Genomic DNA, 144,179 nt, shown 5'->3' with positions numbered 1-144,179 from the left:
TCTTTATTTCCAAAAGACAACAGCATTAACACAACAAAATTACTTCGGTTACAGTAGAGGTTCAAAAATGCCTCCATTAACTCTAAACTGAGGTTACAAGAATGGATCATGTTCTGTTTAACAGGGTCAAAGACTGCAGGAGTGTCCTTAATTGCTGCTACTGCTTGTACCGACTGGGCAACAAATCTATAAGCGATTTTGTAAACAAGGTTGCGCATCTCTCGTCACACAAAGTAGATGAGAGAGGTCAAATCAGGGAATCGAATAGGCGATGGTACAAGACCACCATGTCAGCATACTTTTCTTGAAACCGTCGGTCCAAGAAACGAAGCTCAGGGTGAGTGAAACGTGCCAACACCCCGTCATGTTGGAACCGCACGCGCTGTCTTGTAGCGAATCAGCTGTCTTGCCAATCAGCAACTCTGGCAATGCTCTGGAGAGAAAATTTTAATAAAGCCTATGTTGTAACCGCGACCTGAACGGTCGCGGGGTGGCCGAGAAAGAGCGGCGGGACCAAACGGAGAGCGGCCCGCGAACAAACATACGGCACGAAACAACGACAAACGATCGCGCGAGACCTTACGACAAGCGGAAAGAAGCAACGGGGTGACAGAGACAACCAAACAAATCCAGGACGTCCACTAGTAATGAAAACAAAGACAGGTAAACATGCTGTCTGCTGTCGAGGCGATATGTCAAGAGATGCACGCAAAGATTAGACTGACTCGCTGAGCTTTTTTTTTTCTTTATTGTGATTTCATTCCCCTTCCCCATATGGGCAGGGGAGGGCTGTCAGCAGCACAATCCGCCACTCTTCAGCCGACTGATACGACAACTAAAACAAGAATAAAATAATACATACATAAGGAGATAAAAAAGGGGAACATAAAACAGAGTAAGGGGAGAAAATGGAGGTAAAAATACAATGACATGTAGATGTTCATTGGGGACAGCCACCAGAAAGTTAAAAAACACAGTTGGCGATTCTTGAAACACAGAGAAGACACTGGATGCGCATGCATAGGTTAAAAGTTGACCACAGTATTAAAAACACTCCGAAACAACACACTTAAAACCCACTTGGAGCACACACGACGAAGAATGAAACTACCAGGTGGGACCTGCCGAGGGAAAGGTCAGAGAGGATGGAAAAGGAGGGGAGAGCATGGGACAGCTGGGGAAGCGGCGGGATGAAGAGAGGAGGGGCAACCGTGGGTTCACGAAGAGGCAGGAGACACATGGGGCGCGAGAGGAAAAGGGAAGACAGGGCAGGAGGGAGCGCAGAGACACTGAAAGAAGGCACAAGAGATGGAGGGGGAGTAGGAGGGGAAATCCGCTCAGAAGGAGGGACAGGGAGGAGAGGGAGCCCTGAGGAGGAGGCAGGAAGAGGGGGTTAGAGTTGGTAGGAAGGGTAGATGTCAGGGCGAAGCTCATCATCCGGGAGGGGTAAACGGTGGAAGTTGTGTTGGGAAAGGAGATGGAGGGTGGAGAGAGGGAGGGACACAACGGTAAAGGCGCGGAAACTGGTTGGGGGTGGAGAGGAAGGGAGACACCAGGGGGTCAGGGGGATGAAGGCGGCGGACAATATATAGTGTGTGGATGTGTTCAAGGAAAAGGAGAAGGTGGGGGAAGGGGATGAGGTCATAGAAGGCGGATGCGGAAGGCGAGGTGGAGTGCGTGGCGTTCGAGGATTTGGAGGGCTTTATAGAACCGGGGAGGGGCGGAAATCCAAGCGATGCTGCCATAACAAAGGATGGGGTGGATCATGGATTTGTAGGTGTGAAGGATGGTGGAAGGATGCAGACCCCACGTCCGGCCGGACAGGAGTTTCAGGAGGCGGAGGCGGATGTGAGCTTTGTTTTGGATGGTAAGGAGATGGAGAGTCCAGGTGAGGTGGCGGTCGAGTGTGAGGCCAAGGTATTTGAGGGTAGGAGTGAGGTCGATAGGACGGCCATAAATGATGAGGTAGAAATCATGGAGGCGGAAGGAGTGGATGGTGCGGCCTATGATGATCGCCTGGGTCTTGGAGGGATTAACACGGAGGAACCACTGGTTGCACCAAGCGGTGAATTGGTCAAGGTGGGTTTGGAGGGTACGTTGGGACCGTTGAAGGGTAGGGTAAAGGGCTAGGAAGGCGGTGTCATCAGCGAACTGGAGAAAATGAACAGGAGGGGGAGGTTTGGGCATATCAGCAGTGTACAGGAGATAGAGGAGAGGGGAAAGGGCAGAACCTTGGGGCACGCCGGCAGAGGGGTAGAAAGTACAGGAGTTGGAATTGTGGATAGTCACATAGGAGGGATGATGGGAGAGGAAGGAAGCAACGAGATGGACGAAGTTGATGGGGAGAGCATAGGTCTGGAGTTTGAAAAGGAGCCCGGGATGCCAGACATGTTCATAGGCGTTCTGGAGATCAAGGGAAACAAAGATAGCAGAGCGACGGGAGTTAAGTTGGAGGGAAAGAAGATGGGTAAGGTTAAGGAGCTGGTCGTCAGCAGAGAAGGAAGGCCGGAAGCCACATTGGGTAACAGGAAGGAGACGGTGCTGGTTAAGGTGGTGGTGGATACGGCGAGAGAGGATGGCCTCAAAGACCTTACTGAACACGGAGGTGAGGCAGATGGGACGATAGGAAGAGGTAGCAGAGGGGGTTTGTTAGGCTTAGGGAACAGCAGGAAACGGGAAGTCTTCCACAGGTCAGGGTAAAATCCAGTGGAGAGGAGGACATTGTACAGGGTAGCAAGGACAGACAGGAAGGATGGAGGGGATTCCTTGAGGTGACGGTAGGTGACGCCATCATGACCAGGGGCGGTGTTGCGTTTGGAGTGGAGGACGAGTGTGATGTCTTGCGTGGTGAATGGGTGTGTTGATGTCGGAGGGGGGTAACCGATCCAAGTACTGGAAGCTAGGGGCAAGCGGGGCGACAGAGGTGTCAGTGTGGTCAAGTATGGTGGGGAAGAGGGAGTAATCAAAATGGGGATCGTCAGGAATGGAGAAGACCTCAGATAGGTGGGAAGCAAAATGGTTAGCCTTACTGAGGTTGTCAGGAAAGGGTCGATCGTCATGGAGGATGGGGTAATGCGGGGTGGGATGGCTACCAGTAAGGCGATGGAAGGCTGACCAGTACTTGGAGGAGTTGACAGGGAGGGTGGAGTTGAGGCGTGTGCATGTCTGACGCCAGTCCCAGCGTTTCTTTGCTGTAAGGAGGTTCTGGATATGTCGCTGTAATTGCCGGTGGCGGGTGAAAGTATCCCGGTCACAAGTGCGGAGGAAGGAGCGGTAAAGCCTGCGGGATTCACGCAGAAGAAGGATGGCCTGTGGATGAAGCGTAGGGCGGTGAGGGTGGATGAGTTTGGTAGGGACATGAGCCTCCACAGCGTCAGTGATGGTCTTCTGAAGGAAGGAAGAGGCATGGGTGATGTCATCAGGGTGGTGGAAAGTGAGGGGGTGGCTTTCGACCTGTAAGGCAATGGATTCCCGGTAGGCATCCCAATTGGCACGGTGGTAGTCATGGACAGACTTTGGAGGGGCAGTTGGGCGGGTGGCTGCAGTGGCGGGACGGGTAGAGGAGATGGTGAGAAGGACAGGGAGATGGTCACTACCGACGGGATCGAGGACATCAATGGCAATGCGAGGTTGGGGGAAGCGAGGATAACATCGAGGGTGGAGTTACTTTCAGGACGGGTGTGCTGTGGGAGAGGAACAAGGTCACCATGGAGGGTGGCAAGGAACTGATGCCACCGCCGAAGGGTGGCAGGGTCACGGCTGTGGATGTTGAGGTCAGCGGCGATCACATAGGTGGAGAAGGTACGGTCAACATGGGAAATGAAGTCTAAGGGGAGAGGAGCTGCGGGGCGAATACAGATAGTGGCACAGGTGACGGTGAGGGAGGGAAAAAAGAGGCTGAGGAGAAGGTGTTCGGTTGGGTCTTTGAGGAGGGGTTGTGGCCGGACAGGGAGATGCCTGAGGTGGCCTATAACGACCCCGCCTCGAGCTATGGGAAGGGGATTGTCAGTGCGGTGAAGGAGATAAGGGGAGATGTGGACCACATGGTGGGGTTGGAGGAAGGTTTCATTAAGGATGAAGGAGTCAACCTGGTGCTGGGAGAGGGTATGCATGAAGAGGTATTTGTTTGCAGGGAGGGAGCGAATGTTGAGGTAGAGGAGACGATACTGTTGACGAGCCATAAGGTTGGTTGTGGGAAGGGTGCGGGAAGGGGAGAGAGGGGCTTAAACGAAGGTGTCTAGGCGGGTGAAGGTAAAGTGGGCCTGGTTGTGGGAGTGTGTGGCGTAGGTGTTTAAGTGGAAAATAGAGCGGGCAGCGAGGGAAATCTGCTGGAGTGTGTGGGGGCGCTGGAAGGGGTGGATGTTTTGCAGGACGATGGTGAGGAACCGGATGATGTCTTCTGCTGTAGGGGGAGGGCGGAGGGAATTGTTAGGGTGGATGGGTGGGTCAATGGGGTGAACGGAGAATGTGAGTTCAGGGTTGGTGGGAGGGGGCTTGGCTTTGCATTTGGAGGAATAGGTGGGGTGAGGTTCATTGCAGGTGTTGCAGGATGGGGGGGGGGGGGAGGCGAGGTTTGGATATTGTTTGCGGAAGTGGGAGGCTTTACAATGGGGGCAGGTGGGTGGGTTCTTGCAGTTTTGGGTCAGGTGGTCATTGTACAGAAGACAATGCTGGCAGCGGTAGGATTGAGGAGGGGAACGGGATGGGTCAACAGGGTGGCGGCGGTTGAAAATCAGGGCTCCCTGCGTGAGGAGGTGGTCGATGGAGGAGGCGGACTCTGTAAAGATATGCATGAGGAAAGTAGGGCCAGAGGAGTTGTAAATACGGCGGGCAGAGCGGACTTCCCGGGAGGTGTGGGCATTCAGTTCTGCCAACACCTCAGCCTCCGTGACCACAGGGCTGAGTTTTGTGATGACGGCAGTGAGGGTCGGCAGACGACGGGGCGGTTGGGGTTGACGAGGAGAGGAGGATGTAAGGAATGGGGTGAGGGATGCGTGGGGCCCAAAGGTGATGGGGGGAAGGCGCCGGAGGAGATCAGTATGGAAGGACGGAGAGGGAGACTTGATGAGAACAGAGTCTCTGCGAGGGATAAGTTGGGTGATGGGTGCACTGGGGATGTACTTCCGGATTTCAAGGGTGAGGGTGCGGGCATCCAGGAATTTCGGATCAGGGTTGGCTAGGACAAAGGTATACAGGGATGGGGCTGGAGAGGAGGGAGGTGGGGTGATATCCATAGCGGGGTCAGTGGGAGGTGGGGCGGGCAGTGGCTTTTTGGATGAAGGAGTAGAGGAGAGGTCGCCACTGGGCCGTTTGGAAGATTTTTTGGCGGGTGTTGCCTGGGAGGAGGGATGAGGTACTGGATGGATGGGGAGGTGGTGGGAGGCAGGGCCCTCCTGTGAGGCAGTAGCACCGGATGAGAGGGTAGGGCGCTCTGTGGCGGCGACTGTGGCGCGGCGGGCGGAGACTCTGTCAGGGGAAGCAGTGGTAGTCGCATGGGGGAGAGGGGGAAAGTCGTCTCGGCGGGCGACAGGAGCGGGAGGGGAGTTGGGAGCAGGGACAGAGGCAGGAGCGGGAGCAGCAGCAGGGGCAGTAGCAGGGGTAGGAGCAGGAGTGACGTACTGGTTGGGATACAGCGATGGAGAGGAGATAGATGGGGAGGAGACTGTGAGTAGGGGAGGTGCATGAGACGGGTGAATCCCAGAGGAAGCACTCCATGACGTTACAGTGGGGTCAAGTGAAGGAGAGGTGTAGATGATGGTGGTAGTTGGGGCGTCCATGATTGCAGGTGGCAGCGAACACCGAGAGACGGCGGCAGCGGCGAGCACTGACAGACGGCGGCAGAAGAAGCGGCGAGCACCAAGAGACGGCGACAACGGCGGCGGCGGCAGAAGAAGCGGCGACCAGGCGGTGGCGGCGGCGGCGGCGGCGGCGGCGGCGGCAGAAGAAGCGGCGAGCACCGAGAGACGGCGACCAGGCGGCGGCAAGCACCGGGCGGCGGCGAACAGACGGCGACGGCGGCGGCGGCGGCGGCGGCGGCGGCGGGCAGCACTGACGGCGTGCAGACGAACAACAAGGCGACAGGCACGGTTGGGGCTCTTCCACGTCGAAGATACACCCTGAGAGTAGCCCAGGCAGTGCGAGTCCTCGATGAGGAAGTGAGGGAATCCAACCCTCGAATGCTCGCTGAGCGACATGCAGGCGCTTAAATACATGATCGGGGGCACCGCTATTGGCCGCTGGGACCACGTGTTCCTCTACGGCGGCCTCACATTAGGCTAGGCGCAAATTGCGACGCGTATAGCACGTGTGACGTGACACGACACTACAGCGCGACAGGCACGTTCCGCATAAGTCGCGCGGGTCCAGCGCATATTGCGACGCGTACACCATACTTCGCAAGCGCCGACTGTCGACGATCTGCGCTGGCAGAAACGAAGCGCGCGTAACCAGTTATCTTTCTTAAAAGATTTTACATAAACTATTCATTGAAAATACATTATTTTTGCCTTACTTGTAGCGTTATATGTCAGTTTCGTGGCGAAGTGCCCATCATCTCGCTAATGGCCATTCTTATTGTGATGTACACATTTTAGTAAGACATTACGCAAAACTCAAAAGGTTTGCAACGAAAATTAGGGGTCGCTATGATTTTGCTTTTGGTGCGTATTATATCATATATTGCTGCGTATGAAATTTAGCTAACATGTAGAATTTTTGTTTAGACTTGGGAGGAGGTCTCTTTCTACCTCTGATATCGAAAAAATGGATCCTATGTAGCGCGCTCACTTCCGATCTCACGATTGCGAGAGTGAAATACTCGCAACATCTCTCACATCTGCTAAACAGCTCCAGACATTGAAAAGAAAGTCTGGCGAATTACAGCACACAAGGAGGTCAGTGTTTTGCCAATTCTTAAACACAAGGAACTTTCTTATCTATGGCGATATATCCGTACTTATGCTTCCCTTTTTATTTATTTCACTCCAGTGACTGCAATTTTTTTAAGAGTTATCGACAGCCAGCGAAACAAGAGCTTTCTAGTATGAAAATAAACATGAAATTTCTTCTTTTCTGTTACTCCAAACCGACACTACAAGCTTTATCGTAAGCTATTGAGCTCTGTGATTAACAATTACTTGTTTAATGAGGCACTCTGTTTCGGAATTCTGTCGCAACAGCTGCTGCGAGATGAGTTTGGTAAATTACAATGTGCCAAAGGAAGTACAATTAAACCAGTCACCAAGAGAAATGTGGCCGTTACTCACAAACGGTGATGCTTCTTCGAATGAGAAAAGGTTAACAACTCACACAAAAATAGATTGCCAATTCTGTTGGAATTTTGGTGGAGTCCCCGTAACCCATCGTATTTTTAACAGTGAACGACGTGGGCCAGGAGGTTCGCGCCACCACGGTTTACGGCGCGATGGTGCAGAGACATCTAGGGGTCTTCGGCGTCCATGCCGTCTGGCGCGGATTCAAATTCTGCGGCGCGCCGTACCAGAGCCTGTCATTTAATTGCCTAGGTACGAAAATGGCCCGATTAAACAATCACCAACGACCTCTGCCCACAATTCAAGTTGAACTGTAAATGAGCGCGAATAAATGTAGCATGCGGATTAAACTCACTCAGAATATGCGAGCTGTGCATATTGAAGACCTGATAAAGTCCGAACGTTGCTTCATCCGTAAGTAGCTCAAAGCACGGAAACGTAGGATGCATTTTACACTCTTCCAGGTAAAACAGCCAAAACTGAGCTCTGAGAGCCTAACCATCTGTCTATGGGTTGTACACACGACTGTAACTGAAACGGATTAACGATTGCTTATGAAGGACGTTTATTACATTTGTCTGATTCGTCCCCATGTTACACCTAACTGCGCGAAAGTTGAGGGCGATTATGCCTTCCACTGGATTAAATAATGGACTCAGAGAAATGTGACATTAGAGACAAATGTTTGTCTTGGTGTCCCTTGGAACCTCCCGCAGTTTATGGGTTTAAATAATTTTCACCTTGCAGAGTAGATTTCCCAGAAACGTCATTTTACGTGAGCATACTGTATGTCCTGTGATTCTACAAAGGATTGACGTCAGCAATATAGGCCTGTAATTATGTAAACGGGAAAGGCATGCCCTTTTCTTTAGTTGCAAGGTACCCTTTCCTGCTCCAGCGACCTGCGATGAAGTGCACCTAGAAGCCAGGGAATGTTCTTTCGAATAATCTCTGCAGAATCAATCCGGTATCTCACTTACCTCATCTAGAAGCCTTTCCACTACCAAATGAGTATATACACTGAAGAAACTGGTATACCTGCCTGATATCTTGTAGGGCCCCCGCAAGCATGTGAAATGCCGCAACACGACGTGGCATGGACTCGACTAATGTCTGAAGTAGTGCTGGAGGGAACTGGTACCATGAATCCTGCAGGGCTGCCCATAAATCCGTAAGAGTATGAGGGGGTCGACGTCTCTTTTAAACAGCACGTTGCAAGGCGTCCCAGATATACTTCATGTCTGGGGAGTCTGGTGGTCACCGGGAGAGTTTAAACTCAGAACAGTGTTCCTGGAGCCCCTCTGTAGCAATTATGGACATGTGGGGTGTCGCATTGTCCTGCTGAAATTGCCCAAGTCTGTCGGAAAGCACAGTGGACACGAATGGATGCAGGTGATCATACAGAGTTGATCAGACACGATACTTACGTAGGTGCCACCTGTCAAAGTCATATCTAGACGTCGAGCAGATGCGCAAAACTATAGACCTATATCTCTGACGTCGATCTGTTGTAGAATTTTAGAACATGTTTTTTGCTTGCGTATCATATCGTTTCTGGAAACCCAGAATCTACTCTGTAGGGATCAACATGGATTCCGGAAACAGCGATCGTGTCAGACCCAACTCGCTTTATTTCTTCATGAGACCCAGAAAATATTAGATACATGCTCCCAGGTAGATGCCATTTTCCTTGACTTCCGGAAGGCATTCGATACTGTTCCGCACTGTCACCTGATAAACAAAGTAAGAGCCTACGGAATATCAGACCAGCTATGTGGCTGGATTGAAGAATTTTTAGCAAACAGAACACAGCATGTTGTTCTCAATGGAGAGACGTATACAGACATTAAAGTAACCTCTGGCGTGCCACATGGGAGTGTTATGGGACCATTGCTTTTCAGAATACATATAAATAGCCTAGTAGATAGTGTCGGAAGTTCCATGCGGCTTTTTGTGGATGATGCTGTAGTATAAAGAGAAGTTGCAGCATTAGAAAATTGCAGCGAAAGGCATAAAGATCTGCAGCGGATAGGCACTTGGTGCAGGGAGTGGCAACTGAGCCTTAACATAGACAAATGTAATGTATTGCGAATACATAGAAAGAAGGATCCTTTATTGTATGACTATATGATAGCGGAACAAACACTGGTAGCAGTTACTTCTGTAAAATATCTGGGAGTATGCGTACGGAACGATTTGAAGTGGAATGATCATATAAAATTAATTGTTGGTAAGGCGGTACCAGGTTGAGATTCATTGGGAGAGTCCTTAGAAAATGTAGTCCATCAACAAAGGAGATGGCTTACAAAACACTCGTTCGACCTATACATGAGTATTGCTTATCAGTGTGGGATCCGTGCCAGGTCGGGTTGACGGAGGAGACAGAGAGATCCAAAGCAGAGCGGCGCGTTTCGTTACAGTGTTATTTGGTAAGCGTGATAGTGTTACGGAGATGTTTAGCATACTCAAGTGGCAGACTCTGCATGAGAGGCGCTCTGCATCGCGGTGTAGCTTGCTGTGCAGGTTTCGAGAGGGTGCGTTTCTGGATGCGATATCGAATATATTGCTTCCCCCTACTTAATACCTCCCGAGGAGATCACGAATGTAAAATTAGAGAGATTAGAGCGCGCACGGAGGCTTTCCGGCAGTCGTTGTTCCCGCGAACCATACGGGACTGGAGCAGGAAATGGTGGTAATGACAGTGGTACGTAAAGTGCTCTCCGCCACACGCCGTTGGGTGGCTTGCGGAGTATAAATGTAGATGTAGATGTAGATGTGTAGATCATGGGTCTCACATCACTCCTACTGCACACGCTCCACAGCGGTATGGAGCCTCGATCAGCTTGAACAGTCCGCTGCTGGCGTGCAGGGTCGATGGATTCATGAGGTTGTCTCCATACCCATCCGCTCGATACAATTTGAAACGCGACTCGTCCTACCAGGCAACATGTTTCCAGTCACCAACAATCTATTGTAGATATTGGCGGGCCCAGGCGAGGCGTAAAGCTTTGTGTTGTGAAGTCATCAAGCCTTCGGTTCCGAAAGCCCATATCGATGATATTTCGTTCAATGGTTTCAACGCTGAAACTTGTTGATGCCCCAGCATTGAAGTCTGCAGCAATTTGCGGAAGGACTCCAGTTCTGCCACATTAACTATTCTCTTCAGTTCTTGTAGGATATTTTTCCGGCCACAGCGATGTCGGATGTTTGAGGTTTTAACGGATTCCTAATAATCACGGTAGACTCGTGAAATGGTCGCAAGAGACAAACCCCACTTCGTCGATATCTCGGAGATTCTGTGTGCCATCGCTCGAGCACCGACTATAATGCCACGTTCAGACTCACTTAAAACTTGTTAACCTACCACTGTAGTAGCAGTAACCGATCTAACAACTGCGTCAGACACTTGTCTCATTTAGGCGTTGCCGACAGCAGCTCCGTGCTCTTCCTGGTTATATATATCTGTATTTGAATACGCATGCCTATATCAGTTTCTCTGGCACTTCATTGTAGAGTTCACTTACCTCAATATCTGTCATTTCGACGTTCGTGCGATGTATGAAAGGGGGGACCGTATTACGAGCTTCTGCTCCACTCGAGTGCCAGACTAACCACTAGCCGAGCTGGGACGAATGGGGAACACCCCAGCAGAATGTAATATCACTCTCCATCTCGTCGCGCCGAGTTACACTTCGCACCATTACCTGGAGCAGTACTCGGATTACACGGGATCCGCCACCCTGTGAACGCAGCAGTCTCCTTTTTAAGGAGTAAATCAAAGCGACCCGCGACAATTAGCTTAATCTGCATATGAATCCGAGCTTGTAAACCGGGTTAACGGCAGGCGCCCGGCGCGGCAATTACTCTGCAGGCGCGCGGCGAGTTCTCAGCCTGGAGTGGGCCCTCGTTTGTACGGCTCGGCGCAAGCAGCGGCGCCAACACAACGTGCGGCGAAAGCGCCGGCTTTGCTTTTGTTCCCAGCCGCTGGGCGGCGCCACGAGGCCGGATTTTTTTCGCGTCACACTGACGGGACTGAGTGTAATTGTCGATATTTGTGGAACTTTTAGCCAACTTCTTATCATATGGTGCTATTTGTAAAACACCATATGACGTAGTTTTAAAAGCTCCATGTTTTATAATCCATACATATTATAAAAATGGATGTACATGTATAGGGTGTTTCAGTAAGGGCGTACTAAAATTTAACAGGAAGTAGAGGATGCTCCACTGAACAATTTGAGGTATAGAACCTAGGGTTGGAGATGCAAGCTCAAGGAGATAGTAGGAATGAAATCACGATTCTGTGATTTTTTGTTTACACTAGTTACCGTTAACTACAGATACCATCATCGACACAATGAACGTACTGTTCGTAAGGTATCTTGCAAAATGTGCTGAAACTGACGGCCATCAACCTCAATGGAAGCATGACATCGGCGAAAAAGTATCTGACGCACTCTGATAAAAATCCCTGGTATGTTTCGAATCACATCACAGACAGCTACAATTCTGGCGACTAATTCCATCTCCGTATCCACTGCCTTCTCGTACACAAGCGACTTTAGATATCCCCATAGCCGGCCGGATGGCCGAGCGGTTCTAGGCGCTACACTCTGGAACCGCGCGACCGCTACGGTCGCATGTTCGAATCCTGCCTTGGGCATGGTTGCGCGTGATGTCCTTAGGTTAGTTAGGTTTAAGTAGTTCTAAGTTCTAGGGGACTTATGACCTCAGATGTTAAGTCCCATAGTGCTCAGAGCCATTTGAACCAAACAGCACAGTATGTGCAGACTTGTACGCACATTAGTTGTAAATCAGCTGGAAAGCAATAATTCTAGACGAAGTGACAGACAAGTTTACATCCATATCTCCTTAAGGTGGCTTCTGCGACCCCAGATTCCCTATCTGAAACTGTTCAGTGGAGGATTCTCTATGTCCTGTTACGTTTTTGCAAGCGTTTTGCGAAAATGCCCTGTATACAGGGTGTAAATGGTGTAAGTGCAGGTATTTCTATTGGTTACTGAGGACGGTGTACTGAACAACACTGTATCAGTATTTACGTCACTTGTTGATTAACAGCTATAGCTATAACAAGTCGTATGTTTTAGCCATTAATGCTTGTTTCGCACTGGACAGCAGGTCATGTGCTGAAGTAAGGATGCGTCGACGCAAAACGGGAAGTCTGCAATGATAGGCGTAGTCCACATAGTGCAGCAGTTACGACCATCACGTAGTAAAGTTTCTGACGTGTTTGTGGGAAGCCTGTTCGATACAGATAAACGTCAACTAGCACAGTGATGTGTGTAATATGTACATACCCTCCTGGAAATTGAAATAAGGACACCGTGAATTCATTGTCCCAGGAAGGGGAAACTTTATTGACACATTCCTGGGGTCAGATACATCACATGATCACACTGACAGAACCACAGGCACATAGACACAGGCAACAGAGCATGCACAATGTCAGCACTAGTACAGTGTATATCCACCTTTCGCAGCAATGCAGGCTGCTATTCTCCCATGGAGACGATCGTAGAGATGCTGGATGTAGTCCTGTGGAACGGCTTGCCATGCCATTTCCACTTGGCGCCTCAGTTGGACCAGCGTTCGTGCTGGACGTGCAGACCGCGTGAGACGACGCTTCATCCAGTCCCAAACATGCTCAATGGGGGACAGATCCGGAGATCTTGCTGGCCAGGGTAGTTGACTTACACCTTCTAGAGCACGTTGGGTGGCACGGGATACATGCGGACGTGCATTGTCCTGTTGGAACAGCAAGTTCCCTTGCCGGTCTAGGAATGGTAGAACGATGGGTTCGATGACGGTTTGGATGTACCGTGCACTATTCAGTGTCCCCTCGACGATCACCAGTGGTGTACAGCCAGTGTAGGAGATCGCTCCCCACACCATGATGCCGGGTGTTGGCCCTGTGTGCCTCTGTCGTATGCAGTCCTGATTGTGGCGCTCACCTGCACGGCGCCAAACACGCATACGACCATCATTGGCACCAAGGCAGAAGCGACTCTCATCGCTGAAGACGACACGTCTCCATTCGTCCCTCCATTCACGCCTGTCGCGACACCACTGGAGGCGGGCTGCAGGATGTTGGGGCGTGAGCGGAAGACGGCCTAACGGTGTGCGGGACCGTAGCCCAGCTTCATGGAGACGGTTGCGAATGGTCCTCGCCGATACCCCAGCAGCAACAGTGTCCCTAATTTGCTGGGAGGTGGCGGTGCGGTCCCCTACGGCACTGCGTAGGATCCTACGGTCTTGGCGTGCATCCGTGCGTCGCTGCGGTCCGGTCCCAGGTCGACGGGCACGTGCACCTTCCGCCGACCACTGGCGACAACATCGATGTACTGTGGAGACCTCACGCCCCACGTGTTGAGCAATTCGGCGGTACGTCCACCCGGCCTCCCGCATGCCCACTATACGCCCTCGCTCAAAGTCCGTCAACTGCACATACGGTTCACGTCCACGCTGTCGCGGCATGCTACCAGTATTAAAGACTGCGATGGAGCTCCGTATGCCACGGCAAACTGGCTGACACTGACGGCGGCGGTGCACAAATGCTGCGCAGCTAGCGCCATTCGACGGCCAACACCGCGGTTCCTGGTGTGTCCGCTGTGCCGTGCGTGTGATCATTGCTTGTACAGCCCTCTCGCAGTGTCCGGAGCAAGTATGGTGGGTCTGACACACCGGTGTCAATGTGTTCTTTTTTCCATTTCCAGGACTGTATATAAAAAATGTATTACATTAAAATATTTGCGCTTATACGCGTTACACCCTGCCTGCATGTATGTATATATGTGTGTATGTACGTTCCACATCTCCTCCGAAACCACAGGACCTACATCAACCAAAGTAGGTACACATTCCACTTACTGCCTGGAGAGAATCGCTGTGGTGGCAATAACCACCTATCTATGAAGTGGAATTGGATGGGGGTAAAAAATTAGTATATGTTGAAACGAGCGGTTTCACAGACTTTATACATCCAGTCTTTGATAATGAGATTTCTTACAAACTTGCAGTAAACCTTACTCATAATTTCAAACCTTTACAAAACGTTTCCCGTTGAGAAGCTCGACAAAACGATGAAAGAAAAGATACTTATCGCTTCGATGACATCTGTTAATTACGTGATCGCAGAGTGGGTGGGGTTCCGCTCCAGCAAAATCCCATCAAATATCCTTTAAGTGGGGCGATGAAAATATTTTTAATTCAGAGAATATATATTATTCCAACAGATAACATTTCTCTTCATATAACTCATCCCGAAAATAGACAGTATTATCGTGACCACTAACCTTTATGGCCTGTATGAACTGAACTGAGTGCGTTACAAGTGTATATACCTAGGATTCCCCGACTTGAAACAAGTGCTGTACAAGTAATAGATTTCATTCGGGGAATTCTCTGTTCCGTCGGTCGAAATTAGAGTGAGTCAGTCGTGATATTCCGTTATAAGGGATCCACTTCCACGTGGAGCCCGATTTTCTAACGTATTTAATGAAAGATGACAGGTAATCGTTATCACATGTAGAAGAGATTGTATCTGTGATACTACTGAACCAAAGATGTTGCCTGAGTAGCAGAATCTATCGTAAGTGGGTGTGCCAGAGAGTGTTAGCCATTTGCCGTTGCACTCCGTTAAAGTTAGGGTGTAAGACTTTAAGCTAATGACTAGCTGTGAGAATTTAGGTGTTGGCCTACGGACGCAGTATAATACAGTTCTGTAAGTTAATGGAATTTTGTATATTTAGTTTTAAGTATGCAGCACCACAATATGGATTTTGCTAATTATAACAGTATCGTCCCTTGAATGTAGGAACCAAGTATTTGCCATCAGGTTTAATGTATAGGTTGATTAGGTATACCCGATTTGTAATATTTTGTGTGTTTTGTAATCGTGATACAGACAAGTTAATTTCGGAATCTATTTTGTCTAACGATCTAAGACCTTTCCTCATGTAACTATCCAAGTATTGTTAACGATGTCAGTAAGTGAGAATTGAAGAACAGTTGAGAAGTTCACTGATTTTGAAGTTAATGTAAAATGTTTCATGTTAGATTTTCTGAAGGAGAAAGTTCATTTTGAATACAATTTTCGAATTGAAGCATTCGGTCTTAGCATATCCCGTTATCAGTACCTAATCCTCTTCCATGTCGTGTTTATTTGAACACATTGTATATTTTTACAATAAATATTTTTTCAATCAGAGTCAGAAAAATATTAATGTGCCAGAATCAGAAAGGTATTAATGTTTGTAACAGCTTTATGCGGGCAGCATTGCACAGTGCTGAGCCAATATCCAATATTTTCACTGAACATTTGCAAGGTTATTCATTTATCAAATAATCTACTGACATTATTTGTATGAAGCTATTTTTACGGCGAGCATTGCACTTCCCTGAGCCAAGATTGAATATTTTGTATGCCTATTGTGGAGAGAACAGAATACCAATATTACATCCGTTGCGACTCAAGATATAGGAAAAATTTATTTCATTGTTTATTTGCATTGGGAATTTTATCAGCTCATGCACAGGGCAGTAGAACTCGGTGCTCACGAGACTGAATCAATTTCAGAGCTATTGATTTCATTACATACTGGTTTTCCAGATTAAGTGGTTTACTTTTCTTTGGATTACAGTAAGACTGATTAAGCACACCATTTGCTCAATAACACATCACACAGTAAATTTGGATAACACAAAGTTATAAAGAAACGTTACAGTAAATATTTTTAAAGAACCGTTACACTGTAAGACAAGTAACGTTGATGTTATTTTGTTCATCGTGAATTTTCAACCAAACTTTTACAATGTAAATGTCAATCGGCAAGCTGACAAATTGAAACACACGTGCTAGTGAAGCTAAGGTGGAAGTCACCGGCGAGAATCGTCTTAGAGGTCATACAAATCAAGAGGTAGAAAAGTTATGAAGTTACACAGTTCAAAGCAACGTACGAACGATGTTGTCTTTCATCTGCAGAGTAAGTAAAGGTGAGCTGTGTCGGCTCGCATCGATTGTAGTCTCGAAACTTGGCAGAAAATCCAGAGACATTCTGGTCGTATGTGAAGTATGTTAGCGGCAAGAAACAGTCAATGCCTTCTCTGCGCGATAGCAATGGAGATACTATCGAAGATAGTGCATCAAAAGCAGCGTTACTAAACACAGCCTTCCCTAATTCTTTCCCAAAAGAAGACGAAGTAAATATTCCAGAATTCGAATCGAGAACATGAGTAACGTAGAAGTAAATATCCTCGGAGTAGTGAAGCAACTTAAATCACTTAGTAAAAGCAAATCTGGTCCAGACTCCATACCAATTAGGTTCCTTTCAGAGTATGCTGATGCATTAGCTCCATACTTAACAATCATATACAACCGTTCGCTCGACGAAAGATCCGTACCCAAAGATTGGAAAGTTCCACAGGTCATACTGATATTCAAGAAAGGTAGTAGGAGTAATCCACTAAATTACAGGCCCATATCGTTAACGGCAATATGCAGCAAGATTTTAGAACATATATTGTGTTCGAACATTATGAATTACCTCGAAGAAAACGGTCTATTGACGCACAGTCAACATGGGTTTAGAAAACCTCGTTCCTGTGAAACACAACTAGCTCTTTATTCACATGAAGTGTTGAATGCTACTGACAAGGGTTTTCAGATAGATTCCGTATTTCTGGATTTCCGGAAGGCTTTTGACACTGTACATCACAAGCGGCTCGTAGTGAAATTGCGTGCTTAAGCAATATTACTGGCAGGCTTCAGGGATTCGCTGCTGTCATTGTGTGAAGCAGTTTTACGGCACGGCTGTACAAACTAAGCCTTCTCTTCACTGGCTCGCGTGAGCCTAAATCTTTTCAGAGTTCGCGTAGTTTTGACTTTGATCCCTTTTGCTGCCGTGCTCTTCCTGTTCTCCCTAGTTAGCTGGGCCATTTGCTGGCCCTTGTATATTCTTTATATGTCAGCTCTTTCAAAGGATTGTGCTAAATATTGGACTCTAATTTTAAACCTTTCTTTTAGCCGGAACATTTAATTTTATTTAAACATTTTTACTAAGTTTGTACTAGTCGCTGTTATACTTGACCTTCAAAAATTTTGCGTTAAATATTTCAGATCTCTTAAGCGACCGTGTAATTCAAAACTACTGTGTTAGCCTAAGACAATTAAGGCACGTAAGGTATCATATATGTTTAAACATTTTGCTATCATTGTTAAATTGGCTAAGCCATTTTGCTCTTTGAATTTAAAGCATTCCACTCACTATTTTAAGAACGATTAACTCCTAAAAGGTTGTTTGTTTTACTGTTGTTGTTTCTTTAAAAAAATAGTTTAATAAATGTGAATCACTTAGCAAATAACAAATTATGCCATAACCTGGGGCCTAGCCCTTCCATGAATTCCTACTAACTTGACTGCGGGGCATGAAATTAGACGTGTGCAGCACGACTATAATGAGCTGTGCTTCTTAATCTGAGGCGTGCATAGCCCAAGTACGAAAAGTATGAGCTACTGCAGATAAAGAACCAACTGGTTTGCTCGTATGGGATGCTGTTACGTAAAGCAACTACACATACTAATTGTGAGAATGTTGCAGCTACTGATGCCGTTAATTCGGAGGAAGGATTGATTGTACTCTGTTCTGAAGGGGATGATGAAATAAAGGATTTTAAGGGCGATATGAAGCCAACAAATGATTCAGAAGTGGATAGGGTGAATATAGAAGTGGATCATGGGTAAAGTATTTGTTGAGGAGAAGATGTTACTACTAAGTGATACGTGAATGGAGAAAATGACTACTCTACAAATGATGGGAGATGGTATGGAAAAATACTGACGTCATTACTACATCATTGGTGGGCACTGGAGATATGTTAAGTAGCAAGAGGTCTTGAAGGGAGGAAAGACGAAACCGGGTGGAAAGAAGTGTTTAGTGAATAGTTTAATGATGATAATGAAATTGAGGGTTGATCTGATGTTGCAGTGTGTACAATAGATGTGAAGGTAAAAGGAATGGATATTGAAAAATGATCTTTCGAGGGAGCAATGTTTACAGGGGCATGAAATTGAAAATGTGCATCCTGTAAGTGAAACGATCATGGCCAAAGTAGTAAGAAAGCGTGCGTCTCTCAAAAAAAAATATGATGTTCCAGCGGTAATGATAACTTTTGCCTGTATGCATGACAGTCCGTTGATGAAAGAGGAGAGAGGGCTCGAATCTGAGCAATTCAAGAAATGTAAAAAAGTGAGACTGAGAAGATACCCACACTGGTCAGAAAAATTCTATAAGCGGCTACGGTGGCAGAAGTGAACTTGTGAATAAAGAATGGGGCATGTATAAGTGTAAGTGTATATAGATAAGTGTAATTTCATGTGCAGTAATCTTCCAATTTTGGGGTTTATATTGCTTGTGTAAAGGGTAAATGGTGAATGTAAGTCTATGTAAAATGTGCGAAGGCAAAAGGTAGTGCAAGGAGAGTGGCGATATTGAACATACGAATCTCGATGCATGGAGCTTAGAAGAACGTAATTAATTCCGTTATTTGCGAAAGAGAGAAATAAACTGTATCGTACTTCAGATTTGGGGAAAAATTTAAAGGGGTTAATTAAATGTGTTACTTGTAGTAATTTGGACGGGGTTTCTCGTGTAATATGTGTAGTTTATTTTTCATTATTGTTCCCTCAAAACATGGTACGTGCAGGTCATCAGATCTCATTAAAATTTAAGGTTTGTGGGAATAAAACGTGTAATTACTCGCAGAGGATGAGTTAAGGTTTTTGGAGTATACTTACGTAGATTAATTACACTGAAGAGAGAAAGGAACTAGTACACCTCCCTAATATCGGGTAGGGACCCTGCGAGCACGTGGAAGTGCCGTAGCGAGACATGGTATGGACTCTACTAGTGCCTGATGTAGTGGTGGACCGAATTGACACAGTGCTGTCCATAACCCCGTAAAAGTATGAGGGGGTGGAGATCTCTTCTCAACAGCACGTTGCAAGGCATCCCAGATATGCTAAGTAATGTTCATATCTTATGGGAAGATTCTTGCAGTAGCTGGTGTTAGAGCTGCAACTTTTTTAGATTGAAGTCAGCTGATAGGTATTCCTGCTTAAGGGAAGTCTCTCTAACAAAGAAACAACTTTTGACAAAGCTTAGGTACCCAAGTAATGAGGGAATTAGTATATTTCATCAAAATATACAAGGTATTAGAGATAAAGTTAGTGAACTGCTTATAGATGTTGACTCTGAAATTATTGGTATATCTGAACACTTCTTAAATAAGGAGATAATTCAGAGGCTTCCTTTACCAGAATACAGGTTGGCTGGCAGTTTTTCTAGGAGCTCTTTGCGGTGTTGGGGAGTAGCCATGTATCCCATTTGAGTCAATTGATGTTTCAAAGTACTGCACTGAATAGGTGTTTGAATGTTGTGCAGGTGTGGTTAAATTTAATGGAGATAAACTTCTAACTGTTGTTATTTATAGGTCCCCAGACTCCGACTTTACAACATTTTTGCTAAAGCTAGAGGAGGTTCTTGGTTCACTTTATTGGAAATACAAAAAGTTAGTTATATGTGGTGACTTCAGCATTAATTGTATAAGTGATTGTGCAAGGAAAAGGATGCTGGTAGACCTCCTTAATTCATATAATCTTATGCAAACCGTATTCTTTCCAACGAGAGTGCTAGGGAACAGTATAACAACCCTAGACAACATTTTTGTTCATTCCTCATTACTAGAAGAGCATTCTGTTAGCAAAAAGGTGAATGGCCTTTCAGATCATGATGCACAAATTTTAACTCTAAAAGATTTTTGTGCTGCAACACATGTTAAATATAGTTATCAACTGTTTAGGAAAGCTGATCCAGCTGCTGTAGAGACCTTTGTAAACCTTATCAAGGAACAAGAGTGACAAGATGTTTATAGCGCTGATACAGTAGATGATAAATATAATGCTTTTCTCAAGACTTTTCTCGTGCTTTTTGAAAGTTTCTTTCCGTTAGAACGTTCAAAACAGGGTACTAGCACAAACAGGCAGCCTGGGTGGCTGACTAGAGGGATAAGAATATCTTGTAGAACAAAGTGGCAGTTATATCAAAACGTTAGAAACAGGCAAAATCTAAATGCAGCAGCCCATTACAAATAGTATTGTAAGGTGCTTAAAATATATTAGGAAAGCAAAAAGTATGTGGTATGTAGATAGAATAGCTAAGTCTCAGGATAAAATTAAAACCATATGGTCAGTCGTAAAGGATGTGGCTGGTCTGCAGAGACAGGTCGAGGATATAGAATCAGTGCGTAGTGGGAATGTCCGTGTTACTGATAAGTCGCGTATATATACAGTGTTAAATAATCACTTTCTGAATATAGCAGGTGAACTAAATAGAAACCTAGTCCCAACAGGGAATCACATAGCGCTCTTAGAAAAAAGTGTCCCGAGACTGTTACCTGAAATGTTCCTCCATGATACTGACAAGAGGGAGATTGAGTTAATAATTAAATCACTAAAGACCAAGAACTCTCATGGATATGACGGGGTATCTAGCAGAATACTGAAGTATTGTTCTATGTATGTTAGCCCAGTATTTAGCCATATCTGTAACTTTTCCTTTAGAAGTGGTCGGTTTCCTGACCGATTAAAGTACTCGGTAGTGAAGCCACTTTATAAAAAGGGAGACAGGGATAATGTTGACAATTTCAGACCTAATTCTATGCCATCGGTGTTTGCTTAAGTTATCGAGAAGGTTGTATATACAACGTTACTGGAGCATTTAAATTCACATAATTTGCTGTCAAACGTACAGTTTGGTTTTAGAAATGGTTTAACAATTGAAAATGCTACATTCTCTTTTCTCTGTGAGGTTTTGGACGGATTAAATAAAAGGTTGCGAACACTAGGTGCTTTCTTTGATTTAACGAAGGCTTTTGACTGTGTTGACCACAAAATATTACTGCAGAAGTTGGACCATTATGGAGTAAGGGGAGTAGCTTACAATTCGTTTGCCTCTTACTTTAAGAACAGAAAGCAGAAGGTAATTCTCCGCAATATTGAGAGTGGTAGTGATGTTCAGTCCCAATGGGGCACTATTAAGTGGGGCGTTCCCCAAGGGTCGGGCCTGGGACCACTGCTGTTTCTTGTTTATATAAATGATATGCCTTCTAGTATTACAGGTGATTCAAAAATATTTCTGTTTGCTGATGACACCAGCTTGGTAGTGAAGGATCTTGTGTGTAATATTGAAACAGTATCAAATGATGTAGTTCATGAAATAAGTTCGTGGCTTGTAGAAAATAATTTGATGCTAAATCACAGTAAGACTCAGTTTTTACAGTTTCTAACTCACAATTCGACAAGAACTGATATTTTGATCAGACAGAATGGGTATATTATAAGCGAGACGGAACAGTTCAAGTTCCTAGGCGTTCGGATAGATAGTAAGCTGTTGTGGAAAGCCCACGTCCAGGATCTTGTTCAGAAACTAAATGCTGCTTTATTTACCACTAGAACAGTATATGAAATAAGTGACAGTTCAACACGAAAAGTAGTCTACTTCGAATATTTTCATACATTTATGTCATATGGTATTATTTTTTGGGGTAATTCTTCTGATTCAAAAATGGTGTTTTTGGCTCAAAAACGGGCTGTGCAAGCTATATGTGTCGACGCCTTTTCAATATTCTGGGAATTCTGACATTTCCCTCACAGTATATATTTTCTTTAATGTCGTTTGTTGATAGCAATATTAGCCTATCAACCTTGAGTTGGCAGCTTTCACTCAGTTAATACTAGGCAGAAATCAAATCTGCAGGTGGAATGCACTTCCTTGACTCTTGTGCAGAAAGGAGTGCAGTATTCTGCTACATCCATTTTCAATAAGCTACCACAAGAACTCAAAAATCTTAGCAGTAGCCCAAACTCTTTTAAGTCTAAACTGAAGAGTTTCCTCATGGCTCACTCCTTCTATTCTGTCGAGGAGCTCCTGGAAGAGCTAAAAAATTTAGCAAAAGCCAGTGTTATATTGTTGATTTTCTCTATTTAAACTTATGACTTATCTCCCGAATATGTTTTTTACATTTCATTTTATCTGTTTCTACTATCGTGTTATAATTCCATTTATTGACTCGTTACAAGACCATGGAGACTTCTCCTTAATTTTGTCCCACGGAATAATAAATAAATAAATAAATAAATAAATATCTGGGGAGTTTGGTAGCCAGAGAAAGTGTTTACACTACCTCGGAGATACTGTGTCCCATCGCTCTTGCGCGGACTATAACACCACGTACTATCTCATTTAAATCTTGGTAACCTGCCACTGTAGCAGCAGTGACCGATATACCAACTGCGCCAGACATTTGTTGGTCTTATATAGGAGTTTTAGAACGCAGCGCCGTATTCTGCCTGTTTAGATATATCAGTATTTGAATACGTATATCTATACCAGTTTCTTTGGCGCTTGTATATATAACGTATGTTACTTTGGAATCGTTACATACAGAGGATGTATCTGAAATAAACGTAGAAAATGAGAGGGCTGATAGTTCGTCATAACAAGCGTATTTCACATAGCATCCCACGTCTGCATCGGTTAGCGTACTGCGCAAGGCGTCGTTAAACAGCGTAGCGCGCATCCAAGGGATAGGGAGACAACATGCCATCCGAGCCGTGAGGGTAGCAGGTCTGCAGGGGAACTACTCCACTGTATTTGTGATATCAAGGTTAAAGAGGCTTCAGGTTGAAGTTTTATGACCTTTAACTGCAACGCTGTGGTAGAAATAGTTGCTGATATTCCACGCCAGCACTATGGGTTTTCCTCCTCTTACCGGGACGTGAACGCGTTCCTTTCGGCTGTACAATTGCCTGTTTGATAGGTGTTACATAGAGGGCAGCAGATGTGCACAATACGCTGTCTGTTTCACTCTGCTTCTGTTTGTCTTCAAACGGGGCCACTCTTATGTTTGTCACTGTGTGGAGCGGATAGGAAATAGAACTCTATTCTTTGGAGGAAAGGGTAGACATTCATTATGCTTACGGGGCTGCGGATGGAAATGCTCACAGTGCCAAACGTTAGTACGTTGGGCGGTTTATGAATCGTTGAAAGCCAGATACAAGCACATTTCCTGCCAGCCATAGGACCCTCCTAGACAGATCCATTTAAGGTACGTTTTTTACTGGCACGTTCTCGTGATGGCACATGTGCATTTCAAGTCTTCTTCGAAACACGGTGCATTCATTCTGTTACAGCTGAGAAGGCTGGCGGGCCCCTAAATCACACACTCAGCAAGCACACGGGGTGTTGCACGGGAAGTGGATGCAAGCCACCATTCTACAACTTGGCATGCGTAGCATGAAGATGATTTGCACCATTGCCGCCTTCATAAGCTTCATACCCTTAACCCAGACGGTGTTCCACGTACAAATGATTTCCACCAATGGTTTCTGCACAATGCCATTCAACCGGACTTTCCGAATCGTGTACCTTTTACGGATAAGGCTTCCCTGGACACGAAAGGAAATCCTTAACAGCCGTAATCAATACGTGCGCCGCCTGTGTGCATGGGCACCAAGATCGCTTCGCTGTCAACATATGGGCTGGCTTGGTAGGCGATAATCTTTTCGGTCCAGACATGGTCCTCCGGCGACTGAAAGCAAATACATACTTAATCGTTTTACGAGAATGTCTGCCAGAGTTGGTGGAACATATTCTAATCAATGTGCTACAGCGAATGTGGTATCAAAACGATGGTGCACCTGTGCGCTTCAAACACGCAGGCGAATGTCTTTCTGTGAAACCTCTGGTGTGAATTGGATAGAGCGCGTTCGGTTGGTGGCCCAGCCTGTACGTCCCCCCGTCTTGACACTCACTGATTATTTCTTCTGGAGCCACCTGAAATCTGTTGTCTACGAGACAAAAATGGTCGAAATGGCTCTAAGGACTATGGGACTCAACATCTGAGGTCATCAGTCCCCTAGACTTAGAACGACTTATACCTAACTAACCTAAGGAAAACACACACATCCATGTCCGAGGCAGGATTACATCCTGTGACCGTAGCAGCAGCGCAGTTCCGGACTGAAGCGCCTAGAACCGCTCGGCCACAACGGCCGGCTGTCTATGAAACACCCATTCAGATTCTTAAAGTGCTGAGAGCGCATTATGTCAGCCTCCGACGCAAATTCCACTTTGCCAGGAGTGTTTGAAAGAGTGTGACAGTCGCTCCAACGTCGTTGCACGATAGTAGTTCGAACAGTTAGGCATAACTTTGAGTACTTTTTGTAACAGTTCTCAAATAAAGGTTACAAAACCAGCGTTGTTGCACGGTATGAGTTCGAACAGGAGGGCGTAATTTAGAGCACTTTTTGTAAGTTTTCAAATACGCGTTATAAAACTTCACCGCGACTTCTCATTTACCTTGACTTCATAAACACATTGGAAACGTTATGCTTCAGATCGGTTGCCATGACGGCTCGAATAGTATGCCTACTCTCTTTGGCGGCGAGCGACGCTGTTGAAAGAGACCTAGGGCCGTACGCTAAGGGTGCGGCATTGGGTTGCTATGTGAAGTATGCTTATTATGACTCTCTCATTTCCTACATTTATTTCAGATGTACCCTTTAGATCTGTATCAGTAAATATTGGGACTAGCTTCATAGCATGTTTAAGAGACTGATTCTAGAGACAAGTGTTTCATTATGAAAATAGGATACTGACAAACTTATAGTGCAGTTTAACTGTTAACGCAAAGAGTTTAATGGTTAGTATTAGTTTCATAGTTTCTAAGAACAAAAAGTAAAATTGTAGAGTAATGGCAAAATATTTGAATTATGGTGTCGAACAAATTTCATAGCACGAAGGAAGTGATTTCTAGTCCGAACAGCGACAAAGTGTTTGAAATGTCCTGCTGAATCAAAAGTGTTTTGCCTGCGCTATAAATCAATTTTTGCTTGCTAACTTGTTTGTGACTATCGAATCCACTGGGGAAGGCGTTCGGGCCTGATCTATATGGATTCCGGAAGTCATATTATTACTGGTAACTTCGCCACGGTCATATTTCGACAGTTATCTCCTTTAGCACTAACGGTGACTGCAGATTGACGCACGAATCGGTGCAGTACATGACCAAAGGGGTCATGAAATTCTGCAGAGGTAGTTTGACTGGGAACAACCTAAACTTCGATGACAGAATGCCCACTGTGTGCTGTGTCTGTGAAGTGCTACGATGTAGTGATAAAAAAAAGGTACTATCGAGTGCATAGGCGCTAAAAAGTTCTGAAAAGGAACAGCTGACCCGAGAGTTTATTTAATTTATGTATTTATTTTGGCATTTAATTAATATACCATAATTTCATAATTTGTGTTACATTTCGAAAATTTAACCTGATTATACGATATATCCTAGAAGGTACATGCTGTTTCAGACCCTACCGCAGAGATACTTACACTATTGTTCTAACACTTTGGTAGGTGTTTTATTTATTATGGTATGTATGTAATTAGTCACATTTTGTGCGAGTTAATGTGCCAAGCTACCGAGTTAATTTGCCACATTAAGTGGAGTTGTGTAACGTGACGTTTATGTAGGAGAGCGACGTGGCCGTCAGCATTTGGCATGTGACGACATGAACCGGCTAGTGCAGCTGAGAACTGGCTACACAACCCCAGGGCCAAAGGGAGAGTCTTGTCTTCTACTGGACAGCCAGGTGCAGCGCGTCGCCAGATGCGGGTAATTCCCAATGCCGGGGATTTCGACGACGGTCACCTCGCTTAGCAGAATGCGAAATGACGAGCAATTGCCTGTCTTAAGGCAAACTGAAGGTTGCCTTCTTACAGCTCTTTCAGACTCCATAACAATTTACAGTTAAGTATTAAAGCAAATCTGAATGCATTTGTGGTCTCAGAAACATGAGACGCATCCAATGACAAAACAGTATTTCAGTAACTGTGAAACCACGAAGTTAATATTATAACTTATAAACGATTCATGCGATTTCAGCATACTATTCCCCAGAGGACAGCGTTGCACTGTAACTATCATTACTGGAAGGTGTTTTTCTGTATATATTTTATTACTTGATTATTATTCTTTATATCTTTTCATTGTGCAAACGTTTGTCAGAACATCATTTCCTCCACAATTACACAACAGATGAATAAAGCATGAGTACCTCACATTTTGTTATCCTTGAGTATGTATTTAAGAACAATTTACTACTTTGCATGTAACTTTACTTAAATATGAATTATAATTCATAATACAAAATCATAGTAAATTAAGAAGTGGTCAGCCACATATGTTTGCTGACATTCCCTTTGATAATCATGCCTAGAAAGGATATTTAAGGACACTCAGTTTTCATTTATCGTGAGTGCACTTGACCAAGGATACTGGCTTACTTATTTATGTACAAACCTATATTTATATGTATTGTCAATGATCAGAGTTTGACCGAATGTTTAGAACATTTCCTTATTTAAATATTGTTGTGATGCAGTAGTTTTGTCTAGGAAGTTGTCAAGTTGAGTCAAATCATGTCTGTAGAATGCCAGAATGATGTATTTTTGGTGGGGAGTGGCTTCAGTCAGTTGTAAAACGGACAGAAGCTGAACACTATGGCAGTCAAGGTGGAGGCAACGACTTTTTCGAATGAAGAGCGCAAGGAAGCGATTCTGGACTTGAACTTTTATGCTAGGAGGAGACAGATCTCACTGTGGTAACGATTGGTATATGATCCCGTAGGTGATTGGTTGTGGGCGATGGATAGCCGCCACCACACTTTAGCGTCTGTAGGGACTTTTATATTTCGAAGGTCTGTATATGCTGCAGTGTAGGACTGTCAAGTTTTTCCGCGTATATTATGGAACTAAGGATAGACAAGTGTATGAGTTACTAGCCTTTTCATCGCATGCGATAGTCCGTAAATCATTATGTTGAACACGAAACTGTTTTGAGCTCGTGAATATTTCGTGTATTGTGATTACGAATTGGACTAAGTTTTTGCATATCTTTGATTACAATTTAGTTTAGAGATTGTGCTACCATTCCCGAATCCTCTCGATGATGCCTTTGATAAGGGTATATTCTGCCTAATTTTAACTGAATACCGCAGGACCTCTTGCCGTTTATTTGAGATGTCATTTCTTGAATAAACTTTATTCAGTATAATTCTCTGTCGTCTACATCAATTACAAACGTTATAACAAAAGCCTTGTTATTAATTGTTCATTTAAATTTTATTTTGTGTTTCTGTGTATTTTATTAAGTAGCACATCTAGCCAATGCAAAGAACATATTACTGCAGGATAAATGCTACGAGTTATTAGTTGCTATAAGTTAGCTTTGGGACATGAAAGCAGGCGTGTGCAGCTCGACACTATAACTACATCGAGATAATCCTCTTAAACTGAGCCGTGCATAGCCCCAATGCCTAAACTACCGGTAACCTAGGGTAAAGATGAAACTGGTTTGCTCATTTGGGACGCTGTTACAAAGACCAACTACACCAGCAGTAACCGTTTGATACTGTCACACAGTGAATGGTATGGCGGGAGCTGGATTTGTTGTATATGTGAAGGTACGGCAGAGAATGAGTTACTGCGAACAATTCAGTGATAGCGTTATTCTCGTCAGAATCGACATGAAACTGACACCGACAACTGTATTTCAGGTTTACATTCCAACGTCGAAAGCACAGGATGAAGAGACAGATAAAGTATATGAGTACTGAGAGGTAATTCAGTGCGTAGAAGGGTTACAGGAGGGTATCAGCTTGGCAGTAGGAAAGAGAGGAGAAACGCTAATAGAGATCTGATATAAATTTCAACTAGCAAAAGCGAAACACAAGAGGAGGATGTATATTTGGAAAAGGCTAGGAGATGTAGGGAGATTCCAGTGGAAAGATTCCACTTAGATTGTATCATGGTCATAAAGAGATTCCGAAATCAGATATTGGGTTGTAAGATGTACCCAGGGGCTGGTATAGACTCAAGTCACAATTTAGTAATGATTAAGAGTAGACTGAAGTTCAAATGACAAGTCGGAAAGGATCAATGCTCAAATAAGCGGGATACTTAAGGAAGGAAGAGATAGAGTTGAAGTTCTCTGAGGTTAAAACAATGCGATAGTGAATAGCTCAGTGAACAGGTCAGTTGAAGAGGAATGAACGTCTCTAAAAAGAGACATAACGGATCTTGGAAATAAAAACATCTGTACAAGGAAGGAAAGTACGACATAATCAAGGGTAACAAAAGAAATGCTCTAATTGACCGTAGAAAAAAGGAATTAGAAAAATTATCAGGGCAGTTCAGGGAGACAAAACACAACTCACTTAGGAGTGAAATATTAAGTGGAGGGAAGCTAAGGCGAAATGGGCGCTTGGAAAATGCAGAGAAAACGACAAAGAAATAATTGTCGAAAGGACTGACTCAGCATATAGATAAGTCAAGACAAACTTCGGTGAAATTAAAAGCACTGGCGGTAACATGAAGACTGAAATGGAAAATCCACTGTTAAATGTAATGGAGAGTACACTGAAGGCCTCTGTGTGTTTGGGGGGGGGGGGGGGGGGGGGACAGAATTTCTCTCCTGATGTATATAAAAAAAGAAACAGGATTCGACAGGGAAGAAGCCGTGGGAGCCAGTATTTGAATCAGAGTTCAAAAGAGCTTTGGACGACTGAAGGAAAAGAAATCGGAAGGGATAGATAACATTCTGTCGGAATTTCTAAAATCATTGTGAGAAGTGGTACCAAAATGACTATTCACGTTGGCGTGTAGAAGCTCTGAGACGGGTGATACCCTCGGACTTCTGGAGGAACATCATCCACACATTTCCAAAGATGGGAAAATAGCAAGAGAGTGTGAGAGTTGTCACAAAATCAGGTTAACAGCTCATGTATCCAAGTGGTTGAAAGAATAATACACACATGGATGGAAAAGAAGAATGATGTCTTAAATGATGAGTTTGGCATTGGGAAAGCTAAAAGCAGCAGAGAGGCAATTCTGATGTTGCGCTTGATAATGGAAGAAAGATGCGTTCATAGGATTTACCGACTTGGAAAAAGCGCTCGAGATTGTTAAGTTGTGATAGACGTTCGAAATTCTGAGAAAAATAGGGACAAGCTACAGGGAAAAACGGCTAATGTATAATATGTACAAGCACCAGGAGTGAACAATTAGACAGAAAGTGTGTAATTCATGGATGTAGTCATTCGTCCCTACAGCCCAATCTGTCCGTCAAAGAGCAGTTGACGAAAATATAAGAAAGCTTCAAGAGGGGGATTAAAATACAGAGTGAAAGGGCATCAATGAAAAGTTTCGCTGATGACATTGCTATCGTGGGTAAAGGTAGGAATAACCGGACTACTTCAGTGGAATGCAGAGCCTATTAACGAATAGTGATTGAGGGTAAACCGGAGAATGGCGAAAGTAATAAGTAGCAGAAATGATATTAGGGATAGACTTAACATCAGAATTTGGGATCATGAACAAGAGGAAGTTAAGGAATTCTGCTACTTAGGCAGAAAAATAAAGCGTATGGAGCAAGGAAGGCAAGAAGCAGACAAGCGCTGGCAAAAAGAGCATTTCTGGCCAAGAGAAGTCTGCTAGATTCAAGTATAGTCATTAATCTGTGGAAGAAATTTCTGAGAATGTGCGTTTGGAGCACAGAATTGTATGGTCGTGAAACATAGACCGAAGGAAAGCCCGTACAGAAGAGAATCGAAGCATTTGAGATGCGGTGCTGCAGCAGAATGTTGAAAAATTAGGTGTATTGATAAGGTAAGTAATGAGGAGGTTCTCCGCAGAATCGTTGAGGAATGGAATACGTGGAAAAAACAGACAAGAAGAAGGGATGTCAGGACATCTGTTATTATACCATGGAATAACTTCCATGGTACCAGAGGGAGCTGTAAAGGGAAAAAATTGTAGAGGAAAACAGATTGGAATACATCCAGCAAATAACTGAGGACGTAGGTTGCAATTGATTCTCTGAGATGATAAGGTTGTCACAGAAGGGGAATTCGTGGTGGGATGCATCAAACCTGTCAGAAGATAATGACTAAAAATAAAAAAGAGAAAAGAAATTCTTAAGGTAGCAGGGGAGTGAAAGTTATCAACAACTGATACGTATTCCATGAAGTTTCGGGATTGCAGCCAGATGATGCCGCGTTATTTCGTCTCACAACCATCAGCTATCTCCTGGTGAGTGTTTTGCACTGGAGACTGCTAGTTCATACCGCTAACTTTATACCAAAACCTGTCGCGGAGCGGTATGCGCAAAGGCAGCAACCACATGAGCCATCTCTGTCTAGTTTCGCGCCTTCTTCGAATATTACTCCATCTATGGCGCGCAGGCACATAAGTAATGACGATACCACAGGCGCGCCCTGTCGGAATGAGGAATACCGGAGTTCAAATTCAGAAGTCTAGTCGTAAAATATTTCTTTTCTGTAGATATTAAAGAAATCAACGGTCCCACGCCTTTTCCTGATGAAAGCCGCCATTATGATAAATAAGACCTTCCGCCAAACGGTTTTCCACAGATTCCGTAATAATTGACTCCCAGAAGAATCTCGGCGAGGTCAAGATTTTCGTCGCAGAATAATCCATGGAATGTCCTGTGGAGATGCAATGCTTATATATGGCTGAATATTTGGGGCAAGAAGCCGATGTCATCCACCTACAGTTCTGAAACTTCGTGGAATAGTCCTACGCCAGAAAAATTTCAAGAATTAACTGATGCGTACATCAGATTGCAGTTTTAAGAGTCAAAGGACATGAAAAGGATAGATGTGCTATGAATCAGCACAATTAGCAAGTTGTGAATGAAATTAAGAAATAATTTTGTATGCAACTGAAGTCCTGGAAGAAGGAATAATGTCTTTACGGTTTACCAGTGACAGTGCAATTCTGTCAGAGACTATAAGTATCATAAGGAGTCACATTTTATAATACCTGCCAAGTAAGTTTCTGATTCTCTTCTAAAGCGTGTAATACATGCCTTTTTCGTGGTGTACATCAAGAATCTCCTAATACTGCTTCTCAGTGTGTTAATTCCTTATTGACATTACTTGTAAGTAATACATACCATTTTTCAACCAGAAGCTAAGCTCACCAAGTCCGACAACTGTACAATGATCAATAGTCATATCCGTCTATCGAGAAAGAAGTTAACTGAACACGAGTAAGAAGCGCGCATTTCTTATAGCATTCCCGAAATGTTGTGTCGTTTAACTACAAATAACGTGCAGTTAAAAAGGAAACAGAAAAACATATTGGTGGCCATCTTGGTAACATCAGTTACAAATGGGTAGTAAATTAAGTTCAGTACACGAAAACCTTATAAAATTGAAGTGCATTACTCAAAGACGAAGAGTGAGTGCCAAGTGATCTGACTTACTTGTATTCTGGGCCCATTGGAATGGTTACCACTATATTATGTTTGAATCTAATAGCCCACGTGGAATGGCATAATAATTACATGTTCTCCATAATACTCAGTGATTCAAAAAGAAAGAACAGATTTCAGTTGTTAAGCTATAAAAGACAGAAACACGTTGGGAATGTCGTTGTATAGAGAAAGGCTCAAAGTTTTTACACAGCTGTGGTGTTGTTTCTTTGCAACAATATGGCGACTACAATAAAACAGAAATCATTTTGTGTTTTGGAATTTGCGCGAAGTCAGTTCATTGTTCAAATGCAACCTGCATCACGCCATTGATTCAGCAGAAAGCCGCCTCTGCACAAGCAGATTTAGGAATGGCATGCAAAATTCTTGAAAGTTGGTTCCATACGCAAAGGGAAGGGCGTTGGTTGGTTACGCATGTCTGCGGAAACGTCGATCTTAGACTAGATGCGTTCATATGGAGCTCTCTGAAGTTCATAAGACGGCCATGCTAGGAAACTGAACTCCCTCATACAACGGCCTGGCGTTTGCTGAAACAAAACCTACATGTGAAGCTTTACAAGTTTCACTTACTGCAGCAACTGCAATCCGGCGACCGTAATAGAAGGTACGAATCGTGAATTTCGTTTCTCCAGGATACTGCAGAAAACAATTTTTCCGAGCGATTCACCTTTTCCGACGAATTGACATTCCATCTGCCAGGTAAAGTAAACTGTTATAATGTAAGAAATCTGGTGTCATAAAATCCTGTTGTCGTCGTAGAACGTGAAAGAGACTCACTGCAACAGAATGCCTGTTGATCCATCATGGCCAGGCGACGTCAGCTGGTTAAGGAATTGTCAATATCAATGAAATTCTGCAACAGCCGTGAAACTAAGATGTTATTTTATTTTGACAACCAGTTTCGGCATTCCACTATGCTGTCTTCAGGGCCAATATGCATCTCTCAAATTAAACGATAATGCCATAAGGTGCTATAAATCCCTGGATTTCGTGGGTTCAAACAATTTCAAAAGTGCTTCATTCGAAGTCTTGGTACCAAGTAAGCTCAAAATGCTACAAACGTCAAAGAAAAGCAACCAAAAATTGGTATAACTGCAACTTGAGAATTAGCTCCCCTGGACCTGGTGGGACTCTTAAGTCGCAATCATATTTTACGTTGCACTTGAATATTAGAAGGATACTTATTGATATTTTTAAGCATTTGGTTATTAATGTAAGGAGTTTGTGATATAGAGATGAGGCAGAGTGACATATGAAAGTTTGGGTCGGTCGGGAAGGCGTGCACGGATATCCCGGTGGTTAAGGCGACCAACGGCTCGCCATAAATGAGAAATACAAATTCCAGCAACGGTCCCACAAAATTTTCATACGTCACCAATGTGTAGCACACCTGTCCGTACACAGCTCAGGCCAAATTATTCGCCTTCAGCGAAATTATTTCGAAATAATTTTGGACAGCTGTATATAGTCATCAGTGTCTGTTTATCCAGACAGAATAGTTAGTTACTTCAGAGAAACATTAGACGCTTCTCAAGCGTCGCGATGCACGTGGCAGGCTAAAAAAGCACATGAAATACGGTCTCTAATAATAATGCAGCACAGCAATAATAGGTACTGGCATAACCGGCATCTACATCAGAATCTATCGTAATCCGCGCTAAGGAACATAATATACACTCCTGGAAATTGAAATAAGAACACCGTGAATTCATTGTTCCAGGAAGGGGAAACTTTATTGACACATTCCTGGGGTCAGATACATCACATGATCACACTGACAGAACCACAGGCACATAGACACAGGCAACAGAGCATGCACAATGTCGGCACTAGTACAGTGTATATCCACCTTTCGCAGCAATGCAGGCTGCTATTCTCCCATGGAAACGATCGTAGAGATGCTGGATGTAGTCCTGTGGAACGGCTTGCCATGCCATTTCCACCTGGCGCCTCAGTTGGACCAGCGTTCGAGCTGGACGTGCAGACCGCGTGAGACGACGCTTCATCCAGTCCCAAACATGCTCAATGGGGGACAGATCCGGAGATCTTGCTGGCCAGGGTAGTTGACTTACACCTTCTAGAGCACGTTGGGCGTGCACGGGATACATGCGGACGTGCATTGTCCTATTGGAACAGCAAGTTCCCTTGCCGGTCTAGGAATGGTAGAACGATGGGTTCGATGACGGTTTGGATGTACCGTGCACTATTCAGTGTCCCCTCGACGATCACCAGTGGTGTACGGCCAGTGTAGGAGATCGCTCCCCACACCATGATGCCGGGTGTTGGCCCTGTGTGCCTCGGTCGTATGCAGTCCTGATTGTGGCGCTCACCTGCACGGCGCCAAACACGCATACGACCATCATTGGCACCAAGGCAGAAGCGACTCTCATCACTGAAGACGAAACGTCTCCATTCGTCCCTCCATTCACGCCTGTCGCGACACCACTGGAGGCGGGCTGCACGATGTTGTGGCGTGAGCGGAAGACGGCCTAACGGTGTGCGGGACCGTAGCCCAGCTTCATGGAGACGGTTGCGAATGGTCCTCGCCGATACCCCAGGAGCAACAGTGTCCCTAATTTGCTGGGAAGTGGCGGTGCGGTCCCCTACGGCACTGCGTAGGATCCTACGGTCTTGGCGTGCATCCGTGCGTCGCTGCGGTCCGGTCCCAGGTCGACGGGCACGTGCACCTTCCGCCGACCACTGGCGACAACATCGATGTACTGTGGAGACCTCACGCCCCACGTGTTGAGCAATTCGGCGGTACGTCCACCCGGCCTCCCGCATGCCCACTATACGCCCTCGCTCAAAGTCCGTCAACTGCACATACGGTTCACGTCCACGCTGTCGCGGCATGCTACCAGTGTTAAAGACTGCGATGGAGCTCCGTATGCCACGGCAAACTGGCTGACACTGACGGCGGCGGTGCACAAATGCTGCGCAGCTAGCGCCATTCGACGGCCAACACCGCGGTTCCTGGTGTGTCCGCTGTGCCGTGCGTGTGATCATTGCTTGTACAGCCCTCTCGCAGTGTCCGGAGCAAGTATGGTGGGTCTGACACACCGGTGTCAATGTGTTCTTTTTTCCATTTCCAGGAGTGTATAAATCTCGCGGTATATTATCTTCGAACAGCGTAATAACTTGCAATCAAAGATATGAATTCCATTTGTAGACCAAAACCATGCTACACTGAGGCGCGTTTTATCACTGTACCCGCGCGCACCACAAATTAAAGTATTTCTTGAGCCTAATACACACGAAGCACTGTCGACGTCTTAAAATCAAATGGAATGATCGTCGACAAACTCAGGAGCAGAAGCGTGTTGCCAAAGTAAAAAAAGCCACTATTAAAGAAAAACTGGATTAAAAGTGGCCAAAGGTACTATTATGCAAACACATCTACCCGAAAAACTGCACATTATGTATTTCATAACAGAAAAGTTTTAACAAGCGAAAGGAAAAGACGAAAAAGGCAAAGAACGGGATGTTGGTAGGAGTAAATAGGGTTACTAACTGTTCTATGTATTTGGAGAGTTAAAAAGACCGTAAAATTACAATAAAGACTATAAAAAACAATAGAATACCATACAATACCTCAGCCGTAATGCTGCCATAAATGCAGGTATGGAACGAATGTGCTATGCTGTCGAGTTTGTTTTGGCCATATCTTTTAGTGGTTATGATCGTGTGTTAGTCCTATGGTTCGTGGAACCATGTCACATGAATGCTGCAGTGGCATCATCCAGATAGAGACCTCTCGCGACTGCAGTACAATAGCTTGAAAACTGAAAACAAGTAGTAAGCAATACACAGGAAAGAAAACGATCTCGATACACCTTAAATACTATATAAGATGACATAAAAAGCAAACACAGTCTTCTGAAGGCAGAAGGGTTCACTGAACTACAAAAAGATCCAGAACAAAGGTAAAAACTGATTGCGTTTCACGAAAGACTCTAAAAATATATATTCCTTAAATTTAATCTTTATGCGTCTAGTACAGAAATTTATTGAAGTTATTATCAGTTTAAATTTCCTCCAAAGTGATCATATCATGTGAAAATTGAGCTTCTCCCTGCGTATAGTGTGTTCAAATAACTTAATGGAATACATCCGGATAATCTGCATGTACTTCACGGCAATTCACAGTGAATCGCCTGGCAGAGGGTTCTTCGAATCCCGCCCACACTACTTCTTATTTCTCTAGTGTTCTGCCAACAAAACTGTCTTTGGTTTGCCGTCCCCACACCATTATCTATGTGATCGCTAGAGTTGAAGCTATTCTTGATGGCAATGCCTAGGTATTTAGTTGAATTGACAGCTTTTAGATTAGTGTGATATACCGTCTAATCTGTATTTAACGGATTTCTTTTAGTACTCACGTGGATGATCTCACGCCTGTCATTATTTATGGTCAATTGCCACTTTTTGCACCATATAGACATCTTGTCTAAATAATTTTACAGCTGTTTTTGGTATTCTGATGACTTTACTACACTGGAAACAATGTAAGAGGGCTGCTCAGGTTGTCTCCCAAATAGCTTATACGAATTCATCTTTTTAACCATAGAACTCCACAATACTTCGAGACTTTACTAAAATAGTGTTCTGTTTTTCTGTTTTCCTCACTGTGGCAGCACCATTATTTTATTTGTTCTTTGTACTTATTAGCTTCTAGTCGACGTCTTCGCTTACATCATTATTGACAAGGTGTGTTTTATGTTGAGCCTGTGGCTACTGAAAGTATTCGTGATATCATTACTTTCATCACTGCAAACGAAGACTTCCAGAAAACTTTGAGCTATGTCCTAAAATAGCGTTTTATTTTTAATCTGCTGTTAGACACTGGTACAGGTTCCCCTAAAGACGTACATAAAACACACACTTGTCTTATTACTCACCGAAATGTGCCTGTTGATGGAGGCTCAAATATCTGAAATACGTAGTGGAAGTAAAATAGCACGTTGCTGGTGACAGTAAATTAATTGATATTTAGACAGCTGTGAAACATATTTCAGATGAATGTCAATATCAACAAAACATTGAAGTCAAGGTGAGGTTTTAGCTGATTATTTTGAGAAGAAAACCACTTTTTCATTTTCAGATCAGTGACACTAAAAGCGTAAGAAGTTTCTGCGTTTGTAGGTATAAAGCCATTGTTCCTTCTACAGGAAGTTTTAGCAAAATCTCAAGTATTTCATAAGGTCACCTAAGGCAAATGAAAGAATATACCGCTGGGTAACGCTGTAAAGATTTATGCACAAATCATGCATAGCTCCCTGTCTTTGATGCTTTACAGGATCAGTAATGATTATTTGCACAAAAAAGTGAAATATTTGCATATCATAGTTTTGAATTAGATAAAGAGGTAATAAAAGGCGTTAAAGCTCAAGTAAATAAAATTAAAACGTATAAAAAGATGTATTTACACAATCATTCGTTTGTTGTACAATATAATACAATACAGTATAAAAATGCACATTAACAACATAGTAGAATGAGGTTGAGCAGTTGCTGAAGTGTATATTGGCACAAAATTGTCTTTCACGTTCTTACCTAAAATAGTAATTTCTCTAAGTACGTTGCTCGTGTTGACAGATCAAACAGGAAACATAATGCCGCACTCATCGCACAAACACACGTAGTGCCTTATGAAGGAACGGAACAGACACGTTCTAGGGACACACGTACAGTTTTCCCACTAGTAGGAATCCGTTAGGTAGTTTATAGTAAACAAGGTACATAAATCTGAAAAAAAATTTAAACGCTTCATGTGTTACGTGGCAGCACCAGTAAAGTCCGATCGACATCGTCTAGAAGTTTATAACCTAGCGCACTGTCTCTATCTTCTTTTAACATGAAAAGGTCGAGCAGTTCTCTGCAGCGAAGTATTTAGCAGTGATTCATGGAAAGAAAAACTGGGGCTTTGTTGGAGGATTCATTTCAAGTAAAAAAAAAATGGCCGCTGTCCTCTCATGGCCACAGCGTCACAAGTGGGACTCAAGGAAAGAAAGTCGTGACATTCACAATGTTTTAAAACGAACAAGCGCATTCTCCGATCGCAACGGTAATGTTGCAAGTACAAAATTAATAAATTATGCTTACCGTACTAAATAACAACTGAGTCACTACATTCGCACTGATACAACAGAAATTCTGTGGAATAATTACATTATGCGTGTGACTTTTGAACGGCATAGACGAGTTAACGTCCATTGTTCACAGAAATGTTGTCGAAGACCATTAACACCGTCAACTTGAATGGTTCTGTATGCCCCGCGTCGCAGAGTTATTGTTTCTTCTCTCCCGGTGAAGAATTTGTCCGAGACTCCTGCGATGACTCAGCACTTTTCGTGTCTGCGCGCGACGTATCTTCCTGGGAACCAGACGTGTCGCCATATTTGTAACTGGCGTGAGGACCACTGAATGATACGTACGTCCCTATATCGTCCGGCAGCTTCACATCGTGTTCAGGCAGCTTCGTTGATGTGTTGTTGCTCCGCTCTGGTGTTACGTCGTTCAGAGCTTTCCCAGTACGATTGAAAAACAACGCTATGCCGTGCTCAGCCACAGAGAATGGGAATGCTGACTGAATGTCACTAGGAACAGGTGATCTCGCAGAAGACGCCGTGGAGTTCGTTGTTGCCGTAGAATTTCTCGTGTAGTTCCCGTCCTTGGTGGATGGAGGTGCAGTGGGCACGGAATTTGGCTCGGGTCTCGCTGATACGTCTACCCTGGCAGACGATTCCTGCTGCAGATCAGACCCGTAGGAGGATGACGGCTGCTGTTGCTCGATGGCGTTCAGGATATCCTGTAGCAGGCCGTTTGAGAGTACGGCCGCGTGGGGTATGTTTGCGTTGGAGCCGTCTTCACCCACGCCAGGAGCTGCTTGAATATGCAGTTTGTAGCTTCCATGTGCACCCTGAACTGTGAAATCTTGCGAGTTGCTGGCCGATGTCCCTAATGCAGTAAGTGCTTGGGCTTCTGGTAAAGACAGGGCGCCACCATTGTCGCCTCCAGAGGCTGACACTGGCAGTGTCTCGGCAGACACATCATTTCCTCCAGAAGACTGGGCTGACAGGATTCCAGAAACACCCCTAGGATCCGGACTGCCGTAACTAACAGACACTACTTGTGCTGAAGGAGCACCGTACAATGCGGATGGCGCGGAGGGACCTGAAGAAGAAACATAGCTTTGGCTAAATTGAGATAGTGGGGGCCCATAATTGGAAGATGGAGCTGAGGGGGCACCGTAATTTGAAGATATAGTCGGTGGCGGCGGACCATATTCACCACTGGGCACGGTACCATGAATTATCTCGCCTTGTCCAGATGAATCACCTGCCAGTGATGTACCAAACCCACTCGAAGGGATGAAGCCTGTGTCAGTGCAGCTGTGGCCACCACCATTAGGAGCACCATAGACGTTAGACACTGTGTGACTCAAAGCTCCCGAATTGTCCAGATTACCAGAAGAAAATGAGACACTGCCACCTCCAAAGTTGGGGACCCCATACACTGTTGATGGAGGATACAAAGGCTGTGGAGGTGGTACCCCATAACCAGCAGTGAGAGAGGAGCTCCCAAAGCCAAAATCTCCGGAAGTAATGCTGGAATAGCTCGTGGCTGCCAGTGGAGGGCGGTAAACGTTGGGAGGTGGAACAAGGAAAGTGTTCGAAGAAGCTGAGTCATCTGGTGGAGGAGGAGGTCGAAACGGTGCCGGTTCTGGAGAGCCATAAACGACTGGTGGTCTTGAAGGATCGTTCTGATTGGTCTCTGCGGGATCTGGGATAGGTGGTGGCAAGTATGTTGGTCCTTTATTGCCGTGTACATCAGTGCCGAATGTTTCCTTCAGTCTCACTGTCTCCGCAATTGAAGACAGCAGTCCAGGGGGTACAGGTTCTCTAAATTTAACAGGTTCCTTTGGAGTGATTTTCTTCCCTGGCGGTTTCAGCTCAATGCTCTGACTCTTGGTGATTGTAACAGAAACAGCAGGTGATGGAGAGTGTATTTCGTCATGTCCATTACTCAGTGGCACACCAAGCTGAACAGTGTCAGGCTGTAAAGTATGTGTTGCCCCTGCATCACTATGTCCTGATTCAATTGTAGCACCCACTGCATCACTGATGCCTTGATCTATATTTAGAGCTGGAGCAGTCAAACCGGCAGGAGGCAGTGGTGCTCCATATTCGTTACTAGGAGCTGTAGGTATAGGACCTGCCTGCACAATGTCATTACCGTTTGGCAGTGAAGGCAACTGAACATCTCCACCACTTGGTGGTGGGCCATAGTCAGGGCTGGGCAATGATGAAGGTGGTGGTGGAGGAGGAGAGCCACCATACCCGCCATCAGAAGAAGATGTTATAACAGTGACTGTAGCTGGTGGCAGTGGAGTACCATAGTCACTACTTGGTGGTGATTGTGGTGGTGGAGCGCCAAGATTGAGACTAGGAAGACCGTATGTTGTACTTAAAGAGCTGCCAAAGGACCCACCTCCAAATAAACCTCCACCCGAACCAGTACTTCCACCACTTGGAGGAATTCCATACAACTCTGCCAGAAGAAGACTGGCACCATTTCCTGATACTCCCGAGTTTCCGCTGAAGCTAAAGCCAGTTCCGCTTGACAGTGGAGTTCCATAGGCTACACTGGGTGTAGGTGGCGGCGGCGAAGAAATTCCACCTGTTGGTGGACCATAAGTGTCGCTCGGTTTGTGTGAAACGCCCAGCATTGGCTGCCAGCCATCGTACTTGATCACTGGTGGTGTAGGAGGTGCCCCACCACCTCCGGAATGATGGAATGGAGCTCCGTAAGTGCTGCTAGGTGCAGGAGGGGGAGATATTGAAATTTGTGGAACACCATAGGTTGGTGTAGGGACTCCATAGACCGGCTTAGGAGGGGAACTAGACAAGAAACTTGGTGGTTTCGATGGAGTGCCATAGGTGAGCTTTAGTGGTCCAAGGGGTGGAGCAGGTGGCCTCAGACCGAATGGTGGTGGTCCATACTGTTTGCTTGGTGGTGGAGGCCCATATACTGGTCTAGGTGACTTAGGTGGCCCATACACTGGCCTAGGACGTGGCGGGTGTGGTGGACCGTAATGTGGTCGCGGAAAGAATTGTTTGTGGTGGTGACCTCTAGGTGGGCCGCCTTGTGGTAGCTTAAAAGGTGGTGGTCCGTAAGAGCCCGACGGTGGCGGTGGTGGTGGCGGCTCCGGAGGAGGTGGCGCGTATATGATGGCTGGCTGCTGTTGCTGTCCTGGGGGCGGAGGTCCATACACTGGACGAGGCAGAGGAGGTCCAGACGGGGGCGGCGGGCCGTAGGAGTTGCTGAGCTGCGGGCCAGAGCCGCAGCAGCTGCCAGACAGCCCCAGCGTCAGCTCACGTCGGTCAGCACCATTTGAGGGTGTCTGCGCTCCGGCAGCACCGGATCTGTCTTCAGCGGCTGGGGCAGCTGGAGCAGTGGTCGTTGCTGTGTCAGACTGCGTCGCTCCTGGAGCTGTCGACACCACACACTGGCTTCCTGCCACTAAAGTCGCCAGGAGCACGGCCACCTGGAAAAGAAGTAGACACCCATGAGAAACAATGGCTTATGCAGCCTGTGTCTTTTTTAAAACTTTTTCTGGTGTTCGACAGCATCCTCACGTCGCTGTATAAGTCAACGTTTCAGCTATTGTTGTAACACTATGAGTATGCGCTCTAATACCCAAAAAAGTTTTACTGAAGAAACAGATTTCTCCATACATATGTCTTATACAGTACATTGACTGATAAGCTTTTAGTATATGTACCACACTGCTGGAAGAGCGGTAGCTGTGATAATTAATATTATAACGAATACAAAGGATACTCTCCTAACAATCGCCAGACGCATTTTTTCTGGTGTTTCATCAGGTATCTGCAGTTTCATTTATGCAATGTGTAAACTGCGTCGGCCCAAAGAAATGCTGGTCATCACACGTTTAATTCGGCTCCCAGTGTCAACAGAATGTGTCGGTGTGTTCTCCATTACAAACAAAATTATTTTTAAATGGAATATTACATGTCCATTCGGTAGAGCGGTCTCACATTAATCTACTACGATATTGGTTTTGTCGATACGTATAACAGATACGAGACGAATAATCAGTCCACCAGCATCGAATGAGTAACGCTAGTGCATAGTGATAGCAGTCAGGCCAAGGTGACATGCGAGTCGCTGTCCATGTTAAGACATATTGATAAAACGAATAGCACCACTGACTAATGTGGGACTGATATTTGGAATTGACACGTAAAATTATTGTTTGTAGTGGGACGCAATCTGATGCTTTCCATTGGGACTGGGCGTCTCAGGAAAGAGAGGATGAGGAGTGTTTGTTTGGGCTGACACCAGCTACAAACAGGAAATACAATGTTGCAAGTTTCTACTGAAACACCAGAGAAAATGTGTCTGACGTCTCTCACGAGTTCGCGCTATATGAAGCGCCATATATCGTGTTTGTGACGTACATTTATGCAGTATAATGATGATGGTGGTGCTGACGCGCTATTGTATGAGGTGCACCCACGAATAGGGGCATATTATCTGAACCATATCTGCATCTACATGACTTCTCTGCAATTTATACTCAAGTGCATAGCAGAAGGGTCATAGAATCAGCTTCACACTATTTCTTTGTCGTTCCACTCTCTAACAGTGAAGGAAAAAACGAACACACAAATCTCTCCGTCTGAGCTCTGATTTCTGTTATTTTATTACAATGATCATTTCTCGCTTTATGGGTGGGTGTCAACAAAGTAGTTTCACATTCGGAGGAGAACACTTGAGACTGAAATATGTTGCAATATGATAGTACTTGTACTACTCGAATAAATAATTTAAAAAAAAAAAACACATGGACTCAAATTCACAAATTCGTTGACTCACTCAATCACAGACAAACTAACAGTCGCTTTAACTCCCTCAACTTCTGTCTTACGCCGGCCGTTGTGGCCATGCGGTTCTAGGCGCTTCTGTCTGGAACCGCGCGACCGGTACGTTCGCAGGTTCGAATCCTGCCTCGGGCATGGATGTGTGTGATGTCCTTAGGTTAATTAGGTTTAAGTAGTTCTAAGTTCTAGGGGAGTGATGACCTCAGATGTTAAGTCCCATAGTGCTCAGAGCCATTTGAACAATTTATTTCTCTCTTACTCTTCCTCACTCTCATTTGCACGATCTTCTTCTGCCTATGTTTCACACACACACACACACACACACCTCACAGCTATTTTCAATGCAATACCGACACAAATATAAATGGGATTTAGAAATAAAATGAAATGCTATTAATCTGCAACATGCTTCGGGAGACCAAGGTTCCTTCTACACCAAAATATTAAAATAGCCCTTGTCAACCAGAGAGATTTCGTCTGTGCAGGTCGGGCTCAACCTGTATATGCAGATCGTTGAGTTATTCGCGAAAGATTTAGGACATTATGAGAATCGTTAATTTTCAATAAATGCAGCAGCGTCTCTTTCTAACAAAGGAGTTTTGTTATTAAGCTACAGCCTCAAATTTCTTGGAATAAATTTACTATACGATGCTGGAAAGCTTAAAGAAATAGACCCATCCGTTTAGGATGTATGTAGGCTGTTTAGGTTTTAATGTTGGTAGCGCTACGTAGCGCTCTGTATGAAAATCACTGGCTGTCCAGTGTGCAGTCTGTGGCTGGTTGGCATTGTTGGAATATTCGCTATTGTAGTGTTGGGCAGTTACATGTGAACAGCGCGTGGAGTTGCGCAGTTGGAGGTGAGCCGCTAGCAGTGGTGGATGTGGGGAGAAAGATGGTGGAGTTTTGAGAGCGGACAATCTGAACGTGTGTCCAGAGGCTGGCAGTATTGGCGCACGCTGTATTACAGTAGTTCGAGTAACGAAAATGTTTGTGAGGTAAGTGATTCATGAAACGTATACGTTATTGTTAGTCAGGCCCATTCTTTTGTAGGGATTATTGAAAGTCACATTGCGTTGCGCTAAAAATATTGTGTGTCAGTTTAGTTTGATCAAACTAAGTAAAGAGAGGAATGTCTGAGTACGTTCAGATCCGGTCAGCTGTTTGGAAATCAAATAAGGTAAGAGATTTATCAGCACACTAATTCATTAATTTTTTTAAGGGGAGAGAAAAAAGTTGACGTTCAATTAGTCAAACAGATCTTCTCAAATTCACAAATTCGTTGACTCACTCTCTCTCCCTCACTCAATCACAGACTAACTATCAGTCGCCTTAACTCCCTCAACTTCTCTCTTACTTTTCCTCACTCTCATTTACACGATTTCCTTCTGCCTATGTTTCACACACACCCATCCACACACACACACACACACACACACACACACACACACACACACACACAGACCTCAAAGTTATTTTCAGTGCAATACCAATACAAATGTAAATGAGATTTAGAAATAAAATGAAGAGCTATTAATCTGCATCATGCCTCGGGAGACCAAGGTTCCTTATACACCAAAATATTAGAAAACCCCTTGTCAACCAGAGAGATTTTGTCGGTGCAGTTCGGGCTCAATCTGCATGTACAGATCCTTGAGTTATTCGCGAGAGATTTAGGACATTGTGAGAATCGTTAATTTTCAATAAATGCAGCACCGTCTCTTTCTAACAACGGAGTTTTGTTATTTACCTACAGCCTCAAATTTCTTGGAATAATTTTAGTATACGATGCTGGAAAGCTTAACTAATTAGACCCATGCGTTTAGGAGAAAAAAATCGACGTTTAATTAGTCAAACAGATCTTGGGTTTTACACATGCTGTAGGTAGACAAATGATTATATTCTATCATTTTTACGACTTTCGTTCATTTGTTGTCTACATTGCTGCGGTACTGAAAGGGTACTACGGATCGGTATAACCAGGTGATACAGTTTTGTGGTACTCCTAGCAATGTATTTAGGTTGAAAGAGTGAAAATGTGTGTGCTCGTTGTATAATTAACAGAAATTGTCGACGGATATTCAGCCAGTGCGTAAGATAGGGTAGACGTAAAACAGTGGACTCGTATTGGGGTCCTTTCCTGATTCAAGTTTCACCAAATCACTTAACGTGAATTCCAGGATGTTTCCTTCTAAAGCCGATTTTCGTCTGTCGACTTCCCGAGCTCTTTGTCCAATAACCTCTTCGTCAACAGGACATTAAACCGAAAATCTACTGCACTCCTTTACTTATTCGAGAGAGCGTAAGAGCCTCGCGATGCGGCGCATGGATGTAGCGTCACGGCAGGGGTCCGGCTTCAGCTGGCAGTAAGCGATACACGGCGTAGCGACAAAGCGCGAAGCACGGTGCCGAGGCACGTCTGCTGCGTGTCGTGTCGCGCTCCTGCGCTTCTGGCTAGCCCGCCCAACGCGAACGGTGCCGACGTCCATGGAAATAGGCTGTCACTGAGGTTATTCAGCAGGCAAATAAGAAACCAGCGTTTACCAAACAGAACAAGTCACACCAATACCCAAAAAGGGAAGTAGGAGTAATCCGCTGAATTATAGGGCTATATCACTAACGTCGTTTAGCAGGGTTTTGGAACATATACTGTATTCGAACATTATAAAGTACCTCGAAGAAAACGATTTATTGTCACATAGTCATCACGGTTTCAGGAAATTGGATTCGTGATCTCCTGTCAGAAACGTCACAGTTCGTAATAATAGACGGAAAGTCATCGAGTGAAACACAAGTAATGTCCGGCGTTCTCCAAGGAAGTGTTATAGGCCCTCTATTGTTCCTGATAGTATATTAACGACATAGGAGAAAATCTGAGTAGCCGTCTTTGTTTGCAGATGATGCTGTCATTTACCGTCTTCTAAAGTCATCAGATGATCACGACGACTTGCAAAGTGGTTTAGCTAAGATATCTGTATGGTGCGAAAAGTTTCAGTTGACCCTGAATAAAGAAAAGTGTGAAAATATTCACGTGAGTACTAAAACAAATCAGCTAAATTTCGATTACGCGGTAAGTCACACAAATCTGAAGGCTGTAAATTCAGCTAAATACTTAGGGATTACAATTACAAATAACCTAAATTGGAACTATCACATAGATAATATTGTGGATATAGCAAACAAAAGACTGTGATTCATTGGCAGAACACTCACAAGGTGCAACAGGTCTATTAAGGAGACTGCCTACACCACGCTTGTTCGCCCTATTCTGGAGCATTGCTGTGCGGTGTGGGATCCGCATCAGGTGGAACTGACGGATGACATCGAAAAAGTACAAAGAAGGGCAGCTTGTTTTGTATTATCGTGAAATAGGGGAGATAGTGTCACAGACATGACACGTGAATTGGAGTGGCAATCATTAAAACAAAGGCGTTTTTCGTTGCGACGGGCTCATCTCATGAAATTTCAATCACCAGTTTTCTCCTCCGGTTGCGAAAACATTCTGTTGGCACACACCTACATAGAGAGAAATGATCACCACGATAAAATAAGAGAAATCAGGGCCCGCAAGGAAAGATTTAAGTGCTCGTTTTTCCCGCGTGCCGTTCGAGAGTCGAACGGTAGAGAGACACCTTGAAGGTGGTTCATCGAACCCTCTGCCCGACACTTTACTGTGAATAGCAGAGTAATCACGTAGATGTAGATGTAGATGTAGAAGAACATGGCGATCACTGCTGCAGATATGTGCACAGGATTCTGTTGGAACAACTCCAGTTACAGTCGGTCTCACTAGTAACGACTACATGCGAAAATGAGACGCCTTGATGACGCGATGCGGATCTTACCCAAATTATCTTCATAGATTCAAAACACGAAGCAATGGCTGATGGGACTGTGGAGAAACGGGGGCACGTGAACAGTGGTAGAGTACCTCGATCACAGGCTCTCAGGTTGCACAGGGACTGAAAATTTAAGGGGTCGTAGATTATGTCATGTTATACCAGACAAGAAGCGTTTTCTCATATGCTGTTCTGAACATACTGCCAGACGCTACCCAACAGAGCAACGAGGGTATCTGAAAGTTCGTAGAGGGAGAGAACATTAAGCTCGGTAATGTCTAACAGCATTGGTTCACTGTGAGTCCTGCTTCAGTGGAGACTGTAGAATCGCAACTTATCGACACTGCTGGAGCCGGTGGCTCAATGAAGATTCCTGCAAACACCGCTAGCTGCGCTTTGAATATTGTCACCAGTAGCATAACGTGACAACTGAAGAATCGACAGGTCGCCGACCAATGAAGACAGCCAGGATGGCGTTATAAGCGGTGCCAACCGGGGCACTTTCTTCTAGTTCCAGATTGGTTCCCTGTTCCTGGTTGGTGCCAAACATTCCATGCAGAGTGAAAATATCATTCTGGAAACCTCCCCCAGGCTGTGGCTAAGCCATGTCTCCGCAATATCCTTTCTTTCAGGAGTGCTAGTCCTGCATGGTTCGCAGGAGAGCTACTGTAAAGTTTGGAAGGTAGGAGACGAGATACTGGCAGAAGTAAAGCTGTGAGTACTTGGCGTGAGTCGTGCTTCGGTAGCTCAGATGGTAGAGCACTTGCCCGCGAAAGGCAAAGGTCCCGAGTTCGAGTCTCGGTCGGGCACACAGTTTTAATCTGCCAGGAAGTTTCATATCAGCGCACACTCCGCTGCAGAGTGAAAATATCATTCATTCCACCAAGTTGTTGATAGCTGGTTCTACCGCAAAGAGTCAATGAACATACACGCACGCATGTGCCAGTCCTCTGCTTATAGCTACACACGGCTGCCACAAGTTGTCAACAGTGCAGCAGTCACAGATAATTTTAAAACTGGGGCAGCCACAGCTACAACAGTTACGCGTAACTGACAGAAAATTCATACAAAAAGCAGGTGTTTCAGTAGGGGTCTTAAAACTATGAAAATATAAAACTGAACAAAAAGTCCAATAGTCCGCGGCAGTTGTATTTATTTAAGTTTATTAGAGTCCCACACAAGCGGTTTCACAAATTTAAGTTGCATCTTATCGTGTATATAAATGCTATGTCTATGGTATACGGTGTTGTTACAGAATGCCGCAGAGTAACAGTAGGTGCGGCTAGGTAAAGTTCACAGCCCCGCTCAGTTGATAAAAACCATCATCAATGATGAATGTCCAGCGTATATTAAATCAGCAGCTCTTATCACTTTACCAATTAAAATATCTTCCTGTCGGCCAATGTCAAGCAACGTACAACGCCTGTTGATTGCCTTAGACCGAAAGAAACCGTCAGAAACATATAAAATGATGACGATTCGTGATGTTAATACAGACTGGACATTCGTAATTGATGATGGTCTTTATCAACTGAGTAGCTCTGAGAATTTTGTCTAGTCACGCCAACTGTTACTCTACGGCATCCTGTAACAGCTCCCTATGCCATATGACGCAGCATTAATATACACAAGAAGATGCAACTTAAAAGTTGCGAAACCACATCTGTGGGTCTCTAATAGATTTAAATAAACACTATCGGACTCTTCATTCAATTTTATACATTAACAGTTTTAACAGCTGTATTTAAACACCGGTTGGAATGAATTGCCAATCAGTCAAGTGTAGCAGTTTTTCAGCAACGATTTGAGTAGAAGATTTTTTTTAAAGAGCACATGTGCCAACTAATCTTTTGCTTCCCTGTCCAGATTCCTAGGACAACTGATCCTTTTTTCCACAATATTTCCACAAGAGAGGACACAATATTTGGCTCCTCGGAACAAAATGGTTTCCGACTCGCATCTTAGCAGAAACGGCGCAAAGAAAAAATGACTGTCACCTTAGAAGAACATTATAAGTCAAAATAGAATGTGTAAAAAAAATTTAAGATGCTCAGTAAAATAGAAATAAGTAATAGAGAAGGATGAGTACGGTACAAAATGTAACAGAACCGAGAGAGGGCATTCACAATGATATCGAAGAAGAAGTGACGGAAACAAATGTTCAGGTGTTGAATTAAAATTCAGAGTGGGATCATATCAGTGATAAGATTCCCTGACGACACTGGTATCGTCAGAGAAAGTTAGGAAGAGTAGCAGGACATGTCGAAATTCTCAGAAAACAGTATTTGGACTGAGAGTAAAACAAAGATAACGGAAATAGTGGAAAATAGCAGAAATGAAATTGCCAGTAAACTTAACATTAAAATTGAGGACCAAAGAATAAACGAAATGAATGGATGCTGTAAACTCAAAGCAAAAATAACACATGAGGCCTTACTTGGAAGAAGGACTTTCACCTATGACTACATTCCGCTAATCATCTGACTGTGTGTGACGGGGGGGAGGGGAAGGGGGCTTAATCCTCTTATCACTATCTAATACCCCATACTTCCGTTCCTCCGCGAATGGGGCATGGGAAGAATGACTGTCAGTAAATCTTATTACCTCTAATCTCTCTAATTTTCTCTTCGACAACGAGCGTTTTCTGCACAGTATTGCAAGGGAGCAATTCATGAATTATGGGAAAACCAGAAAAATAGAGAATCGAAACATTTGAGAAGTGGTTCTGCAGTTGAATGTTGAGAATTAGGGGTCTGATGAGGTAAGAAATGAGGTTCTCCGCAGAACCGGCTAGGGAAGAAATATACGAGTACAGAAAACACTAACAAGATGAAGGGACAGGACGATACCATATCTGTTAAGTCGTCTGGTAATAACTTCCATGATAGTAGAGGGTGTTGTAGGGTAAAAGCTTTAGGTGAAGGCAGAAAGCGGAATATACCCAACCGATAAGTGAGGATGCTGGGTTTAAGTGTTGAAATGAGGAGATTGGTACGAGACTGGTGGCCACTGCGAGTCGCATCAAACCAACCAGAAAAGGAAATACTTCATTATTTTTTAATCAACGCGGAATAGTGATACTCGGCTGAGAGCGCCTTTAGCGTTCTGAGAGGCTCATAAATACTCAAAAAATGGTTCAAATGGCTGTAAACACTATGGACTTAACATCTGAGGTCATCAGTCCCCTAGACTTACAACTACTTCAACCTAACTAACACATCCATAACCGAGGCAGGATTCGAACATGCGGCCGTAGCAGCAGCGCGGTTCCGGCCTGAAGCGCTTAGAACCGCTCGGCCACAACGGCCGGCTCATAAATACTCTTTGAATATACTGTAGTAATGTTAATCTTATACGAATAACTAGTGTTGTCTTGAAGTGTAATGCTAAAGGACGAACTCTTTGTATTGCGGTACTTTATGAAAGGCAGCCATTTGACGAAATCTTGAGTAGGTTTAAGTCAGAATACTAACTGGATAATTAATTATTTACAAACGCGTGTAGTAGAAAAGTATTGTTCCGAGAATATACTAGGAGTTAATGAATACTAAGGTACGCTCGTTTATCATTTTCAATGATTACGTGAATTTCATGAGAGCAGCAATAAGATGGCACTTAGGTCTATCGGCATTAGTGCGAACTAATTTGGTGGGAGAGCTGCAAGCGATCACGACTATAACGAAAGGAATCTTGCTCGCTTCTTTGATACTTCGAAATCTATTGGACTACCGAACACTCCTCATTAAGCTGCTGTCATTGCACAAGGACAGACTCCGGTAGATCTAATGCGGAAAGAGAATGCGGAAAGAGTAAAACCGATTTACGGTTTCAGAGTCATCTATTCATCCGAAGACTTCCACCATATTCTCCGGCACGCAGAACATCGACTAACCGAATTTTACTACTCTTCTGAGGATATAGCTACGCCGTTGTTAGTACTATCATGCACACTTGGTAGCCCAATGGTAAGACAGGATGCAGTCTTAAGGCTACTAGCTTCAAGCTATCTTTTTGTTTTCGTATTAGTTTCTTGGAATCTATTTATTCAGAAATGGAGATATCCAATTTGCATCTGAGTCAGATTAGCTTCTTGCCAAGTAATTTAATTTCTACTCTTACCAAGAAAAAAATTCAAAGATTCAATCATTATTCCCTTGTGACAGAATAATTTATATTTTGCAAGGCACTTCGTTCTACTCACAAGGCGAGTAAACGAAATTGCGACACCGAAAATTTATCATGTCACATTTAATTTTTAATATTTTGATATAGAGAGATCCCATTTCGCCGTTCACTGTGATGTTTTATTACCACAATTCTCTGGCCTTCAGTTTCACTCGTTTTCCATTAGTTCCCATATATAAATATTTTATTCGGCTTTAATTATGAACTAGTTGCCAGAAACCGGTTTTGATACAAAAAGCCTAAACGTAAAAGCGACTTTACCACGTTCCTATTAGGTCACTTTCATCTCTGTGTATTCGGCACAAATTTTGCAACTGATTTTAAACAACTTCCGAATGAGCTACAGATTTGAAATTTTAGACATACAACAAGATGTCCTTGTCTGTGGTGTGACGGAAGGTACTTTGTTTACCAATGTCATTTTCCAATGAACTAGAGACTTATTTCACCATAGCTGAAAAACGGATGACAAAGCAATATTATCTCGTTCTGAAGTCTGGTCCTTGGAGGACTGTACTTTGTGTACCACTGAAATGACCACCGGTAAGCCTCCATGTGGGCTCCAATCTCTGTAATTTTAGCTTTCGTCTACATCTACATCCACATCTACGTCTGCATCTATACTCCTGAAACCACCGTGAGGTGCATGGCAGATGGTAGGTCCCATTGTACCAATTATTAGGATTTATTCCTATTCCATTCACGTATGGAGTGCGGGAAGAGTGTTTGAATGCCTTTGTGCGTGCAGTAATTATTCCAACCTTATCCTCACGATACCCATGTGAGCGGTGGATAGGGGGTTATAATATATCTCTGATCATTTAAAACCGGTTCCTGAAACTTTGTTAGTAGACTTTCTCGGGATAGTTAACGTCTGTCTTTAAGAGTCTATCAGTTCAGTTCCTTCAGTATCTCTGTGACACTCTCCCACTGATTAAACAAACCTATGACCATTCGTGCTGCCCTTCTCTGTATACGTTCAATGTCCCCTGTTAATCCTATGTGGCACGGGTCCCACGCAGTTGAACAATATCCTAAATTCGGTCGCACGAGTGATTTATAAGTAATCTCTTTTATAGACTGATTGCACTTCCCCAGTATTCTAGAAATAAACCAAAATCTAACTCCTGCCACATGCTTTACTTATAACTGAACCCTGATCATTCCACTTTAATATCCCCACAAAATGTTACTACCAGTTAATTGTATGAGTTGTTCTATTCCAACAGTGATGTATTGATATTATAGTCGTAGGATACAACATTTTTTCGTTTTGTTACGTGCAAAATTTTACATTTCTGAACATTTAGAGCAAGTTGTCAATCTCTGCACCACTTTGATATCTTATAACGATCTGACTGAATGGTTATGCAACTTCTCTCAGATAGTACTTCATTATAGATAGCTGCATCATCTGCAAAAAGCCTGGTTTGCAACTTCTCTCAGATAGTACTTCATTACAGATAGCTGCATCATCTGCAAAAAGCCTGGTTTTACTGTTAATATTGTCCGCAAGATCATTAATATACAACTTGAACAGCCAAATCCCCAGCGCACTTCCGTGGTGGATTACCGGAGTTTCTGACGATGGCTCTGCACCCGAAATAACACGCTGTGTCCTCCTTGGCAAAAAGTTCTCATTCTAGTCGCAAATTTCACGTGATACCACTTACGATCGTGCCTTTGACAAAAAGCGTAAGTGCGGTACTGAGTCAAATGCTTTTCGGAAATAAAGAATCATTGAACAGACCTGGTTGTCTTGATCGAAGACTTTCAGTATATCATGTGATAAGGGTGCAATTTGTGTTTCATATGATCGATGTTTTCGAAATCCATGCTGTTTGGCAATGAGATCAATCTGTTAAAGATACCTAATTAAGTTTGGGCTCAGAATATGTTCTAAGATTCTACAGCAAATCGATGTGAAGGATATTAGACGGTAAGTTTGTGGGTCACTTCTACTACCCTTTCTGTAGACGGGTGTGACCTGTGCCTTTTTCCGAAAACTGGACCGGTGTTTTTGTTTGAAGGATCTACGATAGATTATAGTTAGAAGTGGGGCTAACCCAGCCGTATAGTCAGTATAGAATAATACTTCTTTCATTCATTTTTTCATTGGTAGGAGAATTAAATTGGGGCAGTTCTCCTGGGTTTTCCGCTGTATATGAACAAATGAAAACGGAGTTCAGCATTCCAGCTTTTCCTTTGCTACCTTCAGCTTCAGTTCCTGTCTTACGCGCTAGTAATTGGACACTAACTTTCGTGCTCCTAACAACCCCTACATACTACCAAAAATTCTTTGGATTTTTGTGAAATGCTATTTGACAATTTTCTGCTACGGCATTCACTGATGAATGCTACGGCATTGCTCTTTTCACATTTAAATGCATTTCATTCAGCATCTCTCTATCTATAACCCTATGCTTTTTTACAACTATTACGCAGTAATCTCTGTTTCCTTAGAAGTTCCTTTTCAGTTTCTGTATACCATGGAGGTTCCCTCCCATTATGAACTGTTCTACTGGGTACATACCTGTCCAGGGCGTAATCAACTACTCTTTTAAACTTGAGCCAGAATTCCTTTACATGCTCCTGACCTGTGCTTAAAGTTTCAGGTTCCTCATTGAGGTACGACACTATTGATATTTTATCTAGTTTACTCAACATACATATCCTTCCCCTTGTTTTAGTTGTCCTTTGTACTTTGGTAATCATTGTCGCTACAACCGCGTCACGGTCACTGATACCAGTTTCGAAGTGGACATCCTCCAAGCCGTCAGGTCTCTTTGTTGCCATTAGATCCAATATATTTCCACATGAGTGAAGTTCCTATTTGTTCCAGGTAGTTTTCGGATAAGGCATTCAGTAAAGTTTTACAGGAAGTCTCACCACGCGCTCCACTAGCAACACTGTCATTTTCCCCGTTAATTGTTGGGTGATTGAAGTCTCCACCGATGATTACAGTATGATGGGGGAACCTACATACAAGTGAACTGACGTTTTGTCCAAAGCTTTCGGTTACATCAGGAGATGAGTCTGGCGGACGATAGAAGCATTCAGAATGAAATTTTCACTCTGCAGCGGAGTGTGCGCTGAGAGACGGATCCAGTTACCATTTTACGCCCACCCTCGATACCGAGTCTTCTCCAAACAATCTCACATGCAGCTTCAATTTCTATTTCGGTGGATTTGAGTTTTAGCGAGATACACGTCTTTTCGCGAGGTACACGGCTTTTCGCCAGGTACACGTAAAAGGGAGCACTTTATTGGCTGACAGAGGTGAAGAGAAACTGAAATAAACCTGAAATTTACAATATGTCTGTGTTTTAATCTCATCAAAATATTTGAAATCGATGAAAAGCTTTAGTACACGTAATACCAAAATAGCAGAAAATAATTACTTAAATTGAAATGAATTTTTAATATGTCATTTTTTTTAAATGGCCTAAAAAGTGTAGGCTAATTTCTCATAATCGCATACAGATTCCTATCATAAACATAACCATTTAAAATTGTGATTGCGAACTTCTAATAGCTATGAAAATACTTGTAAGATTTATAACGAAAAACGTGGGGAGCATGCCATAGATTACAGTAAGGAGATGAATTATTGATATATTAATTGTACGTTTTACGTTTTAAATCTTACATGTGTTTTCACACATACTAAAAATACACAATGACAGTTTTTCAGTGCCGTCTGCATTGTGTTAGTAATCTGTATGGGGCTTGGATAAATTACATGGTACCAGTTGAAAATCGTGCTAAATCAAAAATTCATTTTTATTTAAATAATTTTATGTAACATTTCAGTGCACACTCCTCTGATGGTCATAGAGATGACTGAATCAACATGGCAAATTCCAGTGCGAAATCTAGAGTGGCAGTGGTTTACAGTGTTCATTGATCGGGAGACATTCAGTGGACAGCCAGTCCAGTCTGAAAAAAATTCTTTACTGCCAGTAACAGAAATAAGCAGGTATTTTCGCATTACGTAACAGAAAATTATTAGTATCATCAGATGAATACATAAAACAGCATTATCCTTGGATAATTTTTGTGGTTTACCCCTTTCGTGTTTCCGACTTTTGTTAAGAGTGTCGTTATTTTCATCCACTACTGATAACTTTAAAGTTTGAAAGACGAATTAAATTGTGAGAAATTAACAGAATTTTTCGCAATAGATTACCAATGAGAAAAGTTCTGTTTGCTGTTTCGCTTTACGGCAGCTCTTATCAAAGGAAACGTTGACAGTGTAAATCAGAAGATTAATCGGAATTTTGTCTCGACTAAGCCGAAAGCGATGCATTTAACGCTGCCAAAAAGTAATTGACAGAGTTACGTATGTGATCTTACATAACTGTCTAACCAGGTTAACCCATTTTTCTCACACAGTACCTATTCTAATTTCTTCCCACAATCTGATTCTAGTGACATTCTCATACGCTGTCTGCAGCTCCACAAAGTTAACATATACGCTTTTATCTTTTTTATGCGTTATTGTAATTACTGTCTGATACAGTGAATGTTATCAATACATGATCGTCATTCCTAAAGCCACTAACATAATGTTTGTGTCCTTAACCGCTAACCTACGCTTCAGAGTGGCGTTTAGGAAGGTTAATGAGACTTACTGATTTCCGGTGCCGGCTTTCGGAAAGTAAACGTAGGCTATATGGAAGATGGGTAAATGCTAGGACACACATCAGTATCTTAACTTGTACCTTCGGATATAAAGGATCCATCCGAAAGGTTCCCCGCATAGCTACAGTCATGGCAATCTTCGATCGGCTACATTCCATCCATTGACGCTTCCTCATTCTTATCCCACATGATCTTCTGTACCTTTTCCTTTTCAATTTCATCCATATCCGAATGTGTCAAATGTTAGCGTGAAACTATATCACCGTCATCTTAACAAGAATGACAACGACACACATCAGTAACATCTCGTTAAGATCACGTATGTTACACGGATCAATGTTTTTTATGCATTTTCTTTTTCAATTTATGGAAGTGGGACACTGTCCTCCACCAGGCTTTTTCACTAGTCGGGGAATGTATGTCCGGACATAACATTAAAATATATATATCTATGTTCCTCACTTTCTACTAAATCACTGGACTAATTTCAACTAAACTTGGTACTAATGTCCGGAAAGAATAATCGAGGGAGATAGAATCTCATACCTATCAGAGGGGTGGGGGTGAGGGTAAAAGGCCGTATAGTGCAAGACTTGCGATTATTCATATTTTATTCATCCAGTATTTGAGAATGAAAGCATATGGTGACTTGTAGAAACCTTTACACATAGCTTCAAACCCTCACAACACCAACAAAATGACGAAAGGAAAAAAAGTTTATTGCTTACTACTTTTACGCCGTTCGTGCACTAAAACTGCCACAGGAAACATGACGTTTTAATTAATTAATTAGATACGGTTAACTGTATTCATGACACATTTTTCCAACTGTATTCAGTAAAAACAATGAATTTACCCTCCAAATCAAATCCCTGTACTACACAAAGTTCAGAAGATATCATCTCATGAGCACCGAGATCCGTAAAATGATGCCGCATCACGCATGACGCTTAGTATACCACCTTCTTGCTAACGTCCCTATTCGCAACACATTTCTCACACAATACCACATATGTTGTTGAACGCACCTGTATGATACATGGTTCAAGAGATATGACGTAATAAATACTGAGATGCGTGAAAAACTGGAACATCATGCATGACAATTTGAATTACTTCTTCTTATCGTTTATGCTATTCGCAGCACGTTTTGTGTATAGTAATCACATGTACCGGCAAAACTATATCTTTGTACTACGCATAACTCAAGAGATATGATGTCGCAAACATCGGGCTGCGTGGAAATGAAACTGCAGGGCTGAGATTCACAAGAGATGCAGGCGAAATATGTGTACAAATACGTGTGAAATATGTTCAACGTATGTCACATTTACGCAATGTGGGCGCACGGTGGGAAATCTGTAGGTAAAAAGACTCCTCCTAAACTTCTGGATCGATTTCAACAAAATTTGGTGCACATATTACTCGCTATCGGGAGAGGGAAACTGTGGAGGTAACGCCCAGCAACCTCTTACTGGGGTGGAAGTGACACCGTGAAGAGATGATGGGGGCAGGAGATAGACAGAGAGAGGGAGGGAGGGGGAAATGATAAGAGAAAAAGAAGAGATGGGCAGAGAGGAGGGGGGGGGGGAGGAAAGGCGAAGGTGGATAGTGAAAGGAAAAAGGAGAAAATGAACTGAGACGGGGGGAGACGAGATAGGTAGTGAGAGAGGGGAGGAGGATTTGGACGGAGGGAGGGGGAGGGAAAATGGGCACAGAAGGAAGAAGGCATGGACAGAGTGAGGAGGAAATTAACAGCGAGAGGAGGTTCACACTACGTATGTGATTAAATTTTGCAATCACTGAAAAACACCATGTACCCTCTCAAATCCTTCTGGGCCCTGAGCCTGTAGTCGACACTTATTTAAGTGCAGTTGTACTGTCCACTTCCATCCTTAATCCATCGTCGAGCCTTATTTACTTCACTGAGACTGTGATAAGAAGATCGAATGCCTGTGGTAGGAGGTTAAGTCAATGTTTCAGACACTGCCGGGGCAGTAAGTAAGGTAGTGTCCGCTCGTTTCCAAGCCACAGAACAGGGAACGTGGTTTCGGCTTCTCTCAAATGGCACATGAAGCCATTTTTCTATCGGAATGGGCTCGTGACGACTAAATTGGAAGAGTTATGGTGTAGATAAAACACAGGGTAAAATATGTAACTGCCATAACTCTGGAGGGATACGATGCGGACGTGTCGGTCTGCGTACCCGAGTCGGTGAACTTCGCAGCTAACGAGAATGTGTTGGGCGGTGAGCCCATAATGTCGCCTTTTACTGCGCGTTAATTTATAAGGCCTGGTCGCTCATCACTCGTTGGCACTCGGCAGAATTCCAGCACGCGAAAGTAGCGGCAGAGGCAGCACCTGCGAACGGCGCGTGAAAGGTGGGCAGCCGTAAACCAGCGAACGATACGCCGTTAATGATAATTACACGCCATTAGGACCACCTCGACGGCGACGGCAATAGCCCGAATTTATTGGGCCCGCTGTGCGGACCTCCCTTCCGGCATGGCTGGCTTGCTGGCTGCGGCGCTGTAGGTGGTGATGGGGTCGGCTCGGTCACGCCAGTGTAATGGCGCTCCACACAGGGTCACACAGCAGGCTCGCTCTTCTCGCCTGCGGCTTCCGCACTTTGCGGCTTGAGTCAGTTAGCAGTGGGGCTACAGCGCTCTTCGCAAACGCAGCCGCAAAGACTGTAAAACATACTCATAAGCAAAATATGGTGTGGAAGAGATCATAAATATTCACTGCCCACGAAGAACAGGTCAGTTTTGTTGCAAACACTTCGTTCATTATCCCCAAACAAAGTGATCGATACAACACTGACGCCTAGTGAATTACGTACACAATATCGAAATACTATAGTTTAATTCTTTAATCTTGGCGGTTCGCGCATCCCCGCCCAGACGCGGGAGATTGCTGCGTTGCCAGTTGCACGCGCCAAGAGAAGCAGCGCCATAGTATAGTTCGCAAACTTAACGTTTGGGGGGGGGGGGGGGGGGAACGCGCAGTTTATGATGTAAAGCCACCACGGCCGCATTAACGCTTTCGCTGCTACAGAGACGTGCTCCCCGCATTCCGGCCTGTGCGCAATTTTGTCATCGCTGCACTGCTCGTTGGTGCATACACATGGTGTTTCGACTGCTTTGACACGCTTTATCATTCGATTTCACAAAAACTGTTTGGCCCAATAATTTGATTTTTATACATCTTCTTGACAGATAACTTCTCCCCATAAATGACTTAATTTTCTTTCGATGTTCAACGCAGTTATTGTGCAGCATTAGATGTAGTAAACCATTGCACGAAATTTTTAAGAGTTTGCAGAGGCAAAAATTCCGTAGCGTATACTTTCCGTATGGTCGATTTTAGTTGCCACTAGAGATTTCAAAAAATTACATTCAAACGAAAAAAATTCATGAAGTAAGACACTTCGATATTGTTTCTAAATAAAGAAAATATTAAGCACCATAGAAAGTTTGAACTCAGAACCTTTCGCATACTAACCAAACACTTTAACCATTACGCTATCGCAACTTATAATTTAATGGACCTCCCAAATGACTTTAATATAGCACGAAAAATACCGACAAACATTGTTGGTATGACTATGAATTACTCACGTTTCGTCAAAGTACAATAGGAAAGAAACAATTACCGCTGTTCTTTATTGCGAAAAAGCGGTTAGTGAGAATGATACAAACACCTTTCCTTGCTATCGCCTGAATTAGGAGGCTTGTTGATTGTTTGGTTTAATTAATTAATAGAATATGAAGCAATTTGCATAAACAATGCTTTTTCCAAACTTTCTATAAAAGAAAGTCTGCTATCAAGAGATTGCTTTTGTTCAATTACTTTATTTATAACTGAACGTTTCTAAAACTGAAGACACTCGTCCGTGCTCTGCACTGCAGTCGAGCTGTGGCAACGTCGTTCTCTGTTCATTGGCTGACTGTGTTTTGTGACGTCACATGCGCAGAACGAACCTAAACTCGGCCGCCGTCGTAAATGAAGCGCACTTTAGTATGGTTGAAGATTTCCTAGAAAACTCAGTATGTTATTCTACAAGGAAGGTAAGTCTTTAGATGTAAAATTAATTTTGGGTGTCCCCCTAGAAAGTGTTATACAGGTTGTTCTAAAATTCCTGTTACTAATTTGTGGCACTGACAGAAGGCAGTGCGTAGATGATACTTTGATTTGGGACACATGTTCGGAAACTTACCGTTTCCATGCTACAAACATTCGAAAACATGGTAATAACGCGTGACTTCTGCAAGTAATTGATTAGGCGCGACCCGGTACATCACTCGTTTTACAGTTCCACTCATTGCTAGCCAAAGAAATTGATTGTGTACCCTTTGACGGTTTCTCTTCAACGGAAAGCAGTACTGCTTCTTCCAGTTCGGGCGTGCGGGTGCCCTTGGAACACCACAGTCACGCCTGCTGACAGTGAAGATACCCTTTCTCGAAGGTGTTGCGTAATTGTGGCGAAACGAGTATGCGATGGAGTCCGACGTTGTGGAGAACGATCCTGATAAAGGCGACGAGTAGCTCTACCAGTACTGTACGCTTCGCCATTCGGAAGGGTCATGTCAATGTATTCTGCATTCTCTGACACTCACAGAAACGTGAATGAGGCTCGAACCAAGCCTGAGAGGTAGGATTCACATCCAATGACATCAGTCGATCCGACGTAACCATCCCACCCACCCACTATCACTCCCCTGTTGTATACTAACCTAGCAAACATGTTTTCAAATGGCTGTAGCATGGAGATTGTACGTTCCTCGACATGTATTCCTACAAAAAATATTTAGAGAACACTCGCCCTTCAGTCCCTATTGAAATTTGTAGCGGGAATTTCTGAACACCCTGTAGGACCATTAAGTTTAGAACAAACACTCCGTAGTACAATTAATGGACCACTTTGTGAAAACGTGGCTGGCCAGAGTGGCCGAGCAGTTCTAGGCCCTACAGTCTGAACCGCGCGACCGTTACGGTCGCAGGTTCGAATCCAGCCTCGGGCATGGATATGTGTGCTGTCCTTAGGTTAGTTAGGTTTAAGAAGTTCTAAGTTCTAGGGGACTGATGACCTCAGAAGTTAAGTCCCATAGTGCTCAGAGCCATTTGAATCATTTTTCTTTTTTTTTTGTGAAAACGTGGAATGGTGAAAAGGTCATCAGGCCCCCACTTACTCATATTGTAACCCTTCTTTCGACGCCTCTGTGATGAATGTCAGAACCGCGACGTCAACTTTGAAATCACATGGTTTATTTACAGTTGGATGAAGAAAACATTTCAGACACACCGATTCTCAGAATCGTCACGAAAAGGCCTCACGATGTGATGCAAAGGGCACTAATGGAACCACCCCTTCTCTTAGGTGTTCATTTTCACGAATTTCGCGGCAGAAAACTTCAGTTTGTAGTGCTGTGTGCTACAGAGCGACATTCGTGACTTACTCTAAGACTGATGACCTGCCCTGCCCCACTCCCCACGTACAGCTCTAACCCATCTGCAAGGAACAAGCAACTGTAGGGCTGCAAACCAACTGAACGTGGTATGACCCTTTTGGAATGTAATGTGGCAATTTTTTCTCTTGTGTACGGTATCGTACCACTATCGACCGTCCAAAACCATTTGACGAAATTTGAAAATGATCCAAAGCAACAAAGGGTGTTTATGATTTTTCAGCCCTCCGGTTTAGCGCAATTCTTTGGCGCGATATTTGGGGTGGGGAGGGGGGAAGGGAGGGAGGATGATATACAGCACAAACACGTGTGTGAATAAAATGGAGACGGGTCCCTCCAATACCTGCATTTGTCTACACCTACAGTGCGCTTGTTACCAGCAACAGTGATGTTTCTTCGGAACAGTGGATTCGTCGTCTGCAACCAATGAGACAACAAACAATGGAAGGCGCAGACGCAACCACAACGCCTCCCACATAGACTGAGAAACTGAAGGGGCATTCCTATGGACTGGCGAGTGACAGACAAGAAATGAAGTTATTATAATAATAGATGACATAGATTTGGTAGTGGTCGTAGTTTTTTACTTATAGTAGAAATACTTTTTTAACTAATTATTATTGTTATTACTAATAGCAGAAATAGTTGTAGTGATGGGAGGTAGCGCTGTTTTAAACAGTTAAGTAATAACGTGTATTGCATGATCTGTGTAAGAAACAATAGAACCTGTGTTTAAATTATTGCTAACAAGCTACTATCTAATAAATAAAAAAAGCACTGGAGGTAGTTACTTCAATAAAATATCTAGGAGTATGTGCAAAGATCTATTTAAAACGGATCAACCACATAAAACTAAGGCAGATGCCAAGCTGAGGTTCACTCGAAGAGTCGTCATCAAGTATAGTCCACCCACGAAGGAAGCAACTTACAAAACACTATTTCTGTCAACGATGAAGCGTTGCTCGTCAGTCTGGGAACCGTATTAGATAGCACTGATAGAAGAAATAGAAAAAATCACAGTAACATTAGCGTATTCGGTTATACGTCCGTTCAGTGAGCGGAAAGAAATGGTTGGCCAACTCTGGTAGTAGAACCTACAAGAGAGGCATTCTGCAGCAAGCTGTGGTTTACTGTTAAAATTGCGGGAGCGTACATTCGCCCTACGTATATCTCACGAAAGGAACATAAACGTAAAGTTAGATAGATTCGACCTCGCACGGAGGCTAAGGAAAAATCGTTCTTCACGCCGACTATTTCCGACTGGAATACAAAGGGTGGAAGTGATAGTGTACCCTCTACGAAACACTGTAACGTGACTTGCGGAACACAGATGTGGACGTAGATTCAGTGATAACTCGCTTTCATCAGAGATAACAAATGGATGGTTAAAATGGCTCTGAGCACTATGGGACTTAACACCTGTGGTCATCAGTCCCCTGGAGCTTAGAACTACTTTAACCTAACTAACCTAAGGACATCACATCCATGCCCGAGGCAGGATTCGAACCTGCGACCGTAGCGGTCACGCGGTTCCAGACGGAAGCGCCTAGAACCGCACGGCCACACTGGCCGGCCATCAGAGATACAATGATTTGCAATGAAGACAGTTACATAAGGAAAACGTTAACTGTAAATATTGTTTTCGATTATTTCACACATACTTTGAATACAATATCTTAAATTATTTCTATTCCTTAAACTCGCTAGTTGCATACGCCGCAGTGCCCTCCACGGAAGGTCATCTACAACATGAGCGCATGTTGCTAAAAAAAATTTACTGCTGTCCTAAAAAAATATCTACGTGGAGTAGAGTAGCCGGTCTCCTATCGGACACCTTCGAAAGTGGCGGGTAGAAAATGGAAATAAAAGAAAATAAAGAACCGACAAAATGAAAGGTACGGTTTTACTATGAAATAGAACAACAGTAGAAACATGTAAATGAAGAAATAACACAGAATTGTAAAATAATGTAGAAGAAATTACAGATGAAACTGGGAAAATGGGTTAAATTTCCTCTGGGACTGTCGAAAGAATGAGTCTAGGCAGACTGCCATGAACAGCTTTATAGCGTTTAACAATTAAAATAAAACCTCAAATGACTTAGAAAAGCGCTTAGAGACCTAGAAGAAACTTGCATTAAGAAGCAAAAAACTGAAGACAGAACGAATTCATTCATTGCAAAGGATTCCAAAACAAAACAGGAGCTAAAAAGACAGGGAAACAATGAATAACAGAAGAGATGAAAGAATAACAAATTAACAGATAAATTGTACAGAGCGCACAGCTAACTTGTACGCGATTGTTAGCTCTTCTGTAGCTAAAGACGAACGTCTGTATTTTGATACAGTGAATTTTTGCTATGATCCGGCAATCTGTCGAGCCTTAAGACAGAATAATATGCCTAACTCACTCGCTATCCTTCGTTCATTACGTTACTGCTCTGAAAACTTCATCTTACTGGCCCCAGATTAGAAGCAAACGTCATCACCGCAAATGTAGCCCACCTTCTGTAGTAGCCTTAACGTTATAATATTTTACAGCGTGTTGTCACTAACAAGAATATGTTTGCTCAATCTTAGTACGGGTGAATAAACGAGTACTTAGTGGTTAATGTGAGGATTGGAAACTATTTTTGTATTTTCCCAGTGACTGTAACCATTTTATCTATGGAGAAGCCATTGCTTTGTGCTTGACAATGACGTCCTAGTACAATGATTATCAGCATGTGAGAGAAAGTACCTTCCAAGTCAGCAATGTTCAGATGTCCACTCGTTATGGCTATTTCTGTCTGAGTGCTGAAACAATCATAGATGGAAAATAAGGCCATTAACTTATTTCATCTCTCTCTCTTATAGACACCAACACACACAGACACACCGCCTCTTTCTCCCCCCCCCCCAACCGCCCCTACACGCATCAATATACAGACTATCTCATGTGTAAGACACTCTGCCTCCCCCTCCCATCCCCCCCCCCCAAACACACATACGTGCATCAATATATTGAATATCTCAAGTGTGCGCCAGTCTCATCCGTATGAAGTAATCCACATGTATTGTATTGTTTCTCATTTGCGTTACATCGTCCGCTTTCTTATATTTGCTGATCAAAGAACGGAAGTCAGAATAATATCTACAGGGCTATTACAAATGATTGAAGCGATTTCATAAATTCACTGTAGCTCCATTCATTGACATATGGACACGACACACTACAGATATGTAGAAAAACTCATAAAGTTTTGTTCGGCTGAAGCCGCACTTCAGGTTTCTGCCGCCAGAGCGCTCGAGAGCGCAGTGAGACAAAATGGCGACAGGAGCCGAGAAAGCGTATGTCGTGCTTGAAATGCACTCACATCAGTCAGTCATAACAGTGCAACGACACTTCAGGACGAAGTTCAACATAGATCCACCAACTGCTAACTCCATTCGGCGATGGTATGCGCAGTTTAAAGCTTCTGGATGCCTCTGTTAGGGGAAATCAACGAGTCGGCCTGCAGTGAGCGCCGAGTGTGGGAGGAACTTGATTATCGGCTTGATGTCTGCCGAATCACTAAAGGGGCACATATCGAACATTTATGAATGCCTAAATAAACTTTTTGGATTTTTGTATGTGTGTGCAAAGCATTGTGAAAATATCTGAAATAATAAAGTTATTGTAGAGCTGTGAAGTCGCTTCAATCATTTGTAATAACCCTGTATTAATCTCCCCTTTCACTTCTGTTGGATGCTTCTGCTGTAGTTGAACTTTACTCATGCGACTGTCAATCTGGCAGTTGTTTAATCTCATAGATGGATCATAGACGGGTGTCGGTTCATCCTGGATGTAATAGTAACAAAGTAATTGTAGCATGAAATATTACCACGATTTATTCCGAACCCAACAATGTAAGTTGTTTGATACAACTGTTAATTCTCCCCGCATCCTCACTCCAAGACTCATTAAAGGATTCTAAAGAAACTTTATTTTTAAGCCACATTCATATTTTACGATGTTTCACTATTCATCTCAAGCAAACGCTATGTCAGTATGCTCGGTATCGCTCGCAAGAACTCATTGTTTCAAGATTAAAGCACTGAATTATGCTGCTACAGCAGTGGCGTTAAAAATTTCCAGGCTGCCATCATGATAAAGATTTCGGGTGATTACCGTGAAACCACTTCGCTCGATTGCTGGAATGATTCGTTAACGGGGTACTGCTGCTTCTTTCCCCCAACCATCTCCAACCGTGGTAATTCTCCAGTAAATTCTAATGTTTCTCTTCCTTATCTTTCGGATGCAATAAAAAAATGTGTCGGTGCTTCTTAATGTCTTTGTCACATATAGACGAGATACCTCAGGTTTTTTTTATTTTTTAATCTTTGGTTTACAAGTGAGCTGCGAAACATACCTTGTAGAGTGGGTTGGGGCGTTTGAGTTAACTCAGTTATCTGATTTTGCGGCTTTTACTTACAACGGTATGTTAATTAGAAAAATGAAAAGCTGCGCCATGATTCGAAATTAGCCTTAAGCCGTAGATCTCCATGTATATGGCTGGCTTTAAAGACTGGAAGATGGCAAGGGCATCTCGAGCAAAACCATAGTGTTCACATCAACCTTTGGGCTGAGAATGGTTTCAATTCATTTCTTCTTTTTAACTTCCATTTTTCATTTACACCAATCTGGTTTACCGACGTACAGCAAGTTATTTTTTCACCCGATTTATGAGACGTTTAATACGCCTTCCACGGCTTCCTTTCATGAGCGAATCTCCTCAACTCAGAGCAGCCCTTACACGCGACGTCCTCAATTTCATGCTCGATATATTCGATCTCTGTCTTCCCCACTGTCCCCACTGTTTTAACCTTTTACAGCTTCTGTTACTACCATGGAAGCTGTTAGTGTTTTCGACGTAGTCATTTCCTCGTCTATTCTGTAGAGAACCTTTACATTTCGTATCTAATTTTGAAGCCCGCGCGGGGTATCCGCGCGGCCTAAGGCGACTGTGACCGTACGCGCAGCTCCACCCGTCGGAGGTTCGAGTCCTCCGTCAGGCAAGGGTGTGTTTGTTCTCCTTAACGTAAGTTAGTATAAGTTCGATTAAGTAGTGTGTAAGCTTAGGGACCGATGACTTCAGCAGTTTGGTCCCATAAGATCTTACCACAAATTTCCAATTTCTAATTTTCAACAGCCTTCTATAGCACCGCATCTCCAAGGGTACGATTTTTTTGTTTTCCAGTTTCCCCATATCCACAGTTCACTTCCATACAATTCTGCCCTCCAAATGTACGTTTCCAGCAATTTCCTCTTGAAATTAAAACCTATATTTCGTACTAGCAGTCCTATTTTAGTGCGGAATGCCCTATTTGCCTGTATTAGGATGCTTCTTACATCCTTAGATGCCTTTGCCAGAAATATTTTGTTTCCAACGTAGCAGACGTCCTTCACGTCTTCCACTTCTTAGTCTCCAACTTTGATGTTACTGAACATAAGACATCGATACATATTATAAAAGTATTTGTATGTGTGTTCCACAGCTCCTCCAAACGCACTGCATCATTTCCCACCACACTCGATGCACATATCGCTTACTTACTCGAGAGAGTCATTGCGTGGATGGGGACCACCTTCTTACCAGAAGCTGGTGGGCGAGGGGAGAGGCGGGTGTGATTGAGAAAAAAAGTGTACGAGTAGAGCAACTAGCAAGATTATACACTGATCAGCTATGTAATAGCCGGCATGTCCACTTCGGTAGGAATAACAGCGGCGACGCGTCTTGGCATTGAAGCAATGAGGCCTTGTTATATCGCTGCAGAGCGTTGGCACCACATCTGCACATACACGTCAGCTAATTCTCGTAAATTATGGGTAGGGGGCCGATGAGCTGTGACGCCGAGTTCAGTCACGTCCTAGATGAATTCGATCGGATTCATATCATTCGAGTTGGGGGACAACATATCTACTGCATAGGGACTATGTTCCTCGAAACATTCCATTACAGTCCTGACCTTGTGACATGGCGCATTATCTCGCTGAAAAATGCCTCTCCAGTTGGGAAACGTGATCGTCAGAAGAGGTGTACGTGGCCTGCAACCAGTGTACGATATTCCTTTCCCTTCATGGTGCCTTGTACGAGCTCCACTGGACTCATGGATGAGCACGTGAATGTTCCCCAAAGGATAACGGAGCCGCCGCCAGCTTGCCTCTGTCCCGCAGTACTCGTGTCAAAGAGCTGTTCCCTGGAAGACGACATTTCGTGCCCTCCCAACGGCATCGCTGTGCCACTGCGCCAACGTCCCGTGCCGATTATCACGTGACCATTTCAAAAAAATGGCTCTGAGCACTATGTGACTTAACTTCTGAGGTCATCAATCCCCTAGAACTTAGAACTACGTAAACCTAACTAACCTAAGGACATCACACACATCCATGCTCGAGGCAGGATTCGAACCTGCGACCGTAGCGGTTGCGTAGTTCCAGACTGTAGCGCCTAGAACCGCTCGGCCACCCCAGCCGGCGTGCGCATTTCAGTTGTATCTGCCGATCTCGTGGTGTTAACATTGGCACATGCGTGGATCTTCGGCTGCGGAGGCCCATCGTTAAGAATTTTCAGTACACACTGTGTTCAGACACAATTGTACTTTGCTCAGCATTAAAGCCTGATGTTAGTTACGTCACAGTTCGCCGCCTGTCCTGTTTCACCAGTCTGTCCAACCTACGACGTCTTGACGTAGTTTCACATTCGTTTCGAGGGCACTCGCTACTCTACTCTTCGAACACCCGGCAAGCCCTGCAGTCTCCGAAATGTCCTTGCTGAGCCTCCAGGCTACCACAATCTGCCCTCTGTCAACTTCAGATAGATCGCGCACCTTTCCCATTCTACACAGGGACAGCACGCTCATTGATACCACATGCACCGTGCGTGTATCTAACTAGCAGTCATTCCTCGCCAGACGACGCTGCTATCGCCTGGACGGGTTCATGTCGATAATAGGTCGATGGTCACAATGTTTTGGCTGATAAGTGTACTCATCCAGTGCTTAAGAAGGGGAGTACGAGAGTGCTCAGTGACTTGCAACTGACTTCACATACCATTTCAAACATTTACGAGACTTTCTCTCACTGACACCCTCCCATAAAACGGTAGAAGAAAAATATATATCGGTTACTACATTATCGCTGTTCATGTAGTGAAACTGCCACGTCGGGCATCCGTTTTAATTTATTACTTCTGTACTTTTAGCACTATTCGCAACACACTACGCTCAAGGTATCTGCATATACCTGCGAAATATATACAGGGGTATTACAAATGATTGGAGCGATTTCATAAATTCACTGTAGCTCCATTCATTGACATATGGTCACGACACACTACAGATACGTAGAAAAACTCATCAAGTTTTGTTCGGCTGTAGCCGCACTTCAGGTTTCTGCCGCCAGAGCTCTCGAGAGCGCAGTGAGACAAAATGGCGACAGGAGCCGAGAAAGCGTACGTCGTGCTTGAAATGCACTCACATCAGTCAGTCATAACAGTGCAACGACACTTCAGGACGAAGTTCAACAAAGATCCACCAACTGCGATGGTATGCGCAGTTTAAAGCTTCTGGATGCCTCTGTAAGGGGAAATCAACGGGTCGGCCTGCAGTGAGCGAAGATCGGTTGAACGCGTGCGGGCAAGTTTCACGCATAGTGATGTGAAAGATTCAGTGTTTAAACCTCCTCTACCAAAAAACGTGCCAGAACTGCGAGCTCGCATCAACAATGCTTTCGAACTCATTGATGGGGACATGCTGCCCCGAGTGTGGGAGGAACTTGATTATCGGCTTGATGTCTGCCGAATCACTAAAGGGGCACATATAGAACATTTGTGAATGCCTAAAAAAACTTTTTGAGTTTTTGTATGTGTGTGCAAAGCATTGTGAAAATGTTGTTGTTGTGGTCTTCAGTCCTGAGACTGGTTTGATGCAGCTCTCCATGCTACTCTATCCTGTGCAAGCTTCTTCATCTCCCAGTACCTACTGCATCCTACATCCTTCTGAATCTGCTTAGTGTATTCATCTCTTGGTCTCCCCCTATGATTTTTACCCTCCACGCTACCCTCCAATACTAAATTGGTGATCCCTTGATGCCTCAGAACATGTCCTACCAACCGATCCCTTCTTCTGGTCAAGTTGTGCCACAAACTTCTCTTCTCCCCAATCCTATTCAATACTTCCTCATTAGTTACGTGATCTACCCATCTAATCTTCAGCATTCTTCTGTAGCACCACATTTCGAAAGCTTCTATTCTCTTCTTGTCCAAACTATTTATCGTCCATGTTTCGCTTCCATACATGGCTACACTCCATACAAATACTTTCAGAAATGACTTCCTGACACTTAAATCTATACTCGATGTTAACAAATTTCTCTTCTTCAGAAACGCTTTCCTTGCCATTGCCAGTCTACATTTTATATCCTCTCTACTTCGACCATCATCAGTTATTTTGCTCCCCAAATAGCAATATCCTCGTTTTGCTTTTGTTGATGTTCATCTTATATCCTCTTTCAAGACACTGTCCATTCCGATCAACTGCTCTTCCAAGTCCTTTGCTGTCTCTGACAGAATTACAATGTCATCGGCGAACCTCAAAGTTTTTACTTCTTCTCCATGAATTTTAATACCTACTCCGAATTTTTCTTTTGTTTCCTTTACTGCTTGCTCAATATACAGATTGAATAACATCGGGGAGAGGCTACAACCCTGTCTTACTCCTTTCCCAACCTTTCATGCCCCTCGACTCTTATAACTGCCATCTGGTTTCTGTACAAACTGTAAATAGCCTTTCGCTCCCTGTATCTTACCCCTGCCATCTTCAGAATTTGAAAGAGAGTATTCCAGTCAACATTGTCAAAAGCTTTCTCTAAGTCTACAAATGCTAGAAACGTAGGTTTGCCTTTTCTTAATCTTTCTTCTAAGATAAGTCGTAAGGTCAGTATTGCCTCACGTGTTCCAACATTTCTACGGAATCCAAACTGATCTTCCCCGAGGTCGGCTTCTACCAGTTTTTCCATTCGTCTGTAAAGAATTCGTGTTAGTATTTTGCAGCTGTGGCTTATTAAACTGATTGTTCGGTAATTTTCACATCTGTCAACACCTGCTTTCTTTGGGATTGGAATTATTATATTCTTCTTGAAGTCTGAGGGTATTTCGCCTGTTTCATACATATTGCTCACCAGATGGTAGAGTTTTGTCAGGACTGGCTCTCCCAAGGCCGTCAGTAGTTCCAATGGAATGTTGTCTACTCCAGGGGCCTTGTTTCGACTCAGGTCTTTCAGTGCTCTGTCAAACTCTTCACGCAGTATCGTATCTCCCATTTCATCTTCATCTACATCCTCTTCCATTTCGATAATATTGTCCTCAAGTACATCGCCCTTGTATAGACCCTCTATATACTCCTTCCACCTTTCTGCCTTCCCTTCTTTGCTTAGAACTGGGTTTCCATCTGAGCTCTTGATGTTCATACAAGTGGTTCTCTTATCTCCAAAGGTCTCTTTAATTTTCCTGTAGGCAGTATCTATCTTACCCCTATTGAGATAAGCCTCTACATCCTTGCATTTGTCCTCTAGCCATCCCTGCTTAGCCATTTTGCACTTCCTGTCGATCTCATTTTTGAGACGTTTGTATTCCTTTTTACCTGCATCATTTACTGCATTTTTATATTTTCTCCTTTCATCAATTAAGTTCAATATTTCTTCTGTTACCCAAGGATTTCTACAAGCCCTCGTCTTTTTACCTACTTGATCCTCTGCTGCCTTCACTACTTCATCCCTTAAAGCTACCCATTCTTCTTCTACTGTATTTCTATCCCCCATGCCTGTCAATTGTTCCCTTATGCTCTCCATGAAACTCTGTACAACCTCTGGTTCTTTCAGTTTATCCAGGTCCCATCTCCTTAAATTCCCACCTTTTTGCAGTTTCTTCAGTTTTAATCTACAGGTCATAACCAATAGATTGTGGTCAGAGTCCACATCTGCCCCTGGAAATGTCTTACAATTTAAAACCTGGTTCCTAAATCTCTGTCTTACCATTATATAATCTATCTGATACCTTTTAGTATCTCCAGGGTTCTTCCATGTATACAACCTTCTATCGTGATTCTTAAACCAAGTGTTAGCTATGATTAAGTTGTGCTCTGTGCAAAATTCTACCAGGCGGCTTCCTCTTTCATTTCTTAGCCCCAATCCATATTCACCTACTACGTTTCCTTCTCTCCCTTTTCCTACACTCGAATTCCAGTCACCCATGACTATTAAATTTTCGTCTCCCTTCACTATCTGAATAATTCCTTTTATTTCATCATACATTTCTTCAATTTCTTCGTCATCTGCAGAGCTAGTTGGCATATAAACTTGTACTACTGTAGTAGGTGTGGGCTGCGTATCTATCTTGGCCACAATTATGCGTTCACTATGCTGTTTGTAGTAGCTTACCCGCATTCCTATTTTCCTATTCATTATTAAACCTACTCCTGCATTACCCCTATTTGACTTTGTGTTTATAACCCTGTAGTCACCTGACCAGAAGTCTTGTTCCTCCTGCCACCGAACTTCACTAATTCCCACTATATCTAACTTTAACCTATCCATTTCCCTTTTTAAATTTTCTAACCTGCCTGTCCGATTAAGTGATCTGACATTCCACGCTCCGATCCGTAGAACGCCGGTTTTCTTTCTCCTGTGAAAATATCTCAAATAATAAAGTTATTGTAGAGCTGTGAAATCGCTTCAATCATTTGTAATAACCCTGTATGTTTGTAAGACACACAGTTCTGGAGGTATGACGTCGTAACAACTGAGCTGCTTGAAAACGAAACTGCAGGGAGAAATTCGCTAGAGATACCCGTGAAATATATCTAGATAAGCGTGTGAAGTATGTAATATATACGTGAGATACGTGCGGCATGTGCAGGCACCGGCAAAGTCACAGTTAAAAAGCTCTACCTAATCCCTGGATCGATTTCCGCTTATCTCGATACACGTATTACCTGCGATGTGGGAATAAATACTTTGGGCGTAAGAATGAGTAATCTCCCTGTATTACACGGATGATAAAGTAGGGAAAAGGGAAAGGAGGAGGTGGCAAGAGTGGAAGGAGGGGATAGAGAAAGGAAAGAGGAGATGCACAGAGAGAGGGGGAGAAGCAGATGGTGGGGGGGCAGATAAATAGAGAGACAGAGAGAGACACAGAGAGCGATAGAGAGAAAAAAAGAGATGAAAGAGGCAGGAGCAGGAGGTTAGGGAAAGAGTTGAAGGAAGTGAACACAGAGAGTGGGGAGGAGGAGATGAACTAATACAGGACTGCAATAAATACATATCTGAGCAACGCCGAGTGCTGAGCTAGTATTTTATAAAACAACGGCCCCAATGGAACTCTGGCTGCCGGCTGGGGTGGCCGAGCGGTTCTAGGCGCTACAGTCTGGAATTGTGCCACCGCTACGCTCGCAGGTTCGAATCTTGCCTCGGGCAAGGTTGTGTGTGATGTCCTTAGGTTAGTTAGGTTTAAGTAGCTCTAAATCGGAGAAAGACGAAGGTAATGAGAAGTAGTAGAAATGAGAACAGCGAGAAACTTAACATCAGGATTGATGGTCACGAAGTCAATGAAGTTAAGGAATTCTGCTACCTAGGCAGTAAAATAACCAATGACGGACGGAGCAAGGAGGACATCAAAAGCAGACTCGCTATGGCAAAAAAGGCATTTCTGGCCAAAAGAAGTCTACTAATATCAAATACCGGCCTTAATTTGAGGAAGAAATTTCTGAGGATGTACGTCTGGAGTACAGCATTGTATGGTAGTGAAACATGGACTGTGGGAAAGCCGGAACAGAAGAGAATCGAAGCATTTGAGATGTGGTGCTATAGACGAATGTTGAAAATTAGATGGACTGATAAGGTAAGGAATGAGGAGGTTCTACGCAGAATCGGAGAGGAAAGGTATATGTGGAAAACACTGATAAGGAGAAGGGACAGGATGACAAGACATCTGCTAAGACATGAGGGAATGACTTCCATGGTACTAGAGGGAGCTGTAGAGGACAAAAACTGTAGAGGAAGACAGAGATTGGAATACGTCAAGCAAATAATTGAGGACGTAGGTTGCAAGTGCTACTCTGAGATGAAGAGGTTAGCACAGGAAAGGAATTCGTGGCGGGCCGCATCAAACCAGTCAGTAGACTGATGACCAAAAAAAAAAAAAGTTCCAGGGGACTGATGGCCTCAGAAGTTAAGTCCCATAGTGCTCAGAGCCATTCGAACCACTTGAACCCTGGCTGTGCTATGAAACAGTTGAGAAACTTGAAGTATTTCAAATTTGGTGTCATTTTTGAACTACACATGAATAAATTTTAAAATAATGTCAACTGGTCCTAAGCAACTTATCTCAAAATAAAATAAAAGTTCAAATGGCTATTTTTTTTAAGACGTCACTGAATTCTAGGAGGACTTTTGATGGTATGTACCTGTTGTTGAAGAGAAACTGTAGTTTGGACTTGTGTTTTATTTACATCGTAACTTTGAACCGCTACCTATTTTTTTCTAGGTTGATGTTACCTATGCAGTATAAAAAGTAGTCCTTTTCCATTACAGTAGTCGAATCTTAAAATTCTTTTGCGGGCAATTTGATTGCAACAGGGATTATGTAATTAATGCAGAAGCGGCGACTATTTTAACACTGTCTCGTGAGGGATGGAGTGGTAGGCAGCCCATGTCAAGAATGCTTGATAACGTTTCAGTATCGAGAACTGATGCCTATCAGCCAATACGCTTTAGATTAACTAATCAGTCAGTGGATGAATACGTTACATAATTTGCCGCCCGCAGCGCTCATCTCAACGAATCGCTGCATTCCTGTTGCAGGCGCGCTCGATATTTCACCCAATCCTGCGGTATCATGAAGAGAAAGAAAAGACATATCGGACACAAGCTATAATTAACCCCCTCCCCCGCCCAAGACCGACGCTTTAAAGAATCGATCTCCAATGTATAAAACATCTTCAAACGTCTGATCACAAATTAATCAATGTGTTATATATTTAACGTTAATCACGTAGAATCTTTCTAGCTGAAGAAGAAAACCCCAAATATGTTAGTTCAAAATGGTTCAAATAGCTTTGAGCACTATGGACTTAACTTCTAAGGTCATCAGTCCCCTAGAACTTAGAACTACTTAAACCTAACTAACCTAAAAACATCACACACATCCATGCCCGAGGCAGGAGTCGAACCTGCGACCGTAGCGGTCGCGCGGTTCTACACTGTAGCGCCTAGAACCGCTCTACCATAAATAAACTAAGAAGCTAAAACGTCATCCCTGATGATGTGCCGGTGGAGTGGCTGTGCCGTTCTAGGCGCTACTGTCTGGGGCCGAACGACCGCTACGGTCGCAGGTTCGAATCCTGCCTCGGGCATGGATGCGTGTGCTGTCCTTAGGTTAGTTAGGTTTAATTAGTTCTAAGTTCTAGGCGACTGATGACCTCAGAAGTTAAGTCGCATAGTGCTCAGAGCCATTTGAACCATTTTTTGAACCTGATGATGTATTATTACAAAACAGGGAAACTGCTGTAAGCGAGAAACTTTTTTTTTCTTATTGTTTTGTGGAGGTGTCAGCGAGAAAAATTTCGAAAAGGTGTGATATTACATGTGAAGTTTATTGGAAGGCGCTAAGTACAATCATTATCGTATATTTGTTGAATATAATGTGTGTAATTTCAGCGCCATGAATTATGCTGCGTCGCAGTTTAAAACTTCAGTACTTGATTTATTGTGTGAAACCTTTAGGTAAGAATAAAATTGGTAAGATTAACCATATTAATGAACAGATCATGACAGCATTTGAAATTTTTAAATTCGGTAAATAATTATATGAAATACTGATAAACAAAATTTTGTTGCTCCTTGTAAACGTTAGATAGGCATCATAAACTGGGATCGGCTGACCAGGTGATAATTTTATTTAATAAGTAATGCAGATATTTATTATTGAAGTTACCCATATCACGTGAATCGCGTACCGTAGCGGCTGTTTCAATAAGCCACAATCCCTACCCTCTGCGTTTCTTGTGTAACTAGTGAATCTAGGTCGTTAACGACCACGTTGTCTATTTTTCGCTTATTTCTAATCTTTCTTCCTTGCCTCCTTCCTACCTAGGAGGTGTCCCACTCGTCAAACAGTAAAGCAGCAGTATTAAATTCTGCCTTTCTCCACTGAGATATAACGGCTTCTGTTGGCCCGCAAGTGATTTGCAAGCAACACCACGCCACCACCAGCAGTTCAGCGCTCCCGGCGATTGCAACAACATCCGCCGAGAGCACAGCGTACGCAATCACAACAGCCGGGTATCTGCAAGTGTTTACACCACACACGCGATAGGACGCACAATGCACACGCATCAAGGTTCCACGCGTGTTGTAATGGCGCGTGAAGTAGGAACCATTGTATGTGCAGCGCACATGCGACAGTGTGTGTGTGTGTGTGTGTGTGTGTGTGTGTGGGTGTGTGTGTGTGCGCTTGCGCGTGTGCTTGTATATGACAGAGCCTGGGTGGTGGACAGGGAGGAGGAAGAGCGGAGAATAAAGGGAAAATGCTTGTGCGCCGTGCTACGGCGTTCAAGTTTATGTTTTGTATACGCACACGGAACGCTCTCAATTAGTCGCTAGTACTTTAGAAATGAAACTACCTCGTGTACAAAGTACATTTATATGATATGCCATACAGAAAGCTTTCCCACTCTTGCAGTTAATCCGGTACTTTGAATGTCCCTGCCAGCCAAAGGGCAACGTGGAAACAGGAGGGAATGACTTCCAGAAACGATAAATTGTCGAGCTATTAGTGAAATGTGGTTCAGAATCAACGTACGGTGTCCGTTTCAGTTTGCTGTAACGATCCCTTACGGCTTTTTACGATTTTTACCTTGATGGAGGCGTGTAAATATCTAAGGCACAGTGGGTGTAGTTTTGCAGATATTTCTGCAACGGCAGTCGATCGGCTTCACAAGTGTGCATTAGATCCTTGAATTTTTATATGTGTACATAATGAAAAAAATGACAGGACAACAATAGCAAGAGAGATAGCTTCAGAATACTGGCTGCAGCGTGCATGGCAATTGCGGTATGTAGAGCCATCTGTGTGCCACGCAACCTTCACAAGTGTGCATTAGATCCTTGAATTTTTATATGTGTACATATTGAAAACAATGACAGGACAACAATAGCAAGAGAGATAACTTCAGAATACTGGCTCCGGCGTGCATGGCAACTGCGGTATGTAGAGCCATCTGTGTGCCACGCAACCTTCACAAGTGTGCATTAGATCCTTGAATTTTTATATGTGTACATATTGAAAACAATGACAGGACAACAATAGCAAGAGAGATAACTTCAGAATACTGGCTGCGGCGTGCATGGCAATTGCGGTATGTAGAGCCATCTGTGTGCCACGCAACCAACCGCTGTAATGTATGACATTGAGTTGAGAGGACAGCATTGCCCGGAACTGGGACATATAACTGTCCAATTTTGAACAAGAGTGGAAGACGAATAACAGTAAAACTTTGTCAATTAATATTTTACATGAGCTAGACCGTGTTTAGTTTGTCTGTAGCTCACGTCGAGATGTGGTACGTAGCCCTCGCTTTGACAGGTTCGGTAGCAGCCGACTTTCAAAGTTGGGCTGATGGGCAAAAACTACATCTACAAACGATCTTACTTCCTGGCGTAGAAAAGATTAGCACTGCATATATCAGTGGCCGATTCTGTTTTTGTACAGCAAAAAACATGAATAATCTAGGAATCTGATTAAATATAACAGCAGTCTACTAGTCTGGAATGTGAGACTTAGTCATTTTTACTTTCCTGAACTGAAAAAATGGTTCAGCCTAATCCTATGGTAAAAAAAATATCAGTCGAAAACGAGTAAAGTTTAGGTACTCTTGTTCTGTGGTCGGACAGTATTAACCACTGCGCTGAAAGAAATAGTTAAATCAAAATACTTTTACACTGATAAGACATCAGTAACGATTTCTAATGGTTTCGTTCATGAATTACTGTAATACTCTCCGATCATTTCTCGTGGACGAACACCCCAGAAGTTATTTAACTGCGAGAGAGCAGCAGATATAATAACTTTGGCAGAAATTGTTATGTGCAACTAACCCCAGAACATCAAAATATCATAAGTGAAAGTCCCATGTTACGACACGGCAACTGAGCACTTCAAAGTGGCCTGTCAGTGAACTTTTAACACGAGAAATACGGTGCGAGAATCCGTATTTTTAATTCTAAATACTTCATTTAATGACAATCGTTTTTATTTAATCATCACTGGTAGGTCTCATAGCCTAGTAGTAAGGAGCGTGCCTTGAAACTGAAATGTTTTTGGGACTGTGTTAAGTAATATCTTCGAGAAATCTTAATCATAAACTAAGATTAAGTTTCCGTAGTTGGGCTTCACAGTCACGCAAAATCATGTAAATTACGTCTTGGCCGTCCTTTGACTATAAAATGATATATTTCTACAATTGCTACCATGTGCTCATTATCAAGTGAAAATAGCTGCGGTTTGGCACATGTCACACTAAAAAATCATCTGACATGAGATGACAGAAGCTGGTTTCACCTCATAGTGTTCCTGATGGTAGTTGTTTATATTGCACACTTTGAATTGCACTGTAAGTACGTTACTCATATTCTGCTAGATTTTTGCTTACATCCATAATATTGAATGGAGTAGATGATCCATATTTGCTTTTGTGTCGAATAAAAGAAGCTGGTTTTTCAGCATTATGCTCTGTAGAATCTCAAATATTTCTTATTACTGACGACACTGTGTGTGAACAGCTCGATTTAATTACATGTAAGTATGTTTTTTGTAGTCCACTTTATTTTTATTTGCATCCGTTTTTCGTACTTTCATACAGATAATCGATGACTCCATGTTGGTAGCATTTGACAGAATTGGTATACAAATTTAATATCTTGTCAGCAATTCTGCTGTGAATGGTGTTGCTTCCTGCCACTGAGTATTCTTCGTAGCCTTAGTGACCAGACCATTCTTCCTTGCAAATGCTAAAGGAACTACAATAGGTACGCAAATGTGTTCACATGTTATTAACAGCTACTGCAACAATGTACACATATCAAAAAATGTTTTGCATCACCTCGGTTCTGAGAGTTCCGGAATCTGCACAACTGGAATAGAGATAAACATAAACATCATTCCCGCCCATTTTATTGCTCATGAAAAACACGCATTGCATGTTGTACCAACATACAGTGAGACCTTCAGAAGTGGTGGTCCAGATTGCTGTACACACCGGTACCTCTTATACCCACTAGCACGTCTTGTTGCATTGATGCATGCCTGTATTCGTCGTTGTATAAAAAATGGCTCTGAGCACTATGGGACGTAACATCTGAGGTCATCAGTCCCCTAGAACTTAGAACTACTTAAACCTAACTAACCTAAGGACATCACACATATCCATGCCCGAGGCAGGGTTCGAACCTGCGACCGTAGCGGTCGCGCGGTTCCAGACTGAAGCGCCTAGAACCGCTCGGCCACACCGGCCCGCCGTCGTTGTATACTACCCACAAGTTCATCAAGGCGCTGTTGGTCCATATCGTCTCACTCCTCAACGGCGATTCGTCGTAGGTCCCTCAGAGTGGTTGGTGGGTCACGTCGTCCATAAACAGCCCTTTTCAATGTATCCCAAGCATGTTCGATAGGGTTCATGTCAGGAGAACATGCTGGCCACTCTAGTCGAGCGATGTCGTTATCCTGAAGGAAGTCATTAACAATATGTGCACGATGGGGGCGCGAATTGTCGTCCATGAAGACGAAAGCCTCGCCAATATGCTGCCGATAAGGTTGCAGTATCGGTCGGAGGATGGCATTCACGTATCGTACAGCCGTTACGGTGCCTTCGATGACCACAAGCGGCGTACGTCGCCCCACATTATGCCACCACAAAACAGCTGGGAACCTCCACCTAGCTGCAATCGCTGGACAGTGTGTCTAAGGCGTTCAGATTGACCAGATTGCATCATAACACGTCTCCAACGATTGTGTGGTTGAAGGCATATGGGACACTCATCAGTGAAGAGAGCTTGATTCCAATACTGAGCGGTCCATAGGTGGGTCCTTTTGTACCGCGCTGCATGGTGTCGTGGTTGCAAAGATGGAGCTCGCCATGGACGTCGGAAGTGACGTTGGGCATCATGAAGCCTATAGCGTACAGTCTGAGTCGAAACACGACGTCCTGTGGCAGCACGAAAAGCATTATTCAACATGGTGGCGTTGCTGTCATGGTTCCTCCAAGCCATAATCCGTAGGTACAGGTCATTCACTGCAGCAGTAGCTCTTGGGCGGCCTGAGCCAGGCATGTCATCGACAGTCCCTGTCTCTTTGTATCCACGTCCGAACAACATTGCTTTGGTTCACTCCTAGACGCCGGGATACGTCCCTTATTGAGAGCCCTTCCTGGCACAAAGTAACAATGCGGACGTGATCGAACCGTCTAGGCATGGTTGAACTATAGACAACACGAGCCGTGTACCTCCTTCCTAGTGGGGTGACTGGAAGTGATCGGCTGTCGGACTCCCTCCGTCTAATAGGCGCTTCTCATGCATGGTTGTTTACACCTTAGGGCGGGTTTAGTGACATCTCTGAACAGTCAGTACAATACCCACAGTCAGCATCTATATTCAGGAGTTCTGGGAAATGGGGTGATGCAAAACATTTATTGATGTGTATTTTCGTAGAAATCAGTGCGCTAGAATCATCGTCCCACGCTAATTAACACTTCAAACCAAATAGTACACACTTTCATGACTCTCATTGGATGCAGCTGTTAATTTTGCAGCTTTGACAAGAGCCAATACCATTCAATGCAGAATTACTTACCTACTCAATCCATTAAAAATTGTAATGAAGTAGAATATAATTCTGTGAAAAGCTACTAGCATGGAGTTCTCCATTAAATGCAGGAATGTACGAAAAACAGGTGAGAGTAAAAATGAAGTAGATTAAAAACAATATACTTACAATGCAATTAAATCGAGCGGTTCACACATGGATTTGTAAGCGGTAACAAGTATATGTGGGGCCACAAAACATCATGCCCAGTATTACTTAAGCGAGAAAAAATCTAGCAGAATACGAGCAGCCCATTCACAATGCAATTCAAAGAGTACAATGCACAGATGTCGTAGTGAGGTACACAATGAGATGAAATCAGCTTCTGTTTTGAACGAAACCAAAACAATAATGGAAGACTAAATCACCCAATAATGAATCAAGATGATGGACTGATTAAACTGCAGTGCTCCAAGTGACCTGGAAGCGAACCAAGGTCTTGTTATCGAATAGCCCTATACAAGCTTCACCCCCCCCTGAAACTCAGCTCTGATTTTAAAATAGTTTGTCTGCAACAGATATTTAGTTACGGCAGTTTTTCTACATGCCACGGCGTCTTAGACATTTAATCAAGCGCCAAGAATCCCAGCAGCATCCTGTAATTTATGCATTCATATCTGCGTAAGTAGCACATTTACTCCGTACATGAGTTAGCCATCAGCGCCTTAATTATAAAAATTAAACACACAAGTTAGGTCACATTCCCGCATTCATCTGATTTCAAGAAGAGAAATACTAATACTGGTACGAGAAATTCACGTGTTTGCATGTTATACACAGGTTGTTCAGATTATCTGAAGATGCTGAAATATCTCGAAAACCACACATCAGATCCAAACATTTACAGTTAATATTTGTTCGTCTCGGAGGAGGACTTCCAGTGAAACCAAATTTGACCACCCACCACACATCGTGTGTGGGGGCTGCTTTGAAACCTTAAATGGAAACTCACTTTCTTTCATTGAAGATTCGGATTCTCCGGAAGAATCTGCATTGTCTGAAACATTGTTTTCGTTTCGCGACACGTGGCGCTGAAATCGGAAAAATGAAAAGAAACACCAAACCGTAGGTTTCAAAATGCTATCCACGACACGTGAATTCACTCCCCATTTTCACGCTGCGAGCGTAGAACAGGCAATTATTTCTTAACATTTAATGGGAAACCCCATTACCAACGTTATATTCCTCCGAAAAAATAAAACTTAAAAACAAAAAGGGGACTATTCGAACGCACCACGGTGGCCGTGTAATGAACTACGACCTATCAAAACAAGATGTGCAGTCCCATTTCAAGTTATGAAATAACAGCCTGTCCTACCGTCGCACCACAGAAGTGGGGAGTTAATTCGTCATTAGATAGCGTCTTGGCACATACGATTTTCTACCCATTTTCATTTTTCCATTACAGCGCCAGTCGTGGCGTAACGATAAAATGTTTGACACAACGCTTAGGTATTTTTGCCATATGATGCGAATCTGCAATAAAAAGTGGGGGTGTCTATTTCAGAGTTCTTCCCTTCCCTCCCCCTCCCCCTCCCCCCTCCGCTCCCGTCCCCACACGCAGGGTGAGGGATTGAGTTTGGTATCATTGCATGTCCCCTTCAAAACGAACAAATTTTAATTATAAATCTTTTGGAGCCAATGTGTTGTTTTCTATAATACGCTTTGATCGCAAATGAGGCCATCATATTGTCCAAATATATACACTGTATCGGTATGCAGTAAGCTGGAAGGTTATGTATCAAGTGAAGAGGGTTTTGCTAGATGCAGACATATGCTGGTGACAGCGATTTCAATTTCGATCTGTTCGCCTTGATTTTTACGATTTTTATAACGTGACTCGACGCTCCGTAAAGCTACCCAATCCTGTGCCATATTGTCGCTCTTGTCGGGAACATCATTATGTTCTAAACAATATTGCTCATTTAATGCTGTTTCAGGTGGATTTCACACTGGAGCAATGTAGAAAAACACGACTACCGTGAAACTGCTTGTTCAGCGAACAGAGTATGTGATAAAGGAACGGCTATATCTTAGAACTTAGTTGTATGTAAGAAACATTTGTGGTCGTATACTTCGCACGTATACATGTTCGTAAATTCAAGCTATTGCAGTGGTATTCGATCCGGAAGCAACCTGTTTAAACTTTACTAGCGCTCAAAATCTACGCATATATTGGATCCTACCACACAAAAAGCTTATTACAATGTTGAAGAAGAGTAGTCATTCTTTTCTTCTTCTGCTCGGAGAAAATTCTCTGATTGATAATCGATTCATACTTGTAAATATTGCTCTTGAGCCAGCTTTTTGTTTAACAGTTGGTGACCTCATCGCAACTGTTCCGTGATGTGTTCTAGGAACGACAGTTCTGAAAATAAAATTAGTCAAAGAAGTGTGTCAATATCACGGAGGCAATTCTGTGAAAAGCTTGTTGTATGTAGTATAAGGTTACGTTGTTGAAAGATACCGCAAACTTGCAGTTGTCCCATCAAGTTTTCCAAATCGTTCCCAGCGAGTTCATGAAGTTACGGAAAATCTCTGTTCACACCACCCCCGATTCCGCAAAAAATAGAGGCTCCGGTTGCGCGCTCTTTAATATAACTCCATACTAGGGAAAGACGAATGCCCTAGCTGAGAGAAAGACATAATCCATTAACCTTCAACAGTCCGCGCCAACATCTTGCGAAGAAATGCGAAACGGCAACGACGAAAGTGTGTCAAGGGCAGACGTAACAAGAGAAGTGGTGGGTGCAAGCCTTCTCCTGACATTCGCTTCGCAGTGATGCGGATGAACGGTAACGTTCCCCCGTGTTGGGTAACATGTGATTAGGTGGTGTGTCGTGAAACGATAGTGTGCGTTATTATTCAGAAGCGGCTCTTTAATCTGCTGGTTGTTCCCGGTGGGCCGGGAACTTACCAGAGATGGTTTGTCTTCTCTGGGACCCAGTGCTTCCAACACAGTCGATCACTTATTCCCAGACGCACATACGACGGGTAATTGAACGTAATGTATTCTCTGCCTGATGGAGCCTCATTCTGGTTCGCTGACGTACTCACATTTCCGCGTTATGTGTCACCGAAACGTTCTGCAAAATAATTGACGTTCCCTCTTTTAAGTACATCAATAATACAGCCACAGTATCGGCCTGAGGGTGTTCAAATTACTGTTATTGTGCAGTAGGGGTTATCGTCTACTGGCGTACGTGCTATACAAACTACTAATCAACCCCAGTGAGCAGCACTTCATCTTTTGTAATACCATACTTGAGAACGACTCTAACTGCTCGAACAGTTGACGACATAGCTCGGGAAATCTCGGTGTTAGTTCGAGCTTTTGATGGTCGCGCGATCTAGCAACTTCTCTTGGAACTCTCTCTACGATGTGTCTTGGCGTTATTAATGTATTATGGATTTTAATAACAAATATAAACGTGAAACACAGCCTGTAATATTTTCTAGCGTGCAGGCCATATACAAAAGCAGAAAGCAATCTATAAATAAATGATCACAATCACGATAATCTCAAAAAATGGTTCAAATGGCTCTGAGCACTATGGGACTTAACATCTTAGGTCACCAGTCCCCTAGAACTTAGAACTACTTAAACCTAAGTAACCTAAGGACATCACACACATCCATGCCCGGGGGGGAGGAGGATATTAGTGTTTAACGTCCCGTCGACAACGAGGTCATTAGAGACGGAGCGCAAGCTCAGGGGAGGGAAGGATGGGGAAGGAAATCGGCCGTGCCCTTTCAAAGGAACCATCCCGGCATTTGCCTGAAGCGATTTAGGGAAATCACGGAAAACCTAAATCAGGATGGCCGGAGACGGGATTGAACCGTCGTCCTCCCGAATGCGAGTCCAGTGTGCTAACCACTGCGCCACCTCGCTCGGTATCCATGCCCGAGGCAGGATTCGGACCTGCGACCGTAGCAGCCGCGCGGTTCCAGACTGAAGCGCCTAGAACCGCTTGGCCACAGTGGCATGCTCTATTTTTGTAATTTGCTGAATAATTTAATTGTTTTTTACAAATGATTGTGACTGGAATAAGCCCACACCTGCACAATCCATAGTACAAACCCCACTTCACCCAAACCCTTCACTACAGTTGCTAGCAGAGTGTGGTTTCACATTGTGCTGCTGTATGCCTGTAGCATTAGTTGCTAAAGTCAGAGATTGTCTCTACCGGAATGCAAGGATAGTTGTGCGAACTGTTAACTAATTAAGTATCCATTCGTGGAGAGTCCTCTGTAAGCACTGTGACATGACTACCTTGGCAATCTTAGAAGGTTATGTGTGAGCCAGTTCAATTGACGCTGGGAGAGCAGACAGACAAGAGATATGAAATAAATACTATTCGTTTGGCTATCTCAGAGTCTGAGCTATTGCTACAGTTTTTGGAAAGCAAGTCACTTTCCTGGAGCCAGGTTCATAGATTGTAATTTGTTACTGTTAGTGAGAGAAGAGGAAGTGCACTGAAATTAAAATTAGTTATTTGTTAACAAAGTCATTCAAGTAGTATAGGTACATATTCGATACATTATACTGTGAAGGGTTTGTACAACTCGGTAGTACAGAACGAATAGAACCAAGTGTTTGGATTAAAACATGTGGAAGTGTTGCAGTTGGTGTCTCTTCGTGCTAGGGCTTATTTCATAAGCAGAATAGCGAAAGCCGTTGGTGAAGAGGTTTCTGCAGCAGGTTTCCACAAACAACTGTGTAAAAGGTACCTCCGACAAGTGGAGTGAGGAAACTAATGTACCTACATTGCGGTCGTGTACAGGGAATGAAGGAGCCGTTTGGGGACTACATTAACTGGTTATGCACTACTGCTCCTGGGTGCATTCCGTGTACCCATCTCTCGCCGTATGAGGGACGTCTAGCATTGTCGAACATGATCGCATTGGTGAGCATGCATACTGTAGCACGGACGTACTAACCTCGAAATCTTTAAACACGGTACACTCTCAGATCAACGTTATTGTGGTACTGTACTCTCATCCCATGTGCGTGTTTTTAGTGGTACATTCAGCGTTGACTTCATTTTTGTGAAAGACAATTTGTGACCGCATCGGACAGTACAGCTGGTGTAGCTCTTAGAACGAGGGGATATTCGGCGATTGGACTGGCCTACCTGCACCCCTACTTAAAGCCCACCGAGCATTGTGGGATGTGTTGGAGAGACACGCACCAACAATCACGCTGCAGTTGTCAACCTCTCTGGTGGAGGACTTCTTAGCATAGTTGTGGCCACCATGGTATAACGTTCACTACTGCCGCGGTGATCGCACACCCTATTAAGAACCATGTCCCACGTGTTTTTAATGTCAAGGGAACCACCATGAATGGAGGTGACTTCATTGCAGTCATCGCCTGTGAATAAGAATGCAATTTCTGTTCGTCTCGTTCATCGATATATGTTACTTGATAGCGACGCACCATGCCGAAGTTACTTTCGTCCTGACGTTATGCACGCTAGTACGTTTACGAAACCGTTCAAGGTATCGTAATTCTGTTTTGACCCATATGAATTTTGAGAAAGGCGTATAGCCTACAGAACGTAATGTCTAATTTCAAAGCTATGTTAACTAAAGAGACACTGGTACAAAGTATGTTTTTCGAAGTGGAACTACAGTAATTTCTGCTGCTGTTATAGTAGTTCCAAAACAGATGAATCCGGCAGCTTTCCACTATTTAAATCCCTGTTACTAGCGCAGAAGTGACTACAGTGTTTGAAACTTATGATTTATCAGTTTTGAATATAAAACGAATTGACGTCCTACGCAGAAGTTTGTGATTTCATCCCCAGACAAGAAAATACGTGACGTCGGATAAGGAGGAAACAATATGTTATGTATGTGGCGATACCGATGTAAACAAGATATGGAGGAAATGTAGATTTTAGTACGGGTCGTTCTGATGTATCTAGTGCTGGTTGGTTTGAAAGAAAAAGTGTTTCATAAATCAACAGATGCTAGATATGATACATACTTACGGATAATGCAGGAGCAATGTAAAGAGAACAGCTGACTTTCACGAACTAAGGTATCTCGGCGAACGGTGTCCAACGTGAATGACAGTTTAGTTAGTGCTTCAGAACATTGTTGTTGGAAAACCATAGGAATGCTGCTCAGAATAGTGGAACGAACGGAAAACATATTCACACAGCTTTTTCTCGTAATCCACATATTTGATCGAGAGGAACTGCGAGTAACTCAGGAATGTGTCATCCTGGCGTTGTAAGCATTTTGCGAGCAGAGAACTTCCATCCGTATCATTTACAACAACATTAGAAATTACTGTAGTTTCATATGAAAAAGCGAAGTTAACAGCGACGTCTTTATAAGTTAAAAACGCTATGAAAAGATACTGCGCATCATTTAGTGAAGATTTTCCCCAAGTATTTTGATGAAAACAGTATTACGATTTCTTAAACGATTCGGGAAATATCTTAGATGGACAGCTTAGCTGAATCACTGCGTATTCTGTATTCTCTCGAAAATAACTGCCGCAGTGTCAGACATACATACATTTTTATCTCGGAGCGGCTCTTTTCTTGGCAGTAAGTGCAAGTAAGAACACACAGTACATACGAATAGAGGAAAGTGCGACCCGACCACGATATTATTGCACTTGCCCTACGGTGACCATTATAGCCGGCCAGGGTGGCCGAGCGGTTCTAGGCGCTACAGTCTGGAACCGCGCGACTGCTGCCGTCGCAGGTTCGAATCCTGCCTCGGGCATGGATGTGTGTGATGTCCTTAGATTAGTTAAGTTTAAGTAGTTCTAAGTTCTAGGGGACTGATGACCTCAGAAGTTAAGTCCCATAGTGCTCAGAGCCGCTTTTGTGACCATTATAGGAAACATACGGTGACGCTTCAGTTAACAAGTACTTTGATGATTAAGGCTGTGGCTCTAAGCACTATGGGACTTAACATCTGAGGTCATCAGTCCCCTGGACTTAGAACTACTTAAACCTAACACACAGCCATGCCCAGGGCAGGATTAGATGGCTCTGAGCACTATGGGACTTAACATCTCAGGTAATCAATCCCCTAGAACTTAGAACTACTTAAACTGAACTAACCTAAGGACATCACACACATCCATGCCCGAGGCAGGATTGGAACCTGCGACCGTAGCGGTCGCGCGGTTTCAGACTGAAGCGCCTAGCCGGCCGCGGTGGCCGTGCGGTTCTCGGCGCTCCAGTCCGGAGCCGCGCTGCTGCTACGGTCGCAGGTTCGAATCCTGCCTCGGGCATGGGTGTCTGTGATGTCCTTAGGTTAGTTAGGTTTAAGTAGTTCTAAGTTCTAGGGGACTGATGACCACAGCAGTTGAGCCCCATAGTGCTCAGAGCCATTTGAATCATTTGAAGCGCCTAGAACCGCTCGGCCACTAGCGGCCGGCGCAGGATTAGAACCTGCGACCGTAGCAGCAGCGTGGTTCCGGACTGAAGCGTCTAGAACCGCTCGGCCACAGCGGCCGATGATTAAGGAAAATGCATCCGACTGTTAATGCTTTTAGTACAACTGTGCATATACTATCAGGTGGTTCAGATTGCCCTTGGGAAATATGACGATTACCCGACCCAAGCACCCTCACTCTCAGGTGCAACCGTATTGTGGTCCACTAATATTAATTAGGCTGCGGAAGCGAAGAGTCCCAATCAAGAGTCCCGTACACTCTGCTGTTGGCACTGCGTGAGGCAGTAGCGGCCATTGGCAGTGGCTGCCGTTCCGGACAGTGTGTCACGGAGGTGTAGGTTTCGGGGACGGCAGCTAACCCGCGGCGTACGTCCCTAGACGGCACACTTATCTCGCGTGGACGCCGCGGGTCAAAGAACGCCGAGCTGCGCGGAGAAAGTCGTCGGACCTGTTAAAGTGCGGCGCGCGTCCAGGGCTTCTCCTCGCGTGCCGAGTGTTTTTGCTCCTGCTGCCTCCGAGCGTCCGTCAACACAGCCGCTAATACTGCTCACAGCGCGTGACCCACAAAACGGTGTCGTGTTTACGGAGGACGAGGTAAATACGAGGTGTATACGACAAGAAAGGGCCGTGTGCTTGTATTTAAATAGGCTACATGTAGCTCAAAAAAATGTTGCTGGAATGCAGCGCTATCTGTTGACTGCTAATGAACCTACTGGCGTAATGATTTTGGTTCTGTATGTAATATTTATAACTAATTAGCCCTGGGATGATATCTACAAATCCCAGATGAGGAGACAGTCACGCCAACCAAGTATTACGCTGTATTGAAGCAATTACTTTGGCAATGTGGGATAAACTCAATTAGGGAAATATACTGTGTGGTGAGCACGCGCTTTGTGCGTGGAGGGTCACATGAAACGTGTGAGGAATACATTTTTTCGTCTTCCATTGGCTGTCCAGAGCAAGCCTTTACAAGAACGCAATGGCTTTCCTGGCATCTGATCGGGTACCATTTGAGGACAGAGTCTTCAGAACGGCCTCACAACGTGGAGTGGCGTCAGTCTCGGGGTGAGACATGCACTGTGTGAGAGTATTTTTTACTCTTTTTCAGTGCTGAGTTATTATTTTTGAAGTACTTGTGACAAAGTGTGCTACACGTTGCACAATGGTAGTTAATAAGAAAGAAATACATCATCACTCGTTGCCAATTGCTCAGCAGACTACAGAATTGTAGCGACCTTCACTGCAGTCAAGGTGACTGCTAGAATGGGCCCTGAGTTTTGCAATACCTTCTGCGTGACGTACTCGTACATACAGAACATTCAGTGTGAGTGGATATGACATGACGTGTGCCTGATGTGTGCAAATCCAACCAATACACATCAACATACACTCCTGGAAATGGAAAAAAGAACACATTGACACCGGTGTGTCAGACCCACCATACTTGCTCCGGACACTGCGAGAGGGCTGTACAAGCAATGATCACACGCACGGCACAGCGGACACACCAGGAACCGCGGTGTTGGCCGTCGAATGGCGCTAGCTGCGCAGCATTTGTGCACCTCTGCCGTCAGTGTCAGCCAGTTTGCCGTGGCATACGGAGCTCCATCGCAGTCTTTAACACTGGTAGCATGCCGCGACAGCGTGGACGTGAACCGTATGTGCAGTTGACGGACTTTGAGCGAGAGCGTATAGTGGGCATGCGGGAGGCCGGGTGGACGTACCGCCGAATTGCTCAACACGTGGGGCGTGAGGTCTCCACAGTACATCGATGTTGTCGCCAGTGGTCGGCGGAAGGTGCACGTGCCCGTCGACCTGGGACCGGACCGCAGCGACGCACGGATGCACGCCAAGACCGTAGGATCCTACACAGTGCCGTAGGGGACCGCATCGCCACTTCCCAGCAAATTAGGGACACTGTTTCTCCTGGGGTATCGGCGAGGACCATTCGCAACCGTCTCCATGAAGCTGGGCTACGGTCCCGCACACCGTTAGGCCGTCTTCCGCTCACGCCCCAACATCGTGCAGCCCGCCTCCAGTGGTGTCGCGACAGACGTGAATGGAGGGACGAATGGAGACGTGTCGTCTTCAGCGATGAGAGTCGCTTCTGCCTTGGTGCCAATGATGGTCGTATGCGTGTTTAGCGCCGTGCAGGTGAGGGCCACAATCAGGACTGCATACGACCGAGGCACACAGGGCCAACACCCGGGATCATGGTGTGGGGAGCGATCTCCTACACTGGCCGTACACCACTGGTGATCGTCGAGGGGACACTGAATAGTGCACGGTACATCCAAACCGTCATCGAACCCATCGTTCTACCATTCCTAGACCGGCAAGGGAACTTGCTGTTCCAACAGGACAATGCACGTCCGCATGTATCCCGTGCCACCCAACGTGCTCTAGAAGGTGTAAGTCAACTACCCTGGCCAGCAAGATCTCCGGATCTGTCCTCCATTGAGCATGTTTGGGACTGGATGAAGCGTCGTCTCACGCGGTCTGCACGTCCAGCACGAACGCTGGTCCAACTGAGGCGCCAGGTGGAAATGGCATGGCAAGCCGTTCCACAGGACTACATCCAGCATCTCTACGATCGTCTCCATGGGAGAATAGCAGCCTGCATTGCTGCGAAAGGTGGATATACACTGTACTAGTGCCGACATTGTGCATGCTCTGTTGCCTGTGTCTATGTGCCTGTGGCTCTGTCAGTGTGATCATGTGATGTATCTGACCCCAGGAATGTGTCAATAAAGTTTCCCCTTCCTGGGACAATGAATTCACGGTGTTCTTATTTCAATTTCCAGGAGTGTATATAGGAAATAACAGCGGTCTTACCACACATCCTTGGGGCACTCCTGATGATATCCCTGTCTTCGATGAACACTCGCCGTCGAGGACGAAACACTGTGTTCTAATATTTAAAAGGTCTTCGAGCCACTTACGTATCTGTGAACTTTTTCCATGTACTAGCGCCTTCGTTAAGAGCTTACAATGGGGCACGGTCTCAAATGCTTTCCGGAGATATAGAAATACGTAATCTGAATGTTGCCGTTCATCCATAGTTCCCAATAATGAGAGAAAAGGAAAAGCTCAGTTTCGCATCAGCAACGCTTTCTGAGATCATGCTGATTCGTGAACATAAGTTTCGCAGTCTCAAGCAAGTTTATTATATTCGATTTAAGAACATATTCAAGGATTCTGCAGCAAACAAAAGTTATGGATATTGATCTGTAATTTTGCGGGTCCGTTCTTTCACCCTTCTTATATAGTGGAATCAGCTGCGCTTTTTTCCAGCCGCTTGGGCCTTTGTGCTGTGTGAGAGATTCGATAATAAAAAATACATATTCCTTATACAGAGGATTTTAAGGCAACATTAGTTCCCTACAAACCTACCTCATCTATGTTCTGTTCACTTCTAATTACTTCTTGTACTATTGTAATACTTTCTTCAATTCCTCTGCACGGGAAGTTCTATGCCTTTAACCAGTTCTCGACGAAGCGAAGGTAGGGGCAGAAATCCATTCCAGTACGATTATGCCATAGGTGGTAAATCATTGGAAGCGGTAACGACCGTAAAATACTTAGGAGTTACTATCCGGAGTGATCTGAAGTGGAATGATCACATAAAACAAATAGTGGGAAAAGCAGGCGCCAGGTTGAGATTCATAGGAAGAATTCTAAGAAAATGTGACTCATCGACGAAAGAAGTAGCTTACAAAACGCTTGTTCGTCCGATTCTTGAGTATTGCTCATCAGTATGGGACCCTTACCAGGTTGGATTAATAGAAGAGATAGACATGATCCAGCGAAAAGCAGCGCGATTCGTCATGGGGACATTTAGTCAGCGCGAGAGCGTTACGGAGATGCTGAACAAGCTCCAGTGGCGGACACTTCAAGAAAGGCGTTACGCAATACGGAGAGGTTTATTATCGAAATTACGAGAGAGCACATTCCGGGAAGAGATGGGCAACATATTACTACCGCCCACATATATCTCGCGTAATGATCACAACGAAAAGATCCGAGAAATTAGAGCAAATACGGAGACTTACAAGCAGTCGTTCTTCCCACGCACAATTCGTGAATGGAACAGGGAAGGGGGGATCAGATAGTGGTACAATAAGTACCCTCCGCCACACACCGTAAGGTGGCTCGCGGAGTATAGATGTAGATGTAGATGTAGGTAAGAGACCAACGGTAAAATCGAATAGGTATTCCATCTGGACTTCGTAATTTCTTTGCTTTCAAATCTTTCAGCTGTTTCTCTATGTCAGGTGGGCTTATTACTATGCCGTCCGTACGGGTGTCTGCCCGATGGTCAAGTGACGGTGTGTTTGTACGATTCTCCTTTGTGAACGATTTCTTGAACGTGAAATTTAAAACTTCAGCTTTCGTTTTTCATTCTTTAACTGCCACACCAGATTGTTCAACGAGGGACTCAATGGAAGCCTTTGACCTGCTTTAGCGATTTTACATAAGTCCAGAATTTTCTCGGCTCTCTGCCAAATCTTTTGCTAATGTGTGACTGTGATAGTTGTTGTATGCTTCGCGCATATGTCTTTTCACAGACGCATGAATCTCTACTAACCTTCGCTTGCCGTCATTTGTGCGTTCCCTCTATCAATGATAAGACTGAGCAGTTGCGTAGGAAACATTTTTCGCCACCCATACTACTGTCTCGACCTCGCACTCAGGAGTTATTACTGCTTCTTGAGCTTGAAACAATCGCTTCGTCGACAGCTGTTTGAAGGCATAGAACTTCCCGTGCAGAGGAATTAAATAAAGAAAGTATTACAATAGTACAAGAAGTAATTAGAAGTGAACAGAAAATAGTTGAGACAGGTTTTGTAGGGAAGTAATGTTGCCTATAAAGTCCTTTTTATAAGGAATATGTATTTTTATTATCGAATAGCCCTTACTTAGTGAATTCACCAGCAGTAGATGGGAGATAAAAGGAATGATTAGGCTCATATCTCCCATCGTCCACATGATCACTAGAGACTTAGTTCGGCCTAGCCAAGGATCGGGATTGAAACTGGCAGTTTCCTTTTCGAAAGAAGTACTCGGGAAATTGGCTCAGGTCGACTTCAGGAGGCCGTAGAAGAAAGTATGGCCTTGTAGACTGGGAGGTACCGAGGAGCAGGTTCAGCCGCTTAGTAGGAAGGAGTTTCCTTCTTCCACTTTACGGGCATACATACTTTCACTATATCTGTGCAGCCATCCGTCCCAGTCATAAGCTGTGCAGTAATCTGACAGAAAGTGCGTGACAGCAATTTGTTACGAGATTCTATGAGGTATACTGTTTCCGTCAACATAAAATCGCTCGCAAAATATTGTGTATTGCCACATAACTAGCATGGATTAAAAATATAGTTATTTCAAAACACAACCAGCTCTTTATTTACACAACGTATTGAGTGTTATCGACAGAGGTCTCAAGTAGATTCCATAATTCTAAATTTTCGGAAGGCTTTTAACAACGTTTCTCACAAACTGTTTCTAATCAAATTGCATGCCCATGAAGTATCGTCTCAGTCATGTGGCTGGATTCCTGATGTCCTGACAGAAGGTCGCAGTTGGTAATAAGTGAAGGGAAGTCCTTCAGGAAGCATGTTTCAAACAAATGGAGTGGCCCGAGGTACGTCGTCGCATAAATACGGCATTTTCTGACATGTAACCGATTCACCATACACAGAACCAGTTGAAACTCGTATAAATGTCATAGCAGGAAACCTCTTCATACACTGGAGTACCTCTGGAGGGCTGTCGTCGATTAACTGGACTGACCTGAGCAGCAACGGCACGATCACCTTGTTGACAACTCGCCAAAGAAGCTCAAAGCATTTAGTTTCAACAACGGCTCGCGTATTGTTTTTCAAAATAAATTTACAGAAAACAATATGGATACTGGAAGGAAAAAGATAAAAGTGTATTCAACAGGGACGAAAAAGAAATTCAGGAGGAGAAATGGTGCCGAAACATGGAATGAAAATATAGCAAATTCCGTGAAAGACAATCGAAAAGCTTATACAACAAACCTACAGCGCAATACAGAAGAAACTGGAGCTCAGCCAAAGAAAAAAGTAACTATGCTAAGAAAATAGAGCGAGAAGTACATCAAGACTCTTTGGATAGAATAGTGTGAAAATTAAATGAAAATCTTCTACGTGATAGACAAGAGATGGCTTATAAATTTCTGGAACAACTTAGCAAACACGAAAAACTATACCTATGTAATGGTGGAAGAACATCATACTGTAAAAAATATAAAAACTTGTGAAAATTACGGAGGAATAAATGTATTGAACACTGACTGTATATTATCTGTATCAGTAATTAATAACAGTCTGGAAAGAATAGCTGACGCCCTCTGACTGGAGGAACAAATGGTTTCAGAAAAGGACGATAACGCAGATACTGTATTAAAGTAGGGTGGCAGATGATTCAAAATAGACGAGAACATAATCTGGAGACCCATATTGCATTCGTAATTATGTAATCTCGTTTTTTTCTATTTAAGACATTTTAATTAATGCAAGGGAAGAGAGAACAGGACTATCAGAAATTAACAGAGGAGTACGTCAAGTGTGCAATCTCTCACCCCTTTTGTTAAATATATGCATTCACGACACTGTTATAAAATAAAAAGAAAATTTAACTCAGGAATAGAATTAATTCGTAGAAACACACGTTTAAATACTGTGCTCTTTGCTGACAACTGAATAATTTTGCAAAAGATGGAGGACACTTTACGATTTGCTCTACATTGCTTGTACTTAACAGGTAAACTCTATGCCTTGAAAAAACCAGAAAAAAAATAAAAGTTACATATTTTAAAGGAACATACTTTCTCAAATAATTCTAAATGGAAGATCGGTTGAACCTGTATCTTACATTCAGTTATTAGAGTGTGATACAAGTTATGAATACGATAATGACATCTCCAGTAAGTTAAAGAAGTTTCCCACTAAACATAGAACATAAGCCAATAAAACTAGAACTGACACAAAGACAAAATTCTACAAAGTAATAGCAACACCTATGCTCACAAACGGAAGTGCGACTCGGACAATAACTAAGAAAGATCAAAAAAGGATACAGACAGCTGAACCGAAATTTTGAAGGAAAGTGAAATGCTGTACTCTAAGAGATCAAATACACAATTCCAAATTAAAGTAAGAATTAAATATAACATGCATGACCGAAAGACTACAATACAGGATAACAAAATGGAAGCAGTGTATTGAAACAATGGAGGCAGAAAGAATAATCAGACACGTAACAGCCTATAACGTAACTTTTCGAGACCCAATTACACGAAATCGATTTAATTTTAAACTTTTCAAGAAAATTGACCTTTATAATCGTGGTAAGCATGGAATAAAGAAGGAATTGTCAAAAAGTTCACTTCGGAACATAATTTTAAAGTTTTACACAAAATTAACTTTTTATATCACAGTAATCAATGAATACAAGAAGAAATTGCAAAAATAAATCAAGCAGTTGTCTTAAGCATGTGGTTTCTCTGGTGTACTGAGATACGACGGTTTACGATGGTTGGTACCAGAAGTACGTGGACATCCGTCCGCAGCAGAAATATCGTTGCGCGCAAACCAGTCACAATGTACACGAGAAACACGCCCCCTGGACTGACAGCGTAACCAGTTTGAGAGGCGTGCTTAAGTGATCGTGCACGAGCAGAAGTCGTCAGTTGCAAGTTGTAAGCCAGTCCGAGTCTTGCTGGGAGTTCCTGCAGAACGTTCGTCGTGTCTTCAAGCCTTCCAATGAGATAGAAACTGTGGCCGACAGAAAAACAGTGGTTAGTCTTCAGTAGAGGCAGAACAAGGAACAGATTTATCGTGTATGGACAGAAACCACCCTGTCTAAAGATATAACTGAGTGTTGGGTAATATATTTTACTTTTCACTATTCTTTGTTACTTTCATCGTGTGCGAGTGCTGCCTAAATCCTGCGCTTCCGTCCTACGAGGTTACCTCTATTAGTTTTTTTCAGCGGCAGCCAGAGTTTCATTACAGTGGATGCCTCCAGACAACAACAGTTCCACTTCGAAACTACTGTGGAATGCAGTTTCCTACCACCCATCATTTCGTGACTAATATTTGAAAGGAATTTCGCGTTTTTCCTAGACGCGACGCAATTGTATCTATAATGGTAATGTACACCTCTCTACTATCTGTAACAAACGCTGACAATGTCATCGCTTCATAATCCTCAGCACAAGTAAGTGGTTTTACGTCAGGAAGAAAATGCAGCATCATTATTCGTGAAGTTTACAGGCGTTTGTCCAGTCAACAAAAGTACCGTCGCATGTGTTGATAACCGTAAACAATTCAGAGGAGCTACTCTCCCACAAAAGCTTTACTACAAGAGACTACTAAACGTTGACTATCTCAGATACATGAGTTAGCTCATCAAACATACATCAAAATTCTAGTTAGTTTCTTATCATATTTCATCCTCAAACGATACAGTGTTCTTCAACACCCAAAACCTTTCAGAATCGCATGGCCACTCAATGCAGCTGCTTTCAGTTCGTCATTTACGTCTGCTGTCACCAAAATGGCCACGTGGTTGCATGTTTTCTCATGCTCGAAGAGCGTCAAATGTAAGGGGCGATCAAAACGTTTCCGTTTGAGGATGCTGCTCCAGTATATACACTGACGAGCCAAAACATTATGATCACCTTCTTAACAGCTTGCTGGGCTATCTTTGTAATGCAATATATCACTGATTCTGTGCATCATCAATTCTGCAGATCGTTGGTACATTGGTGGAGCTATGCTGCACCAAGTTTCTACGCGAAAGTTATGCAATTCCATTAATAATTTGCTGCTTACTTGTGTACACGGTGAATTTGATAGTGAACCAGATGGGAACCATCGGATTCACATCAGGAGAATCTGGTGGCCAAGGCATTAACGTGATTTCACTATTATGTTCCTCGAAAAACTGTAGCACGAATCTAGCTTCGAGACACATGCAATTATACTAGTGAAAGGTGGCATCGTCGACAGGGAGACAAGGACAAACCACATCCAAGGGGCAAACCACATCCAAGAGGCTTTTATTCAACTCCAAGCACTCCATTTAACAGCAAGGACAACAGGGCTCTTGATCATGGTCGGAAAGACCAATATATTTACCAAATTAATGATACTCCTAAACCAATGAAAGCCACCGTTAGCAAGCAATTCAAGCGAGCCAAAACCGTAAGGTACCTTGCAAAGTCGATGTCGAATGACGTCAGTGTAACGGTGGCTCTCGAGCAAATGAAAATCAGTCTAGATAGGAGATACTACGGTTTCAGAAAAATGTGCCCCTCCAAACATTTATCGATGAACATCAAATTAAGACACTGTAACACAGTGGTGAGACCACCGTCAGTCCTCTGTGAAACAGAGTGCCTACCTGTAAGCGAGATAATCCCAATAAGAACCCTGGATTTACAAGAAAGGGAATTCCTTCGAAAGATAATTGGACCAAGCATGCTACCAGATTGGAGACGACGGTACAGACCTAATCGTGAATTCTACCACCACCAAGAAAACCTCATCAATGCTATCAGAATAAGATGACTACCTTTCCGTGGTCACATGTGCAGAATGCACGCAAATAAGCGGTCATATAAGAGTGTGAAATCTTATGGGACTTAACTGCTAAGGTCATCAGTCCCTAAGCTTACACACTACTTAACCTAAATTATCCTGAGGACAAACACACACACACCCATGCCCGAGGGAGGACTCGAACCTCCGCCGGGACTAGCCGCACAGTCCATGACTGCAGTGCCCTTGACCGCTCGGCTAATGCCGCGCGGCCGGTCATATAAGATCTTCGTAGTAGGCAGTAGCGGTAAAGCAACTAGATCCTTGTGAATCAAGTAAAATGCCTTGCACAACTTCATATTAGGTAAGACTTACTAGCTAAGCGAGATGTGGCTACCATTCAGTTATTGAAAGCGGACCCTTCATAGCAGCCCTTACACAAGCTAACAGCAATGAGAGCAATACATGGTCCGAGGAACACAAATTAAAGTTCAGCAGGAAAATGAAGGAAAATTGGGCTGACAGAAAAGGTCAAGGTACTACTTAGAAAACAACTACTAAACTTCACCAAGACCGCCAGAAGCGACAGGTGACAACAGCAAAAACACAAGCACAGTGGTCCACAAGTGCCCATACGAGTTGCAAAAGCAGTGGTTTGAAATAGATGGCATTCCTTTCCAGTTGTAGCTCAAATATTGGTTTTCATGCTGGTATGAAAGAATTCTTGCATAGCCCTCGGCAGTGTTGGTAGTGTCTGGCGAAAGGCATAGTGACGTAATCTGTTTGAAGTTGAAATAAAGCTGTCTTTGATGACAAGAGCGATGTGTGGCAGACGGAGATGCGGAAAACACGCGAGTGGAGGATGGGCGCTGTCCATGAACTGCGGAATGCGCGCCGGCAAAAAGAAGCCACTGGCTGAAGGACGGTTGTGATGTCACGAGCTACGTAACGGCGGCTGCTTTCTACGGCACCTCTGCACACTGCTGTCGCGAGCGATCGCCGCTTCGGCACTCCAATCCATTGCTGGCGACGAGCGAGGGTTTTTTCCGCAAAGAGTTCTTAAGGCTGCTTCCCACGCGAATTCAGTCAGTTTTCGTCTGTATTCTTAGTAGAATGAGACATCAGAAAGAGTAGAGATTTGAATAAGAAGGGTCATTAGACAGACGCGAATATTTATAGATCTGTATCACTGGCGTCAATCTGTAGTAGAATCACAGAAACTGCTTTAGGCTTATGGATTATGCCATTTAAGGAGAACGCAAATCTTGTGAATAAAAACGACGCTCATTTTGAAAGTAGAGATCTTTCAGAACTCAGCTCGCCCTTTATTCATGAGAAGCGGTGCGCTGTATGCAAAGGCTCTCAGGTTGATGCCGTGTTCTGTCAGTTAGGTGAGGCATTGCATACAATATCAGACTGTCGTTGAGTGAACAAAAACGACCTTAGGGGACGTCCATTAATTACGTGAGCTCAAAATAAAGGAGGAGCGGTCTGACAAAATCAACCCAAATCTCATTTGGGGGGAGGAGGAGGTTATGAAAAGATAATATACATTATTATTACAGGTAAATTATTTTATTATGTGATTACTCTCGAGCATAGGCAATATGTAAATGCCCACCAGTCTTTATTGCCTTTCTGAACTGAACCGAATGCTTTACACGCGTGCTTCCCCAGGCTTTCACGGTATCAAACAAGTGGCGCACAAGTGTTAGATTTCATGTTGGGAAGTTCTCTGCTGCGACAGTCGAAATCACAGCGTGTCAGTGAGTCAGCCTCTGTATTCTTCGACGCGTATAAAGCTGATGGTACTGTGTCAAATATGGATTTGTCACAAAACCTTTACAGTGCTTGTGTTAAACGGCATTCCGACAAGTCGAAACAGACACGCGAGCAAGAAGCTAGACTGAAATTCACCGAGAAGACTCCTCTTACTGCCTATGTTAATAGGAAAATTGAAAAGCTACATAATCATAGGGTTCATAGGAAGGTACAAATAATGTTGCTTTTCCTCTGAAAAGTAAGTAAAGGTTCAATGACACTTAATGTATACCACATGCCAAGTAGAGGGAGGTTTTGTAGGGATCCATCAAAACGGTTAATACTATTACTGTAGAGCTTTTTTGTCCGTCTGTCTCTGTTCAGAAGTCACACTGAGTTTAACTGATAAAATCTTAGGAAATGTAATCCAGCCACGAAAGGAGTGGCGTACAAAACGCTTGTTCGAACGATTCTTGAATACTGCTCTCGAGTTTGGGACACGTCGGATTAACACAAGAGACAGAGAACAGTCAACGAAAGACGCCGCTTTTCATCACCGGATCGTTTATTCGGCGGAAGGCCGTTACTGAGATACTCAATATACTCCGTGGCTGCTACGGTCTTGCAGCTGTATGGAAAGAAGAGCTGCACACTTGGCTTTTGAAGTTGCCCGAAGGCAGGCGATTGAGGTCAGGTGATCTTGGAGGGCAGCGTACACGCCCTGCTCTCCCTCTCCATCTCGGACCATAACAGAGTGGCAGATGTCGTCTACAACAGCATAAGTCATATAGATTCAACAGTCATGGTTGAATTTTTAATCCCAGTTAGAAGAGCCCATGATTCAAATCTTTACATTTCAAGTACGTTTGTATGAACTAGGCCATTATTTCATAGTGATGTGGAACTTCGCTTGGATGCCATTAAGTATCTGCGGTCGGAGGACTTGTCTGGTGTAGCGTTAATTACAGCAGAGTATGCAGAAAATTAATGCCTCAGAAAGTATGTGACACCGCTTAAAGCTTCTTAAATACAAAAACCGTTATTAGCATTCTGTATCTTTATTCTTCATATCTACATATTCGCAACCCTATGCTGGTAGAGGTCTCAGTACTGTAGCGTATAACATGACGGTATACTGTAGCGTATAACGGTGCCTGAAACGGCGTATTCTAGTTGTGTTTCAAATTCGAAGAGCTCGTCCATACATGAAGCCCCTTCTCTTTCAGCATGACAGGGCCAGAGCATAAACAAACACTACATCTGCTATAATCCGATACTTTGGGTTCACTGTGATCGATCATCCTACATACAGTCATGACTTGGTCCCATTCGATTTTTGTCCGTTTACAAAACTTAAAGAACACCTTCGAGTATTTCACTTTGATTTTGATGAAGCGGTGCAACCACAGGTGAGAGTGTGGCCCCGTCAACAGTCAAACAGTACCACAGGTGAGAGTGTGGCCCCGTCAACAGTCAAACAGTCTGCAGTGACGGTATTAAGAAGACTGTTCCTCGTTGGGAGAAATATGCTGAGAAATAAATATATACACACAAAGAATAAAGACGTAGAATGATAATAAAGGAAGGAAAACGAGCTCAAGGCGTGAAGTTTGTGTTGTCGAGGGCGCTGGACGAGGATAGTCCATGCAGGTAAATAAGCCGTAGTGCTGCAGTGTTGTAATGGCTAGTACACCTGCCTAGTAAGCAAGGAGTCACAGGTTCAAGTCCCAGCCGTGGCACAAATCTTAATTCATTTATTGAACGTCTATCATTATCATATAGAAGTCTACTTGATTTAAAAAGCTTAAAAAGTTTTCACATAAAAATTTGGGGGCATCACACTGTCATAAATTACATACACAAACGTTCCTTGTGAGTCAGCATATCTACTAGTAAAACCCATGCCAAAACCGTTACTGCGGTTCCTGAGATTAACCTTCATATACAAACACGAAAATTCCACAGGGAACTTTAATTCATCATAGTTCAGCCAATTTCCACGAACTATTTATGAAAACTTGTGAATCAATTTAGCAATTAGTGAAAACCGTATAAAAATCCTTACAGCAATTCCTGAAGTTAGCCTTCACATACAGACAGAAAAAATGGAACAGGACACTTAAGTTCATCGTTGATCAAGCAATTTCCACGATATATTCCTGAAGTGTATACACAAATCTTCCTTTTCAATCATTCATTCAATTAGTGGATTCCGTATCAACCAAACAGCAATTTCTGAGAGCATTTTAATTTTTATAATCATCGCGGTTCTCATCTCTCCACTAGGGTCTTACTATTCTCGGGATAAAGCGGTTTGTCGACCAGTTGGCCTTTACGAACCCAGGCACACAAGGAACAACTTATCGACCTGAGACACACTACACGAATATGAGGCATGTGTAATTATCACCGTGATATTTGATATCTCACGATAGTTATCCGGCCCTGAAATAATAACTTGTCTGACAGCTCAAAAAGTGCCAAGGGTGAACTTTAGTATCACAGATCTTGAGTAAAATCGCAACATTCTACGAGCAACTCACTTGCTCACGATAAATAAACTGTCATTTGCAAAAATATGCCCGTCAGTCCGTTAATACAAAACTAACTTCAGTAAATCGAACTTTCAGCCGGCCGAAGTGGCCGTGCGGTTAAAGGCGCTGCAGTCTGGAACCGCAAGACCGCTACGGTTGCAGGTTCGAATCCTGCATCGGGCATGGATGTTTGTGATGTCCTTAGGTTAGTTAGGTTTAACTAGTTCTAAGTTCTAGGGGACTAATGACCTCAGCAGTTGAGTCCCATAGTGCTCAGAGCCATTTGAACCATTTTTTGAAATCGAACTTTCCAATTCAATGAAATGAAATGTCGTGTGGTGAGGGCCTCCCGGCGGGAAGACCTGATCGCTTGGTGCGATTCTTTTGAGATGACAACACTTCAGTGACTTGCACGTCGATGAGGATGAATTGGTCATGATGACGACGACACAAATACCCAGTTCCTGAGCGGAGAAAATCTCCAATCCAGCACGGAATCGAACCAGGCCCCCAGGCATGACAAGCTGCCGCGCTGTCCACTCAGCTACAGTGGCGGACATTCGATTTCCATCATATGGTATCACAATATTTCAGCAAATAAAATCATCATGAGTGAAACTACAACAACCACTTCCAGTAGAAATTAAAATCTACACAACCCTATTTTTTCATAAAATATAGTCATGCTTCTCCTGGATTCCCTTAATATTTATCATCAACCGTTACATTCAAAATTAACAGTATATCCTGCCTGGCGCGGAACATATCATTATCATGTCACGTACCGATTGGAAGAGAACAGAAGATGTTTAACATTTTTCATAACTTATTTCTGAGCAAGCGGTTTCTACGGCAGCTACCTTACTCTCGCCCGGCTGCTTCCCGCTACTGTCTACCAGGTGCTCTCTCCTCGACCGTTCACCAGCAGCGGGGCCCCATAACTACACTATGCGATCAAAAGTATCCGGATATCTGGCTGAAAATGTCTTAAAAGTTCGCGGCGCTCTTCATAGGTAATGCTGGAATTCAATATGGTGTTGACCCACCCTTAGCCTCGATTGCACCTTCCACCCTCGCAGTCATACGTTCAGTGAGGTGCTCGAGGGTTTCTTAGGGAATGGCAGCCCACTCTTCACGGAGTGCTGCACTGAGGAGAGGTATCGATGTCGGTCGCTGAGGCCTGGCACGAAGTCGGTGTTCCCAAACATCCAAAAGGTGCTCTATGGGATTCAAGTCAGGACTCTGTGCAGGCCAGTCCATTACAGGAATGTTATTGTCGTGTAACCAATCCACCACAAGCCGTGCATTGTGAACAGGTGCTCGATCTTGTTGAAAGATGCAATCGCCATCCTCGAATTGCTCTTCAACAGTGAGAAGCAAGAAGGTGGTTAAAACAGCAAAGTAGGCCTCTGCTGTGATAATAACATGCAAAACAACAGGTGGTGCAAGCCCCTTCCATGAAAGACACAACCACACCATAACGACACCGCCTCCGAAATTTCCTGTTGGAACTATACACTCTGGCACATGACGTTCACCGGGCATTCACCACACCCACACAGTGCCATCGGATCGCTATATTGTGTACCGTGATTCGTCACTCCACTCTACGTTTTACCACTGTTTAATTGTCCAATGTTTAAGCTCCTTACATCAAGAGTGGCGTTTACCGGCGTGATGTGTGACTTATGATCAGCCGCTCGATCTTGAAATCCAGGTTTTCTCACCCCCCCCCCCCCCCCGTCCATCTGTCATGGTACCTGCAGTAGATCCTGATGTAGTTTCGGATCCCTGTGTGATGATCTGGATAGATGTCTGGCTATTACACATTACGACCCTCTTCAATTGTCAGCGATCCCTGTCAGTCAACAGACGAGGTTGGCCTGTACGCTTTTGTGCTGTACGTGTCCCTTCACGTTTCCAGTTCACTGTCACATCGGAAACAGTGGACCTAGGGATGTTTAGGAGCGTAGAAATCTCGCGTACAGACGTATGACACAAGTGAAACCCAATCACCTGACCACTTTCGAAGTCCGTGAGTTGCGCCCCATTCGGGTCTCTCACGATGTCTAATGACTACTGAGGTCACTGATATGGAGTACCTGTCAGTAGGTGGCAGCACAATGCACCTAATATGAAAAACGCATGTGGTTGGGAGTGTCCGGATACTTTTGAGCAGATTGTGTTTTTTCAGTTTCTATTACAAGAGGTTGGTACTTGAGAGGCGAGCCGCATCAAATTAGTCAGAAGACTGATGACTCAATTAACAAAAAAAAGTATTAACAACTTTACCGTACTGTGATTTCCCTTCTCAGTTGTCTAACTTCTCATTCTGACATTCCTACAAAATGTAATCTCTACGTATAGTAATTGAAGACGGCTGACATATGCGACCCGTCACAATATATAGCGACTCCTAACCGCAAATTCGCAAATATTGTTTATCTATGATAAATTAATGTTCCCCGCCACATTTCCCTCTCTGTATGTTCAGGCTAACCTCAGGAACTACTGCAGGAATTTTTATACAGTTTTCGCTCATCGGTAGACTGATCCACGAAAAAGTTTTTTGATATATTATTTATTTGTTTACTTCACCCGATCTGATAAGGGCCATCAGCTTTGATGTAAGATCTCTTACATCTGACCAGTAATATACAAGTTACTACCGCTACGCCAGGTAAGCCACCCAGCGGTAGATACTTAAGGCTAGTGAAAGCAGCCGGGGCTGGTCGCCATTATACATACACAGAGGGGACCATATTTTATTTACCAACTTCAAGCAACAGAAATACGGTGGTTGCAAGTAGTAACATAATTCAGTTATGGGACCTAGTTACATGCATTAGCAATTACTACAGTATGTAATACACTGGTGTGCCAAACGTGATGACGAAAGTAACTTCCGTATCACGCATCACTGCCAAGTACAGTATCTCTATGAAACTTGCACCATATATAGAAATAGCTTCTACCACAGAAGGTAACTTAAAGAAATTAGCAATGAGACTAACAGAAATGGCACTTTTATTCAAAGACAATAATTACACTGAAGTTACTGTGATTTAGGATGGTTTACTGGACGTTCAAAGACGTGTGATCATCAGGCCTGACACTGCATGCTCTGGAACATGCTTCCATGCTGGTCGCAAGGTTGACACGGAGTTCTTGTGGAAGGGCATCCCATTCTTCCACTAGAGCGCGTGGTAACTGCTGAATCGTCGTTGGTGTATGTGGTAATACGTCTCCCCAACCCATGTACGACGGTACTCAATTTGGGGGAATGGGCGGACCAGACCGTTCGCCGAATACCCTATCACTCCAAGAGCTTCTCTACCTGCGCCGTTCGATGCGGTAGCACCTTTTAATCCATATAAGTGAAGTCAGGGTCGACTGCAACCCACAAAAGACGCACTAGGGGAAGGAGTACAGCGACACTTTAATGCGAGTAGTGTGTTCAACAAATGTTTGGAAATCAGTACTTCCATGCATTATGCCTGTCAACACCACACACACTGCTGGAGGTATCCTTATAAGGTAAGAGATGGGAACACGTTATGCGTCCAGGAACATTGCTGAACAAGATCGCTTTGGTGGTCCAAGTATTATGGTGTAAGAATGGAAGGCCCCACCACAAGAACCCTTTAACCAACTTTGTGGCCATTGTGGGAGCACGTTGCAGAACATGCTTTGCAGTCCGTGTTGATCACACAATCTTTTGAAAGCCATGTCCCGCCTTTTGTAATGTCCAGTGAACCATCATAATTAGGAATGGCTTCAGTGGAATTATTGTGTCGCTTCCGTTGGTATGAGTGCGTATTTGTTTCACTTATCTCCTACACTATGCTATGCTATATTATATTACACTATACTATACTAATCTAGATTATTCTGTACTATACTGTTGCATTTCTTTCTCGACGAAGATTAAATGAAGTTTAATATTTAGCAGTGACACATCACGGTGAAAGTGCTTTCATCCTCAACTTTTGCACACCGGTATACGTATTGTCATACCTGCCTACACCTTGAAAATAGCGTCCCCAGAGTTCCACACGTTTGTCTGGATGCTCTGCTGAACGTGTCACAGAAAATCTTCCATTAGACGACTTGGTATATCCTACGGAACGGTGCTCATGTCACAGGTGTGGCAGACTTAAATTTGTCAGTTGTCTCCAAACGATTAACAAAGACCTCTTTGTCACATAATCCCAGAGGAAGTAACCAGGAGCTGTTACCTCTGATGAACTGGATGTACGCGTCGCATCGGCAAAGTGGGATATCACAGTTTCTGGAAATGTTAGTCCGAGTATAACCGTGCCTTGGCCTGGTGTGTGAGCCGCTGCGCCATCCAGCTGAAAGAAATGTTATTCAGCTAATCTCTGCAGCATTTTGCAGTAGGGGTCAGGTGTCCAATTAAAAAAAAAATAGGGATAAATAATCCCACAGATACCAATTTCACAACACACAAAAACTTTTGGACTCGCTTTTGGCTTGTCATGTTAATGTCGTCGATATGCCGGAGATCAGTACCTTATTAACATACCGAATCATGAATAAGTTTCATTCATTGGGCATCAGCCGTTGTTGAAGAAAACGTAATCTTCGATTCACTGGAAGAATACCCGTGCAGTTGGCGAGTCTGTTTCGTCTACCGATGTCGCTCAACTCCCGAACCACCAGCAGTTCATGTGGATGACACTTCAAATCATCGAGCAAGCGGCCGGAGACACGTCGAAATAGTTGTAATGTTCGAACATGTCACCATACTGAACGTTTGGGACTGTGTTCAGACTCTCGCTTTCGAACAGTTCTTTCCTGGCTCGGTGACTGCAGGTTCTAAACACTACGAATGACCTTCCGCTGCGAATGCTTTGCCCCTTGGGTACAGCCAAATGGCGATCATTGCTGTTCTGTCGTCATGCCCACAGAATCAGTTCTGATAAAGGATTCCACAGCCGTGTCTGTGAAAACTACCGCTCACGAGGAGAACACAGGAACTGCAACAACACAATTTTCCCACAAACTTAGGTCAGTGGACGAGGGATCAAAATAAGCGAACACGTGTCTCGTTCTGCCCGTAGATATTAACCCGTTTCTGAAAAATCGACAGTCAAGGATTTCGGGGCATTTTTCTGGACACTTTATGTGCCTTTTACCGCAGCCTGTCTGGAGATGAAATGATGGCACAGTGCTTCTTAATCCTGTGCCCCGTGTTCTAAACCCGATCCTTACTTTATTTTCGTTTCTCATTTATATACCGATGTCTGGAGAAGATTATTATACGAATGTTTTCCAGTGTATATTAATATAATATTGTCCTTATTCGCCAACTAATTGTATGTCAGACGAATGAATTTAAAAACTGGAAAAATTATTTGATGTTGTTTTTGGTAAAATTCCTGTAATGATCTTGACTCAAAATCAACTGCAAGCACCAGTTTTCGGAAAAGTGACCAGTTATCTATAGGGTGCTGCGAAATTACTGCCAACGTGCGAAATCTTCGCCATTGTGAACGACGTTTGTTTTTCAAGTGAGATTCATACGAAGAAATGTTATTGTAGCAAACCTGCCTATGAGCGATGCTCGTGGTGTTCGGAATATCTGTGTTTCGAATGTTTGTACTATCGTGATCATCCAAGAAAATGCACCAAATCTTACTGAAGAATGGTCATATGAATAACAGAACAAGAGAATTTAAAAAAGGTTGTAAACCCCCAACACATTATACACATCTATAAAATGTATTAAATAGATTACGCTTATTGTGAAATTCAGTTGTAATTTTAAAATTAATATAACAACGTTGAATCCCCAAATCTGATACGAAACGTTCGTGTAGTAACATGTGTAGATAAACAAAAACTACAATAAAAAATAAATAAAAATGATATTCGGATTTAGAACATCGGGCGCAAAATTATGAAGCCATAACTCTAACCACTGAGCTCCAATCTCGTCTGAGAATCCAGTGCGGTAAAAAGCTTTGACTGTCGTTTTATCACCAACAGTTGAGTATCTACGGATGAGCCGAGACACGCGTTCGCTTAACTTGGCCCCCCTGCCATTGAGGTAATTTCCGGGTAATCTGTTGATGGCACTTGTGTTGTTCTCGTCAGTGACACACTAAATGGCTGATTCTCTATATTCAGTAATGTACGCATGCGCATCATTCAACACGCATGTGGTCATTGTTGTCAACTGCAATTGGTAGATATCGTAATTTGGTGGCCTGCTTTTGTATGAATGGATACGATTACTAAATAAAGGCAAGCGAAAATGAGATACCTGTCTCGAAATATGTACTGGTTGATGAAATATACAACAAGTGGAAATGGGCAATACATTACTTCCTGCTGGAAAAGTGTTCTAGCAAAAGGAAAAGGAGAAAAGAAGCCCCACTTCCCACGCCCCATTCGAAGTCAGGTGAATTGCAGTATCAACTCAGATACTACGTTTTACTATGACTCTCCGGAATGGGGCGGTGCTCCGGAGAAACTAGACGGGCTGTTGAGGGCGGCCGACATTGAACTCAATTCCGGGCGTTACGGTCATGGCAAGGTTCCCCCCTCCCCACTGGCGGGCGCAGCGCCCGAGCACCAAAGCACCGGCAATGCTCTCCGATCCGTCTTACTTTAACGGCCTCACAATTAGGCACGGTACAGTTTCCAGCAAAGCCACGTCATTGATGACGTAATTTATGTTGCGGGTTACGGTGTCTTCCGGTTGTTACGCAGTGACATAAAATTTAACGTTTTCCTCGAATTGCCCCTGCGGCGGGCCGTAATATCTTCCGCCACTGCGGGCCGTATTGGCTGCTACCAAAATTTCCAAAGAGCCCATAAAAGTTCACTTCCGTTTAAACATCCGAACCGGCGCCATAGGCTGCGTAGCTGCGAGCAGGGCGGTGTTCGAGCCACACACGCGCTCCGCGTCCGCAACTGCTTCACTGAATAAGAAAGAGGGTACGGCCCTATAAAGGGCTTATAGCAGGCGCGTTAGGGCGATTTGGAGTTACTCTTTCGAAATTACTTGAATTTTATATTTTTTAACTAGAACTCTGCGCGACTGTAATTAAAGCAGTTGGCGCACAATGGGTTTTTACTTCGGTTCGTTTCTTGGAGTTTGCATATCACGTAAATGTTCTTAGCATTTTTATCGCTCCATTATGGCCAGAAATATCTGCAGGACGTGAACAGTAAGAGATACGACCATACTCACAGAAATACTCACACACACACACACACACACACACACACACACACACACACACAACTGTTGCACCATCGACCCCCTTACATTTCACTAACAGTTCAAAACACAGAAACTCGAAATTATAATACGCAGAGGAGCAGCCATTTTGGTGTATAAACAGTGTATAGAACTTTTTGTGTCTAACTGGGGGAATTACACTTTTCAGTGCAACTTTAACTGTTTTAAACGCCACTGCATAGCACATAAACAGAAGAGATCTTTATTGTAATTTTCTATTCAGTCATTTCGGAAAAAAATTCTTTCCGTTTATCGCGTAAACACCAGATGAAATAACTGAACTTTACGTTTGGCGCCAATCGTTTTCTTCTTAATCGGCACATTTCTGAGAGATGTCCACTGTCTAAGAGGACTAGTTATCGCGTCTGATTGTAACGCAGCAGGCCCAGGTTCGATTTCTGACCTGGTCGGAGATTTTCTCCGCTCGGGGACTGGGTCTTCTGTAGTCCTCATCCTCATTTCGGATCATTATCGACACCCAAGTCGCCCGATGTCACCTCAACGAAAAAGACACTTGCAACTTGGCAACCGAACTTCCGTCCGGCCATCAATGCCATACGATCATTTCGTTTGAATTAAGACATAAAAAATAAATACTGAAAATTTTACAAGAAATGCTCCTATTTATAGGCCGCCAAATAAGTTCATTGTTAGATATATATAAAACCACGGTTTCTTTACTGTATAGGCAGAAGAAAGATGCGAGTATGAGACAGAATGCTAAATAGGAACCCTTGTCTCGATAACTTCAGCCATTCAGCATATATTTTACATTTATTCTGCATTTCGTTTACTCGAATCGGATTCGCTTTCCGCAGAGGCAATGAGTATGTGTCTAAATCATGTCAGTTTGCTCATATCAAACCTAGAGAAATAAGTGAACAATTATGTTGAATAACGCAAGAAATTATTTTCAGCGAAAAGCGGGAGACAAGTACTTCAATAAATTACAAGGTTAATCAGTGGTAAAAGCGAAATTGTGCCTCGTAAGGTAGGCAGATACTTTTAGAACGAGTACAAATGTTCGTTTGGAAAGAGTGATAATGGTCAGTACCCAATTCTCCAGTTATTAAGAGACTGGTACAAGAAACTGAACTATACGAAACGTATTTTGTTTATCTCGAACCGACTGCGAATGTAGGAATTTATGACCTTTGAAAATGTCAGCTTCCCTGTTCGCCTGCTATGTACGTAACGAAATTTTATTACTAAAAATATTTTCATGTAAAATAATATCTCAAAACTCAATGCGCATTTCATTTGTAAACTGTTGATGTACCAAGCCCATGGCTTAATAATTTATTGTTGTCTGTCCGAAAAGAAAAGGCAAAACTGTTATAGAAAGGCGGACTACTAATAAAACACGTTTTATTCGGTACAGATATTATTTTTCCTTGTTGCAAGTACGAGACTATGTCTGGCGTGTCACTAACATGTTAATCAAAAAGCTCCGTCAGGTTGTAACGCACATAAAAATTTCTCTCGCTGTTTTCACACGCAGACAGGATTAGCCGAGTACTTTGCATACCTCAACTCGATTCTGTTCAATAGCGTAAGCTTTGGGAGGATTGCAGCTTCGGTGGCGTCAGTGTACATAAAAATATTATCTAATGTTGATAACCGAATCCCCCGTTAAAGTCTCTTCGGGGACCAACTGATTCTTAAACTCAAATGCCAACAACTATAGGAGCAATGCTGCTTCGTCGCAATCTATAAAAAATTTATGTAATACTGATAACCCAATGGGCTGTTAAAGTCTCTTCGGTAAACTATGAATTTATAAACTCAAAGGCCAATAAATTTACTTCTCAACGATAGGCCTATTTGTGGTTTACAATAAAATCCACAACTATAATAATAGAAGGAGAGATAATATTCATGAAGAGTTTGCTTCCAAATCGAAGTTTTCGTGTGTCCAGCCGGGTCACATCGTAATTGCTCCACAATTAATGGATTAATTATAACGTACCTGGCTGGACACCCGAGAATTCTACAAGTTAGAGATACGCCAGGAAAACATTACATAGTGAACGCAAATTGCTGTTAGCACCAACGTTCATATCAACTAGGTTTCAGCTCTTGTAGTGTACAGACGGCTTATAGCCATTTCTGAAAGCATTAGAGCTAAATTTTTAATATCAAATAGTAGCGTAATATAAGAGGAAGAGCAAAGATTTATGGAAACTAGCTCTTTTATATATAATGTACGTACACGAGGAAGAGTAATCTAGAAGTAATTGTATTAATTGGCAATGTGTGTACTTATCACTGAACTCCATATAATGAGCAGTGATTTGTGACGGTTAAATTAAGATAAATGGAACTGCTTCGGTGAATTATTGCTACCAATCGTAATACGATTTTTTTACGTTTCTATGACGCTTTAGAGTTGCCACAGTTCAAGGTGCCTATGGTTTGTAGTCAGTAGTGTCGGCAATCTTCTCCGTTTCGTTGTTGAGAGCTGGCATCAACGGTTGCAGTTGTGAATTAATTTTAGTCCTGTCTCTCTGCCGTACGGTTATTACTGGTTTTAGTATACCTCACATTAACAGCCTGCAGAAACTACATTTGCATGTTACTGTATAATTTTACACGTTCCTCAGTCCTGAATGGTCTCCTTTGTGATACACGGTACATCGTAATGTGTGAGAGAACGGATAAATTAATAAATTATAAGTGAGTACTCAGAATGCCGTCAGAACAATTTAACTGCGATGTAAATATCTGTGAAGATATTAGCCACCCAGTCATCAGCTTTCTTTTGTAGCACTAAATTTCAGAAGTTTCTATTCTATTCTATCCAAACTACACTCCTGGAAATTGAAATAAGAACACCGTGAATTCATTGTCCCAGGAAGGGGAAACTTTATTGACACATTCCTGGGGTCAGATACATCACATGATCACACTGACAGAACCACAGGCACATAGACACAGGCAACAGAGCATGCACAATGTCGGCACTAGTACAGTGTATATCCACCTTTCGCAGCAATGCAGGCTGCTATTCTCCCATGGAGACGATCGTAGAGATGCTGGATGTAGTCCTGTGGAACGGCTTGCCATGCCATTTCCACCTGGCGCCTCAGTTGGACCAGCGTTCGTGCTGGACGTGCAGACCGCGTGAGACGACGCTTCATCCAGTCCCAAACACGCTCAATGGGGGACAGATCCGGAGATCTTGCTGGCCAGGGTAGTTGACTTACACCTTCTAGAGCACGTTGGGTGGCACGGGATACATGCGGACGTGCATTGTCCTGTTGGAACAGCAAGTTCTCTTGCCGGTCTAGGAATGGTAGAACGATGGGTTCGATGACGGTTTGGATGTACCGTGCACTATTCAGTGTCCCCTCGACGATCACCAGTGGTGTACGGCCAGTGTAGGAGATCGCTCCCCACACCATGATGCCGGGTGTTGGCCCTGTGTGCCTCGGTCGTATGCAGTCCTGATTGTGGCGCTCACCTGCACGGCGCCAAACACGCATACGACCATGATTGGCACCAAGGCAGAAGCGACTCTCATCGCTGAAGACGACACGTCTCCATTCGTCCCTCCATTCACGCCTGTCGCGACACCACTGGAGGCGGGCTGCACGATGTTGGGGCGTGAGCGGAAGACGGCCTAACGGTGTGCGGGACCGTAGCCCAGCTTCATGGAGACGGTTGCGAATGGTCCTCGCCGATACCCCAGGAGCAACAGTGTCCCTAATTTGCTGGGAAGTGGCGGTGCGGTCCCCTACGGCACTGCGTAGGATCCTACGGTCTTGGCGTGCATCCGTGCGTCGCTGCGGTCCGGTCCCAGGTCGACGGGCACGTGCACCTTCCGCCGACCACTGGCGACAACATCGATGTACTGTGGAGACCTCACGCCCCACGTGTTGAGCAATTCGGCGGTACGTCCACCCGGCCTCCCGCATGCCCACTATACGCCCTCGCTCAAAGTCCGTCGACTGCACATACGGTTCACGTCCACGCTGTCGCGGCATGCTACCAGTGTTAAAGACTGCGATGGAGCTCCGTATGCCACGGCAAACTGGCTGACACTGACGGCGGCGGTGCACAAATGCTGCGCAGCTAGCGCCATTCGACGGCCAACACCGCGGTTCCTGGTGTGTCCGCTGTGCCGTGCGTGTGATCATTGCTTGTACAGCCCTCTCGCAGTGTCCGGAGCAAGTATGGTGGGTCTGACACACCGGTGTCAATGTGTTCTTTTTTCCATTTCCAGGAGTGTATTTATCATCCATGTTTCGCTTTCATACATGGATACACGCCTTAGAAATATTTACATAAAAGGCTTCCTGACACTTAAATCTATACTCGATGTTAACAGATTTATCTTCTTCAGAAACGCTGGTTTTGCGATTGCTACTGCACATTTTATATCCTCGTACTTCGACCGTCATCGCGTACTTTGCTGCCCAAATAGCAAAACTCATCTACTACAAGTGTATAATTTTCCTAATCTGGTTCCCTCAGCATCACCTTATTTAATTCGACTGAACTAAACTCCGTCATAACAGGCCAGGAAGGCCCAATGTTTCCGACCGGCCACCGTGTCATCCTCATCCCACAAGCGTCATTGGATGCGGATGTGGAGGGGCATGTGATCAGCACACCGTTCTCCCGACCGTATGTCAGTTTACAAGGAGCCGCTACTTCTCAATCAATAACTCTCAGCCATTGCCTCACAATGGCTGAGTGCGCCCCGAATCCCGACAGCCTCGGCAGACCGAATGGCCACCAAAGTTCTAGTACACCTTACCTGATTTAACCAACGCACGCCTCTCAAGTTCTCAGGGGACACGACTTCCCCGATAAACTTCGTTATTTCAGCCAAATTAAACCAAAAATTTGGAAATTATATTCACAAATCTTCGTCGCAAATCAATCTATCTGTTAATGAAAAGAGTATGAAAATCGCTGTAGTTCCTGAGATTGACCTTCAAATACACAAAGAAAAACTTGGCAGGTCTTTAGATACACAGTGTTAGTATTTTGTGTTTTACAAACACATCGCTATGTCATACTACGTAGGCTTCTGCGGCTAGTATTCGCGTCCTTGGTGATGCAGGTTTTATGGGCATTAGGCAGGTCCACAGTGCGTTTCTCTGTCGAACGTTTCGTACCCCAATACTGGAGACGTCATCACATGGTATAAAGACTCAGATAGCAATATCAAATTTAAACAGGCTTAGCAAACCGCAAAGTTTATACGTATCCATGCCAAAATCGGTCCGTGATGGGAGAGTTGGTGCTTTTGGCTTATTTGCTTCTAAGACCCGCAATGTGTCGAACTTCAGTTCTCTTTCTTTTCTGTTTTGTTCGCATTTCTGGGAATTCCCTATGCAACCTAGAATAGTGGTGATGAAAACTGCAACAGAGATGCGTGTGCCCTAGTTGGAGGAAAGATGATGGACATTGTAGAGAGTCTTATTTTGCATATTTTGTGGACAGGGCCTCTAAAGGAGGCAAGAAAGAAATTAATTTCTCCAATAACGCACCATCAAAACGTAAAAAATTCAAAAAAATTGCGGAAATTCAGTAATGTAACGTGGAGTTCCGACAGTGATATATTTGTCGGATGGAATAGGAAGAAGGGGAAGTGGTTTTGATACATCATGTACCCTACCCATATACTGGAAATGTAGAAATGTCCTCTCAATAAGGTTTTCTGTACATCTCAGCAAACCACATATTCGGAGATACGAATTTGATAGTTTATTGGTCTCAGTGCGTGATGTGATACTGTAAGATGAGTTTTCGTTTCGTCTGGGAATCGGACATGTCAAAACGTTCACTTGGATCAGGTAACCACCAATTACGTTTCTCCGATTCTATGGTTTTATCAATATTCACTTGTAACGAGGACGTACAGACAGGCCATAATGATGGTTCAAAATGACTCTAAGCACTATGGGACTTAACATCTGAGGTCATCAGTCCCCTGGACTTAGAGCTACTTAAACCTAAGGACATCACACACATCCATGCCCGAGGTAGGATTCGAACCTGCGACCGTAGCAGCAGCGCGGTTCCGGACTGAAGCGCCTAGAACCGCTCGGCCACACTGGCCGGCAAAGATGGTTCAAATGGCTCCAACCACTATGGGACTTAACATCTGAGGTCATCAGTCTCCTAGACTTAGAACTACTTAAACCTAACTAGCCTGAGGACGTCACGCACATCCATGCCCGAAGCAGGATTCGAATCTACGACCGTAACAGCCGCGTGGTTCCGGACTGAAGCGCCTAGAAGGCCCTAAAGACATTTCTACGTGTTTACTGCAGTGTATGGTGGAGGATACGTAATATGTCAGGACCACTTCCCGGGCTGCTATTCCATTCGTTAGGAGTGTTACTGTGGGGACTCCGTCTTACAATACTGAATTCCTTTAACTTTTTGTCGTTCTCTCGATGAGTCGTTGGAGGAAGTAATGTATTTATTGTCTGTCGTAAGGGGTAGGTTCAAAAAATGGTTCAAGTGGCTCTGAGCACTATGGGACTGAACTTCTGAGGTCATCAGTCTCCTAGAACTGAGAACTACTTAAACCTAACTAACCTAAGGACATCACACACATCCATGCCCGAGGCAGGATTCGAACCTGCGACCGTAGCGGTAGCGCGGCTCCAGACAGTAGCGCCTAGAACCGCTTGGCCACTTCGGCCGGCACGGGGTAGGTCTAAAAAATATTTAGAATAAGACTTTCCGTAAATAACAGCGACTTTGTCGCGGTGTCTCTAACTGGAGATTTGTAAAAGACCTCTGTGGCAGTAGCGTGAAATGATGTGAGTGGTACTTAAATCACAATATCAGTGTCTGGAGGGTGAAATGAATCTCTCTGCTTAAGAATGCTACTTTGTCTCTTCGGATCCTACACGTTTGGTTAGATACCATAGAATACTTACGTCTCAGTTTTTTACTCTAGTACACGACACAAAATAAAATAAGAAACTTACTAAAAAGTTTATAATGGTTGGAAATATGTCTGGAGTAAGTTGAAATAGCGAAGGAAACTAAAGAAATTAAATATTCTTAACACACACTCTCTGTGAACGACCTTGGGTGATCATAAACTGCGGTTACACTTCATCTCATTTCACTCCTGGTCCTTCCAAACATAATTCATGGCCCTCAGTCCACCAAATACGTGGTAGAATGCTTCCCTTGGTACACGCGTTTGTCGTATTCGGTAAGGACTAGAACTTGCGTCTCTGGTTAGAATAGAGGACTATCTACTTTGAAATTGTAACCAGTCGCTTTCATTGTTTCTTTTAAAATAACTTTTTTTTCTATTTTACGTAGATTTAACGCCACAGCATGACCATGTTTTTCAGTGGCCCAGCGAAAACTTTCCAGTTGGACGCTATTTCGGCGACTTACTTGTCACTAATCTACTGCAGTTATCCAATCTGGGAAAGGTGAGCTAGGGTTTAACAAAGAATCTGAAACACGTGTCATTTCTGACGGACCATCCGATCGTTGACAGGTGAAAGTTAGATTATAGGCAGACGAAGTGTACGTTTTCCGGCTTGTATTCGATTCAGCGATGTCTTAATTTCCAGCCACGCTCTTCACCGCTAGATCATCAGGCCCTATACACCCTTAGATGGAAGATAAATTCGAACTTTGAACCAAAAGCATCTGCTCACTTGGATCGTGCTGATGTCTTGTAATACCCAAAGTTGTAAGTTACACACACTATACACTAGCGTGGAAATCACAGCACTTAGAAGCACCTGATCTAGCAACTTGTGTGCAAGCTTCCGATTTCTGTATCCACAGTGTGTGATGTGGCAGAAATACATCGAAGGGAAAATAATATTTTTGAGCGGTATAAATCAACTGGTCACAGTTTTAATACAAATCACGCGCTATACACTTTTAACGTGTCACCTGTGATCACTGTGAATCTTCAATCAGAACACTGTGCTATGAGGCCCTGCGAGTCACTAAAATCTTTTTTCGGAAGCTGGTGGTTCAAATTCTGATGCGGCCATCCAGATTTACGTTTTCCGAGCTTCCTCTGAATCTTAAATCACTTATTTAGGAAGGATTCATTTCAGAAGGACACAGAAGATTTATTTCACCAAACCGACAGTGAACTCTCTGTCTCATGATCTCGTCGTCGAGGGATGTTAAACAGTAACCTTCCTTTCTCTCCTGTGATGATAACGAGCTCAATCATCGAAGGCAATTTCCCAGTACACTTCCACAGACAGTCACAATGAAGTGGACACGAGCTGCCAACTCACCTGCAAGATACTCGTGGTCGAAGCCATCGCTGGCACTGCTATAACACCGTCGGTCTTCTTCCGGCACTTCCTTGCTCAGCTGGGAGGCAGCGGAGAAGAACGCATTACGACGAACACCCTGTCAACGGCTGCTGGTCGGCGTCCCGATGCCAGAGCGTTGTCCAGTCACACACTGTGGGCTCCTACACACTGTCCACCGACGCGACCACCTCGACACTGACACAGACTGGAGGTTGCTATACCACCCGTGTACCTGGCCGGCACGGAGGTGGAGGGAGCAAAAATGTCTCGGCCGCGGCGGCGTCCCCTTTATATAAACTGCCGCGACGCCAGGTGGGAAGAAGCGCCCGAGCTGGCGGAGGGGACCACCAGCACCAATGGGCGCCGACGGCGGCGCTGGAGAAAGTAGGCTACAGAAGCGGCGGCGGCGGCGGCGGCGGCGGCTGGGACCCCCGCCCGAAGAAAGTACACGTCGAGGCGAGGAGCGGGCAGCATCCGCGCCGTACTCTCACCCTCGGCTCAGGAATGCCCGACTCTCCCAGTAGGACCGCGCATCCGGCTCTACGAGCCTCCATTTCTTCACAGCTCATCCTGATCGTCCAGGGCTGTGATGTCACCACGCCGTTACAAAACTCGAGCAGCCATCCGGGACAGCCCTCTCACTTGCTGACCGACTCTGAAAAACTCAGTAACCGTGACATCACTACGGCTGTGGAAAAGCGGCGCAGCCGCCCGTGACATCCCATTCACCGTTTAGCATCTCCAAAAACATCGGAGGAACTGACTCCGGTATTGCTCACCTTTCGTTTCGAAGAGCGTCTGGTGCTCTGGGTCGCGTAAAAGTGTTGAGCAAGGTGGTGCAATGTTTAAGAAGTTAGATATGCATGGGGGGCCGGGGGGATGAGAAGGGGGGGGGGGAAGAAAGGTGCATCCGTCAAATGAGTGCATAACGTTCTCCAGAACTTTCTCTCCTGTGCCAAACACCTTATCTCAACTTTACACTTGCACCTTAACTCCTCTATTATTTCTAGGATGTATTCCAACCGATCGAGGTGGCGCAATGGTTAGGACGTCGATCTGGCATTCGGGAAAACGACACGTCCCACCAACCTAATTCAGGTTTTCAATGATTCCCAAAATCGCATCAGGCAAGTGCCGGACGTTTCCTTTGAAAGACACGGGCGACTTCCTTCCCCATCCTACCCTAGCCCGACGGGACCGATGACCTTGATATTTGGTCCCCATCCTACAATCAACCGAATGGAACCGAACATGTATTCCAAACTCTGTTTCCGCAGAAGCTTTTCTTCATTGTAGCTTGAGATGTGATAGTACCTTTACTATTGACACAGTATTTAAATGAAGTAGTAGAAACTGTTTGCAAATGAGACTGTTGTTTATAAGAAAGTAGCAAAGGCAGGAGGTAGTATCGATTTGCAGAACAACCTGTAGAGAATTGATGAATGGTGCAAGCTCTGGCAGTTGACCGTTAACGCAAATAAATGTCAATCGAGACACAAAGGGATGAATGACATTAGCTGCTAGTGATTATTACTTTATATCAATGGCGAAAGTTGGAAATTTGTTCAAATGGTTCAAATGGTTCAAATGGCTCTGAGCACTATGGGACTTAACATCTGATGTCATCAGTCCCCTAGACTTAGAACTACTTAAACCTAACTAACCTAAGGACATCACACACATCCATGCCCGAGGCAGGATTCGAACCTGCGACCATGGCAGCAGCGCGGTTCCGGACTGAAGTGCCTAGAACCACTCGGTCACAGCGGCCGGATGGAAATTTGTGCCGGAACGGAATTCGAAACCGGATCACCTGTTTACTACGCAGATGCACTGACCTCTGCACCAGCCGGACACAATGGTCATCGAAACTGCATGAACTACCGTATCATGTTTCCCGTCGGATATAAATTGTCAACTTATCCGCATACTACTGATGTACTGCCCTTTGCCCATAATCCTCATTAATCGCGACATTTAACCGATTCCCATAAGAGTTCGATCGTGGTGTGCGTCTTCACCGACCAGCTGGTCCTCCTCAGCTTAATTAAATATGTTGTGTCTGTTCCTTCAGTGATGTCCGAAACGACAGACACATTTTCAGTCCGAAGACATTATTTACCGACACACAAGGAAATGACTGACATTAGGTGCTAGTGGGTATTGATTTAAATCAATGAGGAAAGTTGTAAATCTTCTCTTCTTTCAGAAATGTCCGAAAGGACAGACACATTTTCAGTCCGAAGACATTATTTACTGAGACACAAGGAAATGACTGACATTAACTGCTAGTGGGTATTGATTTAAATCAATGAGGAAAGTTGTAAAGCCGGCCGGAGTGGCCGCGCGGTTAAAGGCGCTACAGTCTGGAACCGCGCGACCGCTACGGTCGCAGGTTCGAATCCTGCCTCGGGCATGGATGTGTGTGATGTCCTTAGGTTAGTTAGGTTTAAGTAGTTCTAAGTTCTAGGGGACTTATGACCACAGCAGTTGAGTCCCATAGTGCTCAGAGCCATTTGAACCATTTTGAACCAAAGTTGTAAATTTGTACTGGACCGGTATTCGAACCAAGATCTCTACGAGGCAGATGTGGCTGACCTTTTCACAACTAATGTCAGTCATTTCTCTGTGTCTTGATTCATAATGGATGCGGAATCGAAAGATTTCTGTTCTTTCTGACATGTTCGAAAGAATAGATTCGACATAAGTAAATAAATGTAACTTACTGCGTATACACAGGGAAAGAAGTCCACTACTGTACAACTACTCTGTCCACCGCATAACATATAGGAGTAATTATCCTGGGCTACGTTAACTGGAGCAATGGTAAAACCGGTTCTCGTTAGATCACCGAAGTTAAGTGCTGTCGGGCTGGGTTAGAACTTGGATGGGTGATCATCCGGTCTGCCGAGCACTGTTGGCAAGCGGGGTGCACTCAGCCTTTGTGAGACAAACTGAGGAGCTACTTGATTGAGAAGTAGCGGCTCCGGTCTCGTAAACTGACCACATGCCCCTCCATATCCGCACCCAGTGACGCATGTGGGCTGAGGATGAGACGGCAGCCGGTCGGTACAGTTGGGCCTTTCAAGGCCTGTTCCGACGGAGTTCAGTTTAATTTAGTTTTTTTTTTCGTTAAATGGAACTACAACACAGAACTAACAATAGAAAAATCAAATGCCGGACTAAGATTTGTAGGACGAATCTCAGGGAAATGTAATTCATCCGCGAAGTAAGTGTCTCACAAGGTTCTTTTTTGGACCGATTCTTGACTAGTGTTCATCAAGCTGGGATCCTTACCAGGTAGAACTGATAGAAGAGATAGAGGAGAGCCAATGAAGACCGGACCGTTTCGTCACGGGATCGTTTAGCTGGCTCGAGAGCGATGCAAAAATGCTCAGCAGACTTCAGTGAGAGACGCTACAAGAGAGGCGTTGTGCCCGGAGTGATATACTACTGAAATTTCGAGAGAGCACTTTCCGGAGAGAGTCGAATAATATACACTCCTGGAAATGGAAAAAAGAACACATTGACACCGGTGTGTCAGACCCACCATACTTGCTCCGGACACTGCGAGAGGGCTGTACAAGCAATGATCACACGCACGGCACAGCGGACACACCAGGAACCGCGGTGTTGGCCGTCGAATGGCGCTAGCTGCGCAGCATTTGTGCACCGCCGCCGTCAGTGTCAGCCAGTTTGCCGTGGCATACGGAGCTCCATCGCAGTCTTTAACACTGGTAGCATGCCGCGACAGCGTGGACGTGAACCGTATGTGCAGTTGACGGACTTTGAGCGAGGGCGTATAGTGGGCATGCGGGAGGCCGGGTGGACGTACCGCCGAATTGCTCAACACGTGGGGCGTGAGGTCTCCACAGTACATAGATGTTGTCGCCAGTGGTCGGCGGAAGGTGCACGTGCCCGTCGACCTGGGACCGGACCGCAGCGACGCACGGATGCACGCCAAGACCGTAGGATCCTACGCAGTGCCGTAGGGGACCGCACCGCCACTTCCCAGCAAAATAGGGACACCTTTGCTCCTGGGGTATCGGCGAGGACCATTCGCAACCGTCTCCATGAAGCTGGGCTACGGTCCCGCACACCGTTAGGCCGTCTTCCGCTCACGCCCCAACATAGTGCAGCCCGCTCCAGTGGTGTCGCGACAGGCGTGAATGGAGGGACGAATGGAGACGTGTCGTCTTCAGCGATGAGAGTCGCTTCTGCCTTGGTGCCAAAGATGGTCGTATGCGTGTTTATCGCCGTGCAGGTGAGCGCCACAATCAGGACTGCATACGACCGAGGCACACAGGGCCAACACCCGGCATCATGGTGTGGGGAGCGATCTCCTACACTGGCCGTACACCACTGGTGATCGTCGAGGGGACACTGAATAGTGCACGGTACATCCAAACCGTCATCGAACCCATCGTTCTACCATTCCTAGACCGGCAAGGGAACTTGCTGTTCCAACAGGACAATGCACGTCCGCATGTATCCCGTGCCACCCAACGTGCTCTAGAAGGTGTAAGTCAACTACCCTGGCCAGCAAGATCTCCGGATCTGTCCCCCATTGAGCATGTTTGGGAGTGGATGAAGCGTCGTCTCACGCGGTCTGCACGTCCAGCACGAACGCTGGTCCAACTGAGGCGCCAGGTGGAAATGGCATGGCAAGCCGTTCCACAGGACTACATCCAGCATCTCTACGATCGTCTCCATGGGAGAATAGCAGCCTGCATTGCTGCGAAAGGTGGATATACACTGTACTAGTGCCGACATTGTGCATGCTCTGTTGCCTGTGTCTATGTGCCTGTGGTTCTGTCAGTGTGATCATGTGATGTATCTGACCCCAGGAATGTGTCAATAAAGTATCCCCTTCCTGGGACAATGAATTCACGGTGTTCTTATTTCAAATTCCAGGAGTGTATTACAGCCACGCGGGACAGCCGCGCGGTCTTGGGCGCCTTGTACGGTCCGCGCGGATCTCCTCGTCGGAGATTCGAGTCCTCCCTCGGGCAAGTGTGTGTGTGTCGTCCTTAGCGTCAGTTACTTTAAGTTAGATTACGTAGTGTGTAAGCTGAGGGACCGATAACCTCAGCAGTCTGGTCCCATAGGATCTTACCACAAACTTCCAAAACATATTACTTCTTCTCAGATATATCTCGCGAAATAACCACGACAAGAAAATCCGAGAGATTAGAGCTAATACAGAGGTTTACTGACATTCGTTCTTCACATGCGCCATTAGTGAGTGGAATAGGAAAAGGGGAACCAGTTACTGGTTCTCGAAGTGCCTTCTGCAACGCACCATTACGAAATTGGAAATTTATGGTAACGTCTTATGGGACCAAACTGGACCAAATTGCTGAAGTCATCGGTCCCTAAGCTTACATAGTACTCAATCTCAAACTAACTACGCTACGGACAACACACACACCCATGCCGCAGGGAGAACTCGAACCTCCGACGAGGTGGCCGCAACACCATTAGACTGCTTGCCGAGTATTATATAGACACGCAAAACACATTTCGTTTAATTCTGTCCCATTCCCCTCCCCCCCCCCCCCCCACACACACAAATGTATACCACATGTTCCTCTCCTCGGTGACTGCATTGTTCCTCAAACTCATCGAGTCTCTTATTATCCAGTTTCTCCGTAGTTCATGCTTCACCTTCACACAATGCTGTCCTCGAAAAGTAAGAAATTTCTTCCTCGTATTAAGCCAGATATTTGACGCCAGCAGAATTCTTTTGGACAAGAATATCCTCTTCGCCCGTGCCTGCTTCCTTTCCCACTTGTCATTATTTTTATTTATTTATTTTTAAGTGGTAGAATTCCATCGCTTTACCTGTTTAGTGGTCATCGGTTCTGATGTTAATGTTATCAGTACTCTCATTTCTCTGACTTAGCATACGTTTAATCTTTCTTCAGTGCATCCTCAGACCCTGTTCCGTACTCATTAAGCTGTTCATTCCATGCAAATGGTCCTATAGTTCCGTCTTCTTACAATACATGAAATGGACTGTAAGCTTGTTGGTAACAGGTCGGTAGTAGCACTCGTTTCGTGTACAGTGATCGATTCAGTTGGACCAGAGGACCCAGTCCATTATGGAGCCACCATTAGTTGACAACTTGGGACCATGACTTCGTAGGGTCTGCGCCACATTCGAATCCTATCATCAGCTATTCCCATCTGAAACCGGGACTGGTCTGCCGAAGCCACGGTATTCCAGTCGTTTAAGGTCCAACAGATATGGTCACGAACCCAGGAGAGGCGCTGTTAGCAAAGGCACTCGAGTCGGTCGTCTGTGCCGTAGTCCATAACGCCACATTTCGTTGCACTGTAGTAACGGATGATGTCTTCCATTATTTCACACAGTGTTGCTTGCCTGTTAATACTGACAACTCTACATTATATAAATGCCGCAGCTGTCGGTCATTAAGTAGAGGTCGTCGACTACAACGTTGTACATGGTAGTGGTTATCCACACTCTTGATGCTATAGATCTCGGAATATCGAATTCCCTAACGACTTCTGAAGTGAAACGTCCCATGCTCCTATACCCAAGTACCATTCCTCGTTCAAAGTCTGAATTCCCCTTGCACTGCCTTAATCACATCTGAAACTTCTTCACGATGCACATGAGTACACTTGACGGCTATGCCATTCCACCACCCTTTCATACCTCATGTGCACGATAATACCGTCATATGTATATGTGCATATCGCAGTCCCATGACTCAGTGTATCCAGACTGGGTTTCGGGCAGGATCCTCCGTTTCGTTCGATGCTGAGTAATTATTCCACTAAATTATGACAGCCTATGTAATTTTGTAAGTGCTTAAGGGGAATACAAAGTGGGCTGAGGTGGAAATGGGAATTTTTATTGACGAGGGAGATGTGCTGACGCAGTCCATGTAGCTGTGCAAAGCGATTGTGCCAAGGTGGTTAGTGGGCCTGCCTGGTGAGTAGGAGACCAAGTTTCGAATCATTGCCTTAGTACAAATTTTCATTCGTCGCTTCAGTCTGCATATATAAATCCTGCATTGGATTCAGGTTGTTCAGTGACAGCGAATAACTTTGAGTTGCCGAGGCAAATTGGAACACTGTCTCCAATATGCACGAATACAGCTCCTTAGCGATTCCGTGATCTCACCAGGATAGAAAAATTTGCCTGTCGTCAAATATGGGGTGTCTAGGAAACCTGCTTTCTCGGATCGCTATACAACATTCAAACGAATCATATGAATGAGTTTTATTACAAATGGTAAAGATTACAATACTTAACTTCGTTCATTACACAGATGTGTCCCAAGCAAAGGGCATAAACAATAAGCAAATTTCTTCAATATAGACAATGTTACATAGTACAAGAGAAATGACTAGTCTTGAAGCCAATCGGGCGCGGCGCTTTATGTCCTCTTCACCTAGGGCCCCCAACCCATGAACCATGGACCTTGCCGTTGGTGGGGAGGCTTGCGTGCCTCAACGATACAGATAGCCGTACCGTAGGTGCAACCACAACGGAGGCGTATCTGTTGAGAGGCCAGACAAACGTGTGGTTCCTGAAGAGGGGCAGCAGCCTTTTCAGTAGTTGCAGGGGCAACAGTCTGGATGACTGGCTAATCTGGCCTTGTAACACTAACCAAAATGGCCTTGCTGTTCTGGTACTGCGAACGGCTGAAAGCAAGGGGAAACTACAGCCTTAATTTTTCCCGAGGGCATGCAGCTTTACTGTATGATTAAATGATGATGGCGTCCTCTTGGGTAAAATATTCCGGAGGTAAAATAGTCCCCCATTCGGATCTCCGGGCGGGGACTACTCAAGTGGACGTCGTTATCAGCAGAAAGAAAACTGGCGTTCTACGGATAGGAGCGTGGAATGTCAGATCACTTAATCGGGCAGGTAGGTTAGAAAATTTAAAAAGGGAAATGGATAGGTTAAAGTTAGATATAGTGGGAATTAGTCAAGTTCGGTGGCAGGAGGAACAAGACTTTTGGTCGGGTGAATACAGGGTTATAAATACAAAATCAAATTGGGGTAATGCAGGAGTAGGTTTAATAATGAATAAAAATATAGGAGTACGAGTAAGCTACTACAAACAGCATAGTGAACGCATTGTTGTGGCCATGATAGACACGAAGTCCACGCCTACTACAGCAGTACAAGTTTATATGCCAAATAGCTCTGCAGATGACAAAGAAATTGATCAAATGTACGATGAGATAAAAGAAATTGTTCAGGTAGTGAAGGGAGACGAAAATTTAATAGTCATGGGTGACTGGAATTCCAGAATAGGAAAAAGGAGGCAGGAAATGTAGTAAGTGAACATGTAATGCGGAAAAAGAATGAAAGAGAAAGCCGCCTGGTAGAATTCTGCACAGAACACAACTTAATCACAGCTAACACTTGGTTTAAGTATCATGAAAGAAAGTTGTATACGTGGAAGAACCCTGGAGATACTCAAAGGTATCAGATAGATTATATAATGGTAAGACAGAGATTTAGGAACCAGATTTTAAATTCTAAGACATTTACAGGGGCAGATGTGGACTCTGACCACAGTCTATTGGTTATGAATTGTATATTAAAACTGAAAAAACTGCAAAAAAGGTGGGAATTTAAGGAGATGCGACCAGGATAACGTGAAAGAACCAGAGGTTGTACAGAGTTTCAGGGAGAGGATAAGGGAACAATTGACAAGAATGGGGGAAAGAAATACAGTAGAAGAAGAATCGGTAGCTTTGAGGGATGAAATAGTGAAGGCAGCAGAGGATCAAATAGGTAAAAAGACGAGGGCTAGTAGAAACACTTGGGTAACCGAAGAAATACTGAGTTTAATTGATGAAAGGAGAAAATATAAAAATGCAGTAAATGAAGCAGGCAAAAAGGAATACAAACGTCTGAAAATTAGATCGACAGGAAGTGCAAAATGGCTAAGCAGGGATGGCTAGAGGACAAACGAAAGGATGTAGAGGCTTATCCAACTAGGGGTAAGATAGATACCGCCTACAGGAAAATTAAAGAGACCTTTCGAGAAAAGTGAACCACTTGTATGAATACCAAGAGCTCAGATGGAAACCCAGTTCTAAGTAAAAAGGGAAAGCAGAAAGGTGGAAGGAGTATATAGAGGGTCTATACAAGGGCGATGCACTTGAGGACGATATTATGGAAATGGAAAAGGATGTAGATGAAGATATGATACTGTGTGAAGAGTTTGACAGAGCACTGAAGGACCTGAGTCGAAACAAGGCCCCCGGAGTAGACAACATTCCATTAGAACTACTGACAGCCTTGTGAGAGCCAGTCCGCAAAACTCTACCATCTGGTGAGCAAGATGTATGAAACAGGTGAAATACCCTCAGACTTCAAGAAGAATATAATAATTCCAATCCCAAAGAAAGCAGGTGTTGACAGATGTGAAAATTACCGAACAATCAGTTTAATAAGCCACAGTTGCAAAATACTAACACGAATTCTTTACAGACGAATGGAAAAACTAGTAGAAGTCGATCTCGGGGAAGATCTGTTTGGATTCCGTAGAAATACTGGAACACGTGAGGCAATACTGACCTTATGACTTATCTTAGAAGAAAGATTAAGGAAAGACAAACCTACGTTTCTAGCATTTGTAGACTTAGAGAAAGCTTTTGACAATGTTGATTGGAATACTCTCTTTCAAATTCTGAAGGTGGCAGGGGTAAAATACAGGGAGCGAAATGCTATTTACAATTTGCACAGAAACCAGGAGGCAGTTATAAGAGTCGAGGGACATGAAATGGAAGCAGCGGTGGGGAAGGGAGTAAGACAGGGTTGTAGTCTCTCCCCGATGCTATTCAATCTGTATATTGAACAAGCAATAAAGGAAACAAAATAAAAGTTCGGAGTAGGTATTAAAATCCATGGAGAAGAAATAAAAACGTTGAGGTTCGCCGATGACATTCTAATTCTGTCAGAGACAGCAAAGGACTTGGAAGAGCAGTTGAACGGAATGGATAGTGTCTTGAAAGGAGGGTATAAGATGAACACCAACAAAAGCAAAACGAGGATAATGGAATGTAGTCGAATTAAGTCGGGTGACGCTGAGGGAATTAGATTAGGAAACGAGACACTTAAAGTGGTAAATGAGTTTTGCTATTTGGGGAGCAAAATAACTGATGATGGTCGAAGTAGAGATGATATAAAATGTAGACTGGCAATGGCAAGGATAGCGTTTCTGAAGAAGAAAAATTTGTTAACATCGAGTATAGATTTAAATGTCAGGAAGTCGTTTCTGAAAGTATTTGAATGGAGTGTAGCCATGTATGGAAGTGAAACGTGGACGATAAATAGTTTAGACAAAAAGAGATTAGAAGTTTTCGAAATGCGGTGCTACAAAAGATTGCTGAAGATTAGGTGGGTAGATCACATAACTAATGAGGAGGTATTGAATAGAATTGGGGAGAAGAGGAGCTTGTGGCACAACTTGACTAGAAGAAGGGATCGGTTGGTAGGACATGTTTTGAGACATCGAGGGATCACCAATTTAGTATTGGAGGGCAGCGTGGAGGGTAAAAATCGTAGAGGGAGACCAAGAGATGAATACACTAAGCAGATTCAGAAGGATGTAGGCTGCAGTAGGTACTGGGAGATGAAGAAGCTTGCACAGGATAGAGTAGCATGGAGAGCTGCATCAAACCAGTCTCAGGACTGAAGACCACAACAACAACAACAAATAGGGGCAGCTGCTGTCGCGTTGTCGTCCTAGAGAGAGGTCGGTCAGCGTGCTATTGACTGACGTCTTCTCACAGCCATCTCTCGTCTGTCGTTCCCGACTGGCGTGCCGGCGCTTGACTTTACGCCGTAACAACAAAAATTTCCTTGAAAAGTTAAATATCATTTACAAAGCCTTCGTCGACAGCCAGGATGAGTAGAACTCGAGATATCAAAGTCTAATTATATCAGTTCGAGTAAATAATGATTAGTTGTTTGCAAGGAAGTCTCCAGTCAATTTTCAGAGCTCGTTTGATATATTATAAACTAATATTTTGCTTGTTGATGACAGGATGGAACTATGTCGAGCGCCTACTGCAAGTTAAGGAACGTGTCATATATCTGGGTGCCAGTGTCTACAGCTTCTAAGACTCATGGACGAGCAGTGTGAGCTGAATTTCACTACTTTCTCCGATGCAGGGAGAGCAGTTTTTCTAATTCAGGAGCAGCCTACTTCTATTCAGGTATTCGTGATGCGTATTTTCCATAGATCTTCCAAATAATTACAGTGCGCACCGATATCTTCTGCAAAGGCACTCTAAGGCATCTTGTGACCTGGCTGTCGACGACACTCAGAATTTGCAAATGGAAAAGTTGTTGTCATAACTTGTAACGAGTCTTAAAGTTCACAAATTTTATTGCGCTTGAATGCTCATTTCAGATTCACCGCTATGTTGCAATCGATTTAACAGAATAGCGATTACCTTGAAATCCAGAGAACGGAGGGCTGTTCTCGGTCAAACCACCTCGCTCACCTCCGAAAACCGCAAATCTGTCCTTGAGGGTCTACCAGTGGCTGCCACATGATCACACTTGTGGTCTGGGTCACGCATAAGTTATCATCTCGGTGTTATGACTTCTCTCGTACTACTTCCGCTTTCGGTTCAAGCCCATTACATTACCATCAGGAACTCATCTACAGTGAAATTATTACCTTGGGAAAAACCGTCGCCTAAAATCCACGAGCTGTAAACTCTAGCTGGGTCACAAGCACAAGACACTCATCATACGCATACATTTTTTTTTTAGCGTGGTCGTTTTCCGCTGAGAAAAGTGATGGATTTAACTCCAACTAAGAGAGAATAAATTTGTAGATAAAGAGTGAAATGAAATTAAAGAACCTTTGCTAGAATAAGTCTCGAACTTAACATAAAATTCCTGACAAAAACAGTGTGAAGCAAAGGAATGTAATCTGGTGTAACCCGACAATAGACAGTACATATTTTGGAAAAATATATATTTTTTTCCGAATTCTCTCATTTAAAATTGCGCCAAGTACTTAGAAGCGAAGCTTTCCTTCCTCTTTTCCAATAGGCGTATTCAGATTTCATCATTGCCAATTTTAAATAACTGTATACTTCCCAGCCTGTTTCATTTTCCTTCCATTCTCTTTACACTTGTTTTCACGGTATTCAACTATTTAACAACAGAGTGGGACAAATAAAAGTGGGCCGCACGAGTGGATAAGACAGAACGTGAATGTATGGATTTAGCCATACCCCATGAAGGGCACGCAACATGTACACCCGCCGAATGACCGCCCGCCAAGTGATCCACACCGGCTCAGAATGCATTGTGGGCTGTGTCAGTGTGAGTGGTGTAGTGCAAAGGGGATGATGGCACTCACACTGGAGCAGCAGGTGTTCGTTATTATTTGCTGGATATATTCCAATATCTGTCTTCCTCTACAGTTTTTGCTCTCTACACGTCCCTCTAGTATCATGGAAGTCATTCCTTGACATCTTAACAGATATCCCATCATCCTGTCCCTTCTTCTTGTCGGTGTTTTTCACATATTCCTTTCCTTTCCGATTCTCCGTAGAACTTCCTCATTTATTACCTTACCAGTCCACCTGATTTTCAGCACACGTCTGTAACACCAAATGCTTCAATTCTCTTCTGTTCGCCTTTTCCCATAGTCCATGTTTCACCACCATAAAACACTTCGAACCTACATTCTCAGAAATTTCTTTCTTAAATTAAGGCCTGTGTTTGATACTAGTAGACTTCTCTTGGTCAGCGCTGTTTTTGATGTCGTCATTGCTCCGTCGTCATTGGTTATTTTGCTGCCTAGGTAGTATAAATCTTTAACTTCCACCTACTACCAGACCATCAATTCTGATGTTAAATTTCTCGATGTTCTCATTTCAGCTACTTGCCTTTAGTTTGGTCTTCCTTCGATTTACTCTCAATCCATATTTTGTACTCATTGGACTGTTCATTCCATTCAGCAGATCGTGTAATTCTTCTTCACTCTCGCACAGGGCAGCAATGCCATCAGCGAATCGTATTATTGATATCCTTTCACCATAAATTTTAATCCCACTCCCGAACCTTTCTTTCATTTCCGTCACTGCTTCTTCGATGTACAAACTGAACAGTAGAGGCGAAAGATTTTATCCCTTTCTTACACCTTTTTACTTGACAACAGAAACGTTGAATCGGTGTGGTCAGTTGATTGTTGAAAAGTTAAATTGTGTTAGAGTGCCAGCAAAGACTGCCGTAGAACGACTGGTCCGAAAATGGCGTCAGACACGATCTTCAGACACGATCTGTTTCGAGCCAGTCAACTAATCATTCCGAAACGCGCCCGCACACCAGAAAATGTGGCTGCTGCTCACTAGAAAGTTCTTCGAAGTCTTACCAACTCAAGCCAATGCCTGTCCCAAGAGACTGGCATATCACGTAGACCATGAAGACGAGTACTGCACCTGGACCTGCACACGCAGCCCTAAGAGCGTCTGTTGTTCACGCATTAAAACCAGCAGATGCTTCTCAGCGCCGCCAGTTTTGTGAGAGCTGTTCACTGAGATAACAATGACTGGCTTGGACATGGATCTGTTCTTGATGTCTGATGAAGCCTGGTTTCACCTGAATGGTTACGTCAACTCGCAACATCACAGGTTCTGGGAAGCAGAGAAATCGTACAACTTCCACGGACTACCATTGCATGATCAGAAAGTTTGGGTTTGATACGCAGTGTCTGCACGCAACATTATTGGTCCCATCTTCTTTCATCAGAGGCTGACTTCGGCGCGTTACATTGCCAACATTTTTAAATTGTTTGTGGCAGCATTAACGGAGGAGGGAAAGATCTGCAGTTACTTCCAGCAGCATGGACCGACTTCCCTTGCAGACGGCCGAACTTTGTAGCACATCCGCACAATCTTTACCCTCGACAGAGGTGTTAGCAGCGTCACCTGATCTGTCAGTGTGCGATTACTTTGGGTGCGGAGCACTCTTGTCTAAGGCGTATCGCAACAACCCTTACGAGGTGCATTCAAGTTCTTAGGCCTCCGATTTTTTTTTCTCCGGACTGGAAAGAGATACAAACATGCGCATTGTTTTAAAATGAGGCCGCGTTCATTGTCAATACGTCCCAGAGATGGCAGCACCGTACGGCAGATGGAATTTTACTGCCAGCAGCGAGAATGAAAACTGTTTTAAATACTTAAAATGGTGACGTTTTCCTTACTTGAACAGCGTGCAATCATTCGTTTTCTGAATTTGCGTGGTGTGAAACCAATTGAAATTCATCGACAGTTGAAGGAGACATGTGGTGATCAAGTTATGGATGTATCGAAAGTGCGGTCGTGGGTGCGACAGTTTAATGAAGGCAGAAGATCATGTGACAACAAACCGAAACAACCTCGGGCTCATACAAGCCGGTCTGACGGCATGATCGAGAAAGTGGAGAGAATTGTTTTGGGGGATCGCCGAATGACTGTTGGACAGATCGCCTCCAGAGTTGGCATTTCTGTGGGTTCTGTGCACACAATCCTGCATGACGACTTGAAAATGCGAAAAGTGTCATCCAGGTGGGTGCCACGAATTCTGACGGACGACCAAATGGCTGCCCATTTGGCATGTTGCCAAGCAATGTTGACGCGCAACGACAGCATGAATGGGTCTTTCTTTTCGTCTGTTGTGACAATGGATGAGACATGGATGCCATTTTTCAATCCAGAAACAAAGCGCCAGTCAGCTCAATGGAAGCACACAGATTCACCGCCACCAAAAAAAATTCAGGTAACTTCCAGTGCTGAAAAAATGATGGTGTCCATGTTCTGGGACGGCGAGGGCGTAATCCTTACCCATTGCGTTCCAAAGGGCACTACGGTAACAGGTGCATCCTACGAAAATGTTTTGAAGATCAAATTCCTTCCTGCACTGCAACAAAAACGTCCGGGAAGGGCTGCACATGTGCTGTTTCACCAAGACAACGCACCCGCACATCGAGCTAACATTGCGCAACAGTTTCTTCGTGATAACAACTTTGAAGTGATTCCTCATGCTCCCTACTCACCTGACCTGGCTCCTAGTGACTTTTGGCTTTTTCCAACAATGAAAGACACTCTCCGTGGCTGCACATTCACCAGCCGTGCTGCTATTGCCTCAGCGATTTTCCAGTGGTCAAAACATACTCCTAAAGAAGGCTTCGCCGCTGCCATGGAATCATGGCGTCAGCGTTGTGAAAAATGTGTACGTCTGCACGGCGATTACGTCGAGAAGTAACGCCAGTTTCATCGATTTCGGGTGAGTAGTTAATTAGAAAAAAAATCGGAGGCCTTAGAACTTGAATGCACCTTGTACATTCTCCATGAACTGCAGCAGAACATTTCGGATGGGATTTACAGTAATTCAAGCAATCCAGCTTCAACCATCTTCAGCAACTTGCTGACCACGGCCCAGAAATGATAACGGATGAATGGCACTTTCAGCATTTGCTATAATCACGTTAGCATTTTCTCTGCTACACCGAAGGGCCAAAGACACTGGCACAGCCATGCGTATTCAAATACATATATATGTAAACAGGCAAAATAAAGCGCTGCTGTCGGCAATGCCTATATACGACAAAAAAGTCTAGTGCAGATGTTAGATCGGTTACAGCATCTCCAAGGTAGCGATGAAGTGGGGATCGTTCAACGTGACAGAAGTGCAACTCTTTCACAAATTGCTGCAGAATTCAGTGCTGGGCCATCGACAATTGTCAGAGTGCGAACTATTCACCGAACCGTCATCGATAAGGGCTTTCGGAGTCGAGATACCACTCGTGTACCATTGATGACTTGATGACTGAAGGACACAAAGCTTTACGCCTCGCCTGGTCCCTTTAATAGCCACATTTGACAGTTGATGACTGGAAACATGTTGCGTGGTCGGACGAGTCTCGTTTCAAATTGCATCGAGCTGATGGACGTGCACGCTTATGGAGACAACCTCATGAATCCATGGACCCTACATTTCAGCACGGGACTGTTCACGCTGCTGGAGGGTCTGTCATGGTTGGAGTGATATGGGATCCCTAATACGTCTAAATACGGCTCTAACAGGTGAGACATATGTAACCATCCTGCCTGATAACCTGCTGCCATTCGTGTCCACTGTGCATTCCGACGGACTTGGGCAGTTGCAGTAGGATAATGCGACACCCCAAACGTCCAGAATTACTACAGAGTAACTCCAGGAACACGCACTTCCGCTGGCCACCAAACTCCCCAGACATGAACGTTATTGAGCATATCTGTGATGCAACCTGCTGTTCAGAAGAGATCACCGCCTCCTCGTGCTCTTACGGATTTATGGAAAGGCCTGCAGGTGTCATGGTGTCAGTTTCTTCCAGCGTTACTTCAAACATTAGTCCATGCCACGTCATGCTGCGGCACTTTTACGTGCTCGCAGGAGCCTTACACGACATTAGGCAGGTGTACCGGTTTCATTGGCTCTTCAGCGTATGTTTCTTTGTACTCTGCAACTCTGTTCTTCAGGCCACTTTTATTTGCCTTACCCTGTATTTGTTTTTAAATCTGGTTTCGTTTTCCCTAAGTGGTTGTAGTTGTGGTCTTAAGTTCGCACAGGGATTTGACGAAACTCTCTACGCAAGCCTATGCAGTGGAAGTCGCTTCGTAACCACTACAGACTCCCCCCATTAGCATCTGTTCCCTGTATGAAATCCTTGGTCTATCACTATCATTTTTAACTCCCGTCCTTCCCTCCATTATCAAACTGATGATTTCTTGATCCCTCAGCACGTCTCTTATCAATCGATCCCTTGTTTTTGTCAGGTTTGTGCCATCATTTTCTTTCTGCTTCTATTCGGTTCAGTATCATCTCACTATATATTCGATCAATCCAATTTAGTCTTCAGTATCCTTTTATAGCACAACATTTCGAAATATTCTTCTTGTCTGGCCCATTTATTGTCCACGTTTCATACCCGTACAAGGCTACACTTCAGACATAAACAGTCATAGAGAACTTCCTAACACTCAAATTTACATTCGATGTTAAAAGTTTTCTTTTTTTTCAGAAATATTTTTCTCGACATTGCCAGCCCGCATTTTATATCATCTGTACTTCAGCTGTCATCAGTTATTTTGATACACAAATACCAAAACTCTTCTACTAAGTTTAGTGTATCATTTCCTAATTTAATTCTACCAGCATCGCCTAATTCCACTATATTCCAGTAGACTTGTATTTGTGTAGATGTGCATCGCATCTTATGTCCTCTTTACAAGCTGCTATCCATTCCATTCAAGAGCCCTTCCAAATAAGTTCAATCGTCCTTCACCGTCACCGAATGAATTACAAAGTCATCAGCAGACCTCAGAGTGTCTATTACCTCTCCATGAACTTTAATTCTTTTTTGCAAATTTTTCCTTCGTTTCTCCTTCAGCTTGTTCACTGTTCAGACTGAATAACACCGGGATTAGACAAGAATCCTTTCCTACTCCGTTCTCAATAACTGCTTCCCTTTCTGCGTCCCCTGTCTCTGCAAATTGGTTTGTGTATATGATGCAGACAATCTTTCGCTCCCTGAATTTTATCCCTGTCGACTGCCAAATACAATGTGTGTATTCTAATTAACATTGTTTAAAGCTTTCTTTAACTCTAAAAATCTAATGAACGAAGTACGACTATGAAGCATTACGCAACTGAGTCCTTAGATAAAGAGTTCCTTGTTTACTTGCCACGTCACATTCGGATAAAATCTCAAGCTCCTGATAACTGCTTTTATCATCCTCATCAGGGATTAAGTCTATTAAAGTATATTTACCTTTTTCATATCAAGATAAATCGTAGGGTTTTTGTTGCTTACAATGACTTTCCTGCAAGACAAACTAACCTTCACGATGGACAGCCGCTAACGATTTTTCCATTCTTCTGTAAATAATGCATGTTAGTGCTTTGAAACCATGAGTCATTAATATTTTGAAACCATGACTCATTAACTGATATTTCTGTGACATTCACATCAGGACAACACCAGCCTATATAGCGTCCCCAGTGAAATAATCAGAAAATACTTAAAAAACAGTATTTATAAAGAAGAGACAATTAAAAATTGAATAATATACATTTTTCTCATGTATCCGTATTGCAATAATTGCTCTGTGTAAGTTTTGAGGGCAAAGAAATATAACAAAATGATGTAAAGAGACGACAAGATACGCTCTTTTGTTAGTTTTTTAGTCGTCTTCACAAGAAGCCAGCGGGTAAGGCTGACAAACAGCGGACGCGAGCGCCTAAAGTGACTAGTGCTCGCGTCCGGGATAACGCGCCGCTGGCACTTTGAGAAATTCTAAGTCCTTATCAGGGTCACGCGCTCACGCGCCTCTGTAAGAGCGAGCGATCGCCGCGCAGCGGCTCATTCGCGCTGCTGCTGCTGCACAGGCAACTGCATTGAACGCTGCCACCATGCCTTATTACAGAAGATATCGTCGACGTTCAAGACAGACAATATATAAAACAATTGAAGACGTCGAAATGACAACATCTGCTGCAGACAAGAAAAAGAATACTATAAAGTCTGTCGCAGCACACTCTCTACTGGATGGACCAGCAGTCTTCTGTGGATGCCGACTCAACTTCAGCATTGACATCAACGATTCCTTCTCTTGGTTGCGTGTAGACGGACATCTTCCGAGTGCTGGCAAATGTCAGCATATTTGTACTAATTAAGCAAATAATATATTGATTTAATATTATTGTGCCCTTTTAATTTGTAACAGGTGATCCCGATTTCATGTCCGCCTTCCTTGAATTAACCTGCTTTCTAGTAATTTACAGTGCAACAATAGCAGAGGCCGATGCAGCCAACGACGCCATTACGTGGCGGTATTAGCTTACAAAAATTAGCGGAAGCGAAAAACTTGCCCGCTATTAACATAATATACATTTTTCTACACAGCCACCCGACGGTCCAGAAAATACGTAGCTTTATGATTCTTGTTTTCAGTACCACAACCGAAAGCCAGAGCCAGGACTCCGACTACAATGCAATGGTTAACGGAGGTAAGAAGAAATATTCTCGCGCGTGTGTGGGCCACAATTGTAATTAATAACTAAAGATTTTTTGCTTTAAAGTGAGCTGACTAGCCGAGAAAATTAATATGAAAAGTTTATTCCATTGTTCAACTTACATATTAAGCTTGTCTAATTCCACTGAAGAATAAAACTGTTAAAAGGAGAACTTCACAAAAGCGTTTATTTGCAAATCAAAATTGAATGAAATACCGTTTTGATTAAGGCCCACCACGTAAGTCGGCAACAATCACCGCTACCAGTATATTTCCGTAGTAAACAATAAATTAAATTACGACGGCCGCCGGACGCGAGACCTATTTTGGCACTGCAAATATCACATTCTGTTTTGAAGTCCAGCTAATTCACCTGTCTCGTATGTCTTGCACACCGGATGGAATATTCTTGTCAATGTTGGCTTTCCCTAGGACCTCAGTCACCCTGAGAGAGTGTCATTGGCTCCAGGGATCTTTCGACGTAGGTCTCTCAGTGCTCTCTCAAATTTTTCTCGTTGCATCGTATCTCACATCACAGCTTTATTTATTTCCTGTTCCCATTCTGTAAAATTGTCTTCAATTTCACTTCCGTTGTGTAGATCTATGTATTCTTTCCACCTTTCAGATTTCCCTTCTTTGTCTAATAATGCCTTGTTATCTGATGTCTCGATATTAATAGAGCTGCTTCTCTGCTCTACAAAGCTCTTTTTAATTTTACTATAGGATGCATCTGCAGCCTCGCATATGTCCTCTGGCCGTAACTGCTTAGCCATCATGCACAATCTGTCAATCTCATTTTTTTAACTCTGAATCTCCTTTCTCTACTTCATTTAATGCATTTTTCTACACTCCTGGAAATGGAAAAAAGAACACATTGACACCGGTGTGTCAGACCCACCATACTTGCTCCGGACACTGCGAGAGGGCTGTACAAGCAATGATCACACGCACGGCACAGCGGACACACCAGGAACCGCGGTGTTGGCCGTCGAATGGCGCTAGCTGCGCAGCATTTGTGCACCGCCGCCGTCAGTGTCAGCCAGTTTGCCGTGGCATACGGAGCTCCATCGCAGTCTTTAACACTGGTAGCATGCAGCGACAGCGTGGACGTGAACCGTATGTGCAGTTGACGGACTTTGAGCGAGGGCGTATAGTGGGCATGCGGGAGGCCGGGTGGACGTACCGCCGCATTGCTCAACACGTGGGGCGTGAGGTCTCCACAGTGCATCGATGTTGTCGCCAGTGGTCGGCGGAAGGTGCACGTGCCCGTCGACCTGGGACCGGACCGCAGCGACGCACGGATGCACCCCAAGACCGTAGGATCCTACGCAGTGCCGTAGGGGACCGCACCGCCACTTCCCAGCAAATTGGGGTCACTGTTGCTCCTGGGGTATCGGCGAGGACCGTTCGCAACCGTCTCCATGAAGCTGGGCTACGGTCCCGCACACCGTTAGGCCGTCTTCCGCTCACGCCCCAACATCGTGCAGCCCGCCTCCAGTGGTGTCGCGACAGGCGTGAATGGAGGGACGAATGGCGACGTGTCGTCTTCAGCGATGAGAGTCGCTTCTGCCTTGGTGCCAATGATGGTCGTATGCGTGTTTGGCGCCGTGCAGGTGAGCGCCACAATCAGGACTGCATACGACCGAGGCACACAGGGCCAACACCCGGCATCATGGTGTGGGGAGCGATCTCCTACACCGGCCGTACACCACTGGTGATCGTCGAGGGGACACTGAATAGTGCACGGTACATCCAAACCGTCATCGAACCCATCGTTCTACCATTCCTAGACCGGCAAGGGAACTTGCTGTTCCAACAGGACAATACACGTCCGCATGTATCCCGTGCCACCCAACGTGCTCTAGAATGTGTAAGTCAACTACCCTGGCCAGCAAGATCTCCGGATCTGTCCCCCATTGAGCATGTTTGGGACTGGATGAAGCGTCGTCTCACGCGGTCTGCACGTCCAGCACGAACGCTGGTCCAACTGAGGCGCCAGGTGGAAATGGCATGGCAAGCCGTTCCACAGGACTACATCCAGCATCTCTACGATCGTCTCCATGGGAGAATAGCAGCCTGCATTGCTGCGAAAGGTGGATATACACTGTACTAGTGCCGACATTGTGCATGCTCTGTTGCCTGTGTCTATGTGCCTGTGGTTCTGTCAGTGTGATCATGTGATGTATCTGACCCCAGGAATGTGTCAATAAAGTTTCCCCTTCCTGGGACAATGAATTCACGGTGTTCTTATTTCAAATTCCAGGAGTGTATTTTCTCCTTTCATCAGATAAACTAATATTTCCTATACTGTCCAACAATATTTACTGGGGCTAATCTTTTGTCTATTGGATCCTCCGCTACCTTTAATGTTTCACAGTTATGCATTAGTTCGCAGTTGTATTTCCTTCTCACTTTGAAACTCTTAAGAACCTTTCAATTTTTCAGTGTATCCAGATCCCAGCTCCTTAGTTTTCTAATCGTCTGCTATTTCTTCAGTTTTAAGCTACAATTCGTAAACAATAAATTATCGTTCCAATCCACATTTGCCTCAAATGTATTGTAGTTTAAATTTAAGTTTAGAACTATCCGTCTTACAGTTGTATAATCAAACTGAAACCTTGAGGTGGCTCCAGATCACTTACAGCTATGCAGCATTCTTTAGTTATTCTTAAATCAAATGTTTGCAGTGATTAAATTAAGCTCCGTGCAAAAGTCTACCAGCCAGGGTTCTCTCACTATTTTATCTTCTTTTCCTTTTTCTACTATCGAATTAAAGCTTTCCATTATTATAAAATTATCTTCTCCCCTAAACCATCCGTTGTGGCCGAGCCGTTCTAGGCACTTCAGTCTGGAACCGCGAGACCACTACGGTCGCAGGTTCGAATCCTGCCTTGGGCATGGCTGTGTGTGATGTCCTTAGGTTGGTTAGGTTTACGTAGTTCTAAGTTTTGGACTGAGGAGCTCAGATGTTAAGTCCCACAGTGCTCAGCGCCATTTGAACCATTCCCTTAACCCACCATACACACTTTCAGCCTCTCAGCCTCTACACCACCTGCGGAGCTAGTAGACATATAAACGTGTACCATAACTCTGTGGTCGGTTTTGACTACATGTATATCTTGGCTACGCTAACAGCGTTCACTATGTTGTTCGCATTCTACTTGTGATTATAAAATTTTTATGTCAGTTTCTTAAGCTGCTTTACGGTTGATCTGTTGCTTGTTTCTTAGGCTGTACTACTGGCCGATGCATTTTTGTCCACTATTTTTCCTATAACTTTCGCTTTTTTTCTTTCATAATAACGAAATCTGCTATCCTATTTAAAATTAGCCGTTCTCAGATATAAAACAATCCGATTTTGTATTTTTAGAGATGTGCTTATTGATGCAGATATTCTGAGTGACAATCTGTTGATTCCATTTTTTGCATGTAACTTCACTTGCTTTCTCCTGATGAAGGTTTCACAGAAATTTTCCTCCGAAAGGCATGGGTTCACTTGATTTTGCCATAATATTTTCCCACGCGTTATAGTGCTTTATTGCAAGTAACACATTGTATGTTTTTCCAAATGAAATCTACAAATCATTTTATTTTATAACTTCTATCCGAGACTCACAAGTCTGTTTCTTGGGCGTCACGATATAATTAGTGACGGCAACAAGATCATCCGCAAAATCAACTTAATATACTTCTACTTTTCTTATGCCTCTGCTTAACATGACTGTCTGGGTGAATATGAATTAATAATATCTGAGAGGACGAGAAGTAATGCCTATGTTCCATGCAATTACAATACAACGCCTTGTGGTGCAAGCAAAAATATGTCCTTAACAGATTTCTTACCTGCATCACAAGACGTTGCAGTGTTATTCCGTGGATCATATGTATTATATTTCGTTCAGTCAAAAGTAATACGGAAACTAATGTTTCAAGTGAAAAATCTCCTATGGCTCAACGGCTTGGTGCAAGTCTTTTAAGTGTTCACTGCTTCTGGGATTTACCTGTCTCTGAGATAATCTAGTAACCTACAGTTTAACGTAGAATCCGACCACGTGTAGTTTATGGTAAATCTTCCCGTCATTGAGAGGTGAAGGCAACAGAAAAATTTGAGTGGTTCGACCAAGAGTCAATCCCGCAACCTTTAAGTTGACAGACACTAGATTTACCACTAGAAAACAGGTCCAGAAAAAGTAATTAATGAAATTAAAACTGTCAGCTTGTTTGTAAAATATTGGCGTGAAGCGTTATTGATTTCACTAGCACGCAGAGCATTTCTGAAGTATAGTATAGGACCAGAAAGAAAGGTTAAGCTTTCACGTGTAGGGTAAGAGGATATTGTCAGGTACAGAATACTAGCCCAACATGTAAAAAGATGGGCAAAGGAATTGGCCATGATATGGATAAAGGAAACAGTCAGGAATTATCATGAACGAATTTGGGGAAATCATTCATAATACTATGGCTGGACGAATATTTAACCTTGGATACTACCGAATACAGACGTGCAGTTTGTACCTACGCGTAATCTCTTTCGGGTGTTACAAATTGGTTTGACTATAGACAACTGATTAACAGACACTGTGCAATATAACTTTGGAAGAACTCGCTGATAACATATTTAGATAAAAAAGACGACAAAATTTAAAAGAAGAATTATGGTCTATGAAATAAAATACTTAAGATACACACCTGGAGAAGCTTCAGTTGTGATAAAAGTGAAAAAATGAGTAAAAGAGAAGCTGAGTATCATGGTATACAACTCCCAGAAACCTACATAACGTAAGTCGAAAGACAACAAACCGTTAAAAAGTGGTGTAAACATTTATGGAAGCACTTATCATGTTTGACCCTGATCAAGAGACCCGAATTGCAGACAGAAACCGTTAACCAGTCGAGTAGTTGCGTGTATAACTATATAGGCTACAGTCTGAAGAACTCTGTGACTTTTATTAAAGCAGCAAAAGTTTTCTTACAAAAAGAAAAGAAAGTAGGAACGCTCATACCACTACACCAAAGTTACGTCGCCTGACACAATGCTCTGTACTAATCTGGCTGTTGATTGTTCGAATGTTACGACCATTTCTTTACACTATTTGCCACGGAGATAATTTTGAGTAACGGTAAAATTTTGGGGAACCCATCGGAACAGAATGTATTGCAACTGCATATTCGTGTAAAATCATCTCTACTGGAATCTTCTGTGTGCCTGAAGGTACATCTGTCTCGTGGTTAGCCAGAGGATGTTCCCCTTCAATCATGTTGCCCACAACATCGACGTTTTCTGGAACAGAAGCCGATTTTTGTGTACCTTTACATAGTTCATCACTGATTGAAGCACGGTGACTACGAAATTCTGGAAGTCACTTGAAATCTGTCTTTGCAGAAGGTTATTGATTCCAGAAAGTTCAATGAAGCAAGCTGATGCATTATTATTCAGGTAGGCCTGAAACCCCCCTCTCCCCTTCCCCCCCCCCCCACCCTTTCACCGTTTCATCAAAGAATCGAGCTACCACATAATACGTCCGTTTCACGAGTCTCATTGTTTATTAATCCATGTCTCCTAAACTATAAATGATACAATGATATAATTTTGCAGATGTATTCAGTGGTAGATGTAGATGCTGTCTACGAAAATGTCGCCAATAGAGTTAGTAACAAACCAATAACTTAGAAAATTCATGTCTGTTGCTAAAATTTTACTGCATGAACAGCGCAAATGTATTAGGGGATAAACTTGTATTGTTTCATTATTTTGTAAGGGGTGCTAGCGACAAAAAGTTAAGAAAACTTTTGTAGTGAGGCTTAAATTTTGTCATATGTCTCTAAGTGCTCTCGCCATCAAATGTCGGTTGCGTATATTCTGCGTAATATGCGATACGTCAAGACATACACTTTGTGATCAAAAGTACCCGGACACCTGACTGAAAATGGCGCCTTCCATCGGTAATGCTGGAATTCAATATGGTGTTGACCCACCCTTAGCCTTGATGACAGCTTCTATTTTCGGAGACATACGTACAGTCAGGTGCTAGAAGTTTTCTTGGGGAATGGCAGTCCATTCTTCACGGAGTGCTGCACTAATGAGAGGTGTCGATATCGTTCGGTGAGGCCTGGAACGATGTCGGTGTTCCAAAACATCCCAAAGGTGTTCTATGGGGTTCAGTTCAGGACTCTGTGCAGGCCAGTCCATTACAGGGATGTTATTGTCGTGTAACCACTCCGCCACAGGCCGTGAATTATGAACAGGTGCTCGATCGTGTTGAAAGATGCAATCACCATCCACGAGTTGCTTTTCAACCGTGGGAGGCAAGAAGGTGCTTAAAATATCGATGTAGGCCTGTGCTGTGATAGTGCCACACACAACAACAAGGGGTGCAAGCCCGCTCCATGAAAAATAGGACCATACCATAACACCAACGCCTCCGAATTTTACTCTTGGCGCTACACATGCTGGCAGATGACGTGCAACGGGCTTTCGCCATACCCAGACCCTGCCATTGGAGCGCCACATTGTCTACCGTGATTCAACACTCCACAAAACGTTTTTGCACTGTTCAGTCGTCCAATACTTAACGCTCCTTACACAAAGCGAGGCGTCGTTTGGTATTTAGCGGCGTGATGTGTGGATTATGAGCAGCCGCTCGACCATAAAATCCAAGTTCTCTCACCTCCCGCCTAATTGTCATAGCACTTGCAGTGGTTCCTGATGCAATTCGGAATTCCTGTGTGAGAGTCTGGATAGATGTCTGCCTATTGCACATTACGATCCTCTTCAATTGTTGGCGGTCTTTGTCAGTCAACAGACGAGGTCGGCCTGAACGTTTTTGTGCTGTACGTGTCCCTTCACGTTTTCACCCCAGTATCACGTCGGAAACATTGGACCTAGGAATGTTTAGGAGTGTGCAAATCTCGCGTACAGAGGTGACACAAGTGACATCCAATCACCTGACCACGTTCGAGTTCCGCGGAGCGCCCCTTTCTGCTCTCTCTCTCGATGTCTACCGAGCGGGTGGCGCAGCGTATAGACACTGGACTCGCTTTCGGGAGGACGACGGTTCAATCCCGCGTCCCGCCATCCTGATTTAGGTTTTCCGTGATTTCCCTAAATCCCTCCATGCCGGGATGGTTCCTCTGAAATGGCACGGCCGACTTCCTTCCCAATCCTTCTTTAATCCGATGAGACCGATGACCACGCTGTCTGGTCTCCTTCCCCAAACCAACCAACCAACCAATCTCTCGATGTCTAATGAATAGTGAGGTCGCTGATATAGAGTACCTGGCAGTAGGTGGCAGCACAATGCACCTAATGTGAAAAACGTATGTTTTTGGGGGTGTCCGGATACTTCTGATCTTAATTTTCACAAAGCTATGGTTATTGTCAGAAGTTTGCCTCTTGTCCATTTCGTATGTAAGTATTGTTAGAAACGCCACCAAATGTTTTTGATGGAAATAGAAATATAACGTATGGGAAATATATTCATTTTTCTAAACACTTACATAGCAGCCACTTTTCTCTGCATAACAGGATAAAGTGTCCAGTGCCTGGCCTCGTTTCCGTGAAGTTTACAAGTATAAAAATGATGAAGTATCCTGTTTCGTTCTGCCAAGTGGAATCCTAATCTTAGTTCACGCACTCTAAATCCTTAAAACCGTATTTACGTGTCAATAGTATATGTAAGGAGTTTTTATTCTTGTGCTTCAATGAACATACTCCATACGCTTCCTGTAATCGTTGCGCCACCTACCATACATCTAATTTTCTTTTATAGAATACTCATTTCACCGTGTTACGTCCAATATTAAATTGCTTTGCTGCTGCTGAAAAAGTCATCTTATCCGGCATCTCATCGTCACCGCCTGAATTGCATTTTCACAGCAACGTGATCTCATGTTTGTTCCGCTGATTTTTGGTAATATTTTCAAAGCTTCTTGAAGTCTTAGTATCTAAAACGGCAGTAGCAAACCATTTTCATTCCGATATTTGCACTACGACGATATATTAAAAGAGAGATTGGTTTAAATATAGTCGATCAATTAATTCGAAATCGTCAATTATGGAGAGAATCACGGGTGATAGGTAATCTTTAGCATTATGCGTGTTATATGTGCAAAGGCTTATTTTCGTAAACGGATTAAAAATTAGATACTGGATAAAGCCGTTACAACAGTCCACGGATGAAACTATCAAGCCGAAAGAAACAACAATGAATTACATTTTTAAGCCAAATAATGTTTAATTATTGTGGGTAAAGCATTACTATGCGTATACGGGAGCTAACAAGACTTAGTGACTTACATCAGGAGAGTGAAAATCAGAAAACCTTTTACTGAACAATATTGGAGAAAGCGTCCTCTGTAAAACTCACTGACGTAGCTACGGTGTGTATTAGAACTAGTCTGCCCACTTCTCGACAAGCAGCAGCACTTTTCAGGGCAAAAAAAAAAAAAAAATCCAGTGGTCACTTTTCGTGACCTAGTCACTTTATCCTACTCTCCCTTTCACAGTTTATAGCTCTAACACTTGACTTACTGCATTAAACCTTAACGTAAGATTACATACCTTAATGAGTAAATTATGACAGCATTTAAAATTTTTAAATTCGGTCAGTAATTATAT

The 144,179-nt window shown here is 43.9% G+C and overlaps 1 protein-coding gene across 1 annotated transcript; it reads right to left on the bottom strand.

Annotated features, from left to right (window-relative positions):
* Positions 1-37,986: 37,986 nt before the first annotated feature.
* Positions 37,987-116,747, bottom strand: LOC126188768 (nascent polypeptide-associated complex subunit alpha, muscle-specific form-like). The gene is made up of 2 exons (XM_049930378.1): positions 116,486-116,747; positions 37,987-41,247 (listed from the first exon to the last, which is right to left on the bottom strand). Exons 1-2 carry the CDS (start codon positions 116,510-116,512, stop codon positions 37,987-37,989), a joined length of 3,288 nt encoding a protein of 1,095 aa, XP_049786335.1. The 5' UTR covers positions 116,513-116,747.
* Positions 116,748-144,179: the final 27,432 nt, after the last annotated feature.

The sequence above is a fragment of the Schistocerca cancellata genome, chromosome 5 (assembly GCF_023864275.1).
Source record: "Schistocerca cancellata isolate TAMUIC-IGC-003103 chromosome 5, iqSchCanc2.1, whole genome shotgun sequence".
In the NCBI taxonomy this organism is placed as follows: Eukaryota; Metazoa; Arthropoda; class Insecta; order Orthoptera; family Acrididae; genus Schistocerca; species Schistocerca cancellata.
Note: the sequence above shows the minus strand (reverse complement) of the source record. Positions and strands in the feature narration are given on the sequence as shown.

Excerpts from the sequence above, each read along its gene's own strand:
- LOC126188768 (XM_049930378.1), bottom strand. The coding sequence starts at position 116,512 with ATGGCTTCGACCACGAGTATCTTGCAG. Across the intron at positions 41,248-116,485 it reads CGACCACGAGTATCTTGCAG|GTGGCCGTGCTCCTGGCGAC; the intron begins GTGAGTTGGCAG and ends CTTCTTTTCCAG.